We start from the raw sequence: 140,281 nt of genomic DNA, 5'->3' as shown, positions 1-140,281 counted from the left end.
AAATTGTATTAGTGTATTTTAACCAAATTACATTGTTACAGTAAATTATTTTTGGAAGTGCAAAACATTTATTTTGATACGGGACCTTTTTCACATGGAGCTTAAAATAACAATTTGTATACATTGTTAGAAGGGAACGCTCTCTACATGTGTATTACCACCACAACAACAAAACTAATCAGGGTTATTTACTATACCCATAATTTTAAATCAAAGATACACTTGAAGCTTTGCACTAGGGTGCCCCCTAGGGGGAAAAGCCACAGTACCATGTGACTGAAAATGTTTTGACTGAAAGTCTGAAAAATGTACAATATACTATATACATTGAACTCAATTGTACTTGAATATCAAGATTCTCACAATGTCCGTTACACATCAGCACACCCAAAGAACCTAAAGAAGAACATTTGACAAATACAAAATGTTGTCCATCCATTTTATTGCTGTATGAAAATGTTGAGAAGGGTTAGACAGTTTGACAACACACAGTATGTATATAACCTTTTGTCTGTCACCTATCCTGCTGTGATTGTTGTATCATTAGTATTTTGCATAGGCATAACACATTAACACATTTCATTAGTTTAACAACAACGTCATTCTTTGTCAACAGTATGTTTAAAAGCTGCCAATGAACAAGTAACAATTACAAGTAACAGAGTTTTAAAACAGAGTATACAGACTTTGGGGTAGCTTATCTACACAAGTAAACAGTGAATTTAGCTGGATTATGACTTTATTTTGATATTCTGGAAATTGTTGCAGATCAAAGTGAGTTGCGTACAATATGTGTGTGTTACAACGTGTGTGTTGGAGAGATGCTCACACGTGTGTGCGTGTGTGTGAATGTTTGTGCAAGTGTTTTAACATGGTTAAGAATGTTGTTGATCCATCCTGGCAGTGTTGTCTCAGTGACTGAAGTTGCGATGGCCTGGTTGGTGGAGGTTGGCAGTGTGGGAGCGAAGGCAGTGACGCTGGCTACGCTGGCGGACACAGTTTTGCCGCTGGATGCCGCTCCGTCCAAGATGCCGGCGCTCTGAATGCGCCTGAGCTCTCTGGACTCGGGCAATGTGAGTCACCTTGGCCAAAGGCCAGGCCTGGGACACGGACCCACGCACAGCTCGGCTGGTGGTGCTGCTTCTTTGGACTGGGAGGTCTGGTTCTGACATCCTGTGGAGAGATCAGAGTCAGGTAAGCATGGCTAAAACAGTAATTTAGACACCCCGATAGTAAACAGCCAAATGCAATAAACATACAACAGTTTAGAATGCAAAGGTATAGAGCTTTCAAGAAGCAGAACCTGAACTCTATTCTGATTTTGGAATTGTGCTGACGGTGACACCCTAATTCAGCCTCCAGTATATGCTTGCATTCTTGTCAGCTTCTCTCACCTCACATCAGTTTCCAACCTTGGTTCACGCTCCTCAGTGACATGTGGGATGGATTGACACGCGTAGACGGACATGCTAGGCAGCTCCACAGCCTGATCTTCAACTGTGTTCACGCCGCTGACGGCTTCTATGGTGACCCAAGATGACAATGGGTTACAACACATTTCCGGCCACACAGACAGAAACTTATTTCACTGAAGAATCAGAATCAATGTAATCTCAAATATCGGGATGATTATTATGATCACACATGCATAGCATAAAAAAACAATTACGATATCATCAACGCTCATTCTTATTCATAAATAACCCTTTCTACATAATAAAACATTCTATATTAGCATCTTGAAATATCTTTCAGTAACGACTACATTTCCAAGAGCAGAATGCAGCAACAGCATCCCTAGTATACAGACCATGATGGCTGACCAGAAGCCACCCCTCCTCATCTATGACTCCAGGCATTGGTGTCCTTTGGTCCTTCGGGCTCTCCTCCTCTCTTCCAAAGAACAGGTGGGAGAGTCTTCTCAACATGTCTGGGCTCGGTTATGGTAGTTGTGTGGGGTTGTTGCCTGTGCTCTCCAGTCTTTCTCCTCTCCTTTGTTTTGGCAGGAGCCTCACACTTCAATGCAGCAACAGAGGCTTTTGGTGTAAATATCAGTCCTCACAAAGACTTGGATGAAGAGAAGGGAAAATACATGTTCACAACTGCTCCAAACCGCATAGACTCACAGTTTAAAAATCCTTGATCCTTAAAAAATTACATTCAGTCCTTGACTTAAAAACACAAATCTCCCTTGTGAATCCTTTGAGTGATTTATTTATTTTAGGCCTATAGTAATTATACACCCATGAGTCCGCTGACCTCAGTGGCCATTGATTGGTCAGTTAGTAAAATGTAAGGGTTTTGAACAATCAACACACTGCACCCCCTGCAGTGTTCCTTTGTCAGGGCCCATCTGTTATATATGAGTGTACTAGGGGAAAGGCCATAATAATCTTCCTCCCAGTGTAGGTAACATTATCGTTCTTCCTGCAGGGCTGTACATTCTAAAGACACTTGTTCAGGGTTCCACTGGAAAACTGGTAATATTGTTTTTTTTTAGGTTTAGTTTGGTTTGTATAAATATTGTAGCAATGTACTGTAGCTCTATCTGATGTTCAAAGTTACTCTTAAAGCTGATGGCAACAGTGTTGGATTGGAAGGTACATAATGTACTATCTGACCCTAAGTGTTGCGTAGGCGTTTTTGGGGGTTAGAGATATGCTCCCTTCACAACTACTGACCTACAAAAGTACCTTAATTGTACTGCAGAGAGAGAGATTATGAATAATACATGTGGAGTTTGCACAGTAAAAACCAACCACATGCAAAACACTGAGTCAATAGGTACTGTGTTTATCCTAAATACTCATTTTCCAAGCCAGTAGAAAGGACCATTTTTATGAGATGAATCATTCGTTGTCCTGTGCATGTCAGGGGAGTGCCTCAAAAAACAAAACAACATCCTGGACAATTGCATGCAATAACTGACGTCACAGTCAATAGTCCTACATTCACCACAGCCAGATATAATACTCCAGAGCCTGTTTAAGTATATATTAGACATTCTCTGGATACTCTTTGCCACAGCTGAAGAAAATAGGGACAGGAAATTATGGTTATGTTATGTGACATCACTAGAGGCATAGTGCTAGGTTTATGGTCACGAACCTTGTTTATAATGAGAAAACAGCTAACTCGCTAGTCGCAACTGTACATAGACTAAATTGGGAGCACACAGTTGAATCCAAACAATATTGCTTGGGTGAAATTGTAGTCTTCTTCAGCACCACTAGCTTGCATTGTTGTAACGGATCATTGTAATTTAAATGTCCTTTTTGTCTCAACAGTCTGAGTGAAAGGAAAACGCGATGAATTCTTACCTTGATTTAGAGCAAAGCTTATTTTTCGTATTCATTCCTATTTAACAAGCCATGTTAAGACCAACATTTGCATTGTGAACCAAAATGATCATCACTATGAGGAGTCCAAATCTGAATGTGAGAGCGTGTCTTACCAGTGCCTTCCACAAAATGTAATGCTCTTCATTGGAGGCTTTACAACAAATTCAAAATATAACAAACAGCTGATCGCGGTACCACAGCAACCGTAATACCACCTCTTTCCCCACCCATTCGAGATATTCAGCCAATCAGAACGGGGGTAGCAACGGCTGTAAATTTTGTAGCCTATGCTACTGAACCAAATGTACAGTAGGCTATGGAGCTTCGACATTTTCCCCATTTGCTAATTGTTCATATTATTTATTTTTTTGTTTCATATTTGATCAAATACACCAAAACAGCATAATTTGGGCAAATACATAGCTAGTGCATCAAATATAGCATACACTTTGTTATTTTTATAACAACAGCTATATTCAACCAAGAACCTGCAGTTAAAGGGATACAGTAGCTAAATACTGTAGGCTACATTATTGTTCTTCACATTGTTAATTTAATGTAGTCTACACTACAGCCACAGTCAAGTCAAGAAACTGTACCTTACAATTGCAAGCAGTTGCAACTAAGAGAAACAGTTGTGGTTACTTTTTAAATTTGGTTGGATCTAAATGTGGCTTTACGCTTTGGGTTTGGCAGTCTGGTGGGGTGGTGGTGCATTACTGCATTAACGGTTTTGGCATATGGTAAATCGACCCCCACCCTTAAATAAAATAAAAAGAGGGCGGAGCCATATTTGAAAATCGCATATTAGGACACAAACTAGGATGACCACTTGAATATGACTTTCCAGAGGGATTTAGTTTACGTGGCAGTGGCAGATAAAATTACCTCTGGATAGAACAATACTGCCTGTGCAGAGCAGGTGCATGGACAGGAAAACATGCCATTGTTAAATGTGCAATCAGTACACATACTAGCAGATAACAGCTATATCTCCTAAATCTTTTTTCGCGGGGACAGGTTAAATAAATGTTTCACGCGAAACAAATCCGCAAAAGTCACAATTAGCTCTCTTTCTCTAACTCTCTCTCTCTCACACACACTCTCTCTCTCTCTCTCTCTCTCTCTCTCTCTCTCTCTCTCTCTCTCTCTCACACACACACACACACACAAAGATCTTCTTTCTATTCTTTTATTATTTGAAATATACATCATTTAGAATAGTGTGAAATTATTAAATGTTTGTATGGTTAAACCGATTGTTCTGATGTTTACAGGCTTTAGTATGAACACAATAAACCGAAGAGCGCACCCTAATATTATATATGACACTACCAAAACATAACACGTGGTGTCGTATTCTGACTTCTAAACCACATCAGTGCACTGTGTGCCATGTGTAAATACAAAGTATATGCTAATGTCATATATTGTCTTTCTTTATGATATACTGTATAATCCTATAGTGACGTGTTTGCGTTGTGGATGTTTGCAGCCCTCTTACCATAAAAAAAACAGTGGTTGACACAGTAAACAAGCAATTGCATTTCCAGGTGCAATTGTAGATACAGCCAATTGACAAATGGAGAGTTTGAACGTTTACAACTGTTATCAGAGTGCCCACTCTTCTATTTCTGAAAGCTCAAGCTCTCCATCTGCCAAAATACATCAACATTTTTAAAAACCTAAGTAAAAACATTTTGCCCAGCTATATTGGAGAGTTGTAACACAAATCGGAACTCTGGAATTACAATTGTCCTGTTCAATTGGTCTGATTGGGCAATTTAACTATGCAGTTGCATTGGTGTCTCTTTACAAATACCAAGGTGGTAGATGGCATATCAACACTCTGAGGCATTTGTTTTGTTATAGAGAGCTAACTTTGGATCCTTTCCTGTGCTCTCACCATTGATATAGGAGGTGGGGTGTGCCCTGCGGGTGTGCACACCCCTTGGTTGTGTCAGAGTATTTCAGTAGAATAGCGTTCATTAACTCATGTTGGAAACGTCGCATAGTGATTTTGCAGACAGAAGCAGAGAAACGGTGGACTTGTCATATTTTTCTTTTCAGAAGGATCTAAAACGAAGTTTTGTTTAGTTTGTGACCGCTGGATACTTTTACGCACAGCCAATACTATACCAAAGAAGAAAAATGCCTCGATCTTTCTTGGTTAAAAAGTATTTCGCTAATAAAAAACCAAACTACAGTGAACTGGAGTGTCAAAATGGTAAGTAGCCTTTTCAAACCATTGTTACATTTTACATTCTAATATAATTGCGTAAAACAATGTAGGCCACCTGTTTTATCAATTATGTTAGGGTTGATGTGAGCAGTGAAATGTAATATTCTTTACAACAATGAGGATCTCTTATTGAAACACACTTTGTTTTACTGTCCTTACCTTGACCATAGTTTTCAGATTACATCTAGTCCACAAGTTATAGCTACAACACGTTCCTCGTAACTGCAACTATACAGTGCTACCATTCATGCAACCACTTGTGAATACGTGGGAGGAAACGCTCCATGAAATTGCTTGGTTTGAGTTTTAATGCTTTTGTGCATGTAGACAAATGGAAGGGAATTTTACAAGAACATACTGCAGACAGGTTTGTCAGGTGTAGTTATGTTGCAAAGTAAAAACGTTTACCATAAAACCTTTTGGCTTTGCCCTTAATTTGGCTTTTGCTGTGTTTATTATTGACTTGATCTAATCAAACCCTTCATTGTTTACAGTTGCCTTATTGGATAGGTTCCCTCTAGGTGAACTTGCATCAGCAGACAATGAATCAACTTCCACCTGCTACACAACAGGACTGGTATGGGATATGAGCTTTCTTCCAACCCTATACCTCCCCAAGTCCCCTACAGAGCCCTCCCCCACCCCTGGGCCCCTGGACCTCAGCTCCCCCTCCAGTCTCAGCAGCAGTGCCAGCAGCAGTGGGGAGGAAGACGAAGGCCGAACATCTGACCCCCCCAGCCCCGAGCCAGAAGACAGCTATCATCCCCCTCAGAGACCCAAACGTAACAGCGCCAAGAGCCATGGAGGCCCTGCCAAAGAGGAGAGAGAGGCCCCTGTCACTGCAGCCAGGCCTGCTTTCTTTTGCAAGCACTGCCCTAAAGAGTACACCAGCCTGGGGGCATTGAAGATGCACATTCGCTCACATACTTTGCCCTGTGTTTGCACCACATGTGGAAAGGCCTTCTCCAGACCCTGGCTGCTGCGCGGTCATATCCGCACACACACAGGTAAGACCTCCTAGAGCATTTCCTGCCTCCAAATAAAGTAGATGTTTTTGGTAAACCCCTTGTGATTCCTTTTCAAAAGTAGAAATACAATGAATTATGGGGCACTGTACCTAATATGCATTTAATTTTCTTTGTTGAAGTCGTCTGTAGTAACTGTCATCATAGTTTGGTAGGATTGTGCAGGCCAAAACATCCATTACACCTAGTATGTTCATCTCAACACTAGCAGTGCAGTGGAACACAAATACTTAATCACAAAGAGAAGCTTTGGGACTTGTTTTAATTATTACTCATTGTGTTGTACATTGCAACAACAATGACTTGTCTTCAACCTATCTTATCTGTAGTGTGTCAACAGAATTGGATAACATTGTGATGAAAGAGTCAGAGATCTTGGAAGCACCACTCCATCAATCTGGCCACCAGCAGCAACCTGCTGGAGTGCTAATCTCATTACTCACCACTGATTTAATCATGCTAATTCAAGTGGCCCCAGTCCTGCTAGCCTGATCTTCATTAACTTTCAAACAAGTTGAGAATTATACAATGAGGTGTCAATGAGCCCCTGTTGAAGCCTGAGAGGGTAATCGTTTCACACATTTTGCGATTCAAAAGACCTTATACAAAGACGCAGGGCAATGGTCACAAGAGTGTCCTGTGATGTGCTTCTAATGTGTGCTCTCATTTCCTTCTTAGGGGAGCGTCCATTTTCCTGCCCACATTGTAACCGGGCATTTGCTGACCGCTCCAACCTGCGTGCACACCTCCAGACTCACGCCGAGGTGAAGAAGTACCAGTGTGGCGTGTGCTCTCGCACCTTCAGCCGCATGTCCCTCCTTCAGAAGCACAGTGTCTCTGGTTGCTGCTCCTCCACAGCATGAGGGCCTGGCAGAGGCAGGAGGAACCCATGGGGACCATGGGAGGGTTGTTGGAAGGGTGGGTGGAGTGTATACCGAACCAGCCTTTAGACAACAAGACAACAGGAGCCTGCTTTAGTCTGCCTGCAGACACCATGGACGTGACTCGGTGGGAGACTTCTCCCCCTGAACAGCCTTCTCCTTACTCTGCTTGTAGTCCATTTTGAACAGAAGAGGAACAGATAACCTAATCCAAACCCATCCTTTTTCAAGCAGAACTGTGTAATCCATCCCTTGACCTAGTTCAGATTTATTTTTTTATTTTTTTCAAAGACCAAAAATACTGTGGGCTCAAGGGGGTTAGTGGAGCTGGTGCTCCCCTAAGTCTGTTCTGTTTCTGCCTCGGTGCCGGCAAGCTCAGGATCACAGCCCAGACACAGCTGCAGAGAGGTAGGGGTGCGTGGGTGGGTCACATCCCTCAGCATGACACAAACGTACACACACACACAGCTGTCCCCATACTATGGTGCGGAGCGACAAGGTGCTAACAGGTGCAATGGCCCTGACCTTCACTGGGCTGATAACAGGTGACTTCAACCAGCCATAGTTAGTTAAGAAAAGAGGAAGCAAGTCAAAACAAAAGGATAGCGTCAGTTGGTCTCTCTGTGGGCTTTTCTCTGGTAGATTTGATTTAAACCTCTGTTTTGACGACAACAAGTCCCTTTTTAATCTGATGTCTTTCAGAGATTGGAAAAGCAATTTTGTCATTGAGACTGTGCTCCTACACATTGCTGTAGATATTTTGGATGATAATTGTATCCATGCACTCTAGGTTACCACAGTGTTCATAGTTCCTGTAAAATGGCAGGAATCTGATTTAAATGCCAATTTGTAACATATGAACTAGTTTTTTTAAATGTATTATGTTTAAACAAAAGATGTGCCTTCTTACCTCAGTTGGTAGTTGTTGTGTTTTTAAAACATCTATTTTCAGTATTAAAACTATCAAGCATCAAACATTCAGAAATGGTTAATGGCTGGGATCAAATAACATGTCTGAAATGTTTACATCATCACAGACTTGGTTGTCTGTAGGTCTGACCACAAAACTGACTACAGAAAATAATTTTCAAAGTTCCTAAATGTTTTATGTGGTTTTTTACCGTGCAATGTCCAGATTTAATGTAGTTGGATTTCATTTTGTACTGAGTTTGTCTTCTCTCTTCTATTTCATGTATTTCATAGCAGATGAATTTGCATTCAATAAACTAATTTATATGTTTATAAAAAAGTCTTGGTTGGAATTGTTTAGTCTGCACTATGTAGACCACACTATCCTGTCTAATTTAAGGAATTTAAAGATCTCTCCTCACAAATGAAATGTTATATTATGAACTTCAAAAAGATTCTGAAGACGTTCAGAATGTAACACGCAAATGGCAAAACAAAAATTGCATAGTTAACACATGGCTTCCAATGAATGTTTGACTAAACTATCTGTCAACATGTGTTGTGTGGGTTGGGCTTTGATGGAGAGTGACCAGAAGACTGTTTAGTGGAGGGCAGGTGTGCAGGTGAACACACTGAGGGATGGACAAGGGCACCTGCCTAACGGCTCCACTGGCTATACAGCTCTCCTAACTGCTGTGCAAACATTGCAGCTGTTTGTGTGTGTGTATGAGAGAAATTGAGGGTGCACATTGAGGTGTCATCATGAAGATCAATGAAGTTAATTTTAGATTCTTGTCTGGAGCAGGCATTGTAGTTGGCAAATTGACATGAACTTGATTTAACCATGGCCCAGGTTTCCTATTCCTGTTCAGCTTGGAGGACTGTAACTCTGAGACCCCTTCCAGCTTACTGTAGCCTAGACAGTGAGTCAGAGTCTGCCCAGCCAGTTCCCATGGCTCCTTGACTTTGCAGGTCTAGTCATTGAGAAGGGATGAGGGTGTGTGGGCCTGGGATGAGGTAAGCTGTTCCACTGAGTCTCTGCCTGCTCCAGCCGCACATTTTCAAAACTATTTCACTTTTAGCCAGGGAAATAAGGGCACAGCTTCAGATAAAGCATCTAATGTTGTTAGTCTAAGGAATACCGGACTTGTGGTTGTGCAGTTCGAAAAACTGCTGTAAGCTATGTTTTTATTTTACTATTGTGTCCTTGACAGGATGTGTTGGAACAAAATGCTTCCTTCTGTATAAAAATAATTTTTCAATAAATATTGTTAGCATGCCCATAAGGATGGGTAGTAACTATGAAGTAACTTTGCATATAATGTCAATGTGACTAACCTTTAGTCCGAGTCAACTCTGATCTAGCCTCTTTTCTTGACTCACTCTACCATTGTATTAATCACAGTCTGAAATACTTTTTGACTTCTGCCACAAAAATGATATGGTCCAGTTTTGAAGGCAAGCCACTAGTTCATAATCTTTAATAGAACTGCGAGTTACTGAATGTATTTGTATATGTATTTTTGAAGAAATGAAAACATGACTCCTCCACTTGTTCCTTTGGGAGAGTGGAAAGCCTCAATGTGAAATCTGAGAACTTTTTCCTGCTGCTGGCTTCCCAGTGCCAGAGCACTCACTGTAATTTACCAAAAGTGGCTGCTATTTATGCCATAAAGCATGTGTTTAACATTCCAGAACCCCACTGTGTTTGTGTATACCTCTCTTTCTCAGACTCTCTCTTTCTCAGACTCTCTCTCTTCCCTCTCTCTCTCTACCTGTTTTTTGTTGTTGCTGTATATCTATTTATGTATATACTGCATGTGTGTTAACAGTGAAATATCCCTGCAGAGCTGCAGCACTCCTTCTTCACAGGAGGATCATCTCACCCCCTCTGAGACAGACCGACAGGAAGTAGGAGTTTACATTGGCCTACTTTACCCTGAAAAAGCAGGCTAGCTAGAGGCCAGGCAGCTCAAGTGCTGCTGCTAACCTTCACTGCCTACTGCCACTACACCATGTCCCATCCCCCCAGCCCTGTCCCACCCATGCCTGCTCTCGGGCTGATTCAGTCATAGAAGAGGGAGACACTAGCCTTCAGTGCAGCAGAAGCCAAGGCTCAGGGCCTGGGATACAGGAAGGAGCTGTCAGCCTCCCATAAACAGGACTCATCCTGCGCCTGTGACACGGTCTGCCTGGGGCCAGCTCTCCAAGGACAACCCACCATTGCAGCCCCATACTGAAACCTCAGTAGCTACAGACCTTTTCATGACAGTCCTTCAGGAGCTTGCCCATGTCTGTGTTTCCCTGCTACAGCCCCTCTCTCCGTAATATCTCAAGGGTTCTGTCATTATTTCAACACGTTGCAATGCAGGAAAGTACAACATGTGGAATGAACTAAGTCAAGCAAGTTGCAAGTGGAGATGGAAAGAGCCCCACTGCAGTATTTATGATGATATTTTAAAGAACTGACAGAAAGGGAAATGTTTTGATAGAAACAAACCTTTTTGCCTAATTCATTACCCCCTCATCATTCTCTAAGTTTATTTATATTAACAAACATCTCACTCTCAGTTCCAAGACAATCAGTACTCTTTACTTATTATAAGATATTGCTACATTGTGCTTGTCTTGTAGTTGGAACATGCTGGATTTTATATGCCATGGAAAACAGTCCCCATTCCTCTGTTTGCCATTAGCCAGTGGTGAGCTGGAGCACGTCTTAACTCAGAAGTAAAGATGCAACAGATTAATTCCTCTCCATCTGCAACTAGGCCATCGACAACCACTGCTTGAGGTAAACAGCAAGGCCAATAACAGTGCCACCACAAGTATGTCTAATGATGGATGTGATCAGGCTCTGGAGCTGCCAGAGGGCTGGATTGGAGAGGTGGTCGAGTGGTTGGGGGGAATGGAGTGCATATTAAAGAGTAATGAATCACACACTCAGTCACAGGGTCGCCGGGGATGAATGTGCTCTCTGTTGGTTTTCCTGGAGCCTGGAGTTTACTAACTGATGACGCAGGCTGCACTTGATCAGAGACATGTGTTGCTGAGGACTTGGTGCCAGTGAGAAGCACAGAGTGGGGGAGAGGTGGAAGAACGGATGGCGCCTAAGCCTTCTCCTCTCCCTCTCTCTCCCTTCTGGGCATTGCCTCACACGGAGGCTTGTGGGATTTGGGAGGAGGGGCGTCCAACTCTGGGAAAAATAAGCCCAGTTAGTACCCGGGGACAGGAAACAGCAGATTCTCTCAGTAAGCATCTTGATCTAACCCCTCAATTCTGTACCCTCTTCATTCCCCAGCTCTCTCCCTGTGGCCTGCTGTTGGGACACTGAAAGGTTGAGTCTTCGAAAATAAAGACATAAAAGACTATTCCTTACATATCCCAATATTGAATAAAGAATGTACATATCTTTACATAAAGTGGGATATCCATATTTGAAATATCAACAAAACTTAATCTACCATTTGAAGGACTGACACTATCTGAATTTAAGCTTCAGAAGAAAAACACCTGTTTGCCATCCAATGAAGGAATGCACCTGAGAGTATTTTCCCAGAGAAGGTGCAGTGGTACGTTGAGCTGTTGCTGCAGGCAATCGGGGATCATTGTGAAAGGAGCAATGCACATTTTTGTTCTCTTGTTAGAACTTGTCAGAGTGTGAGAGTAAATACATAGTTAAAACCATGGAACACAATAAGTCAATGACAACTCTGCAAAACCCTCACCAAAGGCAATTCCAGTTTGATTGCAGGTAGGCTTATTCATTGACAAAGTCATCTTTCCATGTAAATGTTTTTTCTTTTGCCAATACATGTTTCACAGGTGCATTGACTGTTGAGAGGTCCAAACTCCACCCAGTGCGACACAGAAAAGCATGTAGTGTGGGAACAGGGCAACAGTTTGCCAGTGTTATGGTGAAGGTGCTGAGCACCTCCTCATCAGAGAGTCTGGAAACAGCTGAGGGGCTGGCCACATGAACAGATGCACAGACTCTTGAACATATAGTCAAACCGACGCAAACATCAACCACCACACTTGCAGCTGCCTAAATGTGTCTAAAACTCAATCTTACACACATTCAATGCCCCAACACACAATGAACACACACACACATATGGCTCTTTGGGAGGCCAGCAGCTGGATGTGATGGAACACACCCTGCACCCCCACTGACACCCCACAGGCCGTCCCTGTCACACAATGACGCACCAAGCACTGGTGCTCTGGAAGACTTGACTCTCTAAGGATCTCAAGGCTACAAGCTATTTACAGAGTGCCCTATTAATCAGCGGGGCGGCTTTCAAACAAACTGCAGTTAGATCTGAGTGTTCTTACTCTGGGGTATGAAGAGTTACAAACAATAGACAAGACACATGTTCTGTCAAACACACACACACACACACCTACACCCACTCACACACACAGCATATACACACTCACGCACGCATGCATGCACACACACATACACCCACGCATGCACACACACACTCAACACATACACGTCCATGTTGAATCCATTACCCTGTTGCTTGTTAAGTCATTACTCTGTAGCTTGTTATTTTCTCAACTCACGAGAAAGCAATCCATGGAGGAGCGTTGAGAGATTTGCCACCCGATTGCGGGGTTAGGATATGGGAAGTTACACTGACATCTGAGGAATGTGGTGAAGCACGAAGACTAGGAACATTTAGAAAACATGCTTTTAAGATGAAAGACCTTTTCTCATATTTCTCTGACTCCTGGCTGTAGCACAGTGATGTCCATAGGGAAGACCTAGTCGTGCAGACAGTACTGATGACAGTGCAGAACAGTCTTACTCCACCAATAGGATTGGGAGGAACTAACACGGCCCAAGAGCTCTGACGGGTTCACTTCGGATCTCAGACATCTGTATTGAATTTCCCCCTCTCTAAAGAGAGTGCCTGTTGGCAAGTGAGCCTTTCAATGGTTTTGTCTGTTCAACTTCCTGTGTTATCTATTTGTATATGTACACGATTTCCAAAAAGAATAATGGGAGCACAAGTTAAACAAAGAAATACAGTCAGAAATAAAGCCACCCACTAACAAAAGACAAATAATGACTGTTTTGTTTTGTGGAACTTTCTATCCACTCTGTGCTCTCTTCTTTCCCCTCCCCACCCCTCACTTACTCTCATAGCAAGGAGTTAGGTTTATTAGCAAGACTACAACTGGCAGGTCTTTCACAACATCCTCCCCAGTCTGCCCAAACCTCTCAGAGCCTGTGAGTTCTGACTAGCCTGCCACTCTCACCAGACCACTAATGTGTGACACATGTCCCTCAGCTCCACCTCTCACACCTAAGATCAAAGCTCTGGAAGAGAAACTGTGTTTTACACTGTGGTGTCCTTCCCCCCAGCCCCCCCCCCAGCCCCTCCCCAACACCTCTTTGACATCCACATGAGATGTCTGAGGAAGCAAACTTGTAAGCACCTGTCCTCTTTGACACTGGCTTTAACCTGACCAATAATGTAACACAGGGCGGCTGGATTTCAACTTAAAGCTGGTTTCCTGCTGATGTGTTCTCCATGTGTGGGTGATAGGAGCTCAGATAACACCACCAAGCTAGAGTCAGCAGGAGCAACAGTATACACAAAGGAGATATGAATCAATACCAACCAAGAATAAACCATTTATCAGTATCAGTACCTGGTTTCATATATTACCAGCAGAGCTAGGTTGCAAACATAATATCTAGACAATTTTCAGCCAAGGTTCCTTGAAGTACCTAACATTATGTATGGAATAACTGACCTCATCCATTATCATTGAAAAAAAAACATTGACCAGTTTCCACTAAAGGATGCCAAGGATAGAGACATAAAGAGGGTAGAAATAAAGAGAGGGGAAGGGACAAAGGCATGAACTCCCAATGCCACATGAAGTCTGTATGATTTGAGCAGAGCAGCTCTTTTGTAGTAATGATCATAAGCATCCTGCCCCCATCTCTCACCGATCTCCACTGCCATACACTGTAGACATCATTTACGTACAACCCCTCAGAAAAACGTTTTAGATCTCCCTTTTTCACATTCACGCAAGCACACACACACACACACGCACCCACACGCACACTCACACACACTCGCTCTCTCTCTCTTTCTCTCTCCAGCAGTTCACTCATGGGCCATTACTCAGCAGTGAGGAGAGGGGGATCAAAAGCTTAAGGTTCCCCAGTGCCTCTGTAGCCAGGCCCACTGTGGTTAGGCCTTTAGACAGAGAGGCACCTCTTTTAAACAGAGCCCCCAAATGCCAAAAACACTAAAGTTTAGGAAGGAAAAAAAAACACCCAAAATATGTATGCATGATCCTGCACACACATATACACACATGCACATACACACACACACTTCCTGCCTGTTTTTCCAGCACAAAATCCTTACAGGAGAAAAGTTATCTATGGCACAGTGAAGGCTTTCTCTCTCTAGCCCTGCTCTTTCTGACATACATTCCCTGGCAGTTATTCTCCAGACAGTATTCCCACTATCACTTGTTCATTGAGGGTGCACATGCTCTCCATGTGACTCCAATGATAGATGGCTATAGAGAGACACAGTGAGATGACTCCTCTCAGTCCTCAGTCTCTGGTTCCTGACTTTAGAGTGACAAACATTCCATATACCTGAATGAATCGCTGCTAAAATGTGTGCAATGAAGGTGAATTATAACTATGAGGTCAAGGAAGGTCAATAATAACTATGATACAAAATTATCAACCCTCCCCGCCAAAAACAAAATCAAATAAATATGTATGAAGAAATGTAGAAGAATGTAAATTTGATACGGAGAAACTCAGAGTTTGATTAGGTTAAATTTACTGTGTTCAGCCATGAGACCTCATGCAAAGTTAGAAGACTCCAAAATCCCCGCCAGCATTTTCCTAATGAACCGAGGCTATGGCCATGGCAAGTGTGCGTACAGGGGTGGGGGTGGGCAAGGCACCTTGCAACAGCTGGTGTGAATTATCTGAGGGTCGGGGCTGGCTGGGGGGGAATGGGGGTTACCGAGACTCCTGGCGCCAGGATCGGGCCAGCAGGTCAGGGAGGATGACGATTACCAAAATATAAGTGGGCAGCCATACCCCTGGAGAGCGGGGGTGTTCCTGGCTCAGAAAACTTCCAGCTACAGGATGGGGAGGCCCGAGGACGCTGGGAGGGGTCTGGGGGGACGCTCCTACTTCCTCTTCCTATCAGATAGCCCCTTCCTGTCCAACAGAAATGTACAAAAAGAAACATGGGACTGTGATAAAGTGAACGTTTGCTAGAATGTCCCATTTTGAGATTATTGTTGGTCATATCATTATTTGATTATATGGTTGAGGATAGTTCCTAGTCACAATGCTTTTCTCCTTTTATTTCTTATCTAATATCTTTGTTAAATTGTTTGGGAGTCAGTACTGAATAGTGACAATATGTCAACTCGCGAGGCACCAAAGATCTGTTTCAGGGTCAAACTGAGGGAACACAGCTGTTTGTTTATTTGTCTGTCACATGTCGGTCACCATATCATTAAGATTTCTGACCTAGTTTGACCACAGTGGTGCCAGAGTCAAGTCCTGCCTTTGTTAAATACCATGAGAGACTGATGACTTCTGCTGGTAAAAACCTAACACTGCAGTCAGCAGTTTTTACAAACTAGATTATGGAAGGTCCCCTCCTTAATTTACATTTACATTTAGTCATTTAGCAGACGCTCTTATCCAGAGCGACTTACAGTAAGTACAGGGACATTCCCCCGAGGCAAGTAGGGTGAAGTGCCTTGCCCAAGGACACAACGTCAGTTGGCATGACCGGGAATCGAACTAGCAACCTTCGGATTACTAGCCCGATTCCCTCACCGCTCAGCCATCTGACTCCTTAATGAACACATTTACAGATGGTTTGCTATGCATTTCATCTGATCCTTAACATATTATTGCCCATGAAAACGGATGTAACTAAATGTTGGTAAAGGCAGCCTATCTCAACCCTGGTCCTTAAGGGCCCCCTGCCCTGCACGCCTCTTCCAACACACCTAATTCAAATGGATGGGTCATTATCTGATAACGACCCATTCATTTGAATCAGGTGTATGGGAGCAGGGAAACATCTCAAATATGCAGGGCAGGGGGCCCCTGAGGACCAGGGTTGAGAAAGGCTGGCTTAAGGGATGGTTAGAACAGAACTTATTTGTTGTGTGAAACTAAATTATATTTACCATGAAGATGTGTAATACTAAAGCCCTCAGTATTAAGTATTAAACATAATTCCTTGGTCTAAAAAAAAACATGGATGTGTGATGATATTCATGTGACAGTAGGTTGTCTCTTTGTTCCAGTAGAGGGCAGTATTGGTGTGGAGATCAGATAGGTACAGTAGGATGACAGTTCTTCTCATGGTGTATAATTTCATTGAGTTACAAAATTATTGCATCTTGTCAATTAAAAAATGTAGAAATTTGCCTGCTGATATCACAATCTCAGCCACTCTCCAGACATCAATTTCATCATCAAGTAAAAAGACTATCAAGTCCCTTTTACCCCCATTTACATTTTTCATTTCTGCCATTCAAGAGAAAGGCTCTCTGTTGAATGTTTACAAAGCTGATAATAGTACAGCTTTGTGTGCTACATTCAGTATGGGGTGAGAATTAAAAAACATAGTGTCAGTTTTCAAGTGTCTGGCATGCTGCCAGAAAGTAGCAGTTCTCAGGATGCCATGCTTGTCCCTCTGTTCCCCCCAGCGTGGGGATCTGGAAGGAGGAGGGAGAGGGCTTTCCCTCTGGACTCACCTCACCTGCTCCTAAAGACTAGGCCCTCTGCTTGGACCACAGGGTCACTCATGAACAAACTGGGGCTACACTTACCCTGACACAGCTGTAGAAGTCATCATGAAGCAGCCCTCTAATAAAATTGTATTCCTTTTAGAATGTTGCCATATTTTTCAAAATGGTTGCTCTAAGACTTTTCATCTTTGTATCGTCTTGTAGCCTGATATGTCTGCTAATCAAGGTTGACATAAACAGCCATATTATTGGACAAGGCAGTTCGTATTGGACTGTGTTGCCCCCTGCTGGTCAAACTATGGCAGGAACGGAATTAATCAAAATTGTACGTAACTTTGAACTGAATTTATCTGTATGGGTGTGTCTATCTGCACCTAATCTAATTTTTGATACTTTAACAAATGCACCACTAGCTGACCAGTTATGTCTGTGTTTGAGCAGTTGCCTTGGCAGACAGGTGCCGTGTGTGTGCTTGAATGTGTGTAGTATTTGCACCTGTGTGCTTGAACGTGTGAAGTATACATTGTATGTGTGTGTGTCTATATGTGAGCATAGAGGAATATGTGAGAGACTGAATCCTGTGTAAACTGTGAAACAGACCCTGTGCACCAGTCACACATGTTCTTTATTTTATCGTGTGATACTAGCCTACTGGAATGTCTCTCATTGTCACTGGAGCTTTTCATATCCAAGCAGAAAATGGGCCAAATTGATGCCAGAGGTCCATTGAAGCTGCCTGAAGCTTGGGCCTTTTAAAGGACCCCACAAGCAACAGAGGTATGCCTGATTGTAAATTAGGTAAATACTGTATATGTCACTGTGACAATGAGATGCTGCTGTAGGTCACTGATGAAGGTCTCTCAAGCAGTCGGACAAACAGCCTTTCAAATCTATTTAAAGTGTAGCGTGGAATAACTTCAGCCAAGTGGCACCACAAGTGACCAGTTTAGGACTCACATGCATTACTTTGAATTCATGTTTTGTTTTTTTCCTAAATGCCGAAGAAAAGTGCCACCACTGTACCAGGCAGCTGCCGGTATGGCAATACAAAAACAAGTAAATCATTACTTGCAATGAGCCATTCATCTTCAATGTTAAAAACTCCACAGGTCCTGAGTGATGTTTGTCTGTAAGTGTTTGCATTGCCTTGTTAACCCCTCTCCTTTTGTTGGACCTGAATGGGGGGCTGGAGTAGGGCTCTCAGTGGGATCCTGGAGTGCGTCAGATTGTCTGCGGGCCTGTGTTTGGATAAGGCAGCATGCCTATTGTCTCTGATGGGCTGGCAGGGCTGAGGTATGCCTGCATGCTCTAGAAATAGAAAGACAGCTGAGGGTGTCCATACATACCCGGGGCTGGGCCAACCCTGCAGGACCACAGCTCCAGACTGACAGAGAGACAGACCATTGTTTGGAGCCAGGGGTAATAGCTGAAATATCTCACCAAAACAAGTTGCTAAAAGACTGATTAGCTCATGTTATTGTTGCCTGTGTTGGCTTGTGGTGGCCTATGAGGGGACAGTGAATGCATTATCGGAGCTCACATATTAAAAGCATGAGTGAGTCTTGATCCTGGGTTTGCAAAATGCGTCTCCCTGTCTCCCCTCTGATGAATCGAGGCCTGAGAGCCCACAGTTGCTGCAATGTTTTGCATAAAATCCCCCCAAGGTGATTACAGAAATATTTGCAAGTGCCATCTCAGGACTTAGTGGTTAGGTTACCTAGAGTTATAAGTGGGGTAAAATAGCATATTTAGAGTAGGTTCTATCATCAGTGAAAAAAATAAGTAAAATGAGTGGCAAAGGGATTAAGAAGTAAAAGTGTATATGAGAGACAGGCAGAAAAGGTGTGTGTGAGAAAGTGAAAGATAGTTTTAGATTTATAGATTGATTACATAAGATGATGTACATTATATTTGTGTATCTATGACAGACAGACAGATAGACAGATATACATATAGAGAGATAGACAGATAGACAGATAGACAGATAGATAGATAAATAGATAGATAGAGAAGCAGTCTGCACAAAAGGTGTTTAGAGTGAAAATGAATACACTCGTAAATCCCAATCTCTCGCTATCTCTGTGTCTAAGCCCAAAGGTATTTAATGCATGATGATCTAAAACAACTGTGAGCCCACCAAGCATACCACTGATGATTCCTGGGATTCAGGACTTGTCTTAGTGTCCCAAAAGATTGGCTGTACACATTCACATCAGCCCACTGTTGGAAAAGCAAACTTAGGACATACTGTGGTCCTGTGACTTTGGCTCAATGCTTCATGTCAAAGGCCTGGCTTTGTGACTGAGGTCTAGTTTATTTAGAGCCAGTCATTTGATAAGGGAACTCTATGCTTCACAAATGACCAATAATCAAAACAGAAGCATTTAAAGGGTCTTGGCTCCATTAAACACCAAATGATTTTGGTGGGGAATGTCCAGGATGTAAGAAGAGCTGTTGCTTTGGGAACTCAGCTGTTGCTATGGACTTCAGTGTTGCAGTGCAGAGAGACGTGCTGTGGGACAACACTCCAGTACATACACTGTGTGTGTGTGTGTGTGTTTGTGTGTGTGGACTTATTTTAAAGCAGCACCAGGGACTTTGGGATTCATCTCCTCTCATGTGTTATCGGCATGTCAGCCTTTTTAACGGCAGGGCAAGTGACACAGTACATAACACAGCCTCCACTACTCTGAAGTGCCCCTTGTCTTAGAATAGCTCTGGACTCTATCTAACTGATGGCCAATAAAGTTTCAGCCATCATGGCAACACCTCTTGGCCTGCCATGACAGGAGATAATGCCATCAACAAAGATGGCTGCTTCTTCTTTACACCAGGGTGTCATTTAAGGAAGTTGTTTGCTTTGTCTCCATAGAACCCAAAGACTTCATAATACAAACTAGGCTGCTTACACCTCCTATTTTTGAATGGTACGAATAATGCTACAAAGAAAACTATAAACAAAATTCCAAACCTCTTTCGACCATGCTTGTCCATTTCTCCTGCAGTGACAAGACAGGGAACTCAACATTGCTTTAGTCCATACCACAGTCCTTAAACAATAGATCTTCCTAACACTCAATCTTTCAATAAGGAGTACTGGACTCTGCTGGCTTTGTCTATTCTGGGAGACTCTGGATCGCCCCCCACACACCCCACACCATTGCGCTGCACTCTCACCCTGCTCTCATACCAGGCACCAACCTCCCCTTCTGGACTGAAGGTCAGATCCACTGGGGCCAGAATTTTAAAAGGCACAGCCCTAATGCCTGTCCATGCCAGAATTACGGCAGAGACAAAATTATATCAAAGATGTTCCACGTTATCACATGTATACTAAGTGTTCCACATTTAGCACGTTAGAGGCCTTCAAGTTCATATAAAGAGCTCTGAATCATGGTCACAATTTAACAAAGATGATCATGACAGAAGATTCAAGTAAAAGAACAACAGCAATAATAATTTGTAACACAAAATCAATCAGTTTGATCCGTGTCAGACATTTTTTTTTTGTCAGACATTCATTTATTTTCCCTAGAGCTGTTTCTGTCATGTTCAAATTGAGAAGTGTTTCTCTATTAATATTGTGTCGTGTATTAATAGTGCCATGTTTAATGTCACACTGAAGCACTCCTGAAATAATCTCTTCTGAGGTTGCATCCTCTGTGGCCACACACAATGGCAGACACCCCTGTTGGCACTCAACAACAAAAAAGCCGCAATGCAATTACAGCGGGGACAGCATTAGCTCATGGGCATCTCAGTCACTTTTAGTAGCTCTGTGTAATACTGTACTTTTCAGGAAGAAGGATATATACAAGGATACTAATATTTCGAATAATTGATAACTGAAGCTATTTATTGACGTTACATAACTAAATATATATTTGTCAGTAAATCCCAATTTTTCATCGGTTATTTAGTTTCCCATTGACATTTTATACTTAGTTACGAATTTCCGGGTCATGATGATAGGAGATAACAACAAATAAGCAAACGGTCGACCAGTCAATTTGCATGGTTGTGAACCAGATAGGGTTCCATTGCTGACAATTAAACTATGGTTTCTAAAGGGCCGCTCCCACCAACGCGACTCTCTCGCCCCTCTGTGTGCATACAGTACGATAAATAACAGGGCTATAAAAATAGCCGGCTTGAGTTAGCGCAATGATAAAAAAGTTGCTTTCCTTTTGTGTCAATTGAGACACGCGGCAACAACCAATAGACGGTGGAGGTGGTGGCATATGCTAATTAGGGACAAATCTCCCCTGGCCATGACCTTGAGAAAGACAATAAAAAGGGGACACACCTCTTACACCACTTACTATCCCGTTGTGTGCGCCCTAAGGTCAGTCAACCACTTCTTATGTCTTTGTTTTTTGGGTGTTCGTCACGTAATTTACGTGAGTGCCATACAGAATTCCCTTTCATTAAGTAGGCTAATTCTGCTGAAAATTTAATTAAAATAGGGATGAATTTGCCCTCTTTTACGCGCAAATACTTTTCACGAATACTTTGCACACTCAGATGTTTGTCACGCCAATAATACGTAAGTCATATTTAGTGATTTACAAAAATACTGAAAGTGCGTTTTTGTTTTCTGTCCAAGAAGTTTGAGAAGTTACCTGTCTTCTTGGCGCTTCAGTCGGCCAGAGGAGTTGCCAACCATGTCTCGCTTCGAAATGCAAGAGTTCGGGGAGGCTGGACCTTTTTTACGCAAAACGGACTTGGAGTTATTGGCTGCGCAGACCATAGCATTTGATGGTAGTTACGGAGAAGTTTGGCGTATTTTATTAGGCTGTTTCTAACCATTGTATGGTTATTATGTGAATATAGTTTTCCGTTAGAGTTAAATGTTAAGCAGCGATGATTGACAAGCCCACCACATTACAAAATCATACCGATGTCCATCGAATCGACATCTTTCATTTTTGGTCTGTTGTCAGGTAAAAAGCGAGCATGGATTCCAGACGAAAAGGAGGCTTACATCGAAATTGAGATCAAGGAATTTGACGGAGACAAAGTCATCGTTGAGACCAGAGATAAGAAGGTTTGTGGGTCCTGGAATGCTGCTTTTACTTATAAGTAAATACCAACACTGCTATACTCAATACTCTATTGCACGCAACCAGCTGGAATTATGATTTGTTATGTTGCATTTGGACAGTTTATAATTAAATAGTGTCAGTTATTAAAGTTAATGAGACAGATCCTGGTCTTACCTGACTTGCCCTTGTTATAGCGCTACCTCTCTTTTGCCCACTTCCACAGACCCTAACAGTGAAGGAGGATGATATTCAGCAGATGAACCCTCCAAAGTTTGACATGATGGAGGACATGGCCATGCTTACTCATCTCAACGAGGCCTCGGTGCTCTTCAACCTGCGCAGGCGGTATGCAGCCTGGATGATCTATGTGAGTAAGCACAGGGGGAGTGACAAGACTACCAGGCATGCACTGGGATGTTTTAAGGGCCAGATAAATATATACAATTGGGCTTGAACAAACTGTCACTGACCCCATTATGCTGGTGTGGCACATATTAGTGTAGCTGGGGATACATCTACAACTGTATTGTAGTTCATAATGCTCTGTCCCTTTCCATAGACATACTCTGGGCTCTTCTGTGTGACAGTGAACCCGTACAAATGGCTGCCCGTCTACACCGCCCCTGTAGTTGCTGCCTACAAAGGCAAACGCCGCTCCGAGGCCCCGCCCCACATCTACTCCATAGCAGACAATGCCTACAATGACATGCTGCGTAGTAAGTCACTCAAAGACACTTATTCTGCCCACACAGTCTAGTACTAGTCTAGTAGCTGTAGCCTAATAAAGAAAATGACCTAATGTAGGTCTAATATTCACTCTATGAATAATGAGTGAAGTAATTGATGATAGCCTTTGTTACTGTTTTTCAGACCGTGAGAATCAATCTATGCTTATTACGTAAGTAAAGTCCTGCATATATCCTGCTGATTTCCCACATGTGTGTGTGTTTCATATGTTTAACAAGACTTTTTTGAAGCCTTGTTACTGAATGAGCACTTATACAATATTGTAGGCATTTTTTATGACAAATAATAATGTATTTTTTATGCATTTTATTCCAAGACTCTAAATCAAAACTTTTACTCTTTTTGGCTTTTGTTTTTTTGTTAACATTTTCTATGGCATATTTTCTTGTGCTAGCAAGCAATCCATGAATCTTTTACTGATCTATCCAAACCTTTCCTATGTATACTTTTTCCATACTCCTGTAGCGGAGAATCCGGTGCTGGCAAAACTGTCAACACGAAACGTGTCATTCAGTATTTTGCCATTGTAGCAGCTCTTGGGGAAGCAGCTGCCAAAAAAGGAGTAAGGCCACTATGGCGTTCCTTTTTGTTCAACTCCTCCTTTTTAAAACATTTTTGGTGTTTTTTTGTCATTGGCCTCCCCAGTGTTTCTCCATTATAACTTTTCCACATGTTTTGTGTCAAAACAGTGAATGTAAATTTCATTTGCATTATTACTGTCTTCTTGGTTCAAGTCTTCCATCATCTGTCTTGTGAAGCCCTCCTCTTTCCCTTGTTTACTTTTGAGTATTTTTTTCTCATCTAATTTTTCCTCTCATATCCTCCCTTTTTTAAAACCTTATTAACAATAGTTTTGCTGTTTAGATTCTCCTTCCAGTCCGTTTTTGATTTGGTTGACCTGATCCCATTTTTCCTATACCCATAGCTCCTTTAGGCCTCACATTTTGAGTATACAAAGTGGTATATTGTATTTTACAGTAAAACTTGGTGCTCACCAATATTATTGTAGAATTTTCCATAAACATATTCTACTTGACTTTGATTGGACTTTTACAATATTCAACACCAGGAAGTAATGTTTACTTCATTCTTTATTCCTTTCTCATGACAGAGTGCTGCCACAAAAATGGGGGTAAGTTCAATGTGTACTTCAATGACATGCTTTCAACAACCAATGAAGGCCCGGCTCACAGTGTTACTTTTATATTGATAAATGGAAAACCACATCTTTTGTCCTAGCTTGTTATATCCTTGTCTTGTCACTCTACTAGGGCACGTTGGAAGACCAAATTATTGAGGCCAACCCTGCCATGGAAGCTTTTGGCAACGCGAAAACGCTGAGGAATGATAACTCGTCTCGTTTTGTGAGTCTCTGCAATGTCAGACTGTAGAGAGGAATTGTGCCAGCTGTAACTACTTCTTAGCTTCCCACACATTGAAGACATCATGCATATTTATTTATGTATATTTTGATGCTTATTTTTTGTTCCTTTATCAAGGGCAAGTTTATTAGGATCCACTTTGGGCCTACAGGGAAACTAGCCTCTGCAGACATTGATATATGTGAGTGGACAGGATTACAACATTGCATTGTATAGCATGTACATGATTCAGATCTGAAGTGATGACACACAAGGGTGTAAATATGCTTTATTAACTCACTGTGTTTCCCCTTTGAAGATCTTCTGGAAAAATCCAGGGTGATATTCCAGCAGCCCGGAGAGAGGAGCTACCATATCTACTACCAGATCATGTCCCAGAAGAAACCAGAACTTCTAGGTAACAAAAAGGCATAATGTACCCCGTTCTATAAGTGTAGATAAAGTTCAGCAAAGTCAGGCTGTATCTGAGATCTTCAGGTTTTAGAAAGAGAAACGATCCTCTGGTGTCTTCCACAGACATGCTGCTGGTATCCACCAACCCCTACGACTATCACTTCTGCTCCCAGGGGGTCACCACCGTGGAGAACATGGACGATGGACAGGAGCTGATGGCTACTGATGTAAGGGCTTTTCCTTCACCAAACAAATCATCAAACCACTTTGTGTGATTGAACGGTTGGTCCTACTGAGTTGTAATGTCACTTCTGTCGGTTGCTTACAGCATGCCATGGACATCCTGGGTTTCAGTTCTGATGAGAAGTACGGCTGCTATAAAATAGTGGGCGCCATCATGCACTTTGGCAATATGAAGTTCAAGCTGAAGCAGCGTGAGGAGCAAGCAGAGGCTGATGGCACTGAAAGTAAGCGCTGATATTAATAGCCTTTTCGAATAGATGTATGTTGTGTGTCGTCTCCTTGGTCTGATATATTGGTGTATTTGTTCCAAGGTGCTGACAAAGCTTCCTACCTGATGGGAGTAAGCTCAGCCGACCTCATCAAAGGGCTCCTGCACCCCAGAGTGAAGGTGGGGAACGAATATGTGGTGAAGGGACAGAATGTCGAGCAGGTCAGTGCCCACCGACAGAGAGAATGTACAATTCAACACTCATACTTGGCACATTGTTCATTTATCTCCAGGAATAAATTGATCATGTACCGTAGTGTTGATTATCAGCCATGGTATGTAGTTTGAAGTTAGGTCAGTAGATGATAGACATTTAACTGGTAAATCATCTGGGATTATTATTATTATTTCTGCTAAGTGTTTAGCTTGCAGACAGAAAATAACTTCTTAATCCTCTATCAATCAATACACTCAGCACTCCACTGACTCAAGAATCTTGTATCCAAGCAACTGTGGCACTCCATGTGAATGACAGCTGTGTCCCCTTTTGTGTGTGTGTGGGTGTGCATGTGTGTTTGTGTATGCTACGGGGGTGTGTGGGTGCTGTAGGTTAACTTCGCCGTCGGGGCTCTGGCCAAAGCCACTTACGACCGCATGTTCAAATGGCTGGTGGGACGCATTAACAGGACCCTGTACACCTCCCTGCCTCGTCAGTTCTTCATAGGAGTACTGGACATCGCTGGCTTTGAGATCTTTGATGTAAGTGTCTTTTAAACCATTTGAAGGCATTTCTTTCCACTTACTTTAACAGCAAGTACACTCTATTACAACATCAGCTTTCTAGCATCAGACACTGCTTTGTAACTACAGACTGTGGCATATTCAGACCTTCCATTCTTACAATTATAGGCATATATTCCTTTATGCTTGTTCAACACATGTTCCTCTTTCATTGCAGCTGAACAGCTTTGAACAGCTGTGCATCAACTTCACCAATGAGAAGCTGCAGCAGTATTTCAACCACCACATGTTCATCCTGGAGCAAGAGGAGTACAAGAGGGAGGGCATCGAGTGGACCTTCATTGACTTTGGTCTCGACCTTCAGGCTTGCATTGACCTCATCGAAAAAGTATGAGATTTGAGTATGAGCTATTCCTGTGGGAGAATAAGTGATGATAATGATTATTCATTCAAAACATTATTGCCAATTACATTTACTAAAATACAGGCCTTTTGAGGACCATTTAATGAGTATCAGTCTAGACGGGTTTGTAATTTAGGATTCCCCCTTCTTCGTTTAGCCCCTGGGTATCATGTCCATCCTTGAAGAGGAGTGCATGTTCCCCAAGGCCACCGATGGCAGCTTCAAGGCCAAGATGTATGACAACCACATTGGCAAATCATCAAACTTCCAGAAGCCGAGGCCTGATAAGAAGCGCAAGTACGAGGCCCACTTTGAGCTGGTGCACTATGCTGGAGTGGTACGTCGGTCTCCATCCAAGCCTCGCCCACACTGACATTATGTTAGATTTAAAAAATGTACTATGTGATTTCAATTGATGTATTTCCTGCTATACCAGGTCCCCTACAACATTGTTGGCTGGCTGGAGAAAAACAAAGACCCCCTGAATGAAACAGTGGTGGTCTGCTTCCAGAAGTCTGCCAACAAGCTTCTGGCCTGTCTGTATGAACACGACATTGGATCTGATGCAGGTACCTTAGACAAGTGACTTAGTAGCCCTAAATTTAAGTCAACCAAGGTGGTCTAATCTTTAATCCAAATGCTGGCTATTGTGCAACAGCAGACTCCAAACCTGGGGGCAAGGAGAAGAGGAAGAAGGCTGCTTCCTTCCAGACTGTGTCTCAGCTTCATAAGGTGAATAAGGCACATTAGAAAAGGAAAACATAAATGTGTTACTAGTGAAGTCGTTGGGAAGAGTCTTAATTAGAGACAACATCACTCCACTGCTGAGAAGGAGGCAGTTAAGACTTGCAGTGATGTTTAGCGAAATGATCACATGAACATCACTTTAAGTCTGTGCTGGCTCCTCGCTCATAAATCAACCTGTATCATCGCAGAAGACCAGTGATTAGCATCATCACAAGGAGTGAGGGAGACTTATTGTAATCCACACTGGGTTTTTTGCCGAATTAAATTGTCCTGTATAATGTGTTGCTTAGTAAAGTTACTTCATGGATTCATTCCCATTAACATCGGCCTGTTCTCTGTCCATCTGTCATACTTGCAGGAGAATCTAAACAAGCTGATGACTAACCTCCGCAGCACCCAGCCCCACTTTGTCCGCTGCTTAATCCCTAATGAGACCAAGACTCCAGGTACAACACTGTAGTAGTACACAACTACCACAACACATCAGCTAGTTCGATAGAGCAGATAAATGACCCTGCTGGTGTTGTGCAGGGATCATTGATGCATTCATGGTGCTGCACCAGCTGAGGTGTAACGGGGTGCTAGAGGGCATCAGGATCTGCAGGAAGGGATTTCCAAACCGCATCCTGTATGCTGACTTTAAGCAGCGGTGAGCTGGATTACACAAATGTAGCCAAACCGTACATACAGTCCATACAAACTGGATTCAACCACACCCATTCACACATTATCTGTTGCTTTTTCTCTCCCAGATATCGCATTCTGAACCCACACTCCATCCCTGATGATAAGTTTGTGGACAGCAGAAAAGCAGCAGAGAAACTCTTGAGCTCCTTGGATATTGACCACAATCAATACAAATTTGGACACACAAAGGTGTGCATTATCCTCAATAGTTAATATGTTCTTATGTTCTTATGTTTTTTTTCCCTTTAGTCTCTCACTATAAATCCCTGGTTTGTGTTGTGAACGCTCCCCCTGTAGGTGTTCTTTAAGTCGGGTCTGCTGGGCCACCTGGAGGAGCTGAGGGACGAGCGCCTGGCTAAAGTCCTGACCATGCTGCAAGCCATCAGCCGCCGCAAGATCATGAGGATGGAGCTGCAGCTGATGATGGAGAGGAAGTACGTGACCAGACATCATTTCTTTATTCCAAAGGGAGAATTGAGCTACTGTAGTTGCTATTGGAAGTGTTTAATTTGATGAAATGGGGAGTATTTTTTTATGGAAAAATATTATAAAAGATAATGTTAATCTCAGAGAAAAATCCAAGAAATGCCATCTGACTCAACAATTGGGATATGTAGTGTTTAGTGGTCAACGTTTTACAAAGGAAATAAATCAGGATTTTATAGATATAGATATATCTGAATAAGAACAAATTAATAAATTCAAAACACACGCTTAGTCAATTTAATTTAGTGCTGAAAAAACTCTTAAGACTGGTGTGTTGTCGAGAACACTGATTCCCACTTAAGTTAATTCCCGATTAAGACATGAATACAAAACATACTAACTCCCAGGCCAGTTGCTTTAGACAGCAGGTTCAATAGCAACATGATCAGCTGAAGCCTCTCAGTTTGTGATATATTATACCTTAGCATAAACTCCCTTTGTCCAGTATGCTTGGTATGCAAGGGCAGTGTTATCGGCATGTGTGAGGCGTGTGCTTGACCATGTATGGTTGCCATGCATGTGTGTGGCCCCAATGGTAACAAGGACCCCATCCCTTCACCCTCACACACACACACTCCTCTCGAGCAGTCACTGGCCTTTCCCCCATCCATTTCCCTTAAATTAAACAATGCTGACGGTGTCCATCCAGCCAGGTGGTGACATGTGTCAAGTGGCAGCTGCTTGGGCCCACCCTAAAAATACAGCCCCCCCACCACGTGCACAGAGCCCCCGGCCCCTTTTGTCCCAGGCGCCTGCATTCTAAGTGAGCACATAGATGGGATATGCCATGGGTGACAGAGGATTAAAGCCTGCCGTTTGACAGAGGGCTTTGGTTTCTAAATAAACATGAAGCCGCTCACCTCTGAAAGGCACAGAGCATGGAGTCATGTCAGAAATGCAATCAGACTCATACCACAGGCCCACACCCTCATGTTCCTCTCTACTGCTACACCTGACAACTACCTTGACATGTAGCACGCACACACACAGGAAGTCCTTGGGCAGTCTGCAGAAGGACTCATGTTGCAGGTTCTGCATCCAATTGTGATTGTGACAGTCATGTTTCACCCATGAAACATTGGCAGTGACATGATGTCCATTCCATACCAATATGTTTGCCCAAGAGAGGGTAGCTGAATAGAAACCCATTATCTAATTCTCGTAGCTCAGGTTAGATGCCTTATGATCATTCTTTATGTTTCTGTTTCCAGGGAAGCTCTGATGATCATCAAGTGGAACATCCGAGCCTTTAACGCTGTGAAGCACTGGCCTTGGATGAAGCTTTTCTTCAAGATCAAGCCTTTGCTGAAGAGCGCTGCCACAGAGAAGGAGATGGCCAATCTGAAGGAGGAGTACGCCAAGCTGAAGGAGGCTCTGGAGAGGTCTGAGGCCAAACGGAAGGAGCTGGAGGAGAAGCAGGTCAGCCTGATCCAAGAGAAGAATGACCTCTCTCTGCAGCTGCAAGCTGTAAGTACCTCCACACCTCACACCCCTCAGGCACCCACAACGCCTCCAGTGGCTCCTTGTGGTTGATTTCACACTATGAAGTCAAAACCCTGCCTCAGACGTCCATCGTACATAAATCCTTTATGATCCTTCTCTTCTCTTCCAGGAGCAAGATAACCTTGCAGATGCTGAGGACCGCTGTGATCTGCTCATCAAAGCTAAGATTCAGCTGGAAGCCAGGGTGAAGGAGACGACAGAGAGACTGGAGGACGAGGAGGAGATGAACGCTGGCGTACTCGCCAAGAAGCGCAAGCTGGAGGACGAGTGTGCTGAGCTGAAGAAGGACATCGATGACCTGGAGATCACCCTGGCTAAGGTGGAGAAGGAGAAACACGCCACAGAGAACAAGGTGAGAGGATTTAAGAGCTGAGAGAGGACAGTCACCACAGACAGGGGGCAGTAGAGTGGCATTCATCCAGGGGTCAAACAGGCCAACGCAGTATGTTCTTATACCTCTATTAACACAAACAGTATGGAATAATAAAGCTGAATAAACAAATGACGCTTTTCGCCTCATATGCCAAAATCTACGATGAACATGACCATATCTCACCCTTTTATACACAGTTGATTACTAAGTACTTCTGAACACCATATTCCTTTGCTCTCTTCTCCAGATTAAGAATCTGATTGAAGAGATGGCAGCTCTGGATGAGATCATCCTGAAGCTGACCAAGGAAAAGAAGGCTCTGCAGGAGGCACACCAGCAGACACTAGATGACCTTCAGGCAGAGGAGGACAAAGTCAACACTCTGACCAAGGCAAAGGCCAAGCTGGAACAACAAGTGGACGATGTGAGTTTACCCAACTGTCAGAACTGTTTAGAGAGCAACAGTGTGCATTCTTGAATCACCAGACCCAACCATTTGACATTCATCTAATTCTAATCAGTTGGAGAGTTCTCTGGAGCAAGAGAAGAAGGTGCGTCTGGACATGGAACGGGCCAAGCGCAAGCTAGAGGGGGACTTGAAGCTCTCCATGGAGTCTGTCATGGACCTGGAGAATGACAAGCAGCAGCTTGAAGAAAAGCTCAAAAAGTAAGGATTATCTACAATAGATACAAAACTAAACTCACTCACTAAATACGTCAGCAACCATTACAACGTGCTTTCTTTCAGGAAAGACTTTGAAATGGTCAACATCAGCACAAAGATTGAGGACGAACAAGCCTTAGTCATTCAGCTCCAGAAAAAGATTAAAGAATTACAGGTATTAATGGAAAACACATCAAAAACGTACAAGGCAAAACCGTCATCTTCACACAAGACTGGCTATACTCATTGAAAGGAGTCTAATGCAAACATCATCAATGACGTGTCACCGATCAATAGATAAATCTGTCTTTCCATCTTCTTCCCTTCCCAGGCTCGTATTGAGGAGCTTGAAGAGGAACTGGAAACTGATAGGTCATCCAGGGCCAAGGTGGAGAAGCAGAGGAGCGATGTGGCGAGGGAGCTGGAGGAGCTGAGTGAACGCCTCGAAGAGGCTGGCGGCGCTACCTTTGCCCAGATCGAGATGAACAAGAAGCGGGAGGCAGACGTCCTGAAGTTGCGGCGGGACCTGGAGGAGGCCATGCTGCACCACGAGGCCACGGCCGGCGCCCTGAGGAAAAAGCACGCCGACAGCGTGGCGGAGCTGGGCGAGCAGATCGACAGCCTGCAGCGGGTCAAGCAGAAGCTGGAGAAGGAGAGGGGCGAGGTCAAGATGGAGGCTGATGACCTGTCCTCCACCGTAGAGCATCTCTCCAAGGCCAAGGTAAAGTCCTCCAACGCATCCACCACCACACAAACATCTGTGGAAAAACCAGAGCAGACTGACTTTTAGTGTCTATTCATGTGTTCTGTATGCTTTGCGGCGCATCTCTCACTGGCCACCCCTCACATCCCCGCCCCCAGGCTAACACGGAGAAGATGTGCCGGCTGTATGAAGATCAGATGAACGAGGCTAAGGCCAGGGTGGAGGAGCTCCAGAGGCAGCTCAACGATACCAACACCCAGAGAGCCCGTGCTCAGGCCGAGAGCGGTGAGGCCCCAGCTACGCATGCAGCCTCTACGCGACATCATCTAAGAGACGGAAAAAGACGTGTCACAACACATCCGGGGGCACATGCGTCCCACTGTGTGTGACACCCAACACTCGACTGACTCTGTCCTTCCCTGTGTAGCCGAGCAGGGCCGGAAGCTGGAGGAGAAGGAAGCCCTGATCACCCAGTTCCAGCGCACCAAGATCTCCTTCAGTCAGAATGCTGAGGAGCTCAAGAAGCAGCTGGAGGAGGAGAACAAGGTGAACCTCCATCCCATCCAGATACGGCATGGATACCACAACACTGTGTTCTGTTGGGTACTCTGAGAATAAGACCAACTTTAATCCAAAATCATTCCACGATAATTTCCAGGCTAAGAATGGCCTGGCCCATGCCCTGCAGTCCTCCAGGCATGACTGTGAACTGTTGAGGGAGCAGTATGAGGAGGAACAGGAGACTAAGTCTGAACTGCAAAGGGCCTTGTCCAAGGCCAATGCAGAAGTGGCTCAGTGGAGGACCAAGTATGAGACTGATGCCATCCAGAGAACTGAGGAGCTGGAGGAGGCCAAGTAAGTGAGACAGAAGCTTTGGCCTCTCAAGGCTCTCTGACCGTTCAAGCATTCTGTGATCTTAATTCTTTGTGTTGATGCAGGAAGAAGCTCGTGACTCGGTTGCAGGAGGCTGAGGAGACCGTTGAGGCATCCAGTGCTAAGTGCTCCTCCCTTGAGAAGACCAAGCACCGTCTGCAGACAGAGATCGAGGACCTGGTGATCGATCTGGAGCGCTCCAATGCTGCTGCCGCAGCCCTTGACAAGAAGCAACGCAACTTTGACAAGGTAAGCAGAAGGACCTGAACTTTTCTGTCAATCTGGTAATGAAATAACAAATAGGCTGGATCCAAGGCTTGACCACAGTGCTCTTAATATTACTTATGTTAATATTGGTTAACATTAATAAATGTTAAGTGTACGCTTGGGAATTGCTGATACAGTAAGTGTATCCCAGGTGCTGGCTGAGTGGAGGCAGAAGTTTGAGGAGGGCCAGTCAGAGCTGGAGGGTTCTCAGAAGGAGTCTCGCAGCCTGAGCACAGAGCTCTTCAAGCTGAAGAACTCCTACGAGGAGGCCCTGGACCACCTGGAGACCACCAAGCGGGAGAACAAGAATCTCCAGGGTAAGATGGGATCACAGATGATGGGCTCTTGTTATCAGTCCTACGGTTTCTGCATTCCAGTATATTGCCAGCTGTGAGTTTAGCCCCAGTGAAATACATGTAAATATATGCATGTCTTTACAACGGTCTTCTACTATAGAGGAGATGGTTGACCTGTCAGACCAGATCAGCCAGGAGGCAAAGACCATCCATGAGCTGGAAAAGATCAAGAAGGGTCTGGACATGGAGAAGAGTGAGATCCAGGCTGCACTTGAAGAGGCTGAGGTAGGGCCCTACTCTCTCTCTTTCTCTCTCTCTCTCTCTCTCTCTCTCTCTGTGTCTCTCTCTCTTTCCATCCCTTTAAGCATTTAGTAAAGTATTCCCCATGTACATTAGGGTACACTGGAGCATGAGGAAAGTAAGACTCTCTGCATCCAGCTGGAGCTCAACCAGGTCAAGGGCGATCTTGACAGAAAGCTGGCAGAGAAGGACGAGGAAATCGACAACCTTCGGTGAGCCTTACCCCCATATGGTGTCAACACAATCCAACGTTCACTTGCCTTTTGATTTCCATGACGTCTCTGTCACCTTTTGCGATCCCAGCCGGAACCACCAGAGAGTGGCTGAGTCAATGCAAGCCACGCTGGACGCAGAGTGCAAGTCTCGCAACGAGGCTGTCCGTCTCAAGAAGAAGATGGAAGGAGACCTGAACGAGATGGAGGTGCAGCTGAACCATGCCACTAGGCAGGCAGCTGAATCCCAGAGACTACTGCGCCACCTGCAGCTCCAGCTGAAGGACACTCAGCTGGAGCTGGACGAGACGCTGCACCAGCACGAGGAGCTGAAGGAGCAGGCGGCCGTGACGGAGCGCAGGAACAACCTGCTGGCGGCCGAGGTGGAGGAGCTGAGGGCCCAGCTGGAGCAGAGCGAGCGCGCCCGGAAACTGGCGGAACACGAGCTCCTGGAGTCCACTGAGAGGGTCAACCTACTGCACTCTCATGTGAGCATCGGGGACACTCTGTCTTGAGAGATTTTCACAGGCGGTTTGTAGATGGCGTGGTACACAGATGCTAACATGCCAGTGACGTGTGTCGGTGCTCATCCAGAACACAGGGCTGATCAACCAGAAGAAGAAGCTGGAGAGTGACCTGTCCATGCTGTCAACGGAGGTCGATGAGGCCGTGCAGGAGTGCCGCAACGCTGAAGAGACGGCCAAGAAGGCCATCACGGATGTAAAGAACCTCACACACATAATGAATCAATGGATTGATTCCACTGGTTGTACGGATGACTTTGATTCCATCACTTTAAAACGGCAAACACGTTTTGATTGTGCAGGCGGCCATGATGGCAGAGGAGCTGAAGAAGGAACAGGACACGAGCTCCCACCTAGAGAGGATGAAGAAAAACATGGAGCAGACCATCAAGGACCTGCAGCACCGTCTGGACGAGGCTGAGCAGATCGCCCTGAAGGGCGGCAAAAAGCACATCCAGAAACTGGAAAACAGGGTGAGAGCCCAGAGACATTTATTATACCTCTTCATGGTCATAATGCTTGCTGAAATACCGTTCCCAGATCCCATTCATTGTCATACATGCCGACAGGTGCGAGAGCTGGAGGGTGAACTGGATTCTGAGCAGAAGAAGAGCCAGGAGTTCCAGAAAGGAGTCCGCAAATATGAGAGGAGGATCAAGGAGCTCACCTACCAGGTACAGACGAAGAAAAGTCATTTTGAAAAGATTATTACCGTAGTTGACTGTATGAGATGGTGTGGTGAGAGTATCCTGTGTCTTTGTGTTTGCCTAGACTGAGGAGGACAGGAAGAACCTAGCTCGCCTTCAGGAGCTCATAGATAAACTGCAGGCTAAGGTCAAGAGCTACAAGAGGCAAGCGGAAGAGGCGGTATGTCCAAGCTTGGTTACATTGACTACATATATCACCAGGATGATGGATTTTATTCCAATAAAACCAAACATGACATTGTCCTCTGGAAAGCAATGGTGACCTCGCCCTTCTCTCTGTGTTGTAGGATTCGCAGGCAAACTCCAACCTGACCAAGTTCAGGAAGATCCAGCATGAGCTGGATGATGCTGAGGAGAGGGCCGACTTGGCCGAGTCGCAGGTCAACAAGCTTCGCGTCCGCACTCGGGACCAAGGTGGCAAGGTTAGGACAGCACAGAAAATACCTCACAGATGAAGGTCTCACAGCCTCTTATGTTTCGAGGCTGGAATGGCTTCAATGACTAGTGATTCTGATGGTTGTAAATAAACATGCGTTTCTTGTGTATTTCAGCTCGAAGAGTAATGCTGCAAGGATGGCCACCTTAATCAGACAAGTCTCCCTGCTGCAACAGCTGTGTGTGACTGTGTGTGCATCCAATAAAGACTACTGAACACATACACAGAATGTCTGAATGTCTGATTATTCAAACCATTCAAATGACTGTCTTCAGGAGAAGTTTGTTAGAATGAATGATTATCATTTTTATTAAATTCACAAACAAGACTGTTAAATAAAGAAATTAAGTTCCAAATCAACATTAGGACAAATATGGGTGTGAAGGGGTGGGTTTGGGGTGGCGTGTGAGTTGGGGTTGATTCAAAGTGTTAGTGTGTCTGATGAGAACACAGTGTTTCACATAGCTCAGAAGTCTAGCACACTCTTGCTGTGTTACTGGCTCCATAGATATTAATGACAAACAAGCATGACGTGATCTCCCCCCACAGTTCTCTATGTCAAGGCAAATGCTAAACACACAAAAGCTGGGTTTAAAAGCTTGCCGATTCATTAATTGACTCACTACTACTGCTTCTTAGTACTACATCCCCAAGTGGGTGCTCTGTCACTCACAGCGGCACAACACACATGCAGTCAAACAAAGGTACTCCTGGCCTGGTTTATGCTGTGAGAAAGTCTGAAAAGCACTGATCCTATTACACACTGTGGAGGGGGAGGGTCTACAATCAGATAGAAATCATTAGAGCCTCAGATAAGCAAAAGAGGGCCATAAAACCAACTCTGAAAAACTTTTGACCATAATATAAAACAAGCATTTGTTTAGACAACAACAAATAACTCATCAGTCCTCAACATTTGGACCAAGTTTGCATGAAATCCAATACAGGGTTTACACAATCTCACACAATCCAAATCTAAAAACCTTTCAAGTTCTGGTTGGCAAGTGGCAGTTCCTAGAAGAATTGTCCACTGCATTTTAGCTTCTAATCTAAATGTGTCTAAAGTCAATCAAAAATGTCTGCTTTTGGCTGTGAAATGGGTTTTAAACAGGCTGTAGCATCACTAAAAGGTAACACATTCATACAGATCACAGTCCACAGACTGGAACCATGAACTTGAAGTCAGGATTAATCAGTGCCACTCTGACGCTCCAGGCTTCACTAAGGACCTGGCCGCATAAAAACCTTACATGACATGGTGTTCTAAGAAAGTGATTGAGAGAAAAGCACTTGTATAAAGACCCCTCCAAGCACCACCAGTCACAGTACAGTAACACAAGCACTTACTAACTCTTGGTGCTTGCATCTCAAACACAAGCGAACGTCACGTCACTGCAGTGTGTGGAGAGTACATTTCAGAACAGCCCGGAGACTAGAGTGAGGGAGTCTCAGCACTACTAGTGGCTTGCACTGGTGTCCACCAGATCAGGAACAGAAAGCTCTCATACATTCATTTGTGAACATACAAAGGGGTCTGCTCAAAACATTTGGAAAGTCATTGTACAACCTGCTATTGTGGGAAAAGTGGTTAAATCAATGTGGTACTGAAAAATGAGGTAGCTCTTTCATTTTTGACATTTTCTTGGATTCACTTTCTTTTTATGGGATATGTGCAAAGTGCTCAATTTCTATGGCAACATCACATTTGAGCATTTAAAATACCCATTCACCATCCCCAAGCCATTCCTTTACAAGCGAGGCCAAGCACATACCCATCACAAAAAGACAGATTCGGATTGTCAAATTCTAGGCTGTTGGTATGACTTCTGGTGTAAGGTGGCAGACAGGAAACAATCAAGTGATGCATCTTACACTGATGTTTGGTTGAAGGCTAGTCATGCTGCAGTTTTAGGACCAGTGCAATACCTGCGACACAGATAGGGTTTAACTGGGACACAGATATTGGGTTTTTAACACTAGAGCCTGCATAGTTTATTCTCCTACCACTCCACCTTTCACTCCATGGATACAAAGTCTGATACAAAATGAAAACAAATGCCATAACAAATTATTTGTTAAAATACAACAAACACTTAAAACAATTCCAAAAGGTGCAATGTTTGTTTTATTCTACAACTTCTCAAGAACTAAAACCTAATGTTTGAAAAGGAGGAAAACCAAAAAAACAATATCCCAAAAAAGAAAAAAGATTGAACTCGATGAATGAAGCATTCTCTGTGAGAAAAGATGGCATGACGTGAGAGGGAGCCCAGTTAAGGATGAGATATTTCAGCAGGTCCACAAGCTACCTGGACGCGCTGAGCAACGGCAAAAAGCACCAGTCAACTAGTCATCTAGGAAAGTAAACCTATGTACAGTTCAATGAAAACATTGTTTTCATTCATTCAACACCTGAACACACCTACCATCATGTGTAGGACAGCCCTATAGCCAATGGTGTCCACACAGATCAACTAGGTAGTGGGATGTGGTACATGAGGCGTGTGAGCTGAGGGTCAAAGTCAACACCAGCCTTAAAAGACACTCTCTGAGACTCCCACTGCCGCTACTCATGTCCCAGTGAAAACAAACCAACATTTTCTGAATTATATATACTTTGTTGAATCATACATATATATTTTCCCCATATATTTTGTGATGCATGTCATATTTATAAAAATGTTTGCTTCCACCTAAACCACCAACATGGGTATTTCAAGGTCCATTAAATGTCTTGAATCTTCTGTAGGGGGGGGGGTCTTTAAAGGACAGCCAGTCTCATCTCTTCCAATTCATACAAAAGAGTGAAGACAGCCAAGTGTGTCCCTCCTGCCTCCAGTAATGGTCTCTAAGCCAGGTTATAGACAGCACACCCATGGCTCTCTGCATCCCGACACATTAACGGAGCACTTCCGGGTCTTTGGGTGAGGAGTGACCCCTGCCCTGGCTCCGTGGAGTCATCACCAACATTAGGCGTCCATACCCCCAGTAACCCCCTCCCCCACCCCCCCACCCCACCCAGCCAGGCCTCATGGCTCATGGGGTGGGGGGGTTAATCCTCCAGCAGGTCCCTGTCCAGGTCCATGAATGGCTCATCAATGTAGCTGGCTATGGCACACAGAGAAGTCCTGTCTGAACCCAGCAGCACTGACACAGTCTCCTTCCAGTAGCTGAAGGGGATGCAGGAGCTCTGAGAGGGAGAGACACGAGTTAGACCAACCAAGCCCAGCTCTCCACAGAGGACAAAATGCAATGCATCGGCCTTACCGAATCAAGAAACTCAGAATGGGTGAGCCAAGGCTCATCTCGTTACTACAGTGGAAATGGCCAGACATGTTATCTTTATGGGCCAGACACTCACATTCTCCAAACAGGTGCTGTCCTTGTCCTTGTTGAGGTAGTGGCGCTGCCAGAAGCGCAGCAGGTTGTGGAAGTTATTGAGCAGGCAGCCGGGGTACTTCTCAGCATATTCCTTCTCTCTGAGGGCATTGAGGTACAAGGGAAGCTTGCCCCTCCTTCTGGCCAGCATCAGGATCACCAGGCTGGTATTGAGACAGCTGACATTCTCCTGGGTCAGGACAGTGAGGACAGGCCAAGGTTAGGAGGTATGTTAGCCGGCTCATAGCACAAGTATTATTTAATTTAATTTTGTATTCAAAATGTTGCATATTTCTTCAGTCCCTTACTATAGTCAGAGATATAACGTTTGTTAAAGAGTATGTGTGTGTGAGTTCAGACCTGTGTGAGCGTCTGAACGTTGATGATGTTGACCAGCCTGAAGAGGAAAGCCAGCCTGTTCTCCACTCGGGCCATGTAGGACAGCAGGCAGCACTCGGACAGCACCTCCACCACTGCAGGAGCACAGCAGGCAACCACACATGCAGTCTTTACACACTCTCCAAAAAAACAGTCATCCTTGAGTTGCTTCTGTCCTTCACTTTCTAGATGCACTACTTGTATGTCGCTTTCGATAAAACCGTCTGCTAAATGAATAAATGATATATATATATTTTTTGTATATATATATATTTTTTCTTATTTTTACCTTTCACGTCCTCCGTCTGGCTTTCAAAGCGATCCAGGGACAGGACAATGCAGCGCACCAGCATGTTGGAGTCCACCAGGGAACTGTTGATCTGGGTCAGGAAGGTCTGGAACTACACAGGAAGCGCTTTATAGGAACCATTTGACCAACACACAGGGCTCCATGTATGTTCTGAGACCCTGAGGGCTAAGGGAAGACAGGGTTAGTCTGGGTGCAGGCGCCGTCTCTACCTTCTCTTCTGTGTTGACGTATTTGTTGAATCTCTTGAAGGCATCAATGTTGAACTTCATGAGCTCCCCCAGCAGGTCAAAGTAGCTCTGCAGGACATCTCTAGACTTACAGCCACTATCGATGATGCAGAATAGGATGTGCTGTGGAGGTGAACACCAACATCAACACCAACAGTAACATCAAAACATCCCTGCAGCCATTAAACAGCTGCCGCTTCCAGGCCCGACAGTACAGCAACATTAGCCATGGACCTCAGATCATAGCTTGTGGGTCATGAATACACGATGCAGGCCAGATCCTTAAGACTCAGCCGGTCTTGCTGGTGCTTAAGGTCTTAGTGGTGGTATACACCAAATCACCAGAGATGACATCATGCTCACCTCCAGCAGGCCTCTCTTCAAGAGGAACATCTGGTCTGCGTAGGAGGTGGCTCCTCTGAGGAAGCTCTCCACCGCCCGCGCCTGCCAGAACCTACACACAAGTACAGGACACTGGTCACGCTGAGAACCACCGACTATTTCCAGCACATCACTAAGACACTCCGCTGAGTAGGTTACTATAGCAAGATGGACAGTGAGGTGAGCTGGTTATTGCTTTCTGAGTTACTAGGGTGGCTTTGATTTGGCCTTTAGGCAGTGTGGCGCAGTCCTGCCTCCACGTCTCGACCTTCGACCCATGCGGCGCTGACCTGAAGGAGGAGTCGGGGGGCTCTCTCTTCATGACGGTTAGCAGGCGTGTGAGGAGACCCTTCTTCCCGTCGCACACCAGACTCCTGTCTGTGTTCACCAGGGCCTCCACTTCAGGAATGTTGGCCTTCAGAGAGATGGCACTCAGCTCATTCAGCTCTTGACTGTTCAGAAGCAGGTACTTGTTCCTGAAAGAGAGGAAGAGGTTTGTTCCTGCAACGGCGGCAACAGAACTTGAAAGTCATCATATCCGTTTGCTGAAGGTCCCTTACTCATGGTGGTCACTAAAGCTCTGCAATAGCCTCAGGAACTGGATTTTAAAGGAGATTTCCTAAGGGAGGGAAAAAATAGGAGTTTGAGAGAATATCATTTGCTACATTGTATGGTACTTGACTGGAAGGGAAGAGGTGATTTCTAGACACAGCCCAGTAAGGGAGGATAACTTACGGGACTGCAGTCACAGTTCTCATTCTGCCCATGCACCACATGATTGGATGAGGTGTACTTCCTCCAGATCAGCTTGTCAAAGAGGTTGTTGAGGCCTGGGATCAGACGAAACTCAGCCAGCATCTTGTGCACCTGCAGAAGGCAGCGACATCAGTTAGACACGTCCCACTAACAGCTCCAGGCCTCGTTCTCCGGCCCTGCCCAGGGAGCCTCCTCACCTGGTTCCTCTGGCGGCCCATCAGCAGCACACACAGCACGTAGAGCACCTCCACCTTGTACATGATCTCATGGACGATCTTCATGGACTGGGGCAGGCGATGTCTCAGAGGACTTGTGGCCAGGGAGCTCTCATCTGATGACTCTGTAGGGAGGAAAAACAAAACATACTTAACATGTGGAAAGTAGGGAGGGAGTCAGGTGGCTGAGCGGTTAGGGAATCGGGCTAGTAATCTGAAGGTTGCCAGTTCGATTCCCGGCCGTGCAAAATGACGTTGTGTCCTTGGGCAAGGCACTTCACCCTACTTGCCTCGGGGGAATGTCCCTGTACTTACTGTAAGTCGCTCTGGATAAGAGCGTCTGCTAAATGACTAAATGTAATGTAAATGTAAGTACAAAAGACAACCACTGAGGAGTCCGATAAAGTGATGAGAAACGGTTCCAAAGTAACAAAAGGGGTTTCGGGGCATTTAAGGGTCAGCATGGAGCCCTTTCTCTGATCATACCTGTGCTGCTGTGCTCTGCCTCCTCCGTTGCCATCTGCATGAGGGCGTCCAGAACCAAGGCATTGTCCAACCATGTGTACCAGTCCTCAAGTTCCTGCAAGAAGTTGGATGTCCCCGTGGCTTCCGACACCTTCCTGGTGGCCAGCTTGCACAGGCGCTCGATGAAGCCTGGGATGTTCAGCAGAGTCACTAAGAACAAGGACAGAGAAGATCAGGATCAGACAATGATCAATATCAGAGCATTAGCCAATTCAAACTAAACATTGGACCAGTGATATGGATCTGTCGCCTTCACGTCCGACTCTTACAGGGCGCCTGTGTCCCTGTCCTACCTTGGTTGACCTCTGCACGGGAGGGGCTGGAATTGCGTTTCTGCTGCGCGTTCTTGGCCAACAGGGTGTGTTTATCGTCATTGCCGACGTCGGGCTCTGAGATGGTGACAGACAGGATGCGGCAGAAATTAGCCAGCTGCTGCTGGTCAAAGCTCTGGACCAGACCAGACAGGTTAGGGATGCCTTCCAGCTGGATCATCTCCTGGAACAAAGACAGATCAACACACATTCACTGATACCACCGAAGACCGTGATTGGACTATAACGTTCCATGTCTGGGAGCCTTATGAGCCAAGTGAAACATCAGAAAGCTGAGCAAGTCTAGCCTCTGATTTATATTTTATAAACTGCTCTGACCTTCTTGACTCCTAGAATATCTTCGATTAAAGTGGCAGTCTGTAGAAAGGTCTTCTTGTTGGTCATCAGGGTGAATAGAAACAGGACAAAGTCTTCCCTTGCTGCAAGGCTTTTTGTCACCCCTTCCGTCTGAGGATACGATGAGAGTTTGTACGGTAATATTTTTAAAGCAGTTATAACATACTTTTTGTATAACCCATAAGGTATTGTATCTGTGTATATGGATGATAGCATGAACAAGTGCCAAGGCATTGAAATATGACCTGTCAAGTCACTGACAAGCTATTCCTTTACCAAGAATAGTAATCAAAACCCCATACATTTTATAACTCTATGCTTTGCACCTAAACCCTCTCGTGGGTACTTACACATATGCAGCAGTTGTACAGCACACTAAGGCAGTCCTTGACCAAGTCGTCATTCACTACAGGGAAAATCACAGTAACAGCCAAGTGGAAAAAAAGGGTTAACGTCCCCTCTTAGTACAATCATCACACTATACGGTTGTTACAAATATCAGTGTTGCTTACTTTTCAGTTTCTTTTTCTGCATAGTGAGAGTGGGCCTCATCAAGATCTCGACAAGCAGCTTTGAGAATAAAAGGGGAAAATAAAGTATGATTAAAAACTAGGACAATCTCTTAGCTTTAAAAGACGCACTGCCGTCAAACTGGAAGCTCCCTGTCTCAAGACCAGACAAGAGTCTACTGCACAGGGCACAGCAAACTTACATCTACTCCCCCAAAGAGGTCAAAGGTGTACGTGTTGGGAAAGGTGGATTCCTGAGCTGCCTTCCTGTCCTCTGTGACAAAAGACATGGCCTCCATGGAAAGCAGGGATGATAGTTCCTGTCAACGACACAGACAAGGCATCCTTATAACAGCGCTAATATCACTGGGGACATAAGGGGTACATAAAAAACCCAGAGCATTGTTATGGTGATGTCCTGTAGGGTACCTTTAGTACGTTATGAGTGTGGGAGAGGTCGCTATTGAGGTGGCTGCTCTCATACAGTTTCTGCAGCAGCACAGGGATTCCATGCCACTTAGCCCTCATGTCTCTCTCCTGGAGCAGGGCCTCTGGAAGCTGCAACATAATACATGATTTTATAGCAGGCATGCTGTGGAATTTCAGTAGAGACACTACAAGACTGTTGTAATACAGTACAACACTGATAAGGGATGCTGAAACTGAAGTACTTATGGTACATTCACCACCGGTACAAGATGACCTGAATTAAGCTTTATTTATCTGATTATAGTTTTGTGGATGGGGACAGTGGGCTCTAACTTCTTTATTTGGGTAGTCATATTAGATCAATGTTTAACACAAACTATGAGACAGGTGTACTTTTAGCCAACCTCAACCAAAATTAACCCTATTTTAATAGGTAGATTTGACAGCTGTTGTAACTCAAAAAAATACACCGTGAAAATACGTTTTGAGGGTCTTATGCCAATAGCATGCCCATACCCCCCTAGTACTAGGTGTAGCCCCCGTATCCATGGATGTCTAGTGACGTCCCTGCTAGCAGCTAGCAAAACTGGTATGCCATGGCTAGTGTTAGCCTACAATTTGGCTGAAAACGTGTCCTAAAATTATGAACGATTACGTTGCTATACATGCATAAAACGCTAGCTAACGACGTCGACTTAACCCAAATGGCACAGCAGGATCGTATCCATTCAAGGCAGATGAACAAGCTTGCTCACGTTAACGAATGCTAACTGGCGAGTCTGGCTATGTTCGTGAGACTGGAGCTAGTATTACGTAATCACCTCAGTGTTCGGCTGGCTTAGCTAGCTCGCTAGGTACTGTGGCTAGTTGGCCTTGCAACTCAGATGTCTGAATAATATACCCAAATTCCATACAGTTTATTTCCATATCAGTTAGCAAGAGAATACAGTTACTAAGAGTGCTTAAATGGATTGTAGCTTAAACCCACCTAACTTGCATTAATGAGCTTTATAAACTATTAGTTGGTTAGCTTAGGCTAGCTAGCTCTGCTGCTAGCTCGCTATCAACAAAGACCTAGCTAGCATATTTCGGTAGCCAGGTATCGTTACAGCATTATTTACGGTAGTTTGTTTCTAGGCAGATAATGATATTATGTTATATAAATAGCCATTTGACTGTTAATCTGTTATTTTGCACGTTGCTTTTGCAGCTAGGAGGCTGGTAGCTAGTAACTGGGGTTAGCATACGTTAACGGTCGCCTGGGAAACATGCACTACTGTAGTCAAGGTTCTAGCTAAAGCAAGTCCCAGGCTCGAATCGACCTACTCTCGGATCGTTTCATCATGAAGACATTGCGCTTATTTAGTCTTACCTGTGTTCCTCGGCTAAAACTCTGGCCTGCGATCTGACTCTGCCTGATCTTTGCAATGATATTGCCATTTAGGCTCGTTCGTTTTCCTCCAGTCCAAGGGGACTCGGACCCCAGAAGCGTCGCCATTATTACTTCTTCCTGAACTGTTCCAAGCAGGAAGTTCTTAATCTTTAATAAAATATTCTCATGCTTTTAGCGCCATCTATTGACAGAGCGACATCATCAATGGGACATAACAGGCGATATGACAACAAGCACCTCAGTGGGCATAGAATATGAATGTGTTAGTGTAGTAAACTTTAATAGATGTTTATACCTACAAATAAGACTAGTTTGACAATGTCTTTACCAAAAACAGCAAAATTCAACATGCAGCACAATCCTCTGTGTTCCTGTGTACTCTTCTGTATAACCTTACATAATAATAATGGTTTTATAATTCTACAATGCCCACAAGCTCCACAGAAAAACCTTCCCCGCCTAAACATTTTTTCTTCTTCAGGGTATAAACTGGAGCTGAAGGAGGACGTAGAAGGTTCAGTACCAGCTCTGATTGCGTCAGACTCCCCCTCTTTCTCAGCCCCTTGCTGTGCTGGACAAAAACAGTGCAGTAAAATGTCCTCTGTTTCTACATGTCTTCACTCTGTGAATTTACATCCGTTTCCTCAGGTGTTCCAGCGCACAGCACAGTCTTCACAGCCAGCATCAGTTATAAAGAGGTATGAGCTTATGGCCTCCCTCAGGCCCTCGCTCACCAAAGAGTCTTGTGAGTCCACTCTTGACTTCCTGAAAATCATTGAGCTTAAAAGAGAGAGAAACAAAAGTTTGAGTTGGCTGTCAGCTTGATGAATCACATTACTACAAACACCACTAATTACACTTTTGACTGTGCACAGTATCAAATCATGTATCATAATTGATGGAATATTTACATATCTAGGCAGTGTTTCTTGCTGGCCTAAGGAAAATGAAAATGAATATGTCCCACCTGCTGACGTCTCTCCAGTTGAGGGTGGGCCTCCTGATCACCCTTGGAAACAACCTGGTCACCTCTGAAGCACTTTCAGAACCCTGTATGAAGCAAGGCTCCTTCAAAACACAGCACAATCCATCGGCTGACTCTGGGGATAGAAACAGCAGTATACCACAATAAGAGGATGCCATTGGAAATGGACATTCGTTCAGCCCCAAGACCCATTGAACACCTTACATTGAGCAGTGCTGCTCTATCATAATATATAGTTTATAGGTCAGATTTGTATTTACACCTGTTGTTTGGCCTGTGTCCACCATGTCTAATATAGGTTCTACCCACCTGAGTAGTGTTCGACCAGGTGGTCCAGAGAGGGGAAGGTGAGACGGGGGGAAATGTAAAAGAAGCCATTTTGTAGGCGACAGATGCGGTAGTGCTTCACCGAGTTCCGGTTTGAGCTCGTCCTCCAAAGGATAGAAAGTGAGTAGAATTCTGTGGCCAAACACAGGACAGGGTTGCTTACCATCACCATCATCACTGTCTTTGTTAAAGTACAAAAATTACAGTGGGTAAACTATTGACGTGAAACATAAGGTTAAAGTGACGAATTAGATGATAGCACTTGATTTGGGAAGGTAATAGAACACTAGTTCACCATTTGAAAGTGTTCTTGAAATTTGACAGAAAGTTCGGACACCACTTACGATGCACCAAACAATAAAAGCAATAATAGTTACCTCGTTCTGTCTCACTCTCTCGGATCATGAAAGCCCCTGTGTGGTTGTTGGGCAAGGATAACAGCTCCTCTGCCTTCATCCTGCAGGTCCTGATAAACAGCCATCTAACCACAGACAGAATGACATAGTAAAACATAAAAATTGTAGGACACAGAAAAGGAACTATACAGCAGCAATACAAAAAAAAAAAACAATACAACTCAAAATACAAATAAGATAATAGCACATTTATTCATTTCATTTTCCTCCTCTGACAGTCCAAATGAAACCCTGGAACTACGTCTGTCATCATACTCCACTGGGGGAGGAGTGCTTCAGTTGAGATGTTGAAAGTTAAATCGTTTAGGCAGAAATATGGAACTAATGTTCCAGAATTATTCCTACAGATGGACATCCTCCACCTAGATGGGCACTCCCACATATCAGTGGAGTCCCCAGATCACCCCATAATCTCAATTAGCAGTTTATGACCAGACTGCTGAAATGACATGAATACCTTTAGTCTGAGGTTACATGTGTAGCTTACAGAAGCTATGGTTGCTATGGAAATTGATGGTGACATAGTGACTGACCTTTTTATCACTTTGGCAGTGTAGTCACTGGGGATGTAGCATTCCTGGTCTGTTGTTGTTGATCTTACCATACAGAAATCCCCATCACTGTAGACAGAGCAGTACCTGATCAGTCAAGAGTCCACCATGTATAGTGGGCCACGGTTAGGTCAAGCATGTTTCTAACTTACTCTGATATTACTGTGAGCCTCTCCCCTGTGTGGATGCTGTGGCCTGAGACACCATGAGAGGGGTAATTATAGAGGGACACTACCATCTGATCCTCTGGAAGAAAGACATGAACCATAAACCAGGAACTTCACCGGTTCACAAATGTACTACATTACAATATGATACATTTCAAGTACAGCACATTGCGATGCAATGATACTGGTCTATATTGTTTTGAGGAGATTAAGCTGGGCTTAATTTGAGACAGCTTGGACTGAAACTTACCCAATGATACAGACTCAGGTATATGCTCCAGTTGGGCTATGTTAGTTCGACATTTGATTGGGCAGGTTCCCATCTTTGCCTGGTTCTGTACAAAGAAAGGAATTATAAGAGCTATCATCATGATATGATATACCGTAATTAAAACACCAGGCTATATAAGCAAGACATATCATGTAAAATTGTAAGCTTAATTCCCCACTTCCCCAGTCTTGCTCTCTCAAATCATATTCAAAATTTGGCATAAGACCAAATAAATATCTACTCACTCTGTAGAGACAACTGGTTTTAGATCCACCTCAGAGATGCTGGTTTCTTCTGGACAAAGTCCTATACTGATACTAAGATTATAAATGTATGTCTGTCTGCATACTATGTCTGCATGTTCGTCTTCATGTGTATAAACTAAACTGGCTCCTCACACATGCCCCCTGAACAGTCCAATTAAAAGTGAAGATGTGTCCCTCCTCTGTTTGGTCTGTTTATGTAGCTGCGGTGAGCCTTGATGAGAACCCAAGACAGCAACTATCTCGATGAGGGAAGGCTTGATGTCATACTCCGACTGCTTCCTGTTATGCTACACACCTTGACACCCTCATAACAGACAAACTCTGAAGTAATTTCAGGGAACATTCCATTAAGTGTTTTCTTGTTGTGTAAACACTTAAAGTGTATCAGTCAGCATACAATTCTGATCATCAGCCAAAGAGAAACGTTTGACTTTGAATGACCTGACTGCCTACAGTGCCTTGCCATAATTTGTAAAAATCATGAAGACTTGTATTAGGGCCAACAGATGTGGCGGCTGATATGTATGTGCTGAGCATCTGAAAACCAAAACCAAACACAGGTTTGGGGCAATGAGATGCTCAATCCATTAATTGTGGCATGTATGAGAAAACCTTATCTAAACACCAGTATGGCAAGACGGTGCACATTTATTTTCAGGGCAAGCTAAAAATAGCTTAGCTGACTTGCGGTTGGAAAACAAGTTTCCACAGCTCTGAATTTCAAACCGAAAGAAAATAAAAGCAAGCATGACATTTTTGGCCTGGAGTGATTCATGTTTTTTTTTCTAGGTTTCTATGCAGTACTAATCTTGATTGCCCTCACTAGGTATACTGTCCACACTTCACCTTATGTTTTGACTAAACTGTTGAAATGCACTCGGTTTGGAATAAAATGAAACTCCTATTGACATTTTCAATATTCTAGCTTTATTTAGTATTACGGTAGTATAAATGAGTTGAATCAGCAGACAGTGAGAGGCACCACCCTCTGTGAAAGGGACTAAACACATTTTCACATCAGAAGACATTTGTTAATGTTGTTACTGTGAAGGTCTACTCAACAGATGACTGAATAGGCTACAAAAACAACAATTGTGTATACAGAAAAAAGAAAACAACATTAATAACAAAATAATATAGAGATCAAAACATCTTTACGATATCGTTGTTTTGTATTTCTATTGTTGTATTATTATTCTTTGCACAGATGCTTTGAAAGACATAAAAGGTCCTAGTTCAACCTGTATACAGTGCTATTTTTCATTCAGTGTATTTGCTAATGCAAAAAATACATTTGAATAACACATTGCAGATACAGTAAAATACTACAAATGCACACAGCTTGAGAGATAATACTACAATGTGAGCGGGGTGAAATGAGAATAACAGTGTAGGTACAATACAGCATTAAAACACAACCACACAATCAATAGAGGCATGTGTTCAAAGTTCCCAACATAAAAAAGATCAATTAAAAAGTGTTGCACTTATGTGTAATGACTGAAGTACAGAAGCAGAGGACCTGGGTAGTGTTGGTTTTGAGCTACAGTGCCCTTCAAACTCAAGACTTTAAAATGTAAGGGGGCAAACCTTCTACACATAAACACATTGTGAAAAAATAAATACAAGATGTGAGGCAATAATTGGTAACATAAGAAGGGAACAAGTGTATCTAGATGTGAGGCTAGATCTGCCTGCATGAAAGACATGCATTTGGATAGAAAATAATGAGAAGGACATGGGGTGGTTGATCTTACCATCAGACCCTTTACACACAAATATATGTATATGTTTATATATATATATTTGTTTCATTGCATCAAGTTGTGACTACATTTGATATAATAGTCAATATATCTTTGTATATATATATATATTTATATCCACATGTTCATCACATTATTCATTACATAACCTTCTGGCATTGAGTAGCAGTGTAAGAGAGATACAGATGGGAGACATAAGTTACGGGAGGAGGAGGAGGCGGACAGGGGCAGCATGGAGGGCTGCTTCCCGGTGGTAAGTAGGAGTGTGGGGGCAGGTTTAGCAGGAGACCTCCATGGTCTGGGGGCCAACCTGGCTGTCCAGGGCCCCAGTGGTGTTGCCCTCCAGCAGGCTGTTGAAGTTGCGGCTGCGGCTGCTGTCCATGGAGGTGATGCTGGAGGAGGAGGTGGTACGGGAGCGGGCCAGGCGGCTCAGACCAGCTGACGGCACTAGGGCACAAGACAGCAGCGTTAGCCTCTCTGTCACAGAGACGAGCGGAGGAGGGGATGCAGGGAGCACAGGAGTGCAGATGAGTCATATGATCGTTTCTTTGGGCATACTCATACATGTAAAACTAAAGCTGACTATATTCACCATGCAAAGATACTGATATGCAAAGCATGAAGAGGCTGCATCTCTCAACCAAAACAAACTAAATAGAAGAAGCATATAAATAGAATATAGAAACCAAAACAAAACAAACCAACACTAGAATCTCATGCACCACCAACAAAGTAGAGCAGTCCGACCTAGAGATGTTCATGCTTATCAGGAAAGCCACCTGAACAAAAATGAATCTGTCAAAGTATGCAAATAGGTAACATAACTTAATGTAACAAGTTAATATTTCAAATACAATTTGGAAGCATCAGCTCAATGGATTTCTTTGTGCATACATTGACATTCATCTGGTGTGGGCAGGGATGACTTGCGGCTGGTGCAGCTAGTCTTAGCCTTGAAGCTGCTCAAGGACCTAATACCTGATTCGTTGCTCAGGTGACTGAGAAGAACGTAGGGAACTGTTAGCGTTGATGAACAGAGGAAGGGAAAGAAAGGAAGAGAAAGGAAAACATTGAAAGAGAGATTTGACAATGTCGAGATTGAGTGAGGGGTCAAGAGGGCTTCAGGAGAGAGGTCCTACTATCAGATAGAATGAAGAGCAGGGCAAACCTGACTAGTGCAACTGGCCCTGTACGTAGCATACATACTGTAGCATATAGAACCACAGCTACAGAGCAAGTGTAGAGAATCCCATCTCACATGTCAGAATACCTTCTCTCTCCTTTTAGGTTCTACCAGTGCGAAGAGTAGTTTTTGCAGAGGCTTTCTATTTCCAATATTCTGCAAGAAAGGAGCCTTTCATCTTCTAGTCCTACAATGACATTTGCCCCACAGGCACTCTATGCTGACCTTTAGTTCCACCATGGATGTGCTGTACTACTGACACTACAGCACATGACACTACAGTACAGCACACCGAGGGCTGCACTCACACTGAGGTGGGATTGGACAGATCGAGAGCAAAGATACAAGCATTATATTAAGACAGAGCAAGCACACCCACACTTATCAATGTTTATCAAACATTCAATCCAGTTTTGTGCACTGTGATCAATTTGGTAAATACATATATTCCTTGTGGATGAATGAGCAGGTGATAACCCAGCAGCCTGTTTAAGTATGCACCATGGGGGGGGGGGGGGGACTGCATCTTAAACAGTTGAGAAAAAGAAAAAGCACACGGCAAAACAAGAGAATCTCTCCCACGCTGAAGTGAACAGGAAGTCAATTGCTGTTCAGCACATCCTTGATGATAGTCTGTCATGCTAGAATCACTAATTCCTCACCTACTGAGAATTGAGATTACCACACACTGAAAAGACCAGAGAGGAAAGGCATTAGGAGTAAGATGTGTCTCTCCGTGATCGGGGTGACAAAAACAGTCTTTTCACATACTTTTGGGTCCTCTCCAAACCCTTTAGCAGAATGTCTGGCTAAAGCTCATGGGAAACCGCAATGAAAGCAACATCCATTTACTTGCGTTTATCATTTCACTCACGTCAACAGGAAGTACGTTGGCCGTACAGACCTTGACAACAAACACGTCAGTTCAAGAGGACATCATTAGGCAGTTTCAAATGTAGAGGAGCCACTGTTAACTGGCTAAAGTAACCGCGAAAATGTATTTCAAAATTTAAATTACAGCATGACTGTAATACATACATACTGAATTATAGAAATAGGAATATGCTTACTGTAGCCCATCCCCTGCACAAAGTACTTGAATGCCTCTGCCAGTTTTCCAGGCTGTGAAAGAGACATGAATTATGAAAGTAGGTAGTACCTAGTTATGAATGAAGTGAATAATTGAATAAGTCATCAAACAAATGGAGTGTCCTAGGAACACAAGTCTCACCTGAACAACCTGGGGCAAGCCTCCACAGTCAGCCATCTAGCACAGAGACACTTGTCAGTTCTACTTCACAAATATATACACACACCCATTTATATATATTCATTTATTACACATTTAATACATATGGCCTCACCTTAAGCAGTGTTGTCTTAGTTGGATTTAATCTGGAATTACACTCCACCTACAGCAAGGTTGTAGAGGAGGGTCAAGGGGGTCACGTATAACGTCTTCACGTATACTTCAGAGGATTTATCTATGGCCATATCTAAACCAACCACAGTCCCATCTAACTCACCACAGCCTCCACAGCAGGGGATGTGTCTCCAACTACCAGCAAAGCAGGGCACCTGGACGGCAAACAGACGGCAAAAAGAGTTTGAAAATGGCAGTGAATGAACAAAACACCAAAACAACTGGAAATAGTACAAACAATACAAACTCACAACAGTGTGTTGACTGTGTCCTCATTAAGACCAACGACTGGCCTCTCAATCTCCAGATCCCGACGTCTGTCAGACAAACCCCCCCCAAAAAACACATGGTTTAGCAATGTGTCCAGCCATCAGAGAGCTCTAACGAAACCCCCAGAGTGGATGAAGCCCTCTGAGCGCCCATGGAAGCGTACCCATTGTAGGTAGCACAGAACAGGCCCAGGTTGTCCTGGTTGATGTCCTGGGCAATATGGAGTCGGTAGGTCTGGACGAGCTCCTGGTTATCTGTCAACTCCTCCTGAGAACACACACACACACACCATGAGGATGAAAGCTCTCTTCGGAGGTTAACTAGACTCCAACTAAGGCCAACATGCTGTGGCATTAAGGGGGACTCACAGTGCTGAAGTGGTGAGCCATCACGATGTCCACAAGATTACTGGTCCACCCAGACAGCTAAAGGGGAAATGATCAGGAGAAGGTCCAGTTACTATCTACAGTCATGACCTATACATTCCAGACCCCAATGGGCTCAAGTCAACTATTCAACACCACCTCCTGACATTTCTCCATTAATTGTGCAGTTAGTGGAGAAGTCTGGGAAGGGTAGGAAGGGCCGGTATGGTGGATGTCTTATGATAGCAAACTGACCTTGGAGGCCGCCCAATCTATCCAGCCCTCGGCACATGGGTCCACGTCGATCAGCACCAGGCCCTCTACCAGGCTGGGGTTATTCAGCTGCAGGGGACAGAAGGGGGAAGGTCAGTCTGACACCAGGTATAGTGGGAAAATCTCAAAACCCAATCTCAAAACCATAACCAGGTGCAGCACAAAATCTATCAGCCAGAAAGCAGGCGGGTGCAGATATAGAATGTCTCTAAAAAGAGTGCTGGATTTAGAAGTGCATTAGTGCATTGACAGACTATGTCTGTTTAGGGACCTCTGGTATTCCAGATATCTTTAACATAATCCTAATCCAGGGCAGCAACAGCTGGTACCATCCTACCTAGCCGTCACATTTGGTTCCCCAAGAGCACATACTCCAAATGAAAGCATGTGACAATCACAATATTTCTCATTAAATCAGAATGAGAGCAGAGCCCCTGAGGAACATCCAACACTGTGATGCCTAATCCTCCATAAATGCATCCACCTTCCCCCTCCACCGTCCTCCTCTTCCTCATTAATCTTTCAGTGTTCTCTGTCCTTCCCTTCTCCTTCTGTGGACTTGATTGTACAGCTATCCTGTCTTATACAGATATCCTGTCTTGTACAGCTATCCTGTCTTGTACAGCTATCCTGTCTTATACAGATATCCTGTCTTGTACAGCTATCCTGTCTTGTACAGATATAATGTCTTGTCCAACTATAATGTATCGCACAGCTATAATGCCTGTCTTATTTTAGCTCTGCTGCCTAGACAGAAAAACAATGATGAAGAACACGAGAGAAAGAGAGCGAGATGGGGCCGGTCACAAGGTTATTTATCATCCTATGAAGGGCACGGTTCAAATGAAAGACTCATGAATTGCTGCTTGTGTGAGGATGTGAAGCATTACTATTCAGTCTGACAGATACTGTAGAAAGGCATAGCCAGACCCAGCCTGGGGACTGTGGTATTAACAGCCCAGACAGAGACACACAGGCGGACAGAGAAACAGACAGAGAACGAGCGAGAGGAAATGAATAGTAGATCAGAGAGGGGGACTTACAGCAAACCTTGAGAGGATGTAGGCACCTGCTCCAACTCCAATCCCGATCACACTATTAACCCTGCAGGGACCAGATGTACACATCAGCCTCCACAACACAACTGTACAACCCACTGCTACTGTCGTACACATGCTAGTGACCATGTCCATCACTTACTTTAGCTGAGTCATAACTGAGGGCAGCATCTCAGCAAGTTCATCCATGGTCGGGTACTGGTACCTGGAGACACAAAGACAGACAACCTACAGTATGAGACTAAAGTCAAACAGGGTTGTTTAGAAGTGCCTATTTACAAGCAGGCAGGCAGACGTGCACACACACACACACACACACAAACACACACCCAGTAGGGAATGGGGGCGCAGCCTCCTGCTGGCCAGGGGCGTCCACATGAACAACTGCAAAATGCTGGGTGATCTCCAGCATGTCCTCATAGTTAAACAACGTGTTGAAGCACGACTTATCTGCAAAGAGGAAGAACAGAGACGAACATGTAAGACGATACTGTACGTACCAAATGGCACAAATAGCATGAATTGTTCTTTTACTCACGGTTGAGGCCAATGTCATGGTAAGTGAGGATGATTGGCCGGTTGCCCTTGGGCACACCCCTCATGGTCACATGGAGGACGCCATAGGGAGTTTCAATGTCATGCTCCTGCAGCCAATCAGAGACAGCAACAGGGAGGTTAGAGACCTGACTGAAATAGGATCGATGGTGAACAAGTAATTTGAATGAAAGGGCATTTGAAGCTTGTGTCATTTTCCATGAAGGCCTCCCAGATGTCTGGAGGATCCAGAGAGGCCTTCAGCCCTCAGAGAGGCCTTCACCCCTCCCCTCTGGGACGAGAGACATCTGGCATGGACGGGGATCCAGCTGATAGTTGAGCACCACACAGCTCATCACACACGGGGAAGAGACCATAAAATGTCGGACAAATCCGAAATCCAATTACAATCTTGCGTGTGTGCGCGCGTACGTGTGGATAATTAAGTGTGTATACAATCTTGTAAGTAAGGTCCTCCTGTTTCCTGCCTAGATGAAACACACAGCTGACGATTGTGTCGAGAGAAGATCTTTTCTTCAGAGGTCTCAAGTATGCAAGACTCTCTGAGGAATGACTGCGCAAAAATCTCAGAGTCATGGCTTCTCAAAGCTCTGCCCACAGGGGTGACCAGCATTTTAATTCAAAAATCTCAAAGGACCGTCTCTCCTCTCCGTGTTTCTCGCTGTGAACCCAAGAACCTCTTCTACGAAACACAGACTCACATCCCCTAAAATGGATGCCATCTATCCACAGCCTTGTTTTAACAGTTAAGCAGTACCTAGTAGGTCAGTGCCTATAAAGATTACTCAGCAATAAATGCAGCAATAAATGTTGAGCTCATCATTTCATGAGAAGAACATATTTTAAACAGGAGGTGATGCAAGACACAAAGGAAATGACATAGTCATCCTTTGGCTTGTATCCAAACTTTCTCATGGCTCCTCCTACTGCTACTTCTCAAGACTCGTGACAGCAGTATCTGCTTACGTCAAACAGACACACACATTCCAAAGCGCAAGGTCGCCATGACTTAGAACTGCGTATGGGACGGACGGTGTGGGAGACACAGTGTGTGTATATGTGTGTGTGTGTCCAAGGGAGTGGTAAGTCTCAGGTCTCGAGGCACTCAGGTCATCAATAACAGAGAGGCAGAGCTTCAGTGAAGGAGAAGCTCAGGTTATCTGTGCCAGGAAGGGCTGGGCACACAACACTGTACAAAGCACCATTTTTACTTCACAGCTGAGGTTGAATTAGACTGACTGATATAGGACTATTCCCTTTGGAGAAGTGAAGGTTGAACGGTCTTCTGAAGGTCACAGATTGGCTGTCTTGGCCTTCATTCTCTAGCATGAATGGTGAAAAAGCATATGACTGAAGCAAAAATACAATCATCATCCCAACAACAAGAATTAAGTCTTAGACTGTTTAAATGTCAACTAGTGACAAGGCTTACTTACACAATAAACTGTTATTATTTAAAAATAGATTATCTTACCTAGCCAAAGCTATTATATGGTTGGACAATTATTCTAGAATATTCAGGAAAGACGGTGTCAAGGACACTTAGTGGGTGAAGAAATGTTGCTTTAGAGAACACATACATCCTATGCACACACACACACACAAGTGAAAATCTGAGGCAGGAAATGAAACGAATACTTTGTCTGCAACAGGGAGACAATAGGGAGGTCCGAATGAAAGAAAGAAAAACATGAAAGGGACAGATGAATTCAGAGGAATGTGGTTCAAGATATTGGACAGGTCAGTGCCAGAACAAACAAACAGATGGGTGTGATGATGCATAACCTCAAATTGGAACAGGAGCACAGACCCTGCATCCCGCAATCCACCTCCTGCTACTCCCTATGGCCACTATTGATCTTAGTCATCCTCTCACTATTTTTCCCTTCATCTCTGCCTCAACACACACACAGACACGCGCGCACACACACACACACACACACACACACACACACACACACACACACACACACACACACACACAACTCAGCCTTTGAGGCAAACAGACCTGGGGCGGGGCTCCTTGCATTGAGAGGGAGGGGGAGGGGGGGTACTGCAATGGCTGCAATCCTTTAACCCTTTACCACAGTCTAACTATGGTGCCTTTTGGAGTAGAATACTGAGTAGAATACTGTGGATTTGATACAGTCGGTAGAGGTCGGACATTTACTAAAGCATAAATAGAGCCCAGCACAGCAGAGAAACCTTAGAAAGCTGAAACACTGTTACAGAGTGAATAAAATGAGGGGGGGAAGGAGAGGCGGATAGTGGAAACAGAGAGGAGAGGATGCAATGGGGAGGGGAAAAGACGACAGATGGGTTTAGGTAGACTTGGACATAAGGAAAAGCCAAGTAGACAATCAGAGCAGTATGTCATCATACCTCACCGCAACCTTTCATCCCTGTCCTGTCCATCCCCTTATCCTGCTCCCTCTCTCCTCCCCCACCCTCAGTGACGGCATCCATCACCTCGCACACACATCCAAACTGACAAACGTACACACACACGCACACACAACACACACATAATGTGATATGGTGAGTGTATTCTGAGTATTCCAGCGGTCACAAGGCAAAACAATAGGAGGGTTCTCGTTGGGTGTGATGCACATTGCTCAGGTGGTACGTTGTTGCTATGTGGTTGAAAGATGACTTGCCCCTGAGTGTTGCAGTTCATACTGATCCAATCTCAGGGACTGGGAGGAGGGGAACAAGGCCAGCCAAATGATTACTGATACAAACGGAAATAGCGACAATCACTCTGGCAAACACAAACGCTAATCACAAGCCCAGGCAGACAAACAGCATACATGTACAAGTCATTCGGATTCTCCCTTATTCACAGCCCTTTACACATATGCATTTTTCATGACATCCCGTTAAAATGCACCACTGCACCATTCTGCATGGACCGCACACATGAATGCATGGGGCGGCAGATGAAAACAAGAAATCCTGCAGACAAACGCTCGCCCACACTAACGCCTGTGCACAGAAATGGCTCTGTCTGTCTGTATGAGAGCCGCTGCCCAGGGAGTCCTACAGCCACACACACACACACACAGATTTTCTACAAGCAGCACTAAGAAACATTACCCATCACAGAGGGAGCAAGGTGTGTCAGTCAGATCCACTCACCACTCCATTCCCAGAGCATGCAATCTGGTCCAGATCCAGAATGGCTGACATGTTTCCCACGCAGGAGAGTAGAGTGAGTGCCACTGGGAGCTGTCAAGATCTCCACAAGGACGGGTAGGGAGAAAGGGAGGGTAGTAGCGCAAGGGAGAGACACACAGAGAGAGAGAGACACACAGAGAGAGAGAGACACAGAGAGAGACAGAGAGAGAGAGAGAGAGAGAGGGGGAGTAGACACACACAGAGGGACTAGCTAAAGAGCAAGGATAGAGCACCCAGAGGTAGAGGAAATGAGAGAGACGGACAGAACTCCAAATGAAGAAGAGGGGTGGATACTTTAGAATGAGAGTGGGGGAGATGGATAAGATACAAATACAGGGAGAGTCCGAGAGAGAGAGAGAGAAAAGGAGATAGACAGAGTGTGAGAGGGGTGGGAGGCAGAAAGGGGGAGAGTGAGACTGCAGTTTGCGCTTGGTAAGCACAGTGCGTTAGTGTTTTCAGGGGCTACGTTCCGCTCCTTCTAATTGGATTGCAGAGGGTCAGGTGGGCAGAGGAAGGCGGGTTTAGAGGAGAGGGGTGGGGGAGGGATGGAGGGACAGAGGGATGGAGGCCTGGAAGCAGCCAGCAGCCAGCAGCCAGCAGCCCAGGAGACAGGCAGGGCTGCAACGTCACACACAGACAGAGGAAGTGGTGCTGGAGCACAGAATACGGAAGGGAAGCTGACTTTGACTATTGACCCCTGTCTGCATTCAGCATCCCCCATACAGACAACACCAATCACAAAAGAAGTAGCAGGAACTGACATTACATGCCAACGCTAAAGGATCAGCCTACTGGTTTAAGAGGTGAATATATCATCAAGCTGATGTTTGAAAAGGAAAGCAGACACGCTTTCCTGTCTTTGACAGCGACGACAGGTTCATCATCTTAATGATAGACGTTATTTTATTACAAACAAGGCAATGCACATATTTACAGTAGGTGGCAGATATGGCAGGAATCAACATCCCCTGCTCCTCATTGTTTAACAGCAGCTGAATGTAATGTAGGTATATAAGAGCTATTCAAATAACATGAATCAGCTGACCCTCGTCAACCCTGCGTTTCTTCATCCTACACAACCCCCACCGCCAGAGACAAGAGAGAGAACATGCTCTCTACAATACAACATGAAGAAACAATAAAGTACACATGCATGTTAGTTATGGGGAATTAACCGGAAATGTGTGTAGCATGTTTATCCGTCTCTAAGCCTGTCTCCCTCTCACTCTCTCTATCTCACCTGATCCTGATAGCCTATTTTTCACATAACCTGCAGTCACAGTTAGTCCTCTCAAAGTAGCTTGCCCAAACGGCAAGATAGGTGGAGGCGGAGGAGAACTGCTTTACGACTCAGAATCAGTGTTGAGTTTGACGTATAGGATTTGCCAGTGCCATTACTACCAGGGGCCCATAGGGGGTGCCCCATACACATGGTTCATTCTGAGGTGTGGTGTACACACTGACAGATGCGGTACATACATTTTTTAAATCCTATACATAGTTATACACCTTATGACAAATAGGCTACTTTAACAACAAGGGCTGACAGCCAGCTGGTTTCAACCTCCAGTGTGCCACCCCCCAAAGTACAGTCATGATGGTAAGTGACGGTTTGAATATCCAGAACACATGCAAGCTGGCACTTCTACCTATGAGTCACGAGTCACCCTATGAGTCAGGGGAAACGGAAGGAGATGGATCATGTTGTCCTCAAACCCGTACACCCGTAGATCAGAACAGTAGACAATGTATGTACGCCTAAACACACCACCCAAAGGCAAGCTGATTGGTTCTGAACAAATGATCAGGTAAACAGCGCCCTCTCCTGGACCAGATGAAACAGTGGAGGACGACGATGACTTGCAGTACTATACTGTGTAGAGGAGGCAGCCATTGTTCCATGAGGAGAATAGAGAGGGGATTCTTACTACACCTAGTTTAAGTTAAGTTGGTGGTCAAACATCCCTATTTTAAGTTTCCACGTAAAGTATATGCAGAACAATCAACCTTTAAACAAAATGTTTCACCACTGAACGAACTGGACAATACATTGTGATGAAATGAGATTTACCACAGATTGCAATTTTAAAGATGGGAGCTTCCACATTCATAGCAGAGAGGCAGCTGTTGTGCTGACCCTGCCTTGCTGGAAGATTTCAGTGGAGTTGGTGCTAATGTATCCTCTGGTAGGGAGGGAGTATCTATGTGGCATCAAGGCTGAGGCACCACCCCCAGACCCTGTCTCCTCCTGGCCAATCACACACAGCAGCATGGTTATGACATCATCACAGCAGTACTGGAATTACTGGTGCAATGGTAGAATTACTGGCTTTACACTGCAAAAAGACACATTTAGGAAACAGACCTATTCCAGAGAGTGGGTTTGTATGAGTGTATGTATGTTTGGTCAATTTCTTTGACTCCACAAACCTCTAAACAAGTGTAGGCTCTGTGTGAGGGTGTGTGAGGGTGTGTAATGGGGGATGGGTGCTAGACAGGACCACATGGAGGAGAGCATGAACCAGCCCTACTCTACTGAGCGTGCTTACTCTCCTACCTGCAGGAGCTATTTTTAGCCCATGATGTGATGCAGGGAGCATGAAGACTGCAGGAGCCTGGGAGAGCCACAGACCCTAACCCTTCACTGGGAGAGCCACAGACATTAACCCTTCACTGGGAGAGCCACAGACCCTAACCCTTCACTGGGAGAGCCACAGACAATAACCCTTCACTGGGAGAGCCACAGACATTAACCCTTCACTGGGAGAGCCACAGACAATAACCCTTCACTGGGAGAGCCACAGACAATAACCCTTCACTGGGAGAGCCACAGACATTAACCCTTCACTGGGAGAGCCACAGACATTAACCCTTCACTGGGAGAGCCACAGACAATAACCCTTCACTGGGAGAGCCACAGACAATAACCCTTCACTGGGAGAGCCACAGACATTAACCCTTCACTGGGAGAGCCACAGACCCTAACCCTTCACTGGGAGAGCCACAGACAATAACCCTTCACTGGGAGAGCCACAGACATTAACCCTTCACTGGGAGAGCCACAGACCCTAACCCTTCACTGGGAGAGCCACAGACAATAACCCTTCACTGGGAGAGCCACAGACATTAACCCTTCACTGGGAGAGCCACAGACATTAACCCTTCACTGGGAGAGCCACAGACATTAACCCTTCACTGGGAGAGCCACAGACCCTAACCCTTCACTGGGAGAGCCACAGACCCTAACCCTTCACTGGGAGAGCCACAGACCCTAACCCTTCACTGGGAGAAGACTTCTGACTCTGGCCCCATTAGTACAATCAAGCTCAAGCAGAGATCAGGGGAGTAATTGTAGGATTACCATCTTTGGCAAGATGTTCAAACATTTGCTATGATTGGCAATAATACTATTGTTCTCAATAATACACGCTCACATACACACAGACAAAGAAACAAGGGCAATCTCACCATTATTTGACAAGTCTTGAGGGGTTTACTTGACAGTATAACTGGTAGATGCATCCTCGTGTTCTTTACACTTGACATGGGCACAAACTGGGTCAAAAGTGAACACCTCATGAGGGAGAAACTCCTTTCAAATCTAGGGCACGGTCTGAGCAGCAATGTTCATACCTCCCACCCTCCCCTGCGTCATTCCATTTCCAGGAACAGAAAAAACAACAACAGTGTTTCAACTGAGGACACTCACCTGGCAGTCAAAGTCCTGGAAGTTGCGTGAGTTCTGAAAATGAGAAAGGAGCAAACAGAGTTGTTGTGAAGCGTTCCATGTAAGATACAGATACAAAATGTCTGAATGGTATATCAGAGACCTGAGAAGTGCTGTTCAGCTGAACAGTCATTCCAACTGAGAGGCCTACACCTATCTCTAACTCTCCTCCTATGTCCTCCCTGTCCCTGGGTCTCTCCTCTGCTCTGTCCTGCTGGCAGCTGTGTCATGTCTCTTAATGAGGTGGCCACTAGGTGGAGTGAGAGGTCAGCCAGAGACTCATTCAGGCTGATGAGATCATGTTATTTTCCCCCTGGCCTCATGACACTTAGTCTAAAAGCCTCTGCTTTAGTCAACACGCTTCCTCTAACCCAAAACTTTGCCTAACTGTCTGAGATATTCGCCTGGGGTCACCTGGAGCATTTACCTGGAGCACCCGACTGAGCTAACAGGGTCATGTTCTACAGACAGGCCGACTTCATGCTCACTAACCCACCCAAAGAAAGACTGTGTCATGGTTTCGTCTTGCTGGCTCCTTGCTGCAGTGGAGATGGTCCTTGAGGAATGGTGGGAAGACAGCTTTGATCTGCCAGTTTTTTTTTGGTTGCTGCTCTTCCCTTGGAATCTTTAAAGCTTCCAGAAAAGAGATGAGTTTCTGCCAGCTTTCCCTTTGATCTCTCCCGCCTTCCCTCTTGCTTTCAAACTCCCATCCTTCCTCTCTCCTCCCCTCTCTCTCCTTCTTCTCCTATTGACTCCAACCCCCCTCTCTTTTTTTCCTCCTCTACTGTGAACCAGATGATATAAATAATGCACTTTGATGAACAGAGCACTCTGTATGTACACACACTGTTCTGTGCACAGCTGTTGGGATACGTATGGACCTCCTTAGCAAGTAGCCCCCCCTCATCAGCTAGTCTCCCCCTCATCAGCTAGTCTCCCCCTCATCAGCTAGTCTCCCCCTCATCAGCTAGTCTCCCCCTCATCAGCTAGTCCCCCCCTCATCAGCTAGTCCCCCCCTCATCAGCTAGTCTCCCCCTCATCAGCTAGTCCCCCCCTCATCAGCTAGTCCCACTCATCAGCTAGTCCCCCCCTCATCAGCTAGTCCCCCCCTCATCAGCTAGTCTCCCCCTCATCAGCTAGTCTCCCCCTCATCAGCTAGTCCCCCCCTCATCAGCTAGTCCCCCCCTCATCAGCTAGTCCCCCCCTCATCAGCTCACCTTACTGGTCAGCAGGGGCTTGATCTCAGTCAGCTGGACGTCCTGTAGCTCTTCCATCTTTCTGTCTAGTCACTCTAAAAAGAAAGGACAGGACAGTACAGATAAGCACCAAATGACACATACTCCCACAGACTGGGCTTGACAGTGTTGTATCGTTGTGTGAGTCGGGGCTGTGTTACAGCATCAAGTGCACTCGTAAATGTGTTTGTTCATATCAACACAAGCACGCACAGAACATGGCAGATTACTGAGAGACCACAGGGTCCCACAGGGTCGATAGAGTGTTCAGATTCATGTCAGCAGCATGTGTCAGTTATCCTGGGAGCGGTTAGCAACAGCACATCATACTGATTGATCTATTAGTATGGGATGAAGCAAGCGTCTGCTTGTGGTGCCATGGCCCTGCCCCCCCCCCCCCCCCGCCCCCAGGGACTCCCCTGCTCTCCCACACCCAGCTGTGGAACACACATGTGATGAAGCTGCAGGAGAAAGGTGGGGGTTGAAGGGCGTTCGGCCTATCACCTCCATGGGAGAGGTCACACCTCTCACCCATACTTATGAGCAGGAGAAACACAAAGAAAAACACGACAAGGTAGAAAAGAACACTACACCATGCCTCATTTATTTTCCCCCTTAGGCCTCTAGTTATCCCAGCAAATGATTTCAGAGAGACAACGTCTGTGTTTATTCCCCCTACCCCCACCTCCCCCTCTCATGGCTTCCACCTCAGCCCTCATTCAAGGTGAGAACTGGGGGCAGTGTTGGGTTACCTGGTGCACCAAGAGACAAGCTCTGGTTACACTGAAAAGCATATGGATCCTAAACTGAGACAGACGTTCTCTGATTACTGAAGGTCGGAGCAAACAACAAGTTGGCAAGTCAATCGGCTATTATACTAACTACAGTGCCACTGACTGTGAGAGATACATGCTAATAATTAACCCAAATCAACCTGAAGTACCATTGGACAGAACGGAGGCCAATAGCAGTCTGATCTGGGGCTGATGCATTCACTTCCTGTGTCAGAGTCCGCCCCTCTAATGACCTTGGGCTTCAGTATCAGATCACCTTCAGGGTTGCTTAGTGAAGTGTCTGTAACTCAACCAACCAGAGAACTATGCTCGGTGACATCATCCCAGTTTGAGTCAGCAGGAAGACCTTTAGGCACTCTTCATTAACTGCTTCCTGGAAAAGACTAGAAGTTCCACTCAAAATCCATAGGAGTGACTTAGACTTAGAAAACTGTAATGTCCTCCGAGAGGCAATTTGTTTTATAGCACAGAATAGACACACATTAAAAACCCATCAATGTAACAAAACAACACAACAAAAACAATGATCTCAAGATCATCTATTGTAGCCATCATAATATAATCACAGCCCAGGCAGACATTTAAGGTACCTGTCAATAACTGTGTGCCAACAATTCAGAACAGATGGCATTTGAGTGACAACAATACCAGTACAAGAAAAATAAATTGAAAAAAAAAAACATCAAAAGTAGGAAGTAATTACCCGGAACTGAGAGAAAATATGGAGTGGAATCCTGCTGACAAATCCGGCTCAGAAGAACTAAATAATATTTAGACAAGCTGTGAGGAGAAAAGAAAAACAAATATTCTGCATGCTTGAGCAGATTAAGCGTATTGGCTGGATCAATCCAACACTTCCTCAGGCTGTCACAGAAATTGGGACGGAGGCAAAGGCCAACTGTAATCGTAGCCTGCTAATCGGCTAATAGAGTGCCCACGGAGTGGGGTCAGGCTAGACTTACCCAAATTATAGACTGACAGGTTAATTGCAGACCTCCCCCCTACAGGGGTTACCTGGGAAACAACCCCCTGGTTGCGCCTTCAATGTCAGAGAGAGAAAGACCCCCCCAGAGGCTTGTTTCTCTATGTGGCCCCTTGCTGTGGGTCCAGCCACCTGTAATAACAGCAGCTTCCCACTAGACTGGCCTGTCTCTTATCAGCACTATACAATCCTATTCTACTGTACAGTGTGTGCAGCTGTTGCCATAGAGACAAATCTGGGGATGTTTATTCTGAGCTAGGAGCCCCTTGGGACAGACAAGAAACATAAAGACAAGGGGAAATCGAGGCTGGGATAAAAGTAGATTCTGGCCGTTCTAGAGGGAGATATAGATCGAGAAAGGTTATCGAAAGCATCTGTTTTTAGCAGTGATTACACCAGTATGTGGTGAAAAACTGTGTGCTACATCTACGGAGGTGTGATTCAGTGGGTAAAGCTTAAGCGTTGAGAGGCAGGCAGGAGTCGAACACAGCCGAGTCTGACTGCAGCAATATGAACGTTGTTACTAATGACATCTCCTGGCAGATATGACTGAATATGAATAATTAAGAAACACTCATTTAGGCAGACATGAATTGATGGCTTACTAGAGCTAAAAGCACATTACAAACACAAATATGATACACGTTCACGCACATTGCCTCTTAGCTGTTGTCTGGGTCAATTTCTCCCTCAGCATGGTGTGCCCAGGGCCGCCCTTTCTCAATGTTGAACATAACTACCACACTGGGCTCAATGTTGAACACACTACCACACTGGGCTCAGAGGAAAACATGTCTGGAAGTCAAGTCTGAGGAAAACCACAGGAGCTCTCTGACGCAGCAAGGGAAAGGTCAGTCCTTCCCACTCGTGGCTTATCTCTTCGTTCGAGACCAAGACACGAGACAGATGAAACCAGGAGGATTAAACTTTGAAGTGAAAATCCTGATCCTGATTCTGAATTGCACTGCCTTGCTGGGTTGATATTAGTATTACACTGGTCTTTAAAAAAGAAGACCCCACTCCCTGTGACCCGCATCCAGCCAGGGCTGGGCTGGCTATAGAGATGGTACAGTTGTTATGTTAAGCTTAGTGCTGACACACACACATACAGCGAACCACAAGGAGTCTTGTAGCCACCTTGTCAGCAGCTAGTGTTAGATGATTGATGAAGAAGCCCCACCTTTCCTGCCTCAGCCCCCATCGACCCATTGTGCCTCCATCCATCCATCCATCTCACGTTGGAGGGCAGAGCACCTCCGCCTGGGAGAGGCTCCATGATGGATCACAGCTTACTGGCCACCATGCTGGCCATTAAACTGCCTAAAACTCAGATATGAGTCTCACTGGTAACCCTGGATTAACCTAACTAAGCATCCATTTGGTGATCCTGTCCTAAAAGACGGACGGATTTTATGAGTGAATCCTTGGCAGCTATTTGACAGATAGTCCCACATAAATAACTGTGTTATGTTTCTGTCTGTTTTTAGTTTGGTCAACAATACTTTTAACAAGTACAGTCCCAATTACTGAACAGAGGGACGTCTGTGTCTGAGTTTTGGGGGGGTTCGCAGTCAGTCAAGCATCAAAAACAAAACAGAAATGGGACAAGCCAAATTCCAGAGATGCTACCTCCATGCCAACCATTCAGCAGAGCTCCCCTGCCCTGCCCGCTCCTCTCCAAGTGCCTGCCGTTGTCGTGGTTACCATGAAAAGAAAAGGATATCCCTTGTTTCAGGACGGTAACTGATGCCACCTTACCCCTAGCCTTTCTTGTAACCAGGAACATCTCACTTGAAACTCATTCCCTCCAAACGCACATTTATAGAGCTTAGTCTGACTATAATCCACTCCAGAGTATAATTATGTGTTAAGGGACTATGACAGGGCTCAGTTCCAGATTATTCCGAACACTCTAACCAGGGCCGTTTGGTAAGAGAATTAGAGGAGAAAAATCTCTTCATTTTTTCATTTCCTTTCTGTCAAGGCATTAGTGTGACTGGAGGAAGTGTAAGCCGTATGTTCTGGTCCAAACCACTGCTCTATTTGATCTAATGAGACAATGGGCTGAAAATAGAACATTTGGACCAGGACTGGATCCAGTCTGGAAGTCTTTCTCTGTCTCAGTACTAGAAGAGCCACCACAACACTAGTACCATCCTCTGACCAGAGCCATCCTCTGACCAGAGCCATCCTCTGACCAGAGCCATGCTCTGACCAGAGCCATGCTCTGACTCTGGGATGTTGAGAGTCCCTGGTGATGCTCCTGCTTTCTTAATTACAGCTCACTCCTTGAACAGGATGTTTTCCTGAGGCCCCAGTCTCTACGCACCCTGACAAATTCCTTTATAAAAGGCTGTTTTGGATTGCATGGGTCCTCAGCACATGCAATCAAAGGCCGAGATAGAAGAACTTAAATTAATTCAATTGTCAAGTGAAGGGTGTAAAAATGTAATATCACTGAGAGCACTATCTGTCAGTAATTTAGAAATAACTCAGTGTTTAGTCCCTCTTCTAAGAATTTACTTCTAGGAAACTACTAGGAAAATTCCTAGTACGGCTGTAAGAATTATTTTCAACTAACAAAGGTTGGTAATACTAAAGCGCATCATTAACAAAGTGAAAATACCAAAGAAAACATGCAGACTCCACTGCATGAATATTTCCAAATACAGACCATTGAATACTGTGTTATGGAGGGTTCCTGTGCGAGTGCTACTATGTACAGAAGGGGTGGAGGGACATGACCTTGTGGCGTGTTTCTCTTACCCAATTTCATTTGTCTCTCTCTCTCTTTCTCTCTCTCTCATGAGCATCTGTCACATGTTTTGTGTGTGGGGGAGTTTGGGGATTACGCTATATTTGGTTTTGGTTTACACTGCCAGTGTTTTTGCGTGCATGTCTGTTTGTGTATTTGTGTGCATCTGTGTGTGTGTGTGTGTGTGTCGGTATTAGAGTAGAGGCTTGGTTCATTAGCAGAGTTTTTCACTGGCACACAGCAGACACTGCACTAACCTTTCTGCCAAGAGGGAGCCCCACCCCCTCTCCTCTCCCCAGACTGGGGGCAACCCAGTGACAGAAACAAAGTCACAGACACATGCAAAATAAGGCTTAGGACAGTTTCACAAATAAAGGGTCCACAGACGTGCATTGCACAAACGTGCCCACATGAACACATTCACATACCGCAAAGGCCCTTATTACTATCCTCAGATGGCTTTTAAAGAATTGCTGTATCCGCTAATGGTCTTATGAGATAAAAAAAAGCATCTTCCCATATTGATTTAGGACCGCATATCTGTTGGCATCATCAGTAATATAAAAGCCTGTCTCCAAGACATAAGCCACTTGGCTTTACAGAGTGTCTTATAGCCCAAATTATTATTTGTCAGAGTTTCAGGGGATAGCTAGAAGCTGGATTTACAACACTAATACGGGGCAGACCAGTGGACTATTTTTCTCTCAAGTAGTGTAATGTGTCCATCCAACTACAAACTCTATTAATATTAAATCAACCGAGGTTAAAGTACTAATCATACATTGTTTATTAACCGTCAGGTAGGTCCGCGGGGGGTAGAACATATGTGAGGCCGTTTCTCCCATGTTCATCCCACAATAACCTACATGCTCAGCCTTTCCAGCTCAGCAAGCTCTATTTTGGTCTTCATTTATAAGTCATGGAGCGGACCAAGCACTAAGCTGCGTATCAATTTGAAGAGTCTTTCGGGTGATGTGATTTGATTCTTAGAAGCGCCTATCTGCCTCTATCTATCACCATGACATTCATGAAGACAGTATGAGCGGATTTCCTCAAAACTGTTGGTCTGCATCATGTCGCTGTCCCGAATCAAAGGCTGAAATAAAAGATCTCTCATATCAGCCTCATAAAGCCACAGAGACATGGAGGAAAATATACCACTACTAAGCGAATGTCAACAAATGGACAACACCCAATAAATGTGCTGCAATCTATAACCTGGGCTGGAGAGAGGTGTGGGCCCGGCTCGTCTCCTCCTGCTACAACTGCTATAAATAAGGGGGAATGGGCAGCCTGTCAGCCCTGCTCTCAGTGCTGCTAATAGAGTACCAGCCTGTGCGCTCCCTCGCTATGCTAGCTGCTTCAGACTGGCGGTCTGTAGGGGATTCCTAACCTGGCTCACTCATGCAGGTAAGAGCAGAGCGGGGGAGCACAATGCTGGGGGAGACAAGGAGAGAGACAGAAAGGAACAAGTTCACGTCAAGGAGCAGCAGGTTGGAGGGTGGGTCTGCTTCGGATGAGAGCCTTACAGGAGTCAGAGAAGTGCTGGGCCAGCAGGACACGAGGCCTGTAATGGATGAGAGGAACACAAGGCCACGAGTGCTGGAGAGAAAACAGGGTGCTGACAAGGGGCAGCTATCTCACCTCCAGATAGATAACAACACATTTCACATCTCTCTTTGCTCTCTCAGATATTCCATAGATAGAGACATGCCAGGTTCTTCAATTAAATACCCTCCCACTTAAATAAAAAAAGAACTGACCGAAGTGAGTGAGTAGTCCAGGAATGTGTCGCAAATAGTAGTCCTCCAGGGAAACCTGGAGTAAAATAACCATACTTCCGTATGTACAGAGGTTAGTTCTGTGAGCTGCCTGTTGCACACACAGAGCCGAGCTTCTTTGGATAGAGCCATCACACTGCTAGATTGGCTGTCACACTGACTGATCGCTGACAAGTCAATCTCCGGGAGTGAGGAGGATCCTCCAAGCCAGCACAGCACAGCACAGGCACCTTCTGTTCTGGTCTCCAAGGAGGTTGGCTGTGTCCTTGGCAACCACAGGGAGCCATCACACCCCAAACCCCACCCCCTCCACGGAGCGCAAACGCTGACGCCATGACGACCAAATGACCTTTTACCATCATTTACATAAGGCCTCTCACTCTCATCATCTGAGCCCAGCCGAGGAGCAGAGAGGGTGCTTTTACAAGCAGCCGAAGCAGGCAGGGCAGAATGAGGGAAATCCTGAGATGGTCACAGACAGGGTCATGTACGATACAAATGTACAGAGATAGGAGCAGCTGCTTAGTCTGGTCACAAGCTTCCCCCTTACTTACAGAGATACACACACATTTAGGGTCACAACTCGCCACTCAGTAACACACACACATACACCTGAATCCCACCCAATCTTCCTGAGTTTCCTTTACTCAGTGTGACAGTTTGGAGTCTGATGCTGGCTCGCCAAGCTACTCGTCACTAGGAAGGGCCGAGCGACTGTATGTCACCTTATTGCGTACAGATCCCAAAAAATCTTACCGTTGTTAAACTTTCATTGTTAAATGTTTCTGAGTACTGGTAAATGGGGTTTGGTCAATGATTAATCAAGCCTGGAGACAAAAGATTATTTGGATAGTTGACACAACTATCATAGACATAATTACATTGAACCAACCATTTTGAAGTTGCGTACCTATAGTCATTGATTTATCATGCCACATTTTAAATATTTTTTTGTAAAATTTGTCAAAGTAATGATACATATGTAGACAGATGGTGCTTCCAACTTCTCACCTCGTGCACAAGAATTTGAGAAAATATACCTGGCGTTAAACTTTATACGTTAATTAGATGGCTAAACTTGGTTCCAGAACTGTCTTCGATCTTTTTGGATTCACTGTTGATGTATCTGACGTTGACTTAAGACAGACAACAGTGACTTCCCTTCATCTCCAGATGTATTGTTTGTTTGTTTTTTACCGGGGGGAGGAGCCTCAGCCCCCTGGGGGGAGGAGCCTCAGCCCCCTGGGGGGAGGAGCCTCAGCCCCCTGGTGCAGTGGGCTCTCCATTTGCACAACTGCAATTAAAACTGGCAAGGACTTTCATTTTCCTTGGTGTCTCTAAGCCCATTAAAACAAGTCATGGATACCATTTTTACAGTGCGTGAGAACCTCTACCCTTGGACTGTGGTGCCTAAGGAGCGAGGGAGGCTGTTGGGAACACATGCTGTATGCTGTGCATGTACTGTAGGTATTGTGTGTGTGGATATGTGAAAGCCTGTGCATGAATGTATGTATTAATTGTATGTATCACGTATGCACTTTGTTATTTGTATGTTAACAGCAGGTAACATAAGTGTCCAAGACAAATTTCCTTTGGGACAACTCAGTTTAACTTATCTTGTAGCCAGACCATGGGTATGGATCTGTGGTGGCTGGATCAAAACAGCAAAGACAAAACATATCCTGCACAACTCTCCCTGACAACAAGGTGAAGGGGACAAGGAACCTGCCTGGGCTGAACATGTGAGTGAAATTATTGATTAATTGGGATGAACATTAGTCACTATTAACATGACAACCAATGCATTGTTTATTCTCTGTATCAAAGAGGAGCTGCAGTGGTGAATGTTTATTGTCGATCTATGCACATGTGCACGTGTAGTAGTGTGTGCGCGCGTGTGTGTATATGCGTGTGTCAGTAGTGAAGGACTGCCGAGGGCATCTAAAGGCCCCTCCACCTTGGAATGTGTCCATCCCTGGGGATCAACAAGCTTGCTACCTGTGCTCTCTCTTTCTCTCTCTCTCTATCTCTCTCTCTCTCTCTCTCCATCTCACCACCTGCTGCTGTCATGCCGACACTGATAAAGAAATGAAACGGAATAGCTCTCTCCCAGATGTGTTATCACGCTGCCTGCGGTGAATGACAAGCAATCGTCTAACACAACAATTACAGGACTGTCCACACTGAAGTGACACAAGGCTCAAGAGATGAGCAGAGACACACTAACTAAATAAGGAGTGCAATATCAAGGTTATTACAACAGTATTAAAAGGTTAGAGAGGTCTCAGCCTGGCTTGTGATCCATATATAGACTTAGGAAGTTGGTGCTTGGACAACAGCTCTCCGTTTGACAAGTTCACTTAACAGATCCTGTACACAGTCTGTACTGTAACCTTATAGGTCTTGAATTGCACAACTCTAAACAGCTCAATTTCAACAGCACAGCACAACGTGAGGACAAACAGAAGAATATGTGGCACACTACCACAACAGAAGGACCTAGAACCAAGATGTTATACTGCTTAAGGCCCCTGGAATTAATAATCAATATGTGACCAGGAGTGGTTAAAGTAGCATCTTGGACCAGTGGATTAACTTTTGTACAAAACATTCACACATGTTGTAGAATGCTCCTATCTCCGTGCAATGAATCCCAGCTCTAGGTTTTGCCTTGTAGGCAGCAATGACAGACAGTGATGCTGAGGTGATACAGTGAACAGACGGCTAACTAGAAGGCTGACTGGCAGCTTCAGCAGAGCTTAATTAAACCCTGCATCTCCCCTGTGTGTTGTATTCCCTGGCAAGAGATTTTGTGTGCTAATAGGCTACTGTGAATGTGTTATAAGACTTACTTAAATTGGTTTATCTAATCATTTTTTTAGGTCTAAATTCAGGTGCCTTAAAATCAAGGACATGGTGGAGTTTCCCACAAATGCACCCTTTCGTTGGAATGGACAAGCCAACAAACTTGTAGACACATGTTTGAGACCTACAGTATTAGACCTTTTCAAACTAGATTTGTTACAAGGGGTTTGTTCTTTTATTTAGCTATAAACCCATAACAGGCAAAGTCTTATCTGCTGGATATTTGTAAAATATAGGTCCAAACTAAATAGAAGCTTTGTTGAGAATGACAACAACTGGAAGCAATGGCACGGTTTGTTGTGTAAACTTTAACCGCCATTGCTTATTTTGAGGTCATTCTTGGGATCATATAACCTGAAAATCCTGCCTACACCTCAGGACACATGACCTTCGAATAACCAGGTGACAATTGACAATGTCATCTAATATAACCTAATCCCTTCAAGCCACTAGTTGCCAGCATCAGCATGGCACCGTGGGACTGGCAAATCGTGCCTGCTAAATCCTGATAGATAATTTTGTGTCACAAATCATTACTGTATCAAAAGATAATTCCCACGTAGTCTAACAGTATGCATTTGGTCTTAAGTTCTAGCGATACTGCACTTAGTTGGATTGTATGGATGTGGTTTCTTAAACTGTATCAAGCAGGCATGTGTAGATGCCTAATAATAAGCAGTTTTCAAAATCTTCTACAGGTTTGAAATGAACAGGCTACTCTTGACACAAGCTTCGCTCGATCTCGACCGAAATACTCCGTCCGCAGGAGGCCTGGGGTCACTCATATCGTTGAGTACCCTACAGTAGCCTAGGCGTACGCTAGCAAACATTGTTACTTTACTTTATAATCATTAGATCATGTATTCAAAAATAACGCAAAATTGTCACAACGGGTAACTGTGGATAATAAACCGTACTGTTTTAACTGAGTCCGTCGATCCAGTTACAAAGTGTTCAATGCAGTTCCTGCCTGCGCCACTTAAAATATACTTTATATTCAAACATCGACTGCTTATTTTAACTGATTCGAATGGTCGAAGCCTGCAATTCTGGCCTCTCTGTTTCTACGTGCCTGTAAAATGCCTGTAGAAAAAGGGTCCATAAATAAAACAGAGAACTGGAACACAAGATGAATTGGTATTGCGAACTGCGACTCTCCCACCATTGAGCACATCTGTAATAGATACATTGTAATATTTCACTGTACAATGGATGTTCACACTTACCACTCGGAAAAAAACAGTACCCAGTCAATTCCCCCAAAAATATTGGAATATAGAATACGCTAACTAGGTGGAATGATAATGGAGTATCGCACGTTCTCAGCGCGTTTCCTCATCCAACGAATGTCACTCTTCTGGGCGGAACTAGCCTACACATTGCGTCCTAGACATTACGGAGGACAAGCCACGCAGCCAATACGAATAGGGTGTACAAATCCATCTGAACGCCCCCAAGAGGTTACAAAAAAGATGCTTTTCTCAGATGGCAGGCCAGCGTATCATTTGACCTGCCCCATCTGCACTGGCCCATTTCTCAAAGATTAAAAGATTAGAATTCACATTAAGTTTCAGTTTTTTAATTCCCGATCTGATTGTGTAAGCGTACACATTCAGCTGAAAACAAGTTATCGAACTCAATGGGGACTTATAACCTTTGACATATTTTTAAGTCCATTTCCAACTGTACAAGCAAAAAATGATGTGACTAAATTGAAGCCCAGTATATTTATCAACAACACGTGATATCTATTATGAGATGGATCTTCATATTGGTTTCAATAATCACAAGCCTACTTTTAATCAAAGGGAATTTATTTATGTACCAGCATTTTTACTTTCCCCCCTCAACATCACAATTTAGTACACAGGCCTACATTACAATGATCCTTTTTGGACATGAATGTTGAAAAATACATTTCATTTCAATACAAAGATGTCCCAAAAGACCATTTTTGAATGCTGTATTAACACACAATACAAAATATTGCAAATAAACAGTACAGATGAAACAATAAACATGTATAGGAAAACAACATGTACAATCATGTCACAGGAGTCTTATCACTGACAACAGGCCACAAGATTCTAGGTTCATGACATCTCCAGATAGAATATTTGCAGTAAGTCAAAAGGCTGAATGCAACAATCGCAGTTGGAAATGGAAAAATGGGATATAAACATCAATATAGTACAAGAAAAGCAAACCCAGCACAAAAATAACATGAAATCAAATAATCTGTTGCCATCAATCCCCTTTGATTTTGGACAAAAATAACTTCACAGTGTGTTATGAAACTAAACCTTGGTTCCCTGAAGCTGCTGTGGAATTCAATTCCGTAAAGGTAGAGATAAATTTTACAGAAACAATGTACTCATACAGTGCCATTATATGAGAATAAACGCTTTACTTCATGTTTCAGTCAAAGCTTGTGCTTTGTTAAAGTCCACATTAGCAAACATATAAGCTTAATAATTATATGCATCTGAAAAAAAAATCAAGTTCTAAGCACTTCACAATAACGAGAAAACACAAGGGTATTGGTTTAGATAATCATATGGCTGTTCAATCAGTAAAGAAGTTGCCATGTTGAAGTTAGGCGTGTTCATCCAGAGTTCAGGTGAGGTCTTTGAATATACAGTACAGCAAGGTAATGTTGAGGGCAAGCTTAACAGTTCCTCATACAAAGGCATTCATAAGGTTATGATTTGCACTAAGAGCCCCATGGCTCTGTTTACTTCCTATAGCACTGACAAGGAGATCACCTATTGTGCGTCTGATCGTCTAACAGAATGCTTGCTTTACACAGTGCATTCCCTTTTTAGATCAAATACCTCTTTGGAGCCTCTTGCCATATGGCGCTCTACCATGCATTTACATCTCCACTCCTTTCCCCCCACGCATCTCCTCCCTCCAACCCTTGTAATTGCAGACCAGTGAACGTTCATCTCAGTGTTTCTCTGCATCGTCTGGTTGCTGAGCACGGGGTGGGATGGCGGCGCTGCTGTCTCGAGGCCCTGCTCTCTGGCGCCCTCACGTGGCGCAGCGCAGCGCGATCTGCTGCACCTTGCCCAGCTCGGCGAGCAGCTGCTTGACTCGCTGTTTGAGCTGAGGCAGCCGGGCCAGGGGTTCTGGGGGCTCCAGCTCTCCCGTGTAGTCCAGCCAGCTCTCTAGCACTGAGGGACACACAGGACAAACACATTCTCAGCCAAGGAAGCATCAGCGTGGGCTGACAGATCCCGTTCATTCTAGTTGAGCTGTTGCTGCGGCTTCTGCACAACAACGCTCGACCACAGCGGGATTTCAAGGAACCGTAGTAGGCCCAGGGAGCCGTGCCCATGTCTCACCATCTAGCTCCCTCTCGATGAAGTCCATCCTGTGTGTGACGTCGTCCTGCACCGCGTCTATGTGGTCCAGCAGGTTGATCTGCCACTGCTGACGCTGCCCACTGCTGTCCTGGGCCCCGCCACACACCACGCCCTCTTCCTGCTTCACCTCCGTCTGGGACCAGCAACTACCGTTTGATGCCTAAGGTCAGACACAAGCACACCTCAGACAAAATATTCTCGTGAAAGACATAACCTGATATTGTTCAGTTCAGTAAAGAATATAGGGTAGTGGATACAGGCATGACATCTGGACAGAGGGTTGGTTTACAAGGCAGTTTATTTTGGACTGGCTGACCTTGGTGATGGTGTTGAGGGCTTTGGGCTTGTCTGTGTCCAGGAGCCCCCCGTAGCGCTGCTCCCTCTCCAGCAGGTCCTCGGTGCTCCTCAGGCTGTCCTCCAGCTCAGAGCCCCGGCGGGTCTCCACCACCAGCCTCTGCTCCACAGCAGGGTAGTAAGCCCACGGCTTCTGGTAGCAGTGCTCGCTGCTGATGTAAGAGTCCTGGAAGGACTGGTAGGGCGAGGAGCAGGAGGACGAGGAGGAGGCCGAGGTGGCTCTGCTGAGCTTCTCCAGAGCGGCGGACAACACCTCACTGTGGGCCCGATCCTCCTCCGTCGCCATGGGAGACGGCACCGTGTCTGTCCCCGGATACGAGTCTCCCCTCTTCCAGGGCCTCTCTGTGCGTTTCCAGGGCTGGCGCCAGAGACGCAAGTCTGGGTGGGTCTGGCTCCTAAAGGGAGGGGGGAGGCACAGGCACTGTAAGATGACACCCCAATATACGGCTCTGTTACTGTAACAAAATCCCAGCAGACAGAAGTTTCAAGTTTCACGTTTTTTTTATTGTCAGACGTGGGACAGTAAAGACATAGACGTCCACTGGGTGCTTACTGTAGGACGCTCATCTTGAGCTGGAGTCCGTTCAGCACCTCCACCACATGGTGAACATCCCCCAGCAGCTGGTGGGTGGCAGCAATCTTCTTGGAGTTCTGGTGGGAGTAGTTCTCCTCCAGGAAGGACAGGCCGTACATGTGACCGCTGCTCAACCAATCGCGGTCATACCAGAAGCGCAGGTTTTGCCTCTGACCTGGAACCCCACATCGCGTGAAGACAGTCAGACTCGAACGTGCAGAATGTTGTGAGGGGCTCTTAAGTGTGTTGCCTTGGCTCACCTGGTGGGTCTCTGCAGATGTAGCAGGCATACTTGTCTGGAACATTCTCCTCTAACAGGCCCATGCAGGTTCCATGCTGCCAGCACAGACACTCCTCACACTGGGAGACATGAAACCAATTGTTTGAGTTATCGGGTAAAAAAATAAAATAATAATATTCAGGTTCAGCGACCTGCTGCTCATCTAACCTGTATCATGAAGTCATTCTCCTCTTCCACCTCACAGATGCAGCGCACTATCTCCTGGTCACTTGTTTCCAAGGTAACAGAGTCCAGACTCATTGGCGGAGTAGTAACATCCAACTCCTCCCCATACTCCTCCTCACTCCATCCACAGCTGTCAGTCGACCAATCACTGACACTATCCTCATCTAGGAGGGACAATCAGGGACAGAGGGAGGTTGCCCAATAATAAAGCATATCTCTCAGAAACAGTGACAATCCTTCCAACCTTCATATTATCTGTGCAATATAATAGGATTAAGCAAGCCATAGCCACAGTGGAAACACCTGGATTCAATCAATGAACCATAACATCTGTTCTTAATTGAGACACCAGGTCTGGATAATTGACATGTCACAGTGAAGTATGCGTAAAATGACATGGGATCAACTTTACACACACTAACAACAGATGCAATATTTGGGACATACGGCTGATAGATTGAATCCAAGCAGAGAGAATGCCAGAGGAGAGATATATAATTCCTCACACACACACACGCACACATACCCACCATTCATGTGAATCTGCTCTGACTGGTTGTATCCTGGCCTGCGGAGGTAGGCCTCAGACTTGTGATTGTGTGACAGGGGGAATTTGAGAGGCAAATTCAATTTGGACTGAAGGCCCAATATTGAGATGTCAATATTCTCCTCACTACCTGTGTACTCTGTTAATGAAGGGAAGGGGAGAGCAGACGTAGAACATCATATCAACTTTGGACATGCTGGTCAGAAAAACAAAAACTGCTTCATGGACTACAGACACTGCAGTGGACATGGCACACGGAACAGATGACACGTATACTGCTCTCCCTTTTGAGTAGCTAGAATCTATGACAGGTCCGTCGAATTCGTCTCAAATGGATGACTGGGCCAACCTTCAAATCATGGGTGACAGTTTACATTCATACGCACTCAGTGGTTCAGGGTGTTGATTGGTGGATGTTACTATTTTTGTTGGGGAGGGTGTTCAGCGGCACTGTGCGTCAGGCGGTATATATGGGGACAGCGTGCACAAAATGAGGCAACATCAGCCTTGCCTACCCAGTCTTACATAGAAAATAGAAGCAAAGTTGGTAAGAAAAGGTGTTAACGTAGGTACTAGTACGTTTTATCATTCTAAAGATCATGGGACAACAACTACTGAATAAGTACTACGAACTACAACTACTGATTAAGTACTACGAACTACAACTACTTATGGCACGTTGACCCTCTCACACACCACAGCACACCACACCAAGAGGAAGGAATGAAGTTGGTGAATTCAGGGGCCTCTCAATGCCCTGAATGCACTGTAGCAAGCAAAGCACATGCAGTAGCACCATAGATGCAGGGGCCCGATGCAGGACAGTAGGGTTCACCTCTTACCAGATTTAGACTTCTTTTTCTTCTTCTTTTTCTTGAGTTTGATGCGGAGGAAGTCTTTTGGTTTCTTATCTTTAAGTCTGTCTCTTTCTTTCATCAGCACTGGAGACACACAGGCAGAAATTCCGCGTCAAAGCAGTGTCCGGAGACAACGCCAAGGTAGCGCATTTCTCATTTGCCCAATGATCAATGTCCACCCTTTTGGTGAAATCGCAATATGTTTACCTCATAAAGAGATGGTGACACCACCTACCACTTCGCATTTGATTACCTGGATATTGCCTAATATCCCATGCATCATACACACCTACATCCAGACCACTCTTCTCCCCATCCAGTGTTTTGCATCCGTTCCTGTCCAGCTGGTTCTCCTTGCTCTTCTCCCTCTGCAGCGCCCTCTGCTGCTGGCCCTGGGCGGTGACAGCAGGGGGAGCTGACGTGCGCCGGCCCGCTGGCTTTACCTCACTGCGAGGAGATGGTGGAACTATGTAGGGATTATGCACTGTGGAGTCTACGATAACACACAGAGCAAACAAGAGACAAAAGCAACATGTTATGAGATTAGGATATCATGTATCAAAACAATCATGCTTATTTACGGGTGGAACTGATTCAATGCAGTGTAGGTTCAACTGTTAAACATGTTATATATGTCATACTGTGCTAAAGACAGCCTGACAGCCCCTTTTATGAGACAGGCCCAGTCTGCATAAACAGGGTAACTAAGCACATTGATTGTACAAGGCAGTAAGGGACTTACACATTGAAGCAGAGATGGTGCGCCTCCTTTTGGGGCTCTCCAGGTTATTGGGGAACGTCTGCTTGTCTGAGGCCCGGGTCTGGACACTTTGGGTGGGGCTGAGTTCTTCCAGAGGCTGGTCCTCCCCGTGGTAGTACTTCATATGGTAGTGCAGCAGTTTGGCCTTGCGGAAGGACTTAGTGCATCCTGGAGAGCTGCATTTAAATGGGTTGTGGTCCAGATTGATGGACAAGACTGGTGGAGGCTGGTTTTTGATGACTCTGTACACTGAAAAACAGAAACAAAGGAAAGGGTAAGGGTAAGAAAAGAGTAAGGATAGGTGGCTTGGAGAGAGGTATGAGAAGTACTCACATGGTTCTCTGCTGAAGCGGTTGGGGTTGTGAAACCCTTGCTTTCTAACGGCTGTGATAAAGACAAAAAAGACATGATATGAATCTGGAGGGCAGTCCATAGTATTTTGTAAGTGACACTGACGCGTGTTTTTGCTGTCTTGCACATTGAATATGAAATTAAACTAAACCTATAGATGTACCAAACTATATAGGCTGTATACCAAATATGGACACTTACGTTTTACTATTGGGGCTGGTTGCACCTCTGCTTTAGAGGTGTCTGGTTGGGTGGCTACCTCCTGTTCCTTGTTTTCATTGGTGGATGCAATGGATACCACTGTGCCAGGCACTGTCTGTGATGTCTGATTTGGTGATTCAGTGGATGGCTTAGTTTCATTATGCGAGCTTTCATCTGCACAAAATGAAAGAATATGTTGAATGTTACAAAATAGTTGGCTGTCGTACACAATACGCATTTTGCCCCCATTTGCATCCACTTTCAGATACTTTTAGACCCCAATCCCCCTTTACCGATCTGGGATTTGTGTTCAGACATCATTTCGACCTCCTCTTTCTCAATTCCTCCATTCAAAAGATGACTGCATTGTCCTTCACTTTGCCCATTCTCCTCCTCTTCTTTCACGCCATTTAGGTGTTCAGTCTCTTTCGCTGGCTCCCTGAGGTGGTTCTGTTCTGCTTCCTGGGCACCCTCCTCCTGTTTCACTGGAACCTCTCTCTCTTTGGTACCATCTTCGTCACTGTCATTCCTCTTGCAAGTCTCGTCTCCTTCTCTCTCCTCCCACTCATCCTCATCATCCTCGTCCTCCGTGTTGCTGTCGTCTTCCTGGTCAGAAGTGCTGCGTCTGGCTCTCTTCCTCTTCAAGCCCCCGTTCTCCTGAGGCCTCCTGTCTCTCTTGTTCCGGGGCTTTCTGGCTCTGTTCCTGTCAGCGGATCCTGGCTTCCCTCCTACTTCTCTTTGCTGGAATAAAACAACATTTAAATCTAGAAACAATAACACAATATTCGACAGTGTAGTGTACACTATGTACAGGTAATGTCTTTGGACCAACAGGGAGGAAACAGAAGCACACTTACCCCTCTAACATATGGCTTTACATGAATCTCCTTTACTGTCTGGACTACTCCGTCATAAAACTTGACAGTGTAGGATGCTGAGGAAAAAACAGAAATGAGTAAGTACATTTCTATACACACACACATACATACATACGTTCAGACATTCTTACCATCTTTGTTCACTGACAAAACTTTGGCAGGGTAGAAACGGCAATCAGACCAACTGGCTAGAACCTTGTCATGCACGTGGAATCCCTAGAGAAGCAAGAAAATAAATCATAAGGTGAGGTGCTAAAACATAGGAAAAAGGCTAATTATGTCAATATAGGGGAAAGGCAAAAAGAAGGTAAAGTAAGAATGCAGAGTACATGGCTTACAGGGACAGGACAGTCATCCTGTAGTCCCTGTCTCCTCAGCTGGATCCTCTCCACGGGCCTCAGGTAGGGGCTGGTCCAGTCAAACCACTCATCATAACGATGGCTCCACTGACGGTAGTGAATCAGGACCTTCTCGTCGTCATAGTCGATCTTCTCTATGTTGGCAGCATACCTTGGCAAAGAGAAGAAGGCAGGTGTCATTGAGATGCAAGTAAACAACTTCAGGGGTCAAAATGGAGACTGAAATGGAGAATGGGTGGAGAGAGAAGTTGAGTGTGAATGGATAAAGGAGGACATGAAGTGCAAGCTCAGGCGTGATGGTATCACTCACCAGTTTTTGAGGCTGTCTCTGGCCTCTAGTTGTGCTCCTACTTCGAAGGTTATTCCTCTTCTGTTAGGGGGTGTCTTACTCATCCTGTCCTCATCTGTCTCCTGTAAACAGACACACAGAAACACAGTGGAGTAGGAAATCAGTTCCAAATAAAATATGTACAAAATGAGTACTAAATAATTACCCTAATTGATCTTAAGTGAAATCAGCAGGCTGTAACATATACAAGATAGATTGTCAGATAATGTTGGCCTCATCTATAGTTCAGGACAATTAACATAGATTTGTGTCATTCATTGTGGTGAGAAATATGCATCTGCTGGCGTGGTAACATGTAAAATATATGATGAGACTAGGATCCATGGTTGAGGCAGAAGCAAACAACATACTGAGGGTTTCTAAAAAATGTGTGCATCCTACAGGACAAGTGACTATCAAGTGCTGGCTATGTGCTTAGGGAATTCGTTGTAACTACAGTGATATGAATATTACGAGATAATTTACATCTTCATTTAACAGATGTTGGACGCCAGAGTGCGTAATGCTATTGTGCCTTTTATAGCATGTTACAGCAAGCATGTGCATCGTTTAAGCTACCGTACTTTGAGATCAGCCCTTACAGAAAAAATATGATGCAATACGACTCTGCTTCTGTATTGACGGGAAATGCTCAATAAAAAGATAGGTTACCTTTAATTATTTCACCATTGCATTGCAATATTTAATTGTGATACTTTGTGTACAATCTCATGGCATGATGTCCACAAGATATTCACACACAAAAAACACAAGTGGCGGCATCTGAAAAGACGATAATTTTTGTCGGAAACTATGACATACAAATTCCGAGCTACAATAACTCACCTTAGATGAGAGCGTTTGATGTGCATATTCCATTGCAACGCAACCTAGCCGGATATCACACTACTGGAAACCCACGTGTCTTCTGGCCAGGCGAATTTTCCATGTATCGAAACAATAGGAGACAATAGCAAAGGCAGGTCTAGGAAATATACTTTATGTAGGCCAATGATAATTTGACGTAGATCTACATGTGGATCGCAGTACCCAAACGTCACAAATATTGGTATGACACAATTGAGTAAACGAATAACAGGTCACTTTGGTCAGGCACAAAGTGGCTCAAGGGACAGACAGACGTGATCTAAGTCAGTGACGCAAATTGCGCGCAAAGAACGTCTGTTGTTTATGCCACATACGGCTTCGATTTAGTTACGGATACAATTGTCTTCATCCTTCGCAGTATTTGCTTAGGCTGGAGTATTTTCATAATATAAGACAAAGGTCGACGAAGTCCTATTATTTAATGCCTGTAGAGCACTGAATGTGTGAGCTTTATTTTGGATGTTTTCATTAAGATCCACGTCAAAACGAGAATAATTGTGTACATGTACACGACTAGTTGCTTGATTACATACAAATCAATATGCAACTAAAAGCCTTTGTTGACTTCTGGAGTAAAGTGAACAGCTTATTGTCTGACGTTTTATAAAAGGTGGAAGGGCGTCAAATACGCTTCAGTGTAGTACGTCAGAGATTTAAATGACGATTATTGGAGGATATGTCCGATGGGGGCGGGTTAGTGAAATCTTATAGGCCGTTGAAACTGACATTCACAGTCATTGCCGGGGCCTTTCCTAGCACTAGTAGGCCTGTTTCACAGTTTCCTTACCGTAAATACTGCATACACATACAGCGATATAAACTTCGTAGACTGTTTGTCATCGAATTCTCCACATAAACAACAACAAAGCCCACATAAACAACCTAATATGTTGAAAAACAGCCTTAAGGAAAATAAAATACATATTATGATTTTTTATTTAAAGTTACGTATATTGTTAACTCATGGAGCTATCTCCATCAAGCGGCATGCGGCACAATCTAGCTAGCTAACGTTGCATTACATTAAGGTCAACAAGATGGGCCCGCATTTTTTATTCTGCCTTAAATGTTTGCTACTGTGATGTTGGGTAAATTCAGAGGATTGTTACCTTGTTTTCCTGTTACTTAGTCCAAAAAATGTGCAGAAAGTGCGGTTGCTATAATCCTTGCGGGTTGCCTTCGTCTCTGTGTGCACGCAGTTGAATTTCTCTCCGATGCATGCTGGCTGCACTCATTCCACCGGCGCGGGGAGAGTGAGTGGAGCGCAAAATACGCATGTGCGGATAAGTGAACTGAGGAGGCTTCCAAATCTCAGCAACACAACCCATGGGGCAAAATAAATGTAAGGAGCAATTTCCAACCAATTAAAATCTAAATGTGTATATAATGGATACACAAACGTTTTAATATATTGTTTAGTTGTATTAGAGCTACCTACATTTCCATATTGTTTGTCTATTTCACCATAAGCCAATTGTGCCCAAGTGCTTTTTCATCTAACAAAAAATGTAATGAACGGCTAGCTTACATTGGACAAACCTTTATTTATATATATAGAATAATCATTCCGTATTATAACAGGGGATATGCAAACATGAACACACACGTGGAGAGTGGTTTTAATCAGTACTATCTTCAAAGGCAGGCACATACAGCAGGGAATTTAACATTAATTACAAAAATGTGTTCTTCCTCTTAACAGGAAGGTTCACCTTTGCTGTAGATCCACTCAAAATACCTATTTATTTATTTACAAGCAGAACGTATGTACATCATCAAAGCCTCCAGAGGGCAGTCATATCTACAATATCTTGTAGTGCTTGACAGTTAAACAAGGCTTCATCATTAGTTTGAGAGCAGTGAAAGAAGGGGAAGCCATGAGTAGTTACCTACACCCGTTTAAACACCCGAGCCAAAGGATATGACATCATACATAATAGAATTTACAGTAAACTGAGTTGCAGAGAATGGGTCAGATTACAGACATGAGTGTGTGATCGTCTTAAGATGTTAAAGGGAAATCATACATAATATATATGTACCCTAAACACTGACCTCGGTTTAATTGAGCTGTGGAAAATCCCTTTTGTTCACTTAACTGAACACCAAGCTAAAATGATCCAAAAATTTGGGATCTTTACTGTATAACAGGTATGGTGGTATTATTTAATTAAATAACCATCCTAGTAAAAATGTATTGATATTAACATAACCACTAAAACATCACAGGCAAGCTTTTTTTTTTTTTTTTACATGATTTTCCTTATATTCATCTCTTGGTTTGTACATTACTGTGTCACAAACACACACACACACACACACAGACATAAATGTGTGTTAACAACACACACAAAAACATTAGTAAGAACCTGACAGCAAAGCCAGACTTGTTTGTATAAATAAGGCATTGTTGTCTGGTGCATTAAGCTAGCATTTTCCATGACCAAAATTATTATTTGAGTGTCATTTAACACAATCAAGCTATCCAGTGACCCCCATAGCACTGCACAGTGGGACATAAATTTAAATTTAGTAATGTCAAAGTTTACATGCAGTTACAAAATAGTCAGCAAAAGAAGACAGATTAAAACCGGTTTGAAGGAGGTTTTTACTTTTCTAATGTGCCACCACAGTGGGTGTGACATGAAAGCACACAACATGCAGCCTTAGGCCAGGTCTATTACTCTGTCAGAAAGTAGACTGTGGATAAAGACAATATCTTAACAAACTATCATTTACAGTACTCATGAATGTGGTGGATATGGTGAGACCATGGGTAAACGTCTTGTTTACTTTACAGTTTCTCCTCATGTTCTGTTCACATTGAAATTCAGTGCCTGGAATACCAGAGGAGCCAGGAGCTCACACAACACCCTCAATGAAACTTGTGTCCAGATGGACAATGAGCATTCGCAGGAAGGACATCTCCTTGCGTGTGTTCTCGAATATCACACGTGGGTCATCAGACTGGCAGCGGAGGCAGTTGGGAGCCATTACCATGGCAAGATTATTCACATCCATCTTTGTTACAGACACATTGGCAGGCTGGGCAAACACCTGGGGACCATGAGACCGGGGAGAGGGGTTAGAAATAGGACACATTTAGCATTAATGTACAATATTTAGCATTCATCAAATAATTTGCTCTGATTAGTGCAGTAGTTGTGGATGTTGTTTATTACCTGAAGGAAATGGATGAAGTAGCACAGGACCAGTCTGTTGAGCTCAGGGAGGGACTGCACCACTGCGATGGCTGCTATAGGGTCGTCATAGTTACTGACACACTGCTTGTAGAAATTCATGGGAATAAGAGGCTCCTCCAACTCCCGATACCACAGCTTCATCAGAGAGGCTGGGAAAGAAGGACAACAGTCAAACAAGGAAGGGACAGGGACAAACAAACAAGGACAATTATGAAAATATGGCCGTAACTTGCAGGTCTCGCTCACCAGGTACGTTAGGATCTGACAGGTTTTCTGGGATTCTCCATTGGTCCACCTGGAGCTTCAGTGCATTCACTTCATCAATGTCTCCAGGCACCCTACAGAACCACGCATAAAACATGTATCAGTTATACTGAATGGACACAAGAGGGAGACCTTTACCTGGTATTGTACATAATCCAGTCAAACGTTCGGTGTCTACTGAGTCTCTTCAAAACTACCGTAAATGCATTGAATGTGTCCTGTCTGTGTTTAATTTGAGATTAATGGCCAGTCTGTGTCCCTTGTTTATAGATTTAAAAAAATTCCCATACTTCACATGTTATTTAATCAATTTCCTGTAGATTTCTTGGCATTTATACAATTTTTTTGCATCAGTTTGAGTAAGAGCAAACTTCTGGAAAACAAGCACTTTCCCTACAAGAATGTGATAAGTAATCGACTTAAGAGACAAGATAAAACATTTGTAGAGATAGGAGGTTCTTCTAAACAAATTCAAAATTCGAAATAATTTAATTAGCAAAAGAAACAAAATCACAGCCACTGGCCAAGTCTGTACGTGCGTGAGAGTTCATGCTACAACAAGAATGTAAACACACATCTCACAGTATCGGGTGCTCAAGACCAATGCTTTGTATGTTCTGTTGTCTCAAGGACTGTATACAGGGATAGTCTATCTTAACTGTACTAGCAGAGCAGGCCACCCACCTCGTGTGAATGCAGCATTCACACTGACAAAATCCTCTCCTATTATGATCATAATACCATCCCACCACTCCTAAACCTCAGCAGTTAACATCCTAGAATAGATGACCCTCTGGCCTGTCTCACCTGAAGATGCCCTCGGTTTGGGCTCCACCCAAAGCCAGTACATACTGGGAGAGCTGCACCTGCACCCAGGGCAGCTTCCTGTCCGGGAACAGTTCACTCTGGCGCTCCATCACCTCTTCCAGGGAGCTGCCAAACAGGGAGGGGGTCACGATGGCCCGTCTGCTGTGGTCGATCTCCTCCAGGGTGGGTTTACGAAGACCCTGCAGGAAGATTGGGAAGTAGAGTTTGAATGAATGACACAATATATCCTGTCTGTGACCATGACATAATTATGTCTAATACTAATGTATCTATGAATGTATCTGAAATTAGCTTTGACTATGTCATTAGGTATATGATTTTCTATGATCTATGTGTGATTATTGCTCTATGTGTTTCAGTCTATCAATACTGTTAGATTCAAACTATAAAGACAATGTTTTAGACTATTTTGCGACTATTTTGCCCTCTTCAGTATCCAACCTCACTATAGAGTACTTGTTTCTGATCTCACCTTTTTGCCTCCAGTTATGGCCACCTTCTGCAGTTTGCGGTAACAGAACTTAGCATATGTGCTAATTGGGAGGCCTGTTGGAAGAAAAAAACTAACATTATAAGACTGAAGCCCTGAGTTATTAACACCCTGAGACACTTTAACTCTGACTAAAACTTACAGAAGGTACATCAGAAAAACAAGGAACTGGTTTACACAAAACCAGTTCAAGGGTTAAAGACTACCTCACAAAGAAGACAAGCGATTTGTTCCCACATGTGTTAGACACTGCAGCAGCGGTAATTGGAGAGACATGTAGACTGTGTGATTCTGGCATGAAGGGATTAGAGCGTTGCTGTCTAACCTGTCACGGCAGAGGAAGATTTACCTCTGCTCCACAAAAGCCTGTGTATGCTTTCTGTTTCCGATTCATGGGGGGAAAGAGAGATTTCTATTTTGTTCCCTTGTGCAGGTGGTGAAACAAAGCATGCAACAAAGAGAGCCCAAGCCATGGGCTCCCGTCTAGTCTTACAGGTTAACGGCTACAATTTAGCCCCATCCAACGTCAAGTTTACACTTCAGGAGAGTGTTCACTTCCCCTTCACAGCCTCCCAATCACACCCATGGGGTTCTCTTCTCTTTCCAGAACCCTCTCAGGTACCTGAAACTCCGCCAGATGGAGAACTTGTGCTGCGATGAAAAACATCCTTTCCGGAATGTTCCCTAGACCCAAAGCCGTTGGATTTATAGCAAACAGGTGACTCCGATGCATGTTCACAAATGTCGTTAATCTGCCGGAGTTTGACTGTAATTATGTCTAATTAGGGAGATCATACCAATAATTTCCCCTTGATCTTGGAGAAAACTCACCATTTTTCCCAGGGCTGCTGAAATTAACTATTCATCACTGGTAGAAAAGCAAGAGTGAAGCCCTGTTCTTTTCCAGCTGAAAGCAGGTTTGAACTCTAGCGGTGGTCCTTATTAACATCTTGTTTCAATAGCACAAAAACAACAACAAAGCAACCAAATCCCCTGAGAAAGAAACGTTCATGAGAGGACTGAGAGTTCGGCACATGACAGAGGACGTGATGACACCTGTCTACGCATGGTTTCAAACTAACAACATCTTAGAGAGCCCCTCACTGGTGTCCAGGACACTACCGCAGTCTTGACTTGTTTCTCACTGTCTTGAAGCCTAGAAAGACGAGCAGGGTCTCAGCCCAACCCTTTCCCAGCCAAGCCCATGTCAGCCTCAAGGAGAGGCTCCAAGCCCAGCCTAGCCCAGGCCGAGACAAGAGGCCTCCAGTTCCCACACGCGACTCCCACCCCTGGTCTCACAGCTGCTCTACGGTGTGGTCACACACACCACACTTCATTTCAACTCCTCCATCCATCACACAGACAGCAGCTCTCATTATGCTGTTTGTGTGGACAGAAGTCTTTCTCTGGTGGTTGGCCGGCATCGTGAGCAACAGCTCTTTCCCTGAAGCCATTATTATTCCATTCTCTATCCGAAAACCTCTAGGATTAGTCACTCCTGTGAGAGTAGGCTTTCCAGATGGACAGTTAGTCACTGGAGATTTTTTAGAGTGTAGGTCTCGTGTTGGACTCATTGATGTACAATGTGGGGGCCCACCAGTGTGGTCACTGCCATAACACGGTTGCTTCCTCTCTGATGATGTCATTTCTTCCGGCTTTGAAGACCTTTCCTAATGAGGTTGTGTTCTGTGAGGAGGCTTTCTCGAAACCGATGATTGACACGTAGTGTGGGCTACTGATATGACTCACTGTATTGTGACTGTAATATATAAAGGAATTCTGACATTCTGTACCAACCTACAGATTTTATTTCTGTTCTGTGAAAACCATTCATAGTGTCTGCAAGGGAAGCAAGAATATCAACATGGATGGCCATCTGACAAATCGCACCAGAAGCCTTTCCATCCCACTCTAAATGCTTATTGTACTGCAATATGTTTAAGTTGTGTCTCCAATCCAGATATCAGATAACTACTCTGCAACAAAGACAACATTGCAGCCCCGATTCAATGGAACACAAACAAAGCTACCAGCCATCCTGTCTTGAGGGCTACAGACAAAGAACATATGAAAGAACAACACACCCTCTTCTTCGTCTGTGTTCTGTTTGCGTTTCTTTCTGGACTTTGAATTCTTTTTCAGCTTCAGGTCCTGCTGGTCCAGTATGAACTGAGTAACTGAAAACCAGAAAACATGGCAAAGGTTAAGAAGGGCCTCGAATAAATCAGATTAAGACAGATTATGTAGCAGTTGGAAAAGGTTTGACGGTTAGGTTTGAATAGTCACGGCCGACACTTAGATACATCACAGTCAGCGAATGACACAAACAGAAGGAGGGAAGGAAGAAAGAAAGGTGACCCACCCTGTTGCTCAGTCTGAGACTCACGTTTCTTGTCGTTGGCCGGCTCCGTGTGCCTCTGGATGTATCCTTCCAGGTAGCAGCGGAACTTGGGCGAGGGGGCAAAGAAGGCCAGGCTGACGGCCATCAGCTCCCAACCAGCTGCCAAGCTCCTGGGGCTAGTGTTGCCTGTGGTCTGCCTGACCAGCTGCACATATAGCTCGTCCCGCAAGCCCTGCATGCCCCAGCACTTGGTGACAATGAGCAGGGCGGAGTGGCGGCGGTCCAGCCGCGAGGGCCGGTCACCCATGTAGGCCTGAACCAGCTTGAACATCTCGCACGCCTCCTTCCTGACAGCGCGGTCACTGGTCACCAACATAGGCTTCTTGATGGAGCCGCGGTTCCAGGACAGCATGTTGGCGATGGAAACACGTCGGCGGAACAGGCCCTGGGTGTGCATGTTCAGGTGCTTGCTGGCCCAGTCAGCCATGCCTGTGTCTGGGGGCGGGGGCTGGCGCAGGGTGGCATAGGAGAGCTGGTAGGAAGAACCTGCTCTTCCTCCTCCCCCCTCCTCTCCTATCTCTTGGTTGTCATGGGTAACGGGGCGGTGGGGGCCCAAGGAGCCGGTCCGGCCGTCGACCATCCCTTTTTTCCTGCTGTCCAACTGAGCCTGCAGTTCCAGAGTCCCCACCTGCACAGGGAGAGGGAGAAAGAGAGGGGAAGGGACGAGGACAGAAGGAGAGAGGGAGTACGGCAGAAAGAGGGGGAGAGTCGAGGGAGAGGGGGAAGATAGAGAGAGGTTCAGTCAGTGGTACGTATCTGTACAGCTGCAGTCTCCTCAGCGTGGTCTGGGCTCTTTCCTCTGCAGTGCAAGGGCTCGAGGGGGAATTATTGCAGGGTCAGTACATTTATTTCCCGACCGGAAGACGGTGCATCCCTTAAAATGTCCCAAATATCCATATGGATCTGCCGGTCAGGAGCAGGTGACTACAGACAGACACAGCACCTCCTCCACCTCCTCCTCCTTCTTCTTCTCCAATCTCTAAGAACTGAGTCCTTCCTACCCAAGACCTTCTGATCCCAAGACGGATTTCAGGCTAGAACAAACCTTCTACAGTCACCGCCCACTGCCCTCAGTGAAAACCAGTAATCCAGCTACACTCAGATAGAGCCAGGAACAACAACAAATCCAGCCAAATCAAAGGAAGAATTTACTATCTGAACATAAAACATGCAGTGTATCTTCTTAATGTGAGCATGATGGAAATTGGGGTGGAGGTGTGCCAGACAGGCTGGGGTTTGGTCATAATGCATCTCCATGGTTTGGCTTTGGCCGCCAGAGTTTTCATGGCCTTTCATGTACTAGCAGTCTTGAGATGGTGGCAAGGGTCAATAAAATGAGCTCAGATAAAACCAGGGATCATTTTGACTGGGCTAGGGGACATTAACTACATATGATTTATACCTCTAATATTTCACCTTTTCCTTTCATACAGATAGCTGAGCCAAATGAGCCATGACATGGGGGTATTCTATTTCTGTATTGACTTAAACCACAGGTCTATTAACAATAAGAAAATGTTCCAAGTTCCTATACTATGTAATGGATAAAATAATATTGGAAAACTCAACAAAGCCTTGTCCAACTTGTCCATATGTGTGTGTGGTTAAATGTGTACTTGTGTGCTTGTGTGTCTGTGTGTTACTTTTTAGGCACAGGCAGTCTGAATGTAATATATTTTACAGTGTATGATGATGTAACAGGAGGTCTGTAGAACATTCCTGGACAGGCTTATGGGGGCCACTCTTAGTTCTACCCTGGCCAGGCCAAATGGCTATGATTGCCGCAGCCGTACCACCTCTCTACCTCTTCTCCCTTCTAAGCTTGCGCCATATGGGCCGCAGTAGCCCTCCTTCCGGACTAGAGGCTGCCACGTCCTGGATCTCTGAGGCTTGGCTCAGCCTCCTGATTCCAGGGCAGGGAGCTTGGGGACATAAGGGCCTGTTGTGTTGGACAGGTGGGGGACAGTAAGAGGGTGACAGGTACCACTGGGCTGATTAGCTTGATGCTTGGCTGTGCTTGTTGTCAGGCCTGGACACATCACATTACTGGACCGTTACACTGTTAAACACTGATCTGTTCTGAAGGCCATGTAATCGTACTTTCTCAGCTTCATATTTTGTACGGATGGGTAGGGTGTGATTTATAGGAATAAGAAGCAGCGTGAGAGTAGCTCCCAGAGCTCTGAGACTCAGATCTGGATAAACACTAATGCTTATGTAACCGTTCATGGCAGACCAATAGTCGCCTTAATTCAAATCATGTGAACTTGTTGTAATAACATGACACTTAGCCAAGTTTCCTTTTTGTTTACATTTAAGTGTGTGTGTGTGTGTGTCTTACATTATGAACTTACGTGGTGTGTATGAAAATGTGATAATAAATGAATCTATCCTTTTATCTAGCACTCCATAATATCTGTTAACCTGGAAACATTTTTAGGGAGGACTTCTACAAATTGGATCTTGCACAAACAACGAGAACTAATATTCAAAAACACTTTGGTCTGGGAGCTCAACCTGGTCTCACATTATACAGGGAATCCGGTGGTAAAAGTAGTCACGGACAGAAGAAGTTAAGTTGAATCCAAATAAACCACACAAGAATTGGCATACAAATGGAGTTGAAATGAATTTAAAGAATTGACAAGGTCTAGTTAGTCAGTTTGGGAATGACTAATGACTCTCTCTCTCTCTCTCTCTCTCTCTCTCTCTCTCTCTCTCTCTCTCTCTCTCTCTCTCTCTCTCTCTCTCTCTCTCTCTCTCTCTCTCTCTCTCTCTCTCTCTCTCTCTCTCTCTCTCTCTCACTCTCACTCTCACTCTCTCTCTCACTCTCTCACTCTCTCACTCTCTCACTCTCTCACTCTCTCACTCTCTCACTCTCTCACTCTCTCACTCACACATGCACACCATACCTGGGGTGGTGGTCCGGAGGTCTCTGGGGAGGACAGACTGGCCTGGCTGGCGATGCTCGTCTCCAGAGTGTCCACCTTCTCGTAGGTCCTCTTCTGCCTACCAGGCATCTCCAGTGGGTTCAAGGCCGCATTGCCATGGTTACCCACCCTGCTCAACGAGCGGCTGGCACCAGCGCCAGCAACTACATCCTCCCTGGATGAGCACCTCCCTCCTCCAAACCACCTGAGCGACTCAGCTGGGGAGCGAGTCCGGGGCACAGCCCCTCTCTCCCCCACCTCTGAGTCAGCCCTAACCTCCCTCATGGTGTTGGAGCGGCTCACAACCTCCCTCATCTCCGCCATCAGCCTCTCATTGAGGGCACACAGCTCCCCGCTGCTGCCCACTGAGCCGGGCCGACCCCCGGCCCCAACTCTTCTGCGGCTCTTTCTCCTCAGGCTGGGGGAGGGTCCGGTGGAGTAGCCAGAGTCCTGGTAGGTAGCTGCAGGCTGTGGAGGCGGGGTAGGGAAGTCCTGGGAGGCCTGGCTACTTTGTCTACTGTGGCGTGCTTCCATGGCTCTCTGCACAGTGGCCTCCAGGGCCCTCCATGTTTGCTTCTTCTCCAGGGTGTTAGGGCCAGGTGTCCCGGGCTCCCTCTCTCGCTGTTGCCCTCGGGTCTGGGGCTGGGGATGAGCCTGGGGCTGGTGCTGAGCCTGGGGCTGGTGCTGGGGATTGGGCTGGGACTGGTGCTGGGGATTGGGCTGGGACTGGGACTGGTGCTGGGGATTGGGCTGGGCCTGGGCCTGGGGGTCAGGTCTAGAGATTGGGGAGGGGGTGCGTGTAGGGACAGGAGAGCTGGACAGAATCCCCTGTTTGGGGTCTACGTTGACCATGTGCTTGATGCATTCCAGGCCTGCTGGGCTGTAGTCGGAGGCAGAGGGGTTTCTCTTGTGTCTGGAGCCTAAGTGAGAGGGACCAGGTTGCTGGAGGAGCCTGGATTTCTGGAGGCTGTGATTGGGGGTGAGGCGGGGCAGGGAGGGTCCGTTGTGGAGGTGAGCCCCCTCCACCTCCATGTCCACTGGGGGCTCGTCATAGATTGGACACTCTGACACTGGGTCATCATAGAGCGGAGATCCAGAGCCATACTGGGGAGAAACAGGTCGCGGGGTGCTCGTCTGGGACCTCTGAGGGCCAGGGCTAGGGTGGCCATGGTCGGAGGTCACCAGACAGAAGCTGCCGTTACTCCCCTTCCTCAGGTGGTGAGCCTGACGGGCATCGGCAGCCATCTTGCCAGAAGGGGCAGTCTTATAGCCCTGCGCAGAGCAGACATGGCCCCCCGGGGGCTTGCTACTGACAGGGAGAAGTGTGAAGGTGTTGTGGCTGTTGGGTTTGGCGTGTGTGCTGTGCTGGTGCTGCAGGGCAGCACTAGAGGCTCCTCCTGGCTGTGTCCTGCTGACGCTGTTCACCTTCACCAACATGGCTGCCTTGGAGCCCGGAGAGGGCTGCCATCTTTGTGAGGGGTCCCTGGCAGAGACAGGAAATACATTCATATATTAACCTAGTGTATTGATAGAGTTAATAAATGTCATCATTTTTGTCTGTCTACTAACATTTTCTTTGAATTCCAATTGGAAGCCTCTGGCTTGAACTTCCACAGTTGGCTTGGGAAAATAGCTCCACACATTTTTACAGAACATTGTAAAAAGTTTCACTGACCCTCAGAAGCCTTTTGTTCCCTTTATAGTCTAGAAAGCCATTACATCTCAAGTCATGAGACAATAACTATGTCTATTGTGCAAACTAAAACCCCAAAAATATAGTGTGAGGTCAAGTCATCTAACTGAGGCAAGTTCAGAATCCCAGCTTTTGTCTCAACCAGAAGTGTGGAAAATGACCCAAAGTGTTTAAACCCCTTTAGACTTTGAACAACAACCCAATACATTTGTGTCAAGCTAATTACATGGCCTCATTTAACACATTTGATGCGCAACTCGACAGAGCTAGATGCCAACTGACCCACTCCAAATGATTTATGTGATTCCTGAAACCGAAATTTGAGAGCATTATTACAGTCTCAATCTAAGGGAATGATAATCCCAGCACTAGAACGCCATCTGCCATCAATCTGGTCACACTGTTTTCAGTTTGATCCAACTATTGTTCTCAGATAGTCAAAATCAGCTTGATGTTAATCAACACATCAAAGGTTATATGACAAACTGTGATTTATGCAAAATCCTTGAGCTCTAAAAAGGAGCTGCCTCTGTTTAAGAAACAAAGGTCATTACCGGTAGTTTTATTGCCACAGATTAAGAATTTTGAATGAAGCGACTTACCTTCACCTCCTCTACATTACAGCTAATTCAGCACAGTAATCAACGTCTGTCAAACCCTAGACCTTTTGTCCTTAGTCAGTCGAATAAAAACATGGTGCTACTGTTCACATGCTTCCTCTTACGCTCAGGGCTCACTGGAAAGCTAAGTTGAGGGCAGGAAGAGGACGGAGAAAAGCCCCCCCACATCCCATCTTTTTTGTAACAATATAAGCAATCCCCCCAGGGACGCAGCTTCTCAGACTCCTGGCAAACTTCCTCACCCCCCCGAGCCACTGCATAGCCTTCTCTCTCTTTTTGTTGCTCTCTCACACTTTCTGTGTCAGAGTGAGTCACGCCACCTCAGTGGTTTGAAAGTAAACAACCACTTCAAACGGTTCCACAGATACGCCATCCAAAGTCTATAAACAGCTGGTTCAGAGCCACCTGGCAGCACCACAGGCACCCTGGTGCTGCTGGGAACACTCCAAGGATCCTCTTCTTCCTTTCATGCCACAAAAGCCCAATCAAACCTTTACAGCCCCCCCCCCCCCCACACACACACACACATGTGGGGACAGTCCAAGTTGAGGACCCACTTCAAATTGACACTTTTCATGCTGTTAGTTCTCACAGAAAGGTGTGAGAGAATGACAAGAGAGCTGGCTGGGTTGAAAGAACAGGAGACCTGTTTCTGCTTGTCATGTCTTAAATACATGAGTTTCCCGCTGTCATGTCCATGGCTAGTGGTGTCACCACAAAGAAAACCAGACAGACAAACCAAACCATCATCAGATAATTGAATGACAAAAAGAATAACACGCGTAATCAGTTTACTGGGGTACCGTTGAAGGGTAATTACTGTGGTTGGTAGAATTCTAGAAAAGTGACCACGACCACACAACAATAACATACACACACAATGAAAATGGTACTACTCATGGTAAGGTTCCTGTTGTATCAACATGTCAGGTGACTAACACAGTATATTTAATGAGTAGTCTCATTCTCCATCTATGTGCCTGGTTTGAGGGGTGGCCTCTACTTCCTGTCCTGTGAGGCCCCCTGGAGGGGGCTCACACACACACAGGAAATGCTTAATGCAACGTTCACACAGGAGTAAGGCTGGAACATAAGGACTAGACTATCCTCATGGAGGCCTTATAAAGAACTTTATTGGATCGGAGTAGCCATCCTGCTACTCAGTAGAGCATGTTCTAGATCCTACATCCACACACATATCGGGTGGAACACCATCAGTCCCATGCCAAATGACCCATGTTCTCTGTACACTGTGTCAGCCCTCTCAGAAATGCCAATAAACAAAAGCAGAAACTCTATCCTGAGTCTGGCTGTGGTTGAAGGGGTGAAATCAGACACATAACTGAATCTGAGTCTGCTGGTCTGGCTCCCAGCTCTGAGATGAGGATTTCACTTGGCTTTGTGTCTGTTGTTCAGTAGTCATTGTCCAAGCTAGGGGGGTGCAAGCTAATGCATGGAGCCCCCCAGCATTGGTACAGTGTGTGGAGTGTCAGCACTGAGCGGACTACAGATGATTATCATGATCACATGGGGACTGTGGTCAACGTTGACTCTCTGTCTGTGAAAAGAGAGAGAAAGAAAGAGAGAGAAGGTGGAGAAGGAGAGGAGACATGAAAAAAGTCAGAAAATAGGAGGAGAGATAGAGACGAGAGACAGAAAGAGAGCGAGCCAGAGTGAGAGAAGCAGAGAGAGAGAGAGAGAGAGAGAGAGAGAGAGCGCAAGGCCGGCGTGAGTGTGTAAATGAGAGGAGGATTAGTCGTGGGAGAGTGCGGAGGGGGAATGAGCGGGAACGCTGGCATTCCTCAGGGCTCATTCTGGGGCCTCTGGGGTGGTGAGGAGCCTCACACAATGGATAACTGTGCTATCGTCACGGCAACGCCTCTAAACGGCAGCAATCGAGGGGCGGGGGGTGGTGCAAAGGTTGAGGCCAATTTTTGAAAGAGCACCTCAACCTACAGATTAACTCAAACAAACACATTCTTATATAACAGAAAGCGCCACATCAGTCTTTCTTGGGCCCTTGATAAAAATGTTTGCTTCACCACAACCATAAAGCCAGTCTCCTGCGTTACATCATGCTAACTGCAGTACCTGACATGTATTTTCAGATGTTTGTAAAGAGAGATTATAAATTCCACAATTCATCATAAGGTCATGTGTAGACACATTTGAATATCAGCCATTCTTGTCCAAACACACATTCCATCAAACATGTGAGGACAACACAGAAGAAATGAAGTTAGTCCTCTGGAGCCCAACGGAGTAATTCGATTGGCTTATGGGTCAGCAAATTTCAATTAGTCTTGGTAGCTCTGGTGTCTCACGCCCCTGACCAGTCTGTTTGCTGCACTAAATATGAGGGTTGACGCAAAAACGTATTAATATACATAAGCTATTTTGCAATAAATATTCCAGTTCTGTATCCTTCCTGGAATAAGTGAGTCAGTGTGGCGGATAGGGATATCGACTGGGACGTTCTTAAATATACCCCCGGGGAGTAGTGGGGACCAAACAGGATTATTATTATCATCTGCCAGACAGGAAAAGGAAAAGAGTTCACACAGGCCAGGCACTATACACACAAACACCTCGGCAGTCTGGCCAATCAGACCCCTCGCAATCTGCACACAGGAAGGAAACGGAGAGACAAAGAGGATTCACTGAGACAATGTCATGGCCGTTCTAGCGACGCTGAACATGGCACACCCTTAGCGTTTAGCAGACCACAATAAACATGCACAGTCCATATGGCATACACTGACACTACACTGGCACACAAGCCCTGTGACATAGTCTATTCAAAGGCCTGAGAAACACTTAAAGGAGCAGTGAGAGACATGGGACTTGGACACACCTCTGAGAGTGAGGACCCAGCTGTCCTTTAGCAGCTGAAGTTACGCCCCGCCCTCTCCTGAGCCACCGTGTCTACCAGCTGCACATACCTCCGGCAAGATCCCCACCCACCTCACCCTCCATCCAACCACCCAGATAGGAAACCCTGGCCTGGGCCAGGGACAACGGCCGGGAGCGCTGGTCTCCATGACTCAGGGATACGGTGACACAGAGGCCATCACATCTTGACGCCAGAGAGACATGCCTCCCGAATGTGTACGACAAGCCCACATCTGTTCACGTAAAACGATAGCCCAGCAGGACACACTTCTTGGATTACAGATACAGTGTGTAAAAGTGCAGTTTCAAATGTTACGTTCTACAACTACAAAACAGATCTGGAGGTGCTCGTACTACTGTATAGGTAGTAAGAGACACTGTTCAGACACTGGCAATACACTGGATCAACTATACAGCATTTGTGTGTCATGCCTGAATCATGACTAAGGCTTATTTACATGTGAAGCCACTGACCCTTCATGAGTCACTGAAAGCCTCCCAGAAACCCTTATAGAATGTTTCAAATACACATGCTGTACTTTCTGCTCCAGTTCCAACCATAAAACAGTAGGTCTATAATCTAGTTCTAAGGACACCATACAATTGAGCGTTCACACGGGAGAGACAGAAAACTGGGACAAGCTAGATAAAGGGATACAGAGAGAAATAAGGACAGTCACAATGAACACCCATTTACATAGTAACATTTAACTAGATCGCAACCCACCAAGTTCAAAGTGTTACTTTGAAATAACTACCAACTATCCAGGCCAACTTAAATGAAATGTGGTGAGAGAGCAGAGAAACCTTACCAAGCCAGGAATGAGGATATAAAATGACTACAAGTCTTGTTTCCAAGTGTGTGTAAAAAGCTGCGGCTAGTCCGGCATGTTTAGGGAGATGAAAGTGTAAGAGGCTTGTGTTGTCCCTGTAAACATCCACTCAATGTGTGACTCATTAAAACGATACACTATTCCAACCAGAGACTCCTCCTCGTTTCCTACATCAATCTACTGGTGATTTCCCCTTTCAAACACTATTCACTTTAAATTTGACTTGCATGGGGTGTAAGGGGATTTTTTCCACATCTACAAGCAATTTTTAATAAAATTCCAAACATAAGAAACAGAAAGCACAGGGGAAAAGCCTCTGTCTGGTCTCATTTGAGATTTAAGAGATTGTCTCCAAAAAATCTAGAAACAAACTGTGAGAAAATGCGTTTGAGTTCAAAAAGGGACCAAAATAGAAACATCTATATTACATGTCATGGGAAGCTGTCTGCATAAAATAGCTGACAATCCAGAACAGCAAGTTCCTAGTGTGTTTGATCTCTTGTCTGAATGCCTCAAACAGAAGACCACAAATCACTGATGTGTACTACTGTGTCATTAGAGGCTAAATGAGAAGGAACACACTGCTGATTTGGCAGCATTGTTCACTATTCAGCAGCTCCTGACTTCCTCTTAGAGAAAGCGCTCCACTGACCCTGGGGAAACTTGTGCTCAACTGCGGGCCTTTCTTCCTCAAGTGGTTTATTATAGCCCACCCAGGACAAAGGTGCACTGTGACCCTAACGTGGACCATCCCAGGTCACTTCTGGGTTATCTTACACCTCTCTGCTGTGTGCCCACAACAAGCATGACATTTCCGCTTAAATTCAGCCACTTTCTGTAACTTATTAGACACCATGAAGCAAGGCATCTTACACACAGCTCAGAGGTAACAGTGAGGAAATCCACAACAGATGTGACAAGAAGAAAGCCACTGTCAGCTTTAACCTTTTATATTTCCTACAGATCAGCTCCCTGCTAGGACATGTTAGGGACATGTTTCAGCCCTGGAGTTTACGGTGTTTTCCTGGTGAGGTCCACAGTGTGAAAATACCCAGAAAGTCCAAGATCATGTGATAAGAGTTAGCCAATGAGTAACAGATTTAGAGCTGCCTTCATCACACACATGCATGTACACACACATGTACACACCAGGAAACTGTATCCATAAAACATGCTGTGTGGAATAACATAGATGGTGTGATTTTGGAAAACAGACAGATAGGTATCATCATGGTATGGTGGACAACATGTTTTTTTGCTTTCATTTTGTTTGGTTCCTGATATTATTTTGTGGGGAGAGTTGGGGACATTTTCATGTGATTGAAAGCCAGATAAAATGTTCAAGCATAGCACAAATTCTCTAGCATAGCACAACTTCAGGCAAATATGTCAACAAGGTTAATAAGGAAAGAACATTTAAAAGGGGATTTTAGTGTATCACCAAAACCGCAAATAGAGGAAGTAAGAACAAAATAAGAACTGGGGCGTCTGAAAATCTGAATGACTTGACGATGTTCACATGAAAATGCCCCCAAGACTTTCCATTAAAAATCTGCAATCAACTGTCTACATATGTTCCCTTTCAGGAACACCTTTACCTACCACATGTGCCCTGTTCAACTCTGACCCCACACCATTACACAACTGCTAAGGTTTCCCTCCTCTGAGGCTCCTTACAGCTCACCCATGTCATTATCAATAAGTTAGACAGAGCTGAAGAAGAGCTGTTCCTCCCGAACCCCAAACATGAAACCACTGAGTTGTTTTGATCCATTTTGCGCTGTCACATTCCAGAGTCTCTCCTCATTACATGGTGGTATCTAATTACTTGCTAAGAGAGACAGAGAAAGACCAGGGAGAAACACCATATGGCTGAGTGGGGTGTACAGCCCATGTGAGCTTCAAAGACACAGCTGTCCATTGTTTTGGGGAAACAGAGAGACTTCTGGGAAAAGTTGAGTCATTAGGGACGACCACCAAGCTGAGTGGAGTCAAGGAGGCTTTGGGCTCTCCAACAGTGAGGGCAATTTGTTACCCCTCCAGTTTACGTAATCATCAGGGCCAGGGGTCAAAGGAGAGAGAGCTCGTCCTGGTGCCTGTGAGCTCCAGCACATGGCAGGGGATGATCCAGGATGAGGAGAAGACCTCTGGACTCCACAGGAGACCTTCTGTAAACAGCAGGCCCTCCTGTTTCTGACTAGAACCAAGCTGTTCTGCACGGTTTGACCCAAGACGGACAACACTCCTTCACATGCCCCTTCACGTGTGTTTGGTTAGTAAACACACAAATCTGACTATGAAATGATATCAAGGGAGGAACCCATGCGGTCACGTTTGAACTGCGGTGATTCAAATGTCCTCCTCCAGAGAGGCCCTTGTCTTTCATGGTTAGGGACCTGGGTTTGTTTTAGAAATGAAATGTGCATATAGGACTAAAGAGAGACAGCGGTGAACACACAGGGGCACTAAGACTGGCCTGGTGGCCGAGGGCCAGAGGAAATACAACTGGCATGCCTGGAATCTGACTCTGAGGGAGCCATGGTGGTTTGGACTATGCCACAGAGCAGAGCACATGATGGGGTCTCTGAAAGGCTTACTGTTAGGGCCTTTATCCAAACAGCCATGTGGGGGTAAATGTCATGCACACTAATAGAAGTGCACACTGTCTTCACATTTGGAAGCAATTTGCTCAAAGTACCAAGTACGGTTCACAGGCGTTGCTACGGAAACACAAGCATGTGGAACGTTAAGATAAGTGAGAATGAAAATAAAAGTTTGAAATGGATTTGACGGATCAAAAGTCAAAAAAAGTTTTCTAATGTATACAATTTTTGGTCAATTGTTTCGCATCATGAAAATATGATCTTCCAATAACAATAATAAGTACATTCTCTCCTGTTGCGTCACGGTGATGTGGGGTGATGGCACCAGATTGACGGGACGTACCTCTGGGGGTCCTTGCTGGTGTCCGTGGAGCCGTCTCCCGGAGGTCTGCTGTCCACCCTCGGGCCTGGCTCCGGCTCCGTGTTCTCCTTCTCGCTGATGTCAGGGGGTCTGGGGCTGGGCGGGCCCTGCTCAGGTAGAGGGGTGCGGCGTCCCTGGCTCCCAATACTCCCCGTCCCAGGATGCCTTTCTCCGGTCCCCCCTGCTCGCTTGGCCTCCGAGCAGCGCTTCATGGCCTGGAGCTGGGACAGGGGCACGATATCGCCGCCCTGGGGGCGATGCCAGACGGTACGGCGGCCAACAGAGTTGTAGTAGTAGAAGCGGCCGCTCTGGGGGTCGAAGAGCTCCCACCACTGGTTGCCGTCGGCCTGCCGTACGGGGGCGCCCAAGGGGGGGTCCCAGCCACACTCGCCGGTGGCCAGGTTCACGTACATGCGCTCCCGGGAGCGGGGCTCCAGGATCTCCACCCAATCAGAGCTGAAAATAAGACACAGGAGAGACAGTCACCAGGACAGCAGAGAGAAGGAAAGACCACCAGTGATTACAGGCAATCATCGCTTTATGGGACATCAGACTTCAAACCGCAGAACCCCAGTGTCCCTGGATAAACCCCGTGGCCACAGGCCATATGGAGCAGGAGGGAATGTTTGTGTCCACCACATGTATCCATCTGTGTGTGAGTGTCGGGGAACGCTGGTTCAGCAGTGATGTCACCTCTCTGGTGAGCAGAGGAGCAGCAGGAGTAGCAGTGTGTGTTGTTCTGACTAAGAGACAGGTGGACACGCTCGGTATGGCACCAGGACCAGCGCCAGGCCCGGCCAGCAGGCCCGGCCAGCAGCCCTGAGGAGCACCATCCGCTCCCAGCACCACCACAAAAGCTGAGCAGCGCTAGCAGCTAACCCAGCATGACCTACAGAAACACAGACTGATCCACATACACGATACAGAGCAATGCTTCAAAGAGAAGAAGGGCAAGCCGTCAGGCTCAGACACAATGGTACCATGAACTACATTTCGGAGAAAGGCGGGGGGTGTTAAGGTAGTCGGTAGAGATACCTCTTTTATAAAATAGTATTTAGCAAATGTGGAATTGCTTTATGAAATATCCCATTCACTGTGCCTTTAATGCAATCATATAATTATTTCCCAGCATGGTACAGCTTATGAAACAGAAAGGGTAAAGGGTGAGGAATTGTTTTATTGGGATAGACTCTTGGTCTTTTCTCTTCACTGACAAGATTAGGACACATGCCCAAAGCCAGGCCACCTGCGGCAGAGAGAGGGGGCAGGGGGATACTGTGACCAAATGCACACATTTGTTCCTGGTGCTCTCGCCAAGAAAGACCCCTATTCCCAGCCTCCGAAATAGCCACAGACAAGCAGTGCCAAGCAGGTCTGCCAGGAGTGTCGTCTCTGCTGTACGATAGCCAGACTGCTTCTTGCCATTTTATATTCAATCAAAAAGTCTTCTCGAATCAAATTCTATGCACTCAGTGACAAACTCAGTATTAATTCTGAGGTGTACATGTCTTCGTCCAGCATCAAGCTGAAGCTCTCCACGTTGCCCCTCTCAAAGCCAGGCTGACGTGGAGGGGCACAGGAGTACGCCACCCCTGCCAGTGTTGGTCCACGCTGCACACAGGAGCGGAGAGGCCATCTGTTCCGACACTCAACAAGCTCAGAACCGAGGCTCACGGCTCACATGACTGTAATCAGTGTGACTAGGGGAATCTTAGCCCATATCGAGTGACGAGCGCATCACAAACAGTAGATTGGTCATTTCTTATTCTCGAGTGTGTGTAAAAGAAGGGATGATATAGATGAGATGTGTGTACGTCCATGTGTGGTGTGTGTGTTTCTCCTAAGAGCTGCCATCATGGAGGTAGAGGTTAACCTGTCTGGCTAGTGACTACACACAAAGAGGGACCGGGAAAAAGGCACATTTTTCTACCAGAGCAGACGCCTTTTAAGCTGACAGATCTACAGCTAATGGGTGGGAAAAACATGGAATAATGGGACGTTCAGAGTGAGCCAGTCAGCATCCCCCCAAACGATCAAACCTTCAGCCTCTCACTGCACTAAAGTCCCTATAGGGGCTTTCACACACACGCATACACACACGCACACAACCCTTCATGCTGAATTTCTCCCAGTCATGTGTTTGGCATTACATTATTGTAATGAGAAAAAAAGATGGGAGCCAAACCCCAGATATGAACACGTGTGCACAGGAACATGCCACGTGAACGCTCCTACAGGAAACCCGGGTTCAAGGGTCAGCGGCGCAGGCCATCGTAAACGGGAGAGAAACAGTACGGGGTTAGTGGTTGCGTAAGGGCCCTTCCTTCTGGATAAATAAACAGTCAGATCAGAGTAAAGCCATGGGTTTTCTGTTGACAGGCAGAGATAAGCTGGAAGATAGACTGGCCGTCATGTTCGGAAATTCTTGGAAGAGGTATTCTGGGAGTGCTTCTAGGAGATGGTCTCCCCCCACGTCTGTGTTTAACGTTGTGAAGTGTGACATCCCTCACCCACTTCATTCTACAAGGGAGACACCCTGTGTACGAGCGCAGAGCTGGGAGTCTGGGGCTCGTGGCTGTGGTACCGTCTGTCACTCCATAGGTATATAGAGGTCGTACTGTTGGTCATTTGCTCATGAAGGAACGGGAAGACAGAGCAGTTAAACACAAAGTCTGACTAAGAAAGCCCTGTGACCTGAGACCACTCACTGAGGGTGCTCCTAATGGTGTGGAATGCAGTCTGTGTTGCCTCAGTGAACTCAGACTTGAACTGCAAATGTTTTGTAACAATCTAATATGAAGTCATTACACTTGTGCTAGTGTGACCAACGCACATAGCACCTGATTCACCTCAGGGTTGATCAATGTCATTGAAGCAGACATGAGTTCTACCCTGAGACGGCTTCTCGGTATGACAACGACCCCATTCAGCGGGTGCAGTTCATTAAACATGGGTAGGAATCTCTCAACATGACACTCAGAAATAATACAGCAACTATGGTTGTGCTTAGGAGCAAGTGGAAAAACATGGCCTTCAAATAAGCTTTGGTGTTTAGTCTTGTACTCTTCATGTGATAACACAGACCATCTCCCACGGCACACTGCTTCTTTGTCTCCCATCTGGGTCAAGGAGACCATTTTGCAGCACATGGTTATTCTAGGATGACTAAAAATAAGTCCAGTCAAATAGAATAACACCTCTGCAAACACAGAAAACCTGTCGGAACGCTGCACCAAAACGGGAAGACCATCTCTCTCCCCATCCTGTTGCTGCCAAAGTGTTCGAGATCTTGCTCTGAAGGAATATTTCATCCAACTGTAATTTACAGTCATAAAATCCATAGTCCAGAAATAACATCTGATCTTATAGAGATTTCCTGGAGCGGAGAACAACACCGTCGTGGTCATGGAATCTGCTCCATTGTTCTAGAAAGAAACAAGTAAATGGCACTTTTCCCAGCAGTGAAAAACATAGGAGTGGACAATTCATTGTCTCAAAATAGGGCACCATGCAGCTTTCTCTCATTGTTTAATGTTGGCTTTCTGTCCACCTCAAATTCCGAGCTAGTTTAACTTTTTTTTTTTTTTTCAATGGAAAGAAATCAGAGACAAAACGCAAAAAGTGCAATGGTCAGAGAAAAGGCAGATGAGTGAGTGTGTCATCAACTCATCTAGTCAAGGCTGTTGAGGAGCTCATCACTCGAATATCATTCTGCTGTTTCTGATTCACTGACAGCACCTACTCAGACATGTAGCTAAATAAGGGATTATTAAGTATTTGTTTGCTCTCAAATTAATTTGTAGAGAGACAATAGGCACCAGTGACGAGCCTTAACTCCCATTTCACATTTACTGCTCTCGTAAACTAACCTCTAACCTCGCCTAACAACAGGCTATTCTAAGCTGGTCTCTGGTCAGTTCCCCTGAGGACCTGAGGCTGCCGTTTCTAACAGGCTCTGCCATTCATCTGGGTAATCTTAGAGTTCAGTTCACCAGCCACAGCAACAAGTGCCAAAGTCCGCCTGTGTGTATTTCCAGACCTGCCATTTCCTATCTGGGGACAAAATACATCCTTACTCCTCAGATACACAGTTTAAAAATAAAAAGTCACAGTAAGGCTAACAAGCTAAATTTCTCCCTGCTCACCTTGCATTTCAAACATGAGTTGCTAGCCATCTGCTGCAGCCTTGCGAGCAGTGGCACAAACCTCAATATTAAGGCAGTAATAATCAGGCCCAGACAGCGCTCGGTGTCATTGGACGTTATGTTCAAAGTCTAAATAGTCCGCCTGCTCCTAGGCAACAAGCTTATCTAAATATTGTAAAACAAGAGTGAAGACATGAACTGTGTGTGCTCTGCAGTAGCTTCATGAGCTGTGTGTGACTAGAAACAGAAACCCCATTTACAGTGTGGACTGTGATGGACTGGAACAGAGCAAGCAGCTCTCAAACACGTCCAAGAAATACAGATATTGAAGTGAATGAGGAGGCCCTGTCAGCAACTTACTTAACTTTTCAAACTGTGTCTGTACATGTAAGATATATCTAGATTTCTAGGCAATAATTAAGGCATTTTAAGACTAAATACCAAGGAAACCTTAGGACCCAGATCTAACTAACTCCATTTTTGGTTGGGACAGAGGCGTATGTGTAAAGTGTTTATGTGGGTCAGCATTGTACAGGCCACGTGCAGGCTCCCACACCCTGGTCACAGAGAACAATCACATGGAGGGGGGGGGGGGAAGAGCACATGTTTCAGATGACAGAAAAAGCTGTGCACCTGTCACACGCATTCTTTGGTTCTTTTGTTCAATCCCATTCCTACCGTTCCACCAAGGGCAGGGGTCAACAACAAAAAACTACTGACAATTAGTGCGTGTTAGTGAGTCTGTTTGTGTACATCTCACAAACCAGTATGACCGCTGCTGAAGGTGCAGTCTATAACAGGATAACAGACTTCCATGGAACCATTGGCATTCATCCCCATAGCAACTCCATCCAAGTAACACTACGGTTAAATCATTGTATGTTAGGCATCCGTTTCAGATTCTACAGTACAAAGCTCTCTTAAAACTGAATCCATTCTTACCAGCTGCCTCTTCAGAATTACAATGGGTTTATTTGCCATTACACGAAAGGAACCATAGTAGTAAATTCCCTGGTACAAGTAATTGTGGTTTGTGTTAAAAGATTCCTTGCCTTAAGGGCAGAGGGCTGCCTATGAGGGGAGGTGTAAGGGGCTTGTGTGATATCTGTGGTGTGAAAAGTCTCTCCAAGCCCTGCCTTGAGGCCCCTACAGGATCATGTATCATGTATGAAGTGAATGTTATGATGGTAAAGGTGCATAGTCTTGCATAGGCTTCAAAGTGGGTTCTATTTTTCCCTTTACCACTGTACCTGAGGGGGGTCTATATACAGACTGACAGGCCCGATGCTATGCACTGTTCTGACAGGTTGTCACCTTCCTTCCTCACCCTGAGGGGGGACAACAGTTGTTCTTGTCCATCCCTCACACCAGACCCGGCCTGCTCCGACGCTGGGGCCGGGTCTGAAGCGAATGTTTCATGGGGGTTATGTTCTGCATGATAAAACAGGCCTTGTGTTTGCCGCTCCGGCCTGAGAGACAGGCAGAGAGGCAGCAGGCCAAGGACGGGAAGAGGGGGCAAGCACTTTAAGCCAAAGCAGTCGCAGCCACATGCCTGGCAGAGCAAAGCAGGGCTGGAAGCTGTACCCCTCTGCAGTCACCTCCACCCCTCTGCAGTCACCTCCACCCCTCTGCAGTCACCTCCACCCCTCTGCAGACACCTCCACCCCTCTGCAGTCACCTCCACCCCTCTGCAGTCACCTCCACCCCTCTGCAGTCACCTCCACCCCTCTGCAGACACCTCCACCCCTCTGCAGACACCCCCACCCCTCTGCAGTCACCTCCACCCCTCTGCAGTCACCTCCACCCCTCTGCAGACACCCCCACCCCTCTGCAGACACCTCCACCCCTCTGCAGACACCCCCACCCCTCTGCAGTCACCCCCACCCCTCTGCAGTCACCTCCACCCCTCTGCAGACACCCCCACCCCTCTGCAGTCACCCCCACCCCTCTGCAGTCACCCCCACCCCTCTGCAGTCACCTCCACACAGACAGACGGCTGATATGGCCTGGAGAGGTTACAGTCAGATAGTGTAACAGATGCTCCAGTCTGGTATCCGTGGTTAATGGTATCATTAAGGTGTGAGTCATTTGCAGTGACTCCACACACCTCAAAACTGGACTATCTGGTGTCTGTGCCTCAGGGCTTTACAGAGTGCGGTAATTGTAACTGGGCTCAATTTTCAACGCACTGGTCCAACCTGCGTAGTGCTGCTGTCAGATGTCCTCTGTGGTGTACAAAATAACTTTGTGTGTGAAGAAAAGCACATTAAGACCATGACCAGTTTTATTAGGGAAGCATGCTCCAAAGTCCCAAACCATCCTAACAAGTTGCATCAGAAAACCAAGAGTTGTCTGTACACAAACCCTCAGGGGGGCCTTATTCTGTATAGAATGAAAGCTCCTGAGCTGACAAACCAGTCCAACGGTGAGTCATAATCATATGCATTCCAATCCTTGTGCAGTCTGCCCTATGCTAATGCCTGATAGCTGACAATGGACACTATTGTCAAATTAACAACCAGGCTTCATTCAGCTACAACTGTCTCCATTTCCGTTCCCACATGGCTGCCAGCCAATCAGAGCTTTGTGCTTAAGCCCAGGGGGAGGAGCTTGGAACATATTTGGGAGAAGTGGGGTGACCTCCTACAACAGCTGCCATAAGCCACAACCAGAGACAGTTTTCATTCTCCTGGCACAGGATTAGACTGGATTCCGCAAGGTCGTTCCACCACCTCCAGCAAAGCTACTCTTTCCCATGCCACTTCCAGCTAGCAGGATGAATATGATATATGTTCCGTCCAGAGATATACTGTGCCATGGCTTAGAGGTTCTTAAAGTTGTTCTGTCCCTTGCCTAAATAGTGAATGGATAGAGATACTCCTCTATGGCGTCTGTTTGAAGGTCATTTTCTAAGCCCTGTCCTGTTCTTCTGTCCACTGAAGCAGAAGCATGAGGCAGGACTGCTGGTTAAACTTCTGACCCCTCACAGCTGAGCAGACCAGTCACACGCTCTGTATGACACACATGGTAGAAACAGGGTCAATCCGTTTTATAGGGGCCAGTGCGACCACTTACAGCCCCTGTGCTCCCGCAGATCCTCCTACCCTTTCTGGCCTATGACAAATGGACGTTTTACCAGGTCAGAGGGCCTCTGGACATGAGTGAGCATGTGCAGGAGACATGGAGGGACAGATCATGGTGTTTACCAAATACAGGACAGACTCCCTGTCTGGTACACCAGCTGTCAACCCAGGAACAATGGGGTCACTTGTCCAAACGTTGAGAAAAAATAACTAATGAGGATGTAATTGTGATTAATGGACATTAACATCATTTTTCAATGGAATTTCTTAATTTTGGAGGTGAGAATGTGACAAATAAGGACAAGTGCACACACTGGGGTCCAACCAGATTTATTTCTGCAGCGAGGAACAATTTTTAAAGAGGGAATTTCAACCATAGCCATCTGCTTGGTGCCTGCTCAACATAATACTACTTTGGGCTTGTCTAACTTTATAGCTGACATTGATGCCAAATGCATTGAGAACACAACCCCCAACCATTAGCCTTCCTCTGCTGACATGACAAACGAGGCCAGAGTCTGAGCACGGGGCAGTGACGGGGTGAAAGGGGGGTCAGAGGTGGCCGATGAGCCACACAGGAAGGAGGCATCTTGGATGATGATTCCCCAGCCGAAGACAGCCGATCCTGGGTCAGACCCAGAGCCTGGTTAAGCTGTTAATGCTCCACACTGAGGGGAGCTGGACAGGGGTGTCAGCATAACATCCTCCACCTGCTCCAGTATTTCAGGGTATTGGGACTGATAAGCATTCTCCTAATAGCAGCAGAATGAATGTGGAGTGAAAGGAATAAGACAGGCAGCTTTGCGGAAATATGACATAAATATGTATCTTAGTAACAAGAATTAACTTCACCACTGATGACCTACAGTATTAGTTAACTTGAATGGAAGATATGACTAAGTATAGCCAATCATACCACGCCATACCATTCTATACCCTGGGAATGTTATTCTTTATCATGCCATCTAGGAACACTCAGATAACTTGGACTGGCCATCAGGTTTGAACATAGTTTAGGCAAGCAAGTTAAGCCAGCTCTTTATCCCAGTGTAAGAGGGATTGCAAATGTCAGGGGCTGGATGGGCACAGACAAATGTGAATAGACAAATCACCTAGGCTACACAGCCTTTGTACAAAGCCTACAACAATCACATGGTGGTGAAAAGAGGGAACAGAAGGAACCATGTTGATCTTTCCCCAATGTTTTAACCCATTATGGCACCGGCGAGCAACTGGAACCACAGAAGAAGGAGTCTCAAACGAGTCACACTTCCTCCCCACAGGCCAATCAAACAGATCTGTCTTCAAAGCCATTGTTTGACGGACGTCCTGCGTCTGTATTGTCACATGTGGCCCAAAAGGCCTGGCTGTGCACTGAGGTAACCTTGCTGGAGGAATGCAGTGTCCTGTGTTCCTTTGTCTGCCGACCATTGGGGGCCAGCAGAGTAAACAAGGAGACAACATCCTAGTGTGGCTCATCTCTGCTTGCACTTTGATAATCTGACTTTAAAGAATGTTAGGCATAAAATAGGTAAGATTAATTAGCTAGACAAAATGAAGGCCCTCACTAACAAAACTGCATTGTAATGTGAGTAGATTTTGGTACACCAGATCTTTTGGAGCCCTGATTAGCTTCAGCAGAGCAGAGGAGTTACTTGGTTTATCAGTTCACAAGGGGGCGAGTAAGGTATGGCCCTAAATTAGGTTGTATTTGTGATAAGCATTGAACCAATCTAACTACACTGTGTAGGTCTAGAACTATTAGGTCTAGAGTTCTATGAAATATGCATAACTGTAATACTATTAGTCATTTGACAATTCTGATATGATATCACACTCATCCTACTGAATCCTATAATGGAAGCATGCATGTTGAGATGGGTTGAGAGGTGATTTCTCTTTGTGCATAGTGTGGTATGGAGAAGCTCACATGTATGCAGAACCCAACACCACACAAATGCACACAGTCTAATGCTGTCACCAATGCCTCATGGAGAAGAATCGAGACCCCAGCTGTACAGGGAGGGGTGACATACTACTGAGTTGAGAACTGTAGGGGTGCGACATGTCAACTCCTTGGGCTAGATACATTACATATCTGAGGGACCTTAAAACACCTCTTGCTGCCCCTTGGGCCACCATCTCCATGGTTCTACCAGTAAGACATTTCAATCTTTTTGAGACTATCCCAGAGCATAAGTACAGTGGGTGGTGAGAGGTTGGAGTCAGGTTTTAAAAGCAAACCCTCAAAGTGACTTGACTATAAGGGCTTCCTAGACCATCCCATTTCCAAGACCAATGTAACATTTGGTTTGGGTTTCAAACCCATAACCACCTGTTCTGCAGCACGACACACTATCTAATGTAATCTAATCATTATTTAGAGGGACGAGTATCTTTAATCAAAGTGTCTACAATACCCTACTGAGTGGGGAATAATCCATGCCTTACTTAGTGGGGAATAATAACACAATTACAAAACCTCTCATCAACTCCAATGACAATCAAAAGTACACCATTAATAAATTGTGTTAATCTGAGGTATACTAGGATTTAGGTATTTATGAGACGAGTAGAACTGAAATGTATAAATAACTAATCAAATGGCAAGACTTCCCAAAGCAAGCCTTATAGTGAATACGAGCTGTCTAAGAGCTGTGAATCAGCCGAAACAGGTGGAATACGCCCAATTTAAAAACAAATGGTCTTCAGGGCATTTGTTTTCCACCTTGGTTATTGGTCTGTTATCCAAAGAAAATAGCAAACTGAGCCAAATTGAGGAGGAAGGTCATTATTACATTTAAGCCAACAGGAAATGCAATATTTCTAAGGACAGAAGAACACTTGAGAAGAGTTGATTTGATACCAGGTTGATATAGAAGTTAGGGGAAAGATGTCATTAAATTGCTTTGAACAAAGCTATGACTATAAAGAATCTAGATCAGTTAGTTTGACAGCTTGATAAAACTATTCAAAAGCCAATACCCTTTCAAAAGTTATGCCGTCACTAGTCCTACACAAGAACTCGGTATATATATATATATATATCGGCTATTAAAACGGTAACCCACTAATCATTTTGTGTACTAGGCCTACTTTATAAAGTGTGCCTTTAAACATCTAAACTGTTGAATAATTGACAAACAACATTTACACTCATGTATACAAAACAGCCACCGTGTTCATAGAAAATGTTTACATCAAAACATTTATTTTGCTTGACAATTCAGGTTGGGCAGTAAGGAACTATAATTAAGTTTGACTCTGAATCCAACTTATACCCTTTGGGTCCCTTAACACAATGCAGCTCCCTTCATGGAGAGGTAGACGGTTTCTCAGTTGCAGCCCACACCACTCACACGAAGAGCGCGGGGCGTTCGATTAAAAAATAACATGTTTTTAACTACGTCCGACACGTTTCAATAGTTGTGAAGATTAGATGACTTACCTTGTCCCGGCCATTTCCTTCACATTGTAATCAACACGAATATCTTAGAATTAAGACTATTTCACTAGTTTACTCAAACTTGTCGGCTACTTTCCACAGTCGGTAAGTGCACTGAGCATGAGACAATTCTCCAGTAGTGAATCCGATATGGAGTCTCCGCCTCTGCACGTGAAATACGATGGGGGTCCCCGCCCGGTGCGGGCGGCACCCCCGCCCTTCCCTCCTGTTTGTTACTCACTGGCCACTCACGGGACAAGTGACATTTAGTTCCACTGACGATATTACCAGTATGTGCACAGTAGCCTAATTAGTATTGGCCTACAGGTTAGACTATTTTGAGAAGTAAAAAAAAAAGTTAATCGAATATATGTATATTTTTAATTATCTCTTGAATCCCTCTTCTAATCTCTTAAAGTCTGTGGTTCGGTGGTTAGATACACTTTGGGTGGCAGAGACACCTGCTGGCAAGTGCGACTTGTTGCATGTTACTCGACTAAAATACCAGCCAGATAAAAGTAGCAAAAACATGGATGTGGCAAATCAACACTTTATTACTGTCTAATTAGGCTAATATAATATATCACCTAATACTGATAAAAGAAAAGAAAAGGCTGAATGAGCAAAAGAGAAAGCAACATTATTTCAATGACAAAAGATCACAATCTGCATTCTTATGCACAAATCCATTAATTTTACAGTTACTATTTTCACTAATAATTTGTAAGTGCTTTTCCAGAAGTCAGTTTTGACATCCAAAAAACGGACACTAACAGAAAACAACATCTAAAAGGTAATAATGTCGTCTTAAATAATCCCAGGTACAAGAGAGGTCTGCCTCCTTTCAGTATTATAAAAAAATATTGTAAACATTTATATTAATTGCACAACATACATTCAAATACATACTATACAGCAAGTCTTTTTTTCCATATTGTTATCATAGCACCATGTATTGCAAGCTGAACAAACTAAGTTTACTGAATACCTACCAGGGCATGAACAATGCAAAGCAATAAAATATCATTCACTAATGTACCATAAGCATTCTGCCACTTGACTAATGTTAAGGAGTTTGGTTTGCAGACTCTCAGTGTGGGTGTTCGGGTGAGTAGTCCTGATAAGAGTCTGTGATAAAAACATTAGAATTAGCTTTTTGATCCTTTTGACTGTACAGTCATGCCCCATCATCTCTCAACCCTCTCTATAAGGTAAAACAATCATAACTGGCACTCAAGCAACATTTATTTGAGCTATAATACAAGAATGCAGCAAACATCCAGAAGTTTGTGGTCCAAGGGAAATGATGTGATGAGAAGAGTTTCTTCATGTTGTATGTCTGTACAGTAGGGTGAAAGTGTGAGTGATGACAGATATCCTTCTCCTGTGTGGTAGTAGAGCCTTAGGGTGAAACACCAGGAGATGATCCACAGCAGTTTGTAGCAGCACCATTGACATTTCATCCACCTCACATTTATTAATCTGTTTTCCTCCAGTTCAACAGGACAATAAAAAAGCTTACAGGCAATTGATATACCATGATGATCAAGAATGGACACTTAAAACCGCACAAAATCAAGAATCTACCAGAGTTGCTGGGCCTGACAGAGGGAGATGTTGGTTACTAGATGAGAGACAGTCCTGTGAGTGAGCTTGACTGAGTGGAAGAGTGTTTATTCAGTATGAGGGGGGAAAGAGGCAACAATAATCCATTTTTTTGTGTTCCATAGACTTAAACATTTCCTCTGTTTGGAGAATATTTTGGTAGCTATATCAGTCCAGGCCTTCTCCATGAACTCCTACAGTAATGGTTTATGAGGTTACATTCCAGTGATATCCCCACAAGATCCTCAGGTTCTTCAGCCTCCCTCGCAGAAGATGATAGAGCTAGTGTGGAGGACAGGTCCAGGTGTTTAACCCACCCATCCTTCCCAAATCTGCCCTCTGTGTGGGTAAAACAGATGGATGGAAGGGTTTACTTTAAGCAATTACTGAAATCTGTGGGTACAGTAGTTCTTTTCCTAAAGCCCAAATGAGAGACAAAGACAGAACAAGGACAGAGACACTCATGACAAAGACAATTCTTAATCTGCATAAAATGAGGGTGCAGCTCAGTGGTTGAAGCACTTGACTGCATAGAGTTCAAGAGGTTGCAGGTCGCCCCCCCCCCCCCCCCATACTGTATGTCACTTTTGATAAAAGCATCTGCTAAATGAAATGAATACACACATGACAAACTTTGACATGAGGTTGTACTGATGCCTTGAACGCACTGCACTTAAAGATCCCTACATTTGTTCTAGGAAGCATAGAACAAGAAGCATGGACTATTGTTAGAAGAAGGCATGCCTCTGGGTCATTTGAAAGTGATAGATAGAGCTCTACTGGAGGAGAGGGGGAGATTGGCTAAACTGAGAGGAACAAATGGGGGATGACAAACTCACACTGATTTGGAGGAGGGCTTCTTCACTTTTGGCCTCTTTCGACGATGAACTGGCCTAAAGCATGCACAACACGTACATACGTGCATTGGCAAACGCATGTGCATTAACAACACACACACACACACACACACATACACACACAGACGTACACGCACACACGTACGCATATGCACAAATAAACAGCAGAGACAAGCAATTAGGCCTCAGTGCAAAGAGGGTGTCAGCAGCTGCAAGCATCAATAAACTGTAACAACCAAAGGCTTCTGGGAAACAGTTTGTAGAAAAGCATTTGGAAAAAGGCAAGAACGAAGGGCAAGACCATATAAGATCAATCCAAGAAAACTTGGGTACCTGTATTCACTGAAGGAGTTTCGCTCTTTGCCTCCTGTAAAACAAATAAATAACGGAGTTAAGTAAACAAACAGATAACCAGGTGATGTTTGTGTCTGTCAGACTTACCCTTCTCTGCGTTGCACTGCTTGTGTCCTTTACAGCTGCGCAGGTCCATCAGCTGCTGGTGCATCTGGTTCAGAGCATTGCGGTCCAGACTGCTGACAGCATTTATCAGCTGCAGAAATGCCATGAGAATAATGTGTCCATAAACAACAAGAGGCACTGCATCAGTGAAAAGGCTACATCCTGGATACGATTGTCACTGTTTTAGAGAAACCACATAACTTTCACAGTTCATATTTGTCTAGTATGTTGTGTGTTAACTATCGGACAAGCAGCATTCTCCAGAACGGAGCAACACAGCTGTATAAACAAGTAAAACAAAAGAATTTAAAAAACTCTTAAAAATACATACCTGGTATGGGTCAGTGTTAAGATCAAAATACTCTAAGAAACCTGTGGCAAACTCGCAGAACAGGAAGTTGTGAGTGTCGTTGATGGTCCTGAGACACCAGTATGTGTTGTTGTTGGCACTGGTGCAGGCACAGAACGGGCCCACTGGCAAGAACAGAGACATTCAGGTGACCAATTACAAGCCTTCCTCATACATGCAATAACCACATCGTGTCATTGCGAATAAAATCGTACTCCAAAACGTTCAGCATGACAGGATTTCAAATGGTCTGCAGTGCCATACTTGTCCAGAAGGGGGCGGTCTGCCAGTGCTGGTTGTCGTGGGTGAAGCAGGTGAGGCCAGGCATGCTGCAGGTGTCGTTGTTGCGTAGCCTCTTGAGTAGTTTACGGAGCTTCTTTCTGCGTTTCTGCTCCTTCATCAGCCACTGCTTCTTCTGCTTCGAGGGCATTCTGCTGAGCACCCACAGCCATTACAGACACAGTCAGTGGAGGAAAAAACACATGAACCAGCATAACCTTCAGTACCCTTCACGCACCACCTTACTTGAGTGAATGGATGCGACCTGTGTTGAGTCTGAAAGACCCTTTGTTCTTGAACAAGTAACTGAAAGGAGGAAAACAACACGTGAATGACAACATCTTTTGGCCAGCCTAGATAAGGAGCTTTATTTATATGTGGAAAAGCCACGTTTTGATAAATGTCAACATGTGCTCTAAGGATTGTTTTTGTGCATCCTGTATGTGCAGTTAAAACATGAGATCGTTTTCTTTGTGTTTGAGTCCAGACTCAGACCTGGGGTCGTTACACTGGCACTCCTCCGGCCGGACCTTCTTTAAATGACCTTTGACATCACGCAGGTTCTTGATTTTGGTCTGCAAGGTTTCGATCTGATGCACAGAGAAAACACACCAGGACAGTTGGAGTGGAAAACAGCAGTGACAGGCGTGTCCGGAACATTCCAGGGAGGAAGCCGTTGGGGCAGTACCTCGTGCTCGATGTGGAGCTTGTGATCCTTCCATGCCTGCAGGGACTTGTAGAGGCCTCCATCACACTTGACTGTGTCATTCATCAGAATGGAGCACCTGCAGAGTAAACAGACAGATACTGTCAACACCCCCTGACTCTCTCCTTCTCTCTCTCTCTCTCTCTCTCTCTCTCTCTCTCTCTCTCTCTCTCTCTCTCTCTCTCTCTCTCTCTCTCTCTCTCTCTCTCTCTCTCTCTCTCTCTCTCTCTCTCTCTCTCTCTGTCTGTCTGTCTGTCTGTCTGTCTGTCTGTCTGTCTCTCTCTCTCTCTCTCTCTCTCTCTGTCTCTCTCTCTCTCTTTCTCTCCCTTTCTTTCTCCTTCTCACACACACACACCTGTAGGTGACTTTGAGAGCAGCAGGTGGGGTGAGGCTGTTGCTGGTGGTAGGTCTGGCTGTCACCTCCATGCCACTAAACTCCTCATCCTCCATGTCACCATTCCCAGCTCCAGTCATCCTCTGCCTCTCCCAGCTGGAGTTCCTCGGGCCCACAGGCCGGTACCCCTCCTCAAGGTCCACAGCAAACAGATCCCCGTCCAGATCAAAGGGGATGGAGCGAGCCCAGCGGTTCTTAGACAGACCTTTAGTGGACTTTCCTTCTGTCAGGATCACAACAGTAAGAAAGTGTGACTGGCGGTTGAGGTGGTGTGTGTCTGCACTACCTTGTGTTGCCACTGGGTGGCACAACCACACCATTTCCGAAACAGAATGCATGAGTTGCTCACTCTTTTTGGTGAGCAGTTTCCTCCTCTTCACGGGTGTTGTCTTGATGCCCAGAGGGCCACAGTTACAAGAGTCAGAGTTGGACATGTGGCCATAGCTCATAGGCCCAGCAGCCATCAGAGCCTGCATGCGAGGGGCAAAGAGGCTGGCCATGCCCTTACACTTATACAGCCTCAGCTTCCCAGAAGGGTCCTCCACACACTGCCACTTCTACACACACACAGAAGGAAGGAGGACATAAATCTGTAGATCAACACAAACGTGTGTGTGCACGTGTGTCTATGTGTGTGTGTGACTAGCGCATGGTCAACCAACCTGGCCATGCTGTTAGTGTGTATGTACCGCTGCTTGTGTGCATGTGCGAGTGCGTAAGCGAAGAGGAGTATGTGTGTGTATGTAACTGTGTGTGTGTGAGAGAGCCTGTGTATGTGTGAGCCCGTGTATGTCCACTGACCTGGCCAGGCTGTTCACAGGAGCTCTGGTACTCTGCTCTCTGACACAGGTCCTTCACCCGCTGGTACTTAGGCAGGAAGTTCTCCTCCTGGGACACTTCCTTTCCATCAGACCTCTTATGGAGAGGCTTCCTGTGTGGACAGGATGTTGTCTCATAGGATTAAGGCTACTACTATGATGGAAATACAAACATGTTCAACTGATGGCCAATGAAGGAGATCCTCACCCTCTCTCTAACAGGAATGAATCCCTCCACACTTTTCCCTTTTTGTTCAACTGGAACCTAAAGAAAAGCATGGAAGTCATTGTAAATGTCCTCCCTGTCGAGGTGAGTGTCCAGTTCCACCACAAAGTATAACCCATTGTTAAGCATGAAGTCACCTGTTGACAGGTCTGTCCGTGTCCAGGAGTTTGAGGATGGACTTGCCGTCCATGTCCGAGGGCACCTCTGCCCCGGCCATGTCCAGCAGTGTGGGCGCCAGGTCGATGTTCAACACCACATGAGGGTTTCTGCAGCAGAGATACACAACCGCTCAGCTGAAAATTCAACACGAGCAACGTGTGAACTTTCAGTTACAACTGTATCGCCACGTCATCGACAATGGAGCAGCGAATCGAAATGGCTAATCTACAGATGTTATTCGGTGCGGCCCCTCACATGGCTCCTGCCTCCACGTTGGGCCCTCGTACGTAGAAGGGGACTCTGATGTCAAACTCGTAGGGCATGGACTTGCCCTTGACCAGTCCAAACTGGCCAATGTGGTATCCGTGGTCGGAGGTGTAGATGATGTAGGTGTTGTCCATCTCTCCAGTCTCCACTAACATGTTATACACCTGAGGAGAACACACACAGCTGAAAAACCCCCTAGGGGTCCCTAGCACTTTTTCAACAAAGATACAATGAAAAATCAGGCACAGATCTCTGCCTGTCTGTGTGTTTGACTGTCTGTCTGTCTGTCTGCCTCTCTGTCTGTCTGTCTGTCTGTCTGTCTGTCTGTCTGCCTCTCTGTCTGTCTGTCTGTCTGTCTGTCTGTCTGTGTGTCTGCCTCTCTGTCTGTCTGTCTGTCTGTCTGTCTGCCTCTCTGTCTGTCTGTCTGTCTGCCTTTCTGTCTGCATCTCTGTCTGTCTGCCTCTCTGTCTGTCTGTCTGTCTGTCTGTCTGTCTGTCTGTCGGTGTGTCTGTCCCACCTTCTCCACGCTGTCGTCGACAGACAGCAGCGTCTGCATCCTCCTGCGCTGCAGCATGTTGGTGAACTGCATGTGGACTGGCTTCATGGGGCCGGTGTAGCGCAGGATCCAGTGCTTGTCTGGGTTGGGAGCGTAGTTGTAGCTGGGTGTTCTGAAAGACACATGGATGGAAAATTGGACTGACACTTTTTGTGATATACCGTGTTGCGTTACCTATTAGTGTGGTGTATTGTTCTGAGTTGAATGACGATTCGTTGAGTGGCCTTGAATAATTGTTTTGGTTTTATTGGGAGTGTACACACATTCATTTTGTTTTGATTCCTGCATTTGCAACAGCAATCACACATCAACGTGATTGTAATGGGCTGATCCACAAAGCCTCCAAGGTAGCCTCAAAATGATTCAGATTGTACTCACAAACCATGAAAAGGCAACAAGCTGCTGAACTGATCAATGTCTGCATACACGGGAGAAGCACTTAATCAATACCTAACTCAGGAGCAGATTAGAACCTTAATTATTTCATAATAAACACTGCTAAATATTGAATGAGATCTTGGAGGCGAACATATTTAACGTTTAAAGCATATTGATTTAACTTTTAGAGAATGCTAATCATTTACAGCCTAGAAGCACTGAGCCCCACTAGAGATTCCGACAAAGGAGAGGGTCTGTGGTGTCTGTGGAGGAAAGTTTCTTGCTGGAGGTGTGGAGGAGAGGAATGCACTTGTCTCTCTAGAAGGAATATAAGGACAAGTAGTGAGAGAGAGAGAAAAGAGAGGAAATAGTGAGAGAGAGAGAGAGAGAGACAGACAGAGAGAGAGAGAGAGAGAGAGAGAGAGAGAGAGAGAGAGAGAGAGAGAGCAACATGAGTAGATATAGGGTATATAATATTTAAGAAGGCGTGTCAAAATCCCACAGGGGAGGATACATTACTGGGAAAAAGCAATTAAAAGTTGCCATTAAAGACACCGTTGCTGAGTATACCCAAGTAGACTGTGTATCCTGCCTGTGTACGGTTTGTTAATGATGCTGAGGGGATTTATTTTGGCAGCAGAGAAGGAACGGAGAACACTTCTCTCATTACTGCCATCCTGGATTTCCCCCCAGGGGCCTCTGGGAGAGTTCAATCTGCCAAGGGCACCACACAGTCACTCAGGTACACACTCCAAGACAACGCCACGAACACGACAAGAGCCTACTATTTGATACAAGGACAATATTTAGACAAGAGTGTTTAGAAATGACTGAGCTGAAGCGTTATTCCTTGTAGACTCCTTACATGTGCTGTGAGGCGTTGGGGAATGTGCTGCTGTACTGTGGCGCAGAGTCCTCCGGGCCATGGGGGGCAGCGTGGCTCAGCACCATCATGACTGGCCGGTGGGGGTACATCCTCTTGGACGTTCGGAAGTAGTTGATGCTGTCATTGGTGATGATATCAGTGAGGTAGTCCTGGAGAGTGAGGATGAAGCGTACGTCAGTTTCCAAAGGAATGCACTCGACGTTTCCGTCAATTGCTGCTGCTGTCCTGTGAGACCGCAATGCATCATGGGACATGGGCTAAGACCTTGGGATAGTTGTTGCCGTGTTTCTCACGGACTCCGTTCCTGCACAGAGTGTAGTTGTAGAAGCGGGAGTTCTTGACCAGGGCCACCCACTCCTTCCAGCCAGGGGGCACATACGAGCCGTTGTACTCATTCAGGTACTTCCCAAAGAAGGCTGCAGGAGGAGTGGATGATGGAGTAGAAAGTGAGACAGTTCCGAATGCGAACAATACGAGAAGACACGACTTATCGCACGTACGCCATGCAGGTGTGTGTGTCTGGATGTCTGTCTCCAAAAGGCTTCCTACCCGTCCTGTAGCCTGAGTTGTTGAGGTGCACGGCGAAGGTATGCGGCTCGTGCTGGGCCTGCCAGGAGGGCGAGGAGCAGTTCTCGTTGTTGGTGTAGGTGTGGTGGTTGTGGACGTACTTCCCCGTCAGGATGGAGGAACGGGACGGGCAGCACATGGGAGTGGTGGAGAAGGCGTTGGAGAAGTGGGTGCCTCCCTGCTCCATGATACGACGAGTCTTGTTCATGGCCTGCATGGAACCTGAGGGACAGAAACACAGAGGGGAGGAGGGGAGGGGGTGACAGGGGGGGGGGTGAGGAGGAGAGGGGACACAGTAGAAGGGGAGCAAAGGAAGGGTGAGGGGAAGAAGATGGAGGGGAGATTTGAGAGCGAAAAGGGGCGAGAGATTTTCTGTGCGGAGCGAAGCCCATTTAAATTCATGTGCGGCAAAAGGCTTTTAGGCTGATGCTGATTGTTTAGTGAAACAGATGCTCAACCATAAATTCCTGCATTTCAATAGGGGTCTCCTTACCAGCGATCAGAGAGGGACAAAGGGTGTCAGTTTGGCCATTATGCAGCCACCCCAACCCAATCCACAGTTTAAAGGCTTAAACGGGTAGGGATATGGCCAGGGTCTGGCACACAGACAATAGATGCCATAGGCCACTCACTCCCTGCCAACAGTGGTGTTGGCCATGGGGCACTTGACTTTGAGAGGGACAATTTGTTACAGTGACAAAAGAGATCCTTAACCTCTCTCATGGACATGCACACACACACACGTTTAAACGCACACAAACACAAACGTTCCCACACTTACGCATCGCCGATAGTGATCTAGTGATCTAAAGTGTCTCACCCAGTTCGATGTCCTGGTCATCAGTGAGGATGAGGATGATGTTGGGCCTGACGTTGCGGACATGCCGGTCCCTCTGCAGGCGTGAGCGCAGGCGCTGCCCAGAGAGGTAGGAGGAGCCCTGGGTCAGGGCCAGGAGCCCCAGGAGGAGGAGGAGGCGGGGCCCACTCAGCCTCCACCCTGCCATCACTTTGACCTGTGGTGACCTCCCAATAACTGCAGGAGAGGCCAACCCCCTCGCTCACGCTGGAGAGAGAGAGAGAGACAGGGAGGGAGGGAGAGAACGGGACTCAGTTTTGGATATCATATGAACCCTGACAGACCCACCTATCTATTTCCAAATCTCAAGAGTCAAAACACCCCGATTTCACGTATTAGATGAAAAATCGCAGATGTGACCCGAGCAGGGCCATTACCATCCGCTCCCCGTACAAACTCCCTCGTTTGAGCTCCGCTCGTTAATCAATCATTAATGATGCATTAGAGCGGTGTCACTGGCTCGGCGTAACGATCTGTGCTGATGAACACATGGCTGGCGGTCTGGAGCTAATGGTGCTGGCCCAGGGGCCAGGGCTGCCATCAGCCTCCACCGAGCCCCAGAGGAGGGTTAGCAGAGCAGAGGTGAAGGAGAGGAACAGGAGGAGCAACGTGTAAATACAGAATGCCAATACAGAGATCGGGGAGCATCGGTAAGCGTGGCTAAAAGGAGGCCTTTGAACATACAGGACATGTACACAAACACAGGAGAAGATGAATGCAGGTACAAAACCAATATTTGGACATTTATTTCCGAAGAGAAGTGAAATGCATATTTTATAGACGTGAAAACCTGTGTGCTCAATAAAAGTGAATTGACTTGAGAATTGGTACAGTGTGCTTCACGCTGTGTATCGTTAATGAAGCAATGGAGCAATAAAGCAATAATGTGACAGTGATGGTGCTCAGATGGTTACCCTCCCTCCATAAACAACCTACGACATGTCTTCCTGTGCTGCGTGCTGAAATCACACTCTATTTCTAGTTACTCTATTAGAATATTTCTTCAACAACGTGGAAATACAGACAGACACATTTTTTTGTTTAAGTCTCAAAACAAAATGTCAGTTATTTTCTTGTTTGTTGATTCACATTTTGTACTAAAGTCCCACTGTGACTTGTGATGTGCAGTAACTACTGATGTTATATGGTCTAATACAACACTTCCTGATGCACGACCAGGGCCTAAGGACATACAGGCTCACCCTCCAGGGGCATGTGTGGGGTGTGTGTCAGCCTGGCTCTGTGGGGTACAGAGGATGAGAATGGCCTCTGCATGGTCCCTGTGAGAGGACTGAAACAACAGGTAAGCGACTGGCTTGCTGTGAGACTAAACACAGCTCAACAACAACGACTTCCACTCACCATGGGCCATTCACCACCATTCTAACCAAACATGCATTCTTGCCGACAAGCACACACAGACTGGTTTTTATGTCTGACGGGGACCACTTTTTTGAACATCACTTGAGGGGACAACCCTTTCTAAAGGTACTAGAGGTTTGAGAAAAATCAGGTCAACTAACCATAGCCTTGTAAGCCTATACACGCACACACACACACACACACAAACATAAACACACACTTATCCAAAAAACCAACTGCATGTTTTCATCCAGGAGAGAAAAGGTATTCTTTCCTCACAGTATTGATGCCTAGTGACATTCGCTCAAAGAGCACAAATCACTTCCACAAAATGTTTCCCCCGAGACAGGAAAGTACTGCATGCAAATGCAACCCTGTCTTACCCAAATCCAAGCAGATCCGCCTTTGTGGCACTATACCTCCTGCGTCTCTTTACAACTTAAATACATTCTGTAGAGCGCCACTTAGGATACCTTCTTTCACCTACTTCCCAACATATCGCCTTCCTTCTCAGGATACGCACACACACACACAAATACACACTCACACAAACAGCTGCATCAGCTCAGCCTTAATTCCTCCTCCTGTTTTTCAGGGCATTCTTCCCTCCCAGAGGAATACATCAGGTCTGACCCAGGGCACTTTGCTGTTTTAAATTCTCCCAGCTCGTCCTTCTCTCTCTTCCTTTACCCTCTCCATCCAGCTCTTCTCCTCACATCACTGGCAGGGATAAAAACAAAACAACGACAACATGGAAAACCGCACAAAAAACCCCAGTGAAAGGAAAAAACACTTAAACAGCTCTGTCTCCATACAGCAGTAAATGCCTTGCCAAAATGGCTGCCAGGACATTTACAATAGATAAAGGAATAGTTTTGTTTAAAAGAAAACCCTTCTCTGCTAGTGTCTGCCTTTGGGTATTCGTGCCATTGGAGAGAAGAAGCAGCATTGATGGTCCAACTGATTATTGCCACTCACTGGAAAGTGTTACAGGAAGTTTATGACAGGAAAGTAAAGAGTATATGGGAAGAATTGACTAGAATCCTCCAGCTGCATTTCCCAGGCCTGTGTGATACATCAATAGCTTATTTGTGAATGTGAAGTTATTGATGTGGACAGGCGGTGGAGATGTGGGAGAATGATTCTCTGGAGATCCAGCACATTCCCTCGGTAGGAGAACTGATCGGATTAGTGTCTTTAATCAGTTACAACTGACAGTTACACTCCTTTATTTTCTCTTTTCTTCTCTCTCTCTCTCTCTCTCTCTCTCTCTCTCTCTCTCTCTCTCTCTCTCTCTCTCACTCCATTCCTTTCTTTCTCTGTAGTTCTTTGTTTCTCTCTCTCTCATTATTTAGTATTAGGATAATTATTTTAAATGCATCTTGTATCTTATTTCTCTTAGTTGGCTGGAGTGAGAAGCCTAGTACATAACTCAAGTAGGTATATGGTTTGTGAAAATGCGTGAAAATAAACATATGACTGAATGGCAGTTGGATAGCGTCTGTCGTAAACCCACAATGAGGGATGATGTGTGTTTGTCTGTACTGCAGGCTCAGAAAATGTGATGGCAGGATAGGATGATTTAAAGCCAGTGTCCCGGGGAGTCGGGATGAATGCTGCCCAGATCAGCTCTTTATACTAAGTGAAGAGTGATGTGGCAGTGCTGATTCAGCTTCATGTGACAGGGTGAAAGAAATCTAGCCATTTAGCAGCAACCAACAACACAGTACATGAGTAAATATGATTCTCAGCAGAACTCTTACATTACGGGAGAGACACCCAGAGAGAGAGAGAGAGAGAGAGAGAGAGAGAGAGAGAGAGAGAGAGAGAGAGAGAGAGAGAGAGAGAGTTTGAAATTGAGATTGAAAAAAAGAGAAAGACTGAGAGAAAGACAGAGAGACAAAGAGAGAGAGAGGTCATAAGTTCTGTGGACTCAATAGACTATCACAAATATTTTCCAAGGTTGCTGTGCTGTTTGTCTGTGAGGCAAGTAGTTCAAGAATGAAGTACATGTGCACAGAATTTTTCTCCATATAAACAAGACATTGGAAAACAGAAAGTGCACTCCCAATGAAATGTTAATGATGGTTATCTTTTATTGAAAAGAGTGAAATGTAAATGTCACAACAGTAGAGCCAGATCACACTATGAGTCACATTAGTGACCCTGAGACAGAATCCCTGCTGCCCAACAACATGACATGCAGATCAAAAGCCCAACCTGAGAGAAAACTCAAAATGAACACAATAAGGAAAGAACATTGTGCTTGAGTTCATGCAGTTTTCCTATAAATAGAATACCTTGGGCTTGTCATATTGTGTGGTCTGATAAATGCCAGCCATGTTAGTCTCCTGGGAGAAAGAGATGAAATGAGCGAAAGTGAGAAAATAAGAAAAACTCTCTTATTTCATATTGAAGTCATGATGCATGTGCTTGCTTATATTTTAATCAGTCCAAGCAGTCTTATAATGCATATAAAATATGGAGGAGCCTACAAGCTCAAAATGGACTGTGGATTTGTCTGTAAGAGAAAGAGAGCTAGCTTCAGGCGTCGTCTATGGAGAACAAAACAAGACAGCCTCTACTCCTGTCTGTTCTTACCAAACAGAAAACCATGACTGGATTTACAGTCTAAGGGCTTCCAGTAGAAATAGAAGATAGGAAAAATTAAATAGAATCATAATGGAGTTGTTGAACTTAAACTGTAATTATAAATGTTCTGTCTGTTATGTCTAAACAAACAGTAGAGATGGCCAAGGATGCATAAACAAACAACTCCCAGTTCCAACAGCACCCTGTTGCAATACTACCAACCACACTGTTGGTCATAACTGAGCCAGGCAGAGCTTTGGGAATGTGCGACTTTGTTTCCATTTGGTTGTATAGATGTGGACCCAATGTGCAAATTCACCAAGGACCCTTGAATTTACTAACAAAAGTTAGTATTCAGATGCAAATTCTGCAATGACATGTCTCTATGTGGAAGTAACTTTCTCTAAAGGGAAAGTGTGTGTGTGATGTGAGATGTGGTATGTTGGGGGAAGGGTACAGGTTGGGATACTGAATACTGTAGATTAATGGCCTCTTTTTCATGATAATGTAGCTTTAGAAAATAGACCCGTATGTTCCGCTTGCTTATCATTGCACCACCAGTGATAATAAACAATGTCTATATGTACCTGGTGTCCAGGACAGTAGTTTCTGACGTTGTTCACTCACTATGCCTCCACTTCTCGACCAATACTGGTTTACACAAATCTAAACCGGTATAACATATACTGCTGAATTGTCCTAGATTGTTCAAACAGATGATTACCTCCAAATCAATTATTTCTTAATTAGTGAACACTGATTCAATGACTTTTAAAAAAACGTCCTTTGCCAGGTCACTACAGAGACCCCCCAACCCACCCCACCCCACCCCAACCCAGGCCAACCTAGTCCACTCCACCCCACCACAGCCCAGCACAACCTAGTCCACCCCACCACAGCCCAGCCCAGCCCACCACAGCCCACCACAGCCCAGCCCAACCTAGTCCATTCCACCCCACCCCAGCCCAGCCCAGCCCACCACAGCCCACCTCACCCCACCCCAACCCAGCCCAACCTAGTCCATTCCACCCCACCCCACCACAGCCCACCCCACCCCACCACAGCCCACCCCACCCCACCACAGCCCAGCCCACCACAGTCCACCCCAGCCCCGCCTGGCCGGAGGCCAATCTCAATCACAAACCCACTGATGCTCAGCAACAACAACACTTACACATTATTTTCATAAGAGAGCTTGTAATTTTTAATAACTTCAAATGGCTTGGGAGGATGCCAGACACCGCTGTGGTTACCCACATTCATGGAAAAGATTTAATTTAGATTTCTCATCAACTCTGCACCCTTGTTAAAGCCTGACAGTCGGATTCTGCAAACCAAGGTTCCATTTGAATACACAGACACAAATGATGGAATGAAAACTGAGTAAAATGTGAGTTCTTACAACTGATAAAAAATGTAATTAATATTTGAACTGAGTTTTATGCAAAACTTTTTTTGTGAGTGTGGTTTGTGTGTTATTGTGTGTGAATCTAGTAATCTGCAGGAGACAGAGTATTTCCCAGAGGTTCAGTATTTCTGTCTGCAGCACAGGAACAGCCCCTAAAGACCTCTGTACTAGTCTGTGAGAGTGAGCTCCAGAAAGTGATGTATGAATGTGTGTAGCCCCAACACCTAACACATCATTAATCCTCCAATGAGTCTTGTTTCTTTTCCTTCCAGATAAGGGGTGATTCTGTGATGTGTTCTGACTAAGACAGAAGATAGAACATTCAAACACACAAACTACCCCCCCCCACACGCCCCCCTGCTCCCCCGCCCAACCGCACACAAATCATCTCATCTCCGTCATCCATCACCCACATCACACTTCATCTTCTGAATGCTTTCAATGACACAAAGAAATATGAGATGCTTGTGATTAGTTTTTCTAGATGGAGGAGGAGAGGAGTCGGATGGTCTGACTGCAGACAGAAGCCCCCAGTCATCACAAGCTCTCCCAGGCGAACAAAGACCTCCGACAAACTCCCTGCAGCAGGACTACAAACGCACAACACAGGACATCAGACTTGAAACATCGCTGTTAGAATTTGCCATGGAAGACAACGAGGGATAATCATCTGTGGAACATCTAGGAAATGAACAAAGAAACCAGAAAATTACGTGGTTTTCACTATGTCTCCCCTCACAGCACCAGAGGACAAATAATCCATTGTCTCAGCCCTGTAGTACAGCTGATACGTCATATTTATTGGCTTGTTTTTGTTGTATTTTCTTTGTGGTGCTTCACTAACAACGTAGGAACTTGATACAGGAGACGTCCAGAAGAAGAACACGTTCCATTCGGTCGTCATCCCAGGGGACGGGCTGAGCTCTTTTCAGTCTCGCCTCCTGTTTTCAAACGCTCCGTCTCCATCGGCAACAGCGCGGTATGCAGGCCGAGCGTGGTGGTCTGGGAGTAGTGTCGATTGGGGGGGGCCACGGCTGTGTGAGGTGATCCGCTGGGGTCAGGCCACTTAGCCCCCCTCCATGCTCTCCATAGTACGCGTCGAGAAACCCCAAACAGAACGTGGAGGTGGTAGAGAAAACACAAACAGAGCCTCGATAGTGCCTCAGCTGGGTGCAGCCCCCAGAGGCCAAGTCTACGGGGTTTGGAGGACAAGAATAAGAAACTGTGAATGGTGTGTTTAGTAAATACTATGCAGTTCCTAATTGAATGGTTGGGTTCTGGTGGTGAGAAAGGTTTGGGCGATTTCGGAGTCAGTAAGTAAGTGTTCGCTCTTTGTCCGTGGTGTTGTGATGTGCATGGGAAACAGGGGGGGACAGTTGAAACTTGTGACGAAGCTGCTGGACATGACGACCTGCTGAGGGATTGGGTTCCTTGTTGGCACTTATTGACCAGAGGCAAAGCCCCCCTGCTGTGCTGTGTGTAGCACTTACAGGGATTACAGACCCATACTGTAGGCTTATTGTCCTGCGGCTCTAACCATCGTTCTGTCACCATGCTGCAGTCTATGTGCTCCGAGGTAATGCCATCGTACTGTCAGGATACGGAGAGAGGAAGATGGGGGAAATCAATTTTGTGCTGGTTCTGTACGAATCACAGCCTGAGAACATGGCTGTCTGATGAACTGTTGCTGCAATGATCAGCACTGTCCACATTTGCGTTCATATGTTTTGCTTTTGTTTATTTCCCCCTTAATGCAGGTTTCATTGTGGTGATCAAATTAGAGGAATGTTCCCAAAGTGCCACAGGACCTGGCTCAACACTGTCATTTGTTTCCTTTTAATTACCACCCATTACTCTTCTGCCATCAAATTAGGGGCATGCAGAAAGGGGAACTTGTAATCGCCTCCACATAATGATCATTACGAACAATATTGGTTTCACATTTCAGCAAATAGCCACTACCCCACAGTGCATAAATTACAGACAACACAAATAAATCCATTCACTGTTAAGGGGACGTGACACAAGTTATCCTGCACTGCTAACAGTGATTGTAGACTTAACTATTTTAGGTGACCTTTGGGGCCAGTTGTCTTTCCATTGAGAGCAGAGATATCTCCCAGGGCTTCCTAGTTGGGCCAGGATTAGTGCTCCAGGGTCCCGGTCCAGCTCTGTGGTCTGTCAGCACTCAGCCCCGTGGCCCTGAGCAGGGCCATCCAGCTCTGTTAATGGTAATGTGGGCACCGTGGGGATGGTCTGATCTGTTGTTAAGCATGCCCTGAGGGAATGGAGAGGCAAAGACCACTTCTTTGCTTCTTCACTCCCCTTTTCTCTACTGTAATCCCCTCTTCTCTCTTCTTCTTTCTCTTAGTCTTTGTCGGAAGATTATCTGGCTTGGAAACCCCCCCCCCAAACCCTGTCAGAGCCACATAGGGGGTTAAGACTATTGGGGGAGATGGGAACACAAAGACTTGAATCAGATAGGCTACCAGTGCCCACTTATATGCCGCCGTTAGCCCTGGTAGGGAGTCCCAACAGAGCACCTTTCAGTGTTTGTAATTTTCCCACTGAGAATGATGGGCTCCATGCCAAATCCGTTTGAAGAGTTTGAATCGAATCTTGGATTGCATCCAAATTATTACTTTGTCCAAGCTGTTTTGATTTGCTTTGATTGATCTCAACTCAAAACCCAAATAATCCTATCTTATTTTCCAAACCTGGGCCTTTGACCTGCATACTTCCCATGTCACGAAAAAGTAGGTTAGGGACAAAACCTAGACCCAGCACTACTGATGGCTCCTTGCACTGACCCCTTCCACTGCAAGCCTCCCCTGGGCAGTCTGAGTTCTATTTCTCTCCCTCCTGTTGGTCATGTTAGGTGGCAATTAGCCATGACCTGCTCAACAGCAGTGCATGGATGTGGATGTTTTATAACATGTATTTTAGGTGGTCGCTTGCCTTGCCAGTCCCTGTCACCAGAAAGTCAGAAACACGCTGCCACCACTAAACCTGTTTGGCTCACTATCTGGGTCCTGCACACTCAGGTCCCTCCCCATTTCTTCCTTCCAGCAGCCGAGACCAGACACCCCATCTGTCTGTCTGTCCTGACCTGTGTTTTGGCACATGGGGCTAAGTGGCCCAGTAAGGGGGCATCTGGCTGGTAGCCCACATGGTAACGACAGTCAGGCTGCCAGGGACCTGCAGGACAGCTCGTTCTGTCTCTGTGGCGCGGCTCAACTATTGATATTGTATAGGGTTGCAGATGCCTGGCAGGCTTTTAATGAAGGCTCAGATTGATCAAGCATCGGTGGACCTCCTCTGGATAATGATATCATTTGTTTCTCCCTGCAGAGCTGCCTCTGTAATCTATACTGGGGAAGTGATGGGCCCCAACACACACACTTATACACATGCGCGCAGACAACCAGAGAGAAGATTAAATCAAGTGCTTTAACACACAATCTCACAGCAAGTAGAAACTGACCTTGAAGCACTGATTGGACAAGTGAGGGCAAACAACTTGAGGAAGAGAAATAGAGAGGCGGAGAGAGAGAGAAAGAGAGAGAGAGAGAGAGAGAGAGAGAGAGAGAGAGAGAGAGAGAGAGAGAGAGAGAGAGAGAGAGAGAGAAGAGAAAGAGTGAAGAGAGAGAACCGGGGAGGAGGAGAGAACCGGGAGAGAGAGATATAGATACACAGCTGCATTCTCTAAGTGAAGGGGGCTGTTAACCTTCCTACTGTGATCTCACCACCCCCAGCCCCCCTCCACCACCACCTAGTAACGCAGCAGTAACCACAGCCCATGTCAAGGTCAGGCATGGGCTGTGACTACAGCTCCCACTATTAGTCCTCCGTTAGGCGCTTGTCAGATCCTCACAGTGCTACCAGGGCTTTGTGGCTGGGATCCTAATGCTGCTGCCCCCCTCACTGTCCCCTGGGACTGCTGGGGAAAAGGATAGACACATGGCAAGACAGGCATGGACGTATGGGAGTTTTCCCTCTGCCGGGGTGAAAAAACAAGAAATTTGAGGAATAATGTACACAGGAGACAATGAACACATTATCTGTAAAAGATGTATTGGAAATGTCACATACTGAATTGCTCTGTAAAAACACTAGATGCAAACTGTAAAGGTTCAGATTATGTTTTTAAACTACACTTCCTTTTGATGGTCGATCATAACCTGTTCATTCCTCTCCCCTCATTTTATTAAATGAAAATTAGAAAAGCTTTGATGAAGTTCATCAACCTTGTATCGTAATTAGTGCCGTGTCACAGGAAAGAGCACAGCCCCATTACCCTAATGAAGTAATTACCACAACGATGGCTGTCTCTCTCCGATCCTCTCTTTATATGACCTGTCTGGGTCACTATGCTCAGATGGCCAGTAAAATACACGACAGGACAGGATATACACGCAGCTACTCAACCATGGGGAGTTACAGCTGCCTGGAACCCTTTTCCATGGATCAAATGCAGCAAAAGGTCAATGAGATTCATGAAGAAAACGTCACGTGGGCATGTCTTTGATTATAAACAGCCTGTAATGTACTGGACAAGGAGCCTGCTTGCACTCTAACATGTGGAGTATAAAAGCACTAAAGCTAAATGAGGAGAGAAGGCAATTCAAGCCAACATAAAATATCCCATAAATCCACAGTAAACGTAGATGGAGAGACAAGTTACGTGAGGAAGACTCTGGAGACCTATGTTATATTTTATGCTCGATTTAATGAATGACTCTGCTGCATATAAAGGCAACAAGAGGATACGTTAAAACTTTAGGTAAGACATCCCTGCCTGTCAAACCTTCCAAAGAACCTGGGGAGGTTAAGTAGCTGCCATTCTGTGTCTCCTAAGCCCCACCGACGCTTGTTAATTACAACTGTATTTAAAACCTATTCCAGCAATTATATTAGCAGCAGGAGAGTCTGGGATTTAAGAAAAGCCATTTGTGAGACCATTCTGTAGATGAAACATATTTTCAGCACCATCGCCCCAGATCTGCTTCAGTTACTGGACTGGTTATGCAAGCCAACATGCCTTACTGCAGTAAGGGGCTGCATATGTACAACTACACGGATATCCGCAATTTTCCCATGGGGATAAATAAAGTACCTACCTACCTACCGACCGACCATACATGGACAGACAGACTCACACAAACATCCACACACATACGTACACACACCAAGGCACACACACATACACATGTTCACATTTACACACACAGGGTTTCCAGTCTCCTACTAAAGTTACTGAGCCAGACTTCGTGCCCGGCTGATAAGGAGCTCAGAGAAACAAAGAGAGATGAGCAACATTTGTGTCCCACCCTTAATGCCTGGCTGGCACACTGAGGGGCGACTGTGTGTGGCCAGTGGGTTGGCACACTCACTAGGGCTTTAATGGGGTGCCTTCCTGAGAGGTGGCAATGAGCCCAATGTTGACAAAGCTTGCTATCGCCTGCTGTCAGCCTATTGTGTGTGCACCCAATAGAATGAATCAATTAGGTCACTCACAACAGACCACTTTAATATTTGACTTTTCCTCAGTGGGCAAGCAGGGCTCTAGAAAGCCAGAGCAGGCCAGGGGTGTGAATGCTGCTGGTCTGGAAAATGGGGGATGTAAAAGAGATGAGAAGGAATGCAGCTCAGTCTGGGGAGGAACAGCCACCAGCACAGGCAGACTCAGGGAGCCCAGAGTGAGGAGGCCCCTTTGTCACGAGGTATCGAAATCACCTTACGCAACTCCCTGCAAGACGTGTAAAACCTTGAAATTTCTCCCGACAGAAACAGGGTTTGCGAGGGGACAGTGATTGAATAAAAAGACCTGAAACTTTCCAACACTTGCTGCTGAACTCTGCCTTTGAAGAGTTCCTGTCAGACTTTTTCTCTCAGCTCGTCTGGCCCTGCCGCAGGCTTCCCTGCCAGCCAGGAGAAGGGGAAGAAAGGGGACGGTGAACAGTAACTCCACATTCTGGTACTGAAGGGTTCAGGCCTCAAACAGAATAACTCACCAAAGAGCTTTCCTTCACCTGTCTTCCCCTTACAGCATCAAGAGCCCGCAGAAGCAATTACCTCCTCCATCTCTTTTTTGAACCACTCAGAGAAGCATATTAGCCTTTTCAGAACAGGACATCCTAAACACCATAATTTTGAAACGACTGGAAGGCATCTGCTCTCAGTGGTTAGAGACATTTCTGAGAAATATCTGTAATGTGTTATCTTTTGTCATCACAACCTTAACGAGTGTAAATTAACCTGGACAGCGTTACATTGTAAGTACAGCATTGTGATGTCCAGCACAAAATGTACTATGTGTTGTTAGTTTTAGCATCATGTGTTTGTCAGCAAAACTTGTGATATACATCTATGCATTGAGTTCCAAATCACACAGTCTGGGCATCTCTCTTTAAGCTTAACCATCAGTTATAGGGCTGACCTACATTGGTTGAAAAAACTTTCACAGACTGCATTATTAGTCAAAACCCTTTCAGTGAGTTGATGTAGGCAATGCAGAAAAGGGTTGAATGTGCAAATTAAGTCTAGCACTGATGGTCTATTCTCTGTGGTAAACGGCAGCTGTGTTAACAGTGGCCTGCTGAGCTGTTTGACTCCCCTAAGGTCTACAGGATCTGTGGATATATCCCACTAACACGAGCCTGTGCTCTTTCTGAATGCTGGGATGTGAATACAGCTAGTTAGGCAACAGTCTAGTACATCACCAGACTATGACTCCCACGCCCTTCTGATGTTAAGATCAAACATGTAAAGATGTCTCTGTCACACACACTCCAAAAAGTTTGTATTCCACAGAGAACAAAAAATAAGACGTACCTTAAAGCTCAACAAAGTTCTTGTGATCTTCTGTTTCAGTCAAGTTCCGGGCACCAGGATCTGAAGGCAATGGAGAACACGAGTGATCAGACTGGATGGCCTCTGATCCTGCTGCTCCTGCTGCTCCTGCTCAGGGGGTGTGAGGACCATTCTCCATGTTAGATCTTCCACGCAGCGTCTCTGAGCAGGCTACAGATCTGGAATCATCCCCAACAGATGCTCTGCTCCATTGTCTCTCCTCCGCAGACGCCAGCCACTATTGAGTCCTTCTGGGCAGATGACACTCCCAATCGCCACTCCTCCCTCACATATGCCCAGAGCATGATAGAACGTTTGTTTGATTTCAAAACACTGCTTTTAACAATTGTGATGATGGGGATGGGTAATTGCTCATTGTAGTTTGACTAAGTAAGAGATAGCTGCTTCAAGTCCCCCCCATACGTCCATGGATATAATTGTCTGCTATATATGATATAAGGTACAGTGTTCACAGCATGATTTAAAGACCTCAATACATTCTGTATCTGGATCCATATTTCTACAATTAAGATGTCCAAGTAAATGTCTCGGTGTTTCAAAAATGTTTCATAGAACTTTGTTGACACGACCACAGTACTTTTCTTGTGAATTATTAAAACAGTGACTTTCTTGTGTGACATTTCGTAATAAAAATGAATTACCATATTTTATGATCACGCTTTATCACTCACACCGTGTCTCTCTCTGTAACATGCACTAAAGCAATTTTACTTCAAACGGAGTGTCAGAATGAGGAACAGTGCTCACCATACCCTTCTCATCAAGCAGCTGTGTCAAACGCTCTCTATTTCTGAACTTTTTACAGCCTGCTGAAGGCTTTGTTCCCTGTCTGCCTGTAAAGACGTGATGACAGAGCTACAGTTATCTGATCTGTGTTGTGATTGGTTTTCTGTCATTGTCCACTCTGTACAGCAGTCAACAGTGCTAAGTCCATCCCCACAACACCAGGGAATGTACAGTCCATCACTCTCTGTTTGCTCAGCAGTTTCCCCGCAAAAAAACAAGAATGTTTCTCAACAAATGTTTCACTCTGTTCCCATTGGAATAGTGAATTGATCTTAAAGTAGGCAGCAATATTTTGTGTGTAACAAGGCCAAATGCACCAAGAATTGCCACTTCTAAGGCAGACTGTTTTGGGCTAGAGGCAGGAAAATGTGAAAAAAATATAATTTATCACCTGACAAAAACATAGAAAAGTCATATTTTTCTTTAAATGTATGGTTGATTTGGCCTGCCATAACACAAACAACCAATATTTTGCAGACACTGTATACGGTATCCACTGAATCAGGTAAAACAAAACATTGTTCATTGTCCTCACTGAAATAAAAGAGTGACAGATTTAATTTGTACAACCGGAGAGGAGGGAGAGGAATAAGCAAGCTCTAGGTGACAAGGAGATGTGACCAGTGTGGCATGGAGAGAAAATGCGACACCTAGCCTTGTCCTTGATGTGGATGAAAGAATGATACATCACAAAGTGACAGCGCAAAAAGATACTTATTACCCAGGGGAAGGAGAGGAAGGGGCTATTTTTACTCCAAGTAATATATTTAAACTCCAAGAAAATATTCTTCACTATCAATTACCAGTCCTCGCTGGTCTAGATATATGATTTCATGAACTGGTGTGTCTTCTTTTAGGATCTTAAGGCTGGTGTCCTCAAATAATTATACAGAATATATTCGTCTGTCTCTCCTGGATTGTATGTCTGTGAGATTCAGGCCAGACTGGACTAGAAATGAGTGAGAAGGAGCCCCAGGCCATGTTTCTGTGATTAGCTGTGTGATCCCTCCTAGTCAGACCCTGATTGATCCCACGTCAGGCAGTTACCCCTCTCCCCCAGTATTGATTGCTCAACCCTGTCTCTACCCCAATTAAGAGTTGACTAAGCCAACCACTGCTTCTAAAGAGCACTTTCTTCCTGCCAAGTTCACCCACACTCTTTATTGCCTTCTCTCTCTCTCTCTCTCTCTCTCTCTCTCTCTCTCTCTCTCTCTCTCTCTCTCTCTCTCTCTCTCTCTCTCTCTCCCTCTCTTCACACACTGTATTCTTAAAGTCCCTTGGTTTTTGCTGAATTTTTATTCAACAATAACAGCAGGATCGATCTGTGTCAGTGTTGAGCTATCGCAGCTCTTAGGGTTCATGTGTGAATGCCACACTTCATTAAACACAACCAGGAGAGAAAACACCAGACATCTTAACATCCCCAAGAAGAATACTTCCCCTAAAAACTTGGCCTGGGCTACAATATATAGTACAACTGCTGAGGATGTATAAATGTGAATATGACCTCTATCTGCACCGGGGTAGAATAAATAACATGCCTCACATACAGTGAGAGTTGAGAAAAGTAGGAGAGAGGACAGGAAAAGAGAAGACAGACCCTGTGTCTGTCCACCTCTCGGTGTATCCATAGGACCGGTAACCTGAGCAGTTCAGTTCCAGGTCACTGAGGCTCTAATGCACTGGGCAGTAAACCACTAATCCCCGTGCTTTGGTGGAGTGACAAAATCCAATTCCAGAGATCTGTAATTCCATAAACCTTATTAGACACCACAATGGCTGTTCTACCCCCGGGGACCGCGGGCGAGATGAGGAGGGAGGGGTGGGAAGAGAGGGGGGAGAGGAGGGTAGGGGTAGGAGGAGAGGGGGGAGAGGAGGAGGAGGGTAGGGGTAGGAGGAGAGGGAAGAGATTAACGCTAATGCAGGGACCACTGGCAAAAAGAGAGAGGGAGAGAGAGAGAGAGAGAGAGAGAGAGAGAGAGAGAGAGAGAGAGAGAGAGAGAGAGAGAGAGAGAGAGAGAGAGAGAGAGAGAGAGAGAGAGAGGAGAGAGAGAGAGAGAGAGAGAGAGAGAGAGAGAGAGAGAGAGAGGAGAGAAAGAGAGAGAGAGAGAGATGCAGATTGAATTGAATGAAAACACAGACACAGTTCCTTTATAGTCAATTCACTCGCACCAAAACACAAAACAATCTATATTTGAGCTTTTCACACATCCCTGTTGCACTTCCTGTTGCATATAGTATGAATCTCCATTCCACCTCTGCATCCTGTACTCATGTAATTATTGTTTTGAAGGACCACTTAGCACTGCTGTTATCTGAGAGCCATCATTGATTGGTTTCAGCTGGTGGAAGAGTGAATGTTTGTTTGTTGCTGATATGAAGACCAGCACGGTGGGAAACAAAAGACTACAGAGAGGAGTGAAGAGAAGGATTCCATACACTGTGGGAGAAGAAAGAAAGGAAATTGGGATTGTGATGAGGACGCCTAACTTGGCCAATCTGACAAACATGGCTGATATTCTCATGAATAATTCACGACATGGATTGGAGGGCAGGGCCGACCCGAGCATCTCCGCCTGATCAGAGGAGCTGAGAGAAGCAGTGATGTTTTTCACGAGAGGCTGGTATCCTACTGACAGCTGGAGTGTTTGATAAGTCCACTGTGGAGGGACTCACTGAGGATATGTCTCCATTGAGAGAGACTCTGATGGCTCCTCTCTCCTGCCAGCAGGGTGTCATTACAGTTCCCAGTGGGACACCTAAACTGCTGTACTGCTCACATAGATAACAGATGGAAATCCCTTTCCTGAGGCCTCGCAAACACACACACACACACGTAAAACTCACAGCGAGTGTGCACACGCACCGAGTCACGCACGCGACTTGCACACAGACACACAGACAGACACACACACACACAAATACACACGCCAACGCAACAAGCTCAAATACCATGTCATCAAAAGACATCTCATGTCATCAACAAATCTTCAAAGCTCAATCAGCATCCGTTGGTCAAGATCATTCGAGTGGACCTGCTGGGCTCAGATGTACACCCTGATCTCCACATGGTTTCACATCACAACACCTACCCACTACTGGGCATACATACAGATGAACAGAGGCTTCCAAGGGTGGGAAGAAGCAGGTACTGACTGTACCGTTTGTGTGTGTGTGCTCGTGTATGTGCATGTGTGCGTGTGGCTGTGTGCCTCCACTCTGACCACTGTGTTTAACTTAGAGTGCAGCAGCAAAGTAAAGTGAGCCTCCACCATCAACCCGCAGAGGCAGCGGTGTCAACAGCAGTGTCACCTTGGATGCTGCCACTGATATCTGCCACCTGTCACTCGGTGCCCCTGTGGGAAGGACCTGTGGTTAGGGTACAATGGGCCTGTCAATACCACTTCCTCTTGAGGGGAGACTGCAGACATGTCCTCTGCTTTAATCAACACTGTCAACAGCTTCCACACGCACAATTAGCATAGCATAAATATTCATGGCAGCGTGTTTTCCCAATAGCGAGGGACAGACATCCGTGAGTCTAACAGCATGTCAACCACTGTCTGTGCTGGGATCCTGTAAGCCTGGCTTGGTATTAATTCAGAGTTACAGTAAACAATACTAACAGGGCTCAAGGTCAAGCTGTGTGTGTGTGTGTGTGTGTGTGTGTGTGTGTGTGTGTGTGTGTGTGTGTGTGTGTGCGTGTGCGTGCGTGTGTGTGTCTGTGAGTGTGTGTGTGTTCATGAGTTTTTTAGTGGACATATGCAGGGAAAGGGTAGAGAGATGGAAAAAAAGAAATAAAAATAGATTTCTATTCTAAATATTACAGATGTGAACACAGAATAAGAGTGCGAGAAAATAACTTGGCAGGAGAAGTGTTTTGTAACTAATTGATCCTTGATGGTTAAGAGACTGTCTACAGAGGCACTTTCGAAATAAAGTGTTACCAAGTGTTCATGAGGAGAAGTACACAGTAGCAACTCTGGGAACTTTTAATTGGGTGACAGCAAGAGAAAGAGATAAAGAAGGAGAGAGATAAAGGGAGAGATAGAAAGGTTGAGAAATACATTTGAATGTGTGTGGTGTGTGCCTGTGTGCGGGTTACATGAAGCAGCACAGTGCCAGGGGGTTAGCTGACAGGTAGACTAAGTGGGAGCATCGTTCTCAAGCTCACAGTCTGCTGGAGAAAAGAGGCCAGTTGATCTGGGGTTAGCTCCAACAGCATAGTGCACAGTAAATAATACATTTTGAAAGCACAGATCTGTAAAGCTGCGCCACCTCCAACCGAAATCCCTCTATCCCACAATCCTTCTAACTCTCCATCCCTCCATCCCTCCATCCCTCCATCCCTCCGCATCACCTCCATCTCCTCTGGACATGTTGTCCAGCCATCCCGTCTCGGTAATGAATATTTCAGGCTTCAGGTGACATCACACACACACACCTCCAAGCGCTCGAACAGCACCTGGTCCGCTTGAGCAGCAAAGCCTCTTACCAAACAGTGATTAAAGAGCTGCTCGCGCTGACTAACCTGTTAGCCTACTGCCTTAGTCACATGTTCTTGCCAAACCCTGATGGGAGAAATGGAGTCAGTTCAACATATGTTTACAAATATGTAGACCTGCATAGTGTTTATAAATCTTGAGGGATAATTCTGTCAGGTATGATTTGAATTACACCTGCGTTGTATGTGTTCTTTTTGGGAATACTGCCCTTGATAAATACACATCAAACATCATGTGCTCCGTTCAACAATGTTATTTCCTCAGACAACTAACAAAGAGTCCGAATCCAAAGGGTAACGCGTCTGCTATAACCCGAGAAAACCAAGAAGAGCCGTAGCTACGCCCCAACAACGAGCAGAACCAAACCCACTTCGGAGACACTCCAAACAGCCCTTGTCTAGGAACCAGGACCCTTCCGACCCCCGGAGCCTCCTCACACTCTGAGGAGCAGCCTCTCATTGTTGTTGTTCCCCTCAACGTGTGTCAGTGTGGAGCTGACCGAGAGCAGGAGACAAACGGCAGAGCAGTTCCTCACGGTAGTAGTGGAGAGCCACTTGCCATGTCACAGACTGGGGCGTGCACAGCTGCACACTTAGACAGCACCATTAGCAGCAACATGAAGAAGTCTCACATGAGGGGGGAGAGAGCCGTGGAAGGGAGTGATGAAGTGGAAAGTAGGGCAAAGCTCCAGTACTCTACCTTCAAGCTGAGCTCCTCAGGAGCGACGTCCCTCGTAGAGCGCGGCTCCACAGGGACCCACAGCTCGGTCGACTCGCACGCAAACACACACCTGCTCCGGCCGCGTCCCAGCCCCTGTGCTGTCCGGTGCCCCTGCTGAGTCCTGGCTGGCTGTGAGTGGTTGTCCTAACCCCCACACAGCCCTGTGCAGACAGCTCTATGTTATAGATGCACTGACAAGTGAAAGGAGAGAGGCGTGGTTTACCATGAGATAAATAAAGGAGGGAGGGAAGAAGCAGGAGAGAGGCTCCCTCGATCTACAATTCAATTTCAACTAACTCCCCCTTTTGCCGCGTCCCTCTTTTTCTCCTATCCCTATCCCTCTCTCTCTCTCTTGCTCTCTCTAGCGTCAATTTCTCTTTCCCTGACGCTCTTTCCCCAATTCTCATTTTTACACGGTGGAACTTCTCCTCTTACATCGCTCTCCAAACATGATCTTTCTCTCTGTTTCAACCGCTCTTCTTTCTCTACGTTCTCCACCCCTACCGTTCCACTCATCCCTTTATTCCCCCTTTGTCCTTGTCACTTTTCCCCTCTTTTTCTCCCCATGTCTTTCTCTCTCATTCAGTGAGCTGGGGTGTGTGTCATCTGGCCATCTGTGGGAGACTCCGAGGCTCACCTATTCACAGCCTCATAAAGGCTGGACTGGGGAAAGGAACTGGAGAAAGGAAGGGGAGGGAACCAGGGATCAATCTTAACGCTTGAGGGAGGGAAGGGAGAGGCAGAGCTTGGCATGCACACTGTATTTATGAGGCTGGCACCACTGTGGCTCACTCGCTGGCATTGGCATGCCAGTTTACAGTCCTACAGAAACGGCTGCCTGGTATGTGCATTATTGCATGTGTGTGTCTATTTGTGTGTATGTGTGTGTCTGTGTGTGTGTGTGAGAGAGAGAGAGAGAGAGAGAGAGAGAGAGAGAGAGAGAGAGAGAGAGAGAGAGAGAGAGAGAGAGAGAGAGAGCGAGAGAGAGAGAGAGAGAGAGAGAGAGAGAGAGAGAGAGAGAACAACTAACAAAGATAAAAACACATCAACAATGATGCAAGATACAAACCTTTTCACTGATACAAAGATGTTCCTCCTTTTCCAAGCTAAAATAATTTCATAATTACACTTAATCATTATAATCCTAACTCAGGGGATTGGGGACAGGTGACATTTCCCCATAGACACACAATCTTATATATCTCCATAACATAGCCCTGCATGTATTTTGTGCCGGCAGATTGGCAGCAGGTATTTATAATGTCCCAGTGTCACTTCCCATCTCCTGTGAGGGGAGAGGGGAGGGAGGTGTGGGTGGGTGGAGGGGTAGATAGGTAGAGGGGAGGAAGGAGAGTGGAGACATCCGTCACTGTCCCCAGATCTGCGTCGTGATTGATGCATCTGTTTATCCTTCTCTGCAGGTTGTTTAGATGCAGTCGCGGCACAGGAGATTAGGAATGGAACCCCC

The 140,281-nt window shown here is 45.4% G+C and overlaps 9 protein-coding genes across 28 annotated transcripts; 2 read left to right on the top strand and 7 right to left on the bottom strand.

Moving 5' to 3' along the window:
- Positions 1 to 425: 425 nt before the first annotated feature.
- Positions 426 to 3,564, bottom strand: tp53inp2 (tumor protein p53 inducible nuclear protein 2). Of its 2 annotated transcripts, none has more exons than XM_062462839.1 (4): positions 3,455 to 3,564; positions 1,811 to 2,067; positions 1,395 to 1,521; positions 426 to 1,173 (listed from the first exon to the last, which is right to left on the bottom strand). In XM_062462839.1, exons 2-4 carry the CDS (start codon positions 1,926 to 1,928, stop codon positions 912 to 914), a joined length of 507 nt encoding a protein of 168 aa, XP_062318823.1. In that variant the 5' UTR covers positions 1,929 to 2,067; positions 3,455 to 3,564; the 3' UTR covers positions 426 to 911. The 2 variants fall into 2 exon arrangements, with proteins under 2 accessions (XP_062318823.1, XP_062318817.1); XM_062462833.1 differs by having other exon boundaries at positions 3,321 to 3,459.
- Positions 3,565 to 5,184: 1,620 nt separating this feature from the next.
- snai1a (snail family zinc finger 1a) lies at positions 5,185 to 8,624 on the top strand. Its single transcript, XM_062462819.1, has 3 exons — positions 5,185 to 5,568; positions 6,078 to 6,590; positions 7,287 to 8,624. Exons 1-3 carry the CDS (start codon positions 5,493 to 5,495, stop codon positions 7,469 to 7,471), a joined length of 774 nt encoding a protein of 257 aa, XP_062318803.1. The 5' UTR covers positions 5,185 to 5,492; the 3' UTR covers positions 7,472 to 8,624.
- Positions 8,625 to 21,421: 12,797 nt separating this feature from the next.
- On the top strand, positions 21,422 to 35,376 carry myh7ba (myosin, heavy chain 7B, cardiac muscle, beta a). 3 transcript variants are annotated; one of them, XM_062462762.1, is made up of 43 exons: positions 21,422 to 21,527; positions 21,789 to 21,943; positions 22,126 to 22,229; positions 22,451 to 22,594; positions 22,787 to 22,943; positions 23,098 to 23,125; positions 23,440 to 23,536; positions 24,086 to 24,106; positions 24,246 to 24,338; positions 24,474 to 24,537; positions 24,655 to 24,753; positions 24,873 to 24,976; positions 25,078 to 25,216; positions 25,304 to 25,422; positions 25,810 to 25,959; positions 26,159 to 26,329; positions 26,502 to 26,681; positions 26,781 to 26,913; positions 27,006 to 27,076; positions 27,450 to 27,537; positions 27,623 to 27,740; positions 27,844 to 27,967; positions 28,076 to 28,212; positions 29,476 to 29,731; positions 29,877 to 30,119; positions 30,388 to 30,564; positions 30,662 to 30,807; positions 30,889 to 30,979; positions 31,136 to 31,525; positions 31,666 to 31,792; positions 31,935 to 32,053; positions 32,166 to 32,362; positions 32,446 to 32,629; positions 32,799 to 32,964; positions 33,104 to 33,228; positions 33,340 to 33,455; positions 33,547 to 33,943; positions 34,050 to 34,175; positions 34,282 to 34,452; positions 34,549 to 34,653; positions 34,751 to 34,846; positions 34,974 to 35,108; positions 35,238 to 35,376. In XM_062462762.1, exons 1-43 carry the CDS (start codon positions 21,424 to 21,426, stop codon positions 35,247 to 35,249), a joined length of 5,979 nt encoding a protein of 1,992 aa, XP_062318746.1. In that variant the 5' UTR covers positions 21,422 to 21,423; the 3' UTR covers positions 35,250 to 35,376. The 3 variants fall into 3 exon arrangements, with proteins under 3 accessions (XP_062318746.1, XP_062318737.1, XP_062318755.1); XM_062462753.1 differs by having other exon boundaries at positions 27,003 to 27,076; XM_062462771.1 differs by lacking the exons at positions 21,422 to 21,527; positions 21,789 to 21,943; positions 22,126 to 22,229; positions 22,451 to 22,594; positions 23,440 to 23,536 and having other exon boundaries at positions 22,852 to 22,943; positions 27,003 to 27,076.
- A 1,708-nt stretch (positions 35,377 to 37,084) lies between these two features.
- On the bottom strand, positions 37,085 to 44,430 carry trpc4apa (transient receptor potential cation channel, subfamily C, member 4 associated protein a). The gene is made up of 18 exons (XM_062462783.1): positions 44,271 to 44,430; positions 42,899 to 43,027; positions 42,673 to 42,789; positions 42,473 to 42,530; positions 42,311 to 42,366; positions 41,943 to 42,071; positions 41,586 to 41,787; positions 41,254 to 41,442; positions 40,750 to 40,892; positions 40,532 to 40,663; positions 40,357 to 40,415; positions 40,087 to 40,272; positions 39,779 to 39,869; positions 39,398 to 39,538; positions 39,168 to 39,279; positions 38,861 to 38,973; positions 38,484 to 38,690; positions 37,085 to 38,312 (listed from the first exon to the last, which is right to left on the bottom strand). Exons 1-18 carry the CDS (start codon positions 44,394 to 44,396, stop codon positions 38,175 to 38,177), a joined length of 2,328 nt encoding a protein of 775 aa, XP_062318767.1. The 5' UTR covers positions 44,397 to 44,430; the 3' UTR covers positions 37,085 to 38,174.
- A 120-nt stretch (positions 44,431 to 44,550) lies between these two features.
- Positions 44,551 to 47,464, bottom strand: sla2a (Src like adaptor 2a). Of its 3 annotated transcripts, none has more exons than XM_062462805.1 (8): positions 47,254 to 47,462; positions 46,988 to 47,072; positions 46,723 to 46,765; positions 46,553 to 46,639; positions 45,981 to 46,084; positions 45,586 to 45,735; positions 45,259 to 45,391; positions 44,551 to 45,071 (listed from the first exon to the last, which is right to left on the bottom strand). In XM_062462805.1, the coding sequence occupies exons 2-8, from the start codon at positions 47,058 to 47,060 to the stop codon at positions 44,936 to 44,938; spliced, it is 726 nt and encodes a 241-aa protein (XP_062318789.1). In that variant the 5' UTR covers positions 47,061 to 47,072; positions 47,254 to 47,462; the 3' UTR covers positions 44,551 to 44,935. The 3 variants fall into 3 exon arrangements, 2 of the variants coding, with proteins under 2 accessions (XP_062318789.1, XP_062318780.1); XM_062462796.1 differs by having other exon boundaries at positions 46,723 to 46,816; positions 47,254 to 47,461; XR_009930543.1 differs by having other exon boundaries at positions 44,932 to 45,071; positions 45,586 to 45,784; positions 46,723 to 46,816; positions 47,254 to 47,464.
- Positions 47,465 to 48,178: 714 nt separating this feature from the next.
- Positions 48,179 to 72,858, bottom strand: ndrg3a (ndrg family member 3a). 7 transcript variants are annotated; one of them, XM_062462700.1, is made up of 17 exons: positions 72,706 to 72,858; positions 62,289 to 62,360; positions 61,054 to 61,086; positions 54,151 to 54,256; positions 53,942 to 54,062; positions 53,755 to 53,817; positions 53,598 to 53,658; positions 52,537 to 52,623; positions 52,285 to 52,341; positions 52,080 to 52,183; positions 51,898 to 51,963; positions 51,750 to 51,801; positions 51,588 to 51,635; positions 51,455 to 51,490; positions 51,294 to 51,345; positions 49,935 to 50,057; positions 48,179 to 49,487 (listed from the first exon to the last, which is right to left on the bottom strand). In XM_062462700.1, the coding sequence occupies exons 2-17, from the start codon at positions 62,343 to 62,345 to the stop codon at positions 49,318 to 49,320; spliced, it is 1,236 nt and encodes a 411-aa protein (XP_062318684.1). In that variant the 5' UTR covers positions 62,346 to 62,360; positions 72,706 to 72,858; the 3' UTR covers positions 48,179 to 49,317. The 7 variants fall into 7 exon arrangements, with proteins under 7 accessions (XP_062318684.1, XP_062318675.1, XP_062318702.1 ...); XM_062462691.1 differs by having other exon boundaries at positions 62,289 to 62,362; positions 72,710 to 72,856; XM_062462718.1 differs by having other exon boundaries at positions 50,019 to 50,057; positions 62,289 to 62,362; positions 72,710 to 72,856.
- A 421-nt stretch (positions 72,859 to 73,279) lies between these two features.
- Positions 73,280 to 82,676, bottom strand: phf20a (PHD finger protein 20, a). 3 transcript variants are annotated; one of them, XM_062462662.1, is made up of 18 exons: positions 82,524 to 82,675; positions 81,373 to 81,454; positions 80,509 to 80,609; positions 80,169 to 80,349; positions 79,971 to 80,055; positions 79,819 to 79,895; positions 79,255 to 79,702; positions 78,962 to 79,135; positions 78,743 to 78,793; positions 78,392 to 78,658; positions 77,939 to 78,142; positions 77,635 to 77,733; positions 76,228 to 76,409; positions 76,040 to 76,139; positions 75,759 to 75,954; positions 75,168 to 75,600; positions 74,831 to 75,011; positions 73,280 to 74,659 (listed from the first exon to the last, which is right to left on the bottom strand). In XM_062462662.1, the coding sequence occupies exons 2-18, from the start codon at positions 81,403 to 81,405 to the stop codon at positions 74,517 to 74,519; spliced, it is 2,955 nt and encodes a 984-aa protein (XP_062318646.1). In that variant the 5' UTR covers positions 81,406 to 81,454; positions 82,524 to 82,675; the 3' UTR covers positions 73,280 to 74,516. The 3 variants fall into 3 exon arrangements, with proteins under 3 accessions (XP_062318646.1, XP_062318654.1, XP_062318663.1); XM_062462670.1 differs by having other exon boundaries at positions 80,178 to 80,349; XM_062462679.1 differs by lacking the exon at positions 81,373 to 81,454 and having other exon boundaries at positions 82,524 to 82,676.
- Positions 82,677 to 82,938: 262 nt separating this feature from the next.
- On the bottom strand, positions 82,939 to 111,360 carry arhgap46a (Rho GTPase activating protein 46a). 2 transcript variants are annotated; one of them, XM_062462642.1, is made up of 10 exons: positions 111,209 to 111,360; positions 100,515 to 100,988; positions 91,513 to 93,013; positions 88,562 to 89,228; positions 88,284 to 88,376; positions 86,182 to 86,255; positions 85,689 to 85,888; positions 84,864 to 84,955; positions 84,597 to 84,766; positions 82,939 to 84,471 (listed from the first exon to the last, which is right to left on the bottom strand). In XM_062462642.1, exons 1-10 carry the CDS (start codon positions 111,220 to 111,222, stop codon positions 84,277 to 84,279), a joined length of 3,480 nt encoding a protein of 1,159 aa, XP_062318626.1. In that variant the 5' UTR covers positions 111,223 to 111,360; the 3' UTR covers positions 82,939 to 84,276. The 2 variants fall into 2 exon arrangements, with proteins under 2 accessions (XP_062318626.1, XP_062318634.1); XM_062462650.1 differs by having other exon boundaries at positions 88,586 to 89,228.
- A 379-nt stretch (positions 111,361 to 111,739) lies between these two features.
- Positions 111,740 to 139,144, bottom strand: sulf2a (sulfatase 2a). 6 transcript variants are annotated; one of them, XM_062462589.1, is made up of 22 exons: positions 138,793 to 139,144; positions 132,764 to 132,823; positions 120,532 to 120,774; positions 119,694 to 119,933; positions 119,409 to 119,560; positions 119,124 to 119,293; positions 117,842 to 117,992; positions 117,313 to 117,488; positions 117,036 to 117,164; positions 116,881 to 116,937; positions 116,656 to 116,785; positions 116,204 to 116,411; positions 115,816 to 116,077; positions 115,443 to 115,539; positions 115,250 to 115,344; positions 115,001 to 115,060; positions 114,740 to 114,909; positions 114,458 to 114,600; positions 114,109 to 114,217; positions 114,001 to 114,034; positions 113,650 to 113,703; positions 111,740 to 113,149 (listed from the first exon to the last, which is right to left on the bottom strand). In XM_062462589.1, the coding sequence occupies exons 3-22, from the start codon at positions 120,713 to 120,715 to the stop codon at positions 113,119 to 113,121; spliced, it is 2,652 nt and encodes an 883-aa protein (XP_062318573.1). In that variant the 5' UTR covers positions 120,716 to 120,774; positions 132,764 to 132,823; positions 138,793 to 139,144; the 3' UTR covers positions 111,740 to 113,118. The 6 variants fall into 6 exon arrangements, with proteins under 6 accessions (XP_062318573.1, XP_062318600.1, XP_062318582.1 ...); XM_062462616.1 differs by having other exon boundaries at positions 114,740 to 114,906; positions 138,793 to 139,142; XM_062462598.1 differs by lacking the exon at positions 132,764 to 132,823.
- Positions 139,145 to 140,281: the final 1,137 nt, after the last annotated feature.

This window comes from Osmerus eperlanus, chromosome 1 (assembly GCF_963692335.1).
Source record: "Osmerus eperlanus chromosome 1, fOsmEpe2.1, whole genome shotgun sequence".
NCBI classification, from domain to species: Eukaryota; Metazoa; Chordata; class Actinopteri; order Osmeriformes; family Osmeridae; genus Osmerus; species Osmerus eperlanus.
This window is presented reverse-complemented; position numbering and strand designations above follow the sequence as displayed.

Coding starts and splice junctions, on each gene's coding strand:
- myh7ba (XM_062462753.1), top strand. CDS start 21,424: ATGCTAATTAGGGACAAATCTCCCCTGGCCATGACCTTGAGAAAGACA. Junction 22,230..22,450: donor TTGAGACCAGAGATAAGAAG/GTTTGTGGGTCC, acceptor CCACTTCCACAG/ACCCTAACAGTGAAGGAGGA. Junction 33,456..33,546: donor GAGGAAATCGACAACCTTCG/GTGAGCCTTACC, acceptor TTGCGATCCCAG/CCGGAACCACCAGAGAGTGG.
- phf20a (XM_062462662.1), bottom strand. CDS start 81,405: ATGGAATATGCACATCAAACGCTCTCATCTAAG. Junction 80,350..80,508: donor AGAGACAGCCTCAAAAACTG/GTGAGTGATACC, acceptor CTCTTTGCCAAG/GTATGCTGCCAACATAGAGA. Junction 78,143..78,391: donor CACCATCTCTGCTTCAATGT/GTAAGTCCCTTA, acceptor GTGTTATCGTAG/ACTCCACAGTGCATAATCCC.
- snai1a (XM_062462819.1), top strand. CDS start 5,493: ATGCCTCGATCTTTCTTGGTTAAAAAGTATTTCGCTAATAAAAAACCA. Junction 5,569..6,077: donor TGAACTGGAGTGTCAAAATG/GTAAGTAGCCTT, acceptor CATTGTTTACAG/TTGCCTTATTGGATAGGTTC. Junction 6,591..7,286: donor TCATATCCGCACACACACAG/GTAAGACCTCCT, acceptor TTTCCTTCTTAG/GGGAGCGTCCATTTTCCTGC.
- sulf2a (XM_062462589.1), bottom strand. CDS start 120,715: ATGGCAGGGTGGAGGCTGAGTGGGCCCCGCCTCCTCCTCCTCCTGGGG. Junction 119,934..120,531: donor TGACCAGGACATCGAACTGG/GTGAGACACTTT, acceptor TCTGTCCCTCAG/GTTCCATGCAGGCCATGAAC. Junction 114,601..114,739: donor GACCGCCCCCTTCTGGACAA/GTATGGCACTGC, acceptor TGTTCTTGCCAG/TGGGCCCGTTCTGTGCCTGC.
- tp53inp2 (XM_062462839.1), bottom strand. CDS start 1,928: ATGTTGAGAAGACTCTCCCACCTGTTCTTTGGAAGAGAGGAGGAGAGC. Junction 1,522..1,810: donor GCTTCTGGTCAGCCATCATG/GTCTGTATACTA, acceptor GGGTCACCATAG/AAGCCGTCAGCGGCGTGAAC. Junction 1,174..1,394: donor AGGTTGGAAACTGATGTGAG/GTGAGAGAAGCT, acceptor ATCTCTCCACAG/GATGTCAGAACCAGACCTCC.
- sla2a (XM_062462796.1), bottom strand. CDS start 47,060: ATGGGAACCTGCCCAATCAAATGTCGAACTAACATAGCCCAACTGGAG. Junction 46,640..46,722: donor AGGCTCACAGTAATATCAGA/GTAAGTTAGAAA, acceptor CTCTGTCTACAG/TGATGGGGATTTCTGTATGG. Junction 45,072..45,258: donor AACTGGAGAGACGTCAGCAG/GTGGGACATATT, acceptor CTCTCTTTTAAG/CTCAATGATTTTCAGGAAGT.
- ndrg3a (XM_062462700.1), bottom strand. CDS start 62,345: ATGGAAGAGCTACAGGACGTCCAGCTGACTGAGATCAAGCCCCTGCTG. Junction 54,063..54,150: donor CCATGACATTGGCCTCAACC/GTGAGTAAAAGA, acceptor TCCTCTTTGCAG/ATAAGTCGTGCTTCAACACG. Junction 52,624..53,597: donor ACATCCTCTCAAGGTTTGCT/GTAAGTCCCCCT, acceptor TGTCCCCTGCAG/CTGAATAACCCCAGCCTGGT.
- arhgap46a (XM_062462642.1), bottom strand. Junction 88,377..88,561: donor GTCTCAGACTGAGCAACAGG/GTGGGTCACCTT, acceptor TCTGGTTTTCAG/TTACTCAGTTCATACTGGAC. Junction 85,889..86,181: donor CCATAACTGGAGGCAAAAAG/GTGAGATCAGAA, acceptor ATCTTCCTGCAG/GGTCTTCGTAAACCCACCCT.
- trpc4apa (XM_062462783.1), bottom strand. CDS start 44,396: ATGGCGACGCTTCTGGGGTCCGAGTCCCCTTGGACTGGAGGAAAACGA. Junction 42,367..42,472: donor GCAGAAAAAGAAACTGAAAA/GTAAGCAACACT, acceptor TTTTCCCTGTAG/TGAATGACGACTTGGTCAAG. Junction 41,788..41,942: donor ATATTCTAGGAGTCAAGAAG/GTCAGAGCAGTT, acceptor TCTTTGTTCCAG/GAGATGATCCAGCTGGAAGG.